The sequence below is a fragment of the Heteronotia binoei genome, chromosome 9 (genome assembly GCF_032191835.1).
Source record: "Heteronotia binoei isolate CCM8104 ecotype False Entrance Well chromosome 9, APGP_CSIRO_Hbin_v1, whole genome shotgun sequence".
Lineage (NCBI taxonomy): Eukaryota > Metazoa > Chordata > Lepidosauria > Squamata > Gekkonidae > Heteronotia > Heteronotia binoei.
The window spans coordinates 96,463,261-96,581,833 of record NC_083231.1 but is presented as its reverse complement, the minus strand read 5'-3'; the positions used below and the strand labels follow the sequence as shown (position 1 = coordinate 96,581,833).

At 44.0% G+C, this 118,573-nt stretch overlaps 1 protein-coding gene across 1 annotated transcript; it reads left to right on the top strand.

Annotated features, from left to right (window-relative positions):
* Positions 1 to 52,804: 52,804 nt before the first annotated feature.
* OPN4 (opsin 4) lies at positions 52,805 to 109,688 on the top strand. The gene is made up of 10 exons (XM_060247050.1): positions 52,805 to 52,858; positions 69,261 to 69,397; positions 78,109 to 78,242; positions 83,303 to 83,506; positions 90,792 to 90,963; positions 92,959 to 93,117; positions 96,224 to 96,331; positions 102,835 to 103,009; positions 108,062 to 108,217; positions 109,253 to 109,688. Exons 2-10 carry the CDS (start codon positions 69,270 to 69,272, stop codon positions 109,646 to 109,648), a joined length of 1,632 nt encoding a protein of 543 aa, XP_060103033.1. The 5' UTR covers positions 52,805 to 52,858; positions 69,261 to 69,269; the 3' UTR covers positions 109,649 to 109,688.
* The last annotated feature ends 8,885 nt before the right edge of the window (positions 109,689 to 118,573 follow it).

Sequence of the window (118,573 nt, the reverse complement as noted above, 5' to 3'; positions counted from 1 at the left end):
GAACAAAACTGTAAGCTTTGCAAATTGCCTGTTCATTAAATAAGGTAGCACTGCACCAAGAGCCGCCTTCTCTGTGGTGGCTCCAACTGTAATCTCTCCTCCTGGGTAGCTCTCTTTTGAGAAAATATTCAGAGACCTATGAAGTGTTTGTTTTTACATTCTTTTAATGTTCTGTGCAGTTGATTCTGACCTGTCAGAAACCCTTCTTAGCTGTCAATTTAAAATGTAACTAATTTTATTGTAGGCAATGGAGATTATTTGTATATATTTTAGTCTATAGCTTTATGGATAGAAGCTCAAATGTTCTATATAAATAGATATTTATGATGTGCTTAAACTAGATACTATGTATGAAATGCATGGAAGAATTAGGCCGTCCTAAAGTGTTGACAGTCTGTTTAAACTGTAAGAAAGTGTTAGCTGCCTCCTGTGATTTAACCAGTGAAGCAATTATTTGTTCTTGTAGTTCCTTTCAGTCACCAGTTGTAACTTAGTCTATAGATATTAGGGTTCCTGTTTTGCACTTAAGAACTAAATTTGATGCAATCCTCCCCCTAGGTGTAGAGCCAGTTTGGTGTATGGTTAAGTGTGCAGACTCTTACCTGGGAGAACCAGGTTTGATTCCCCACTCCTCCACTTAATAATAATAATACATTTATTTTTGTATCCCGCCCTCCCCCGCCGAAGGCAGGCTCAGGGCAGCTCACAGGACATGGTGTAACCATGATTTCAATAAAATACAATCAGTACAATAAAACAGATTAAAATACAGTTGAATTACATTTATAAATTAAGTTAAAATTAGATAGAGCAGTTAACCATTATGAGTTATTAATTAAGGTGCTACAATTCAGAAACATGTATAGGATGGCTAAAAATCAATCTGCATCTGCTGGAATGGCCTTGGGTCAGCCATAGCTCTGGCAGAGGTTGTCCTTGAAGGGGCAGTTGCTGTGAGAGCCCTCTTAGCCTCAACCACCTCACAGGGTGTCTGTTGTGGGGGAGGAAGATAAAGGAGATTGTGAGCTGCTCTTATACTCTGAAATTCAGAGTGGAGGGTGGGATATAAATCCAATACCATCATCATCTAGGGTGGGAGAGAGTTCCTTCAAACTGATCTAAGAGCTTTCATAATGCTTGCATATTCCTGTGTCTTTAGTAATGCTTTACACAGGTTTTCCTACCTGTTTAGCTGTTAATTTGGGAGATCTTTTTTGCTGTCAAGTTAGAGCTGATTTTGGTGACTCCATAGGGTTTTAAGGCAAGAGACATTCAGAGATGGTTTGTCATTGCGTGCCTCTGCATAGTAACCCTGGTATTCCTTGGTGGTCTCCCAACCAAATGCTGTATCAGGGCTGATCTTATTTGGCTTCCAAGATCTGACAAGATCAAGCTAGCCTGAGGTATCCAGGTCAGGCCCTCTTCTGCTTGGGAGTGTTGTTTGTTCCTCCCTCCCCAGACTAAGAGCATCAGTAAGACCATGGGAGCACACAATTGAGAAATCTTCTTATAAAGACTTTTACTCTGTCACTTTTTCTTCTGCAACTGTCCTGCAGTTGTTGGTTCGGTTCAATTTTCTAGTCCATAGTACCTACACAAATCAAACATGATAGATCTTAGAACATAAGCAAAAGATTCTCTTAGCTAGACATAACCCTTTATAATTGCACTGTGACTGCAGTAGATGGGAATTTTGTCACTGACAATCTTTTCATTTGTACCAAAATATAAACAAGCCACATTCAAATGATCTATCGGAAAGTTTAGAAATCAAGGCACCACCAAATTAGTTCAGAAGAAAGACTACATGGTAACACAGGTGTACCCTATCCCCTCATCTGAAGAAGTATGCATGCATACGAAAGCTTACATTCTGAATAAAACTTTGTTGGTCTTCAAGGTGCTACTTGGCTCCCATTTTGTTCAGGTGGAACAAGTGTTACTTCTGTAAAGACATACCCTTTCGGGAAGAGAAAGTTGCTTAATTCTGCCCTCCAAGAAGCTGATAGTAGGGCAGGAGCTGTTCAGCGGGTGAGTTCTGTCTCAGCTCTGTTTCACTGAGCCTGTTTAGATGGAGTGGGTGTCCAGTGCTGGACTCAGTGGAATCTGACACTAGGAGATGGAATAGGCATAAGGGAAAAGAGGCATTATTTTGCTGTAGTTCTTTCAGCTATCCCTTTGCCTCAGCCCACAGATTTTCATGCATATGGCTGCAATATAGGACCAAGAAAGGAGTTAAGAAATCAAATATATATATAGAACAAGGCAAAAGGATGTTTGTGAGGCCTATAGAATCTGGCCTTGTGTTTTAGTCGATTGCTGAGTGAAGTTTCTTACTATATGCCTTCCAATATTGGTCCAGAGAGTACAGGTGCAGAGCAGACTACTGATCAGAGCCAATATACCAGACTGTACATTATCTATGATACATTGACTCTAATCAGTAGTCTGCACCTGTACTCTCTGGACCAAGATCACTCAGCATATATGCAACTGACTAAGGCACAGGTATAGATTCTATGAGGCCTCACAAGCATCCTTTTGCCTTGTGTTATCTATATATTTTTACATTCCTTTCTTGGTTCTATAGCAACTTGTATATTGTCTAATGTTTTTGCTATTGTATCATGAGTCTTTATGTACATACATTGTTGACCATTGAAGAAGGCCAATTTAGGCCAAAACGCATCAGGTTGCAATAGTACCCTTTTGTATACATTGTATTTTTATGCTATAATGAGACTAAAGTTGGGCCCATAAATGTTTTTAACCATTTGATAATATTTAGATTTTACATATAGTTTTTAATTATTGGCCCTTGGTTCACAGTTAACCTTTTTAGTTTCATGCTTCAATTCTTTTGGATTTAGTTCTCCCTCCCCCTTTCCCCCCCCCTCCTTTTTGTCATATCTATATCCTCCACAAGATGGCAGCATTAAAATTGAAAGAAAAATGAAGCGACATCACTGCCACAAACGTACAAGTAGTACTCTGATACAGCTTGCATTTTGAAAATGTAAGTGGGTCATTACTATAGGAAGAGGCTGAGCCAGCTATTGCTGGTACACAGTTTAGACCAATACAGAGAAAGAGTGCGTTTGGTTTGGTCCACCCAGACATCCTATGTGCATAAGTTTGTCATGCCCTCCAGTGATGCCATTTAACATTGAATGTGTGCTACTAAATGTTTCTAAATGTCTCTTGTTTCAGATGCAGGACCTTCAAGCCTGTGTAAACGTCAGACCTTTTCTTGGAAGATACTGGAACACTACTTTCAGGCCCTCCATAGTTCTAATAATACTAGAAGGTTCATAAAAATCTACATTTTGCGTCTGGGCTTCTCTACAGCTTTGTCTATTGCCGATACTATCCATAAGCCAAGAGGTTTGGGGAAGGGTCATAACTCAGTGGAAGACAACATCCTTTGCATGCAGAAGGCCCCAGGTCCAATCACTGATATTTCCAATGAAAGATAGCAGGTACTGGGAAAGACATTTCTCACTCAAGACCCTAGACAGCCATTACCTGTCAGAGTAGGCAATACTGATTCAATGAACCACTGTCCTGACTTGGTAAAAAGGCAGCTTCCATATCTTCATGCAGTTGCCCTTGCAGGTCTTTTGCAGGGCTACATATGTGGCAGAGACAAAGGCAAACCTGGAAGTTGTGGTAGTCCCTCCTGGGACTTCTTCCATCTGGTTGCCTGCTGCCCTGCCTCTCCTCTGAGGCAGTTTCTAAACCAGCAGACTGTGTTGCTCTTTCCTGGTGTCCATCAAGTGTTTTTAGAAAGTTGGCAGGGCCAGGTGGGACTTCCGTCTGGCAAGGCTTCTTGGCCATCAGAGATCTGGCTGTAGATTCCTTTTAAAAGTTGTCTTGGGAGTAGCTGCCACAACACCAGAATTTTCACCACAGTGTTAAAGGTAAGCTGTGTATATTAAAATGTTTGCAAACTGTGTTCATTTTAATAGACATCCTGGTAAGAAGAGCCTGAAATACTCCCAAGTGTATACCAGGATCCAAGAATAGGTCCAATATCTCTGAGTGTGCTGATTCTTAGAGATAAATAGATATAGGTTTAAAGCTGAGAGTTTATTAAGAAAGCTAATAGTATGGGGAATTAGCAAACAGAATACAAAGTTAGAACAAATACACATTAAATAGCAGTTGCATAAATCCTACCATAAGCAAGTTACTAGTCCTAAAAAGAGAGGGGGGATAAAGGAGGAGGTAAACATACAAGCCTCACCAGTGAGTGGAGAGCCAGTTTGGTGTAGTGATTAAGTGTAAAGACTGTTATCTGGGAGAACCGGGTTTGTTTCCCCACTCCTCCACTTGCAGCTGCTGGAATGGTCTTGGGTCAGCCATAGCTATCACAGAGCTTGTCCATGAAAGGGCAGCTGCTGTAAGAGGTCTCGCAACCCCATCTACCTCACAGGGCGTTGTAGGCGGGGAAGGTAAAGGAGATTGTAAACCATTCTGAAATTCAGAATGAAGGGTGGGGTATAAATCCAATATCATCATCATCATCATCTTGTAACAGCTTGGAGAAATAGTAAGCTGGATCCCATGACCCATCAGCAGGAGGTACTGATGAGTGCAGATCTTTCCTGGGTATCCCTCTCCCAGCAGTCTTTTCTGATTCTGGGGACATTTATTCAAGGGTTATGGGATCCAGATGGATCTGTGAGCTGTCCATCTTCAGATTCAGAATCTGAGAAAGCTTTGGATCTTCACCAGCAGAACTGATTTCTGGACCTCAGTCTATATCCCTTTGCGCAGACATCAGGCTCTACTCTGAGCGAATTATCAGAATGGCTGCTCCACCAGAAGTAGCCAGAGAGCCTCAAAGACAACCAGATCCTGTCTTGTCACTCTCCAATCTCTCTGCTGGTTTCCCATTATAATTCTCACCAGCCTTCTATAAGTGGGGAAGCAGCAGCAAAGGGGAAGCAAGTACTCCACTGGCCAAGAAGGGTAGCTTTGCCAGGTTCAGGGGGAAAGTATATGCATCCGGTGTGAGATCTTTCTAGGAACCAGACTATGTAGCAGGCATGTCTTGGTTCCAGTTGTTCATGTGGGACAAACATACACCAGACCTGGGTCTTCTGGGGGATGCCTGAGCCATCGTGACTACCTTCAAGGATGAAACCTTGAGAGTCACAAAGCAGTAGCCTCTTACTTAAAAGCATGATGCTGAATACAGCTCCAAAGAGATGTCCACAGTGGTTGCTCTGAGGCATCATGCTTCATTGCATTCCTGCTGTCTCAGCTCCAAAACACAAGCTCATATAGAACATCTACAGTTTGAGAAAGGGTGTTTTTTCAGTGAAAAAAATGGATGACACCTTGGAGAGGGTGCAGAAACTACACACCACTGCAAAGTACTTCCTCAGTTTTCAAGCCTTAGAGTCAGAGAAGGTAGTCATTGGTTTCCTGGCAGTCCAAGCCAGATAGGACTTCATCAGATAGATCACCTTCTAAGAAGTTCTCTGGTTGCAGAGAAATTACAGCCTGGTTATAACTGGGATAAAGCTTACTAAAGCATTCCCCTTTCTGTGTCTTAGCTTTTCACAGCCTATGTACAACCTTACAGCTATGAACAGAAAATGCTTGAGAGTACCATCCCCTTCAGGTCTCACTGAATCCCAGCCCAGAGCCTCATATTGTTTTCTCCAGCAAGATGCCCCACCCCCACCCCAGTAAGGTGTTCTAACCATTTTCATCTTCCTTTTTATTCCCCCTGCCCAGTTCACATATTTCTTTCTATCCTGCTAGATCTGCTTTCCCTCTTGCTAATTCTATGAGGCCCCGGAGGAACTTTTGCCATGTTTCCTCTTTTCATTTTCAGGTTGTGTTCTCAGGTAGAGAGTGGGCCTCTGGGACACTGTCATTTTAAGAGCCACTATGTGTGAATACTAAACATTATCACTAAGGGCAATTTTATTGCTAAGGCAAATCGCAGTTAGACACTTGAGAAAACTTTCTCAGCTGTGGTCAGCCTTTAAAAACTTTTGATGGCCTTGCATACCTAATACAGTGGAAAGCAGGCACTATTATGTCCCTATTTAGGAAGGTAATTTCCAGGGTAACACAGTAATACCACTGCTAAATGGGATCACAGTTTGGATTCTACCTCATTTAACAATCACACATAATTCCATCCAGCATCCACTGAATTCTCCTTGGAGAAAACGTTAGGGAGAAAATTACCTCTGTGCTCAAGTCACAAGTAGACGTTTCATAGAATTAACAGTGACCAGAACCATGTTCTAATATTTCTACTCTCAACCATGTGAAATTTTTGAATTGCTGGTGATTGTAGAAATCTCAGGCTTGCCTATGTTCTACTATGAGATCAGCTTTGTTTTATACACAGTTGAAGATGGTGGGAATGTGAAAGTCTGTTGTAGATCAGTTTTTAAAGAACAAAAATAATCCAATCTAAAAACAACACAGTAATGAGGGTCTTACTAACAACACAAGCAAGATTTAAACTGACAGCCAGCCTCTTCCTTAGGCTGAACAGAAACGTTGGATTGGACTGCTTCAGCTCTTTCAGTTTATTGCACCACAGTCTTGGAGTTAGCCTTCTGGTGAAAATGTCACCTTTAATTGCATTTTCCACACTTACAAATTAGTTTCCACAGGCCACATTTCTTTGCATCCACCCCTGATAACAGCCCTTTCCTAATTGTCTGATGTGTTAAAGGGCTACTTTCTCCCAGCTTGCATGACTTTTAAAAGTTCACCATCCTTTGATGATTTATATAATTATGAGCAGTAAAGCCCGTAGTAGGAAGAAATGCAATGGACCACAGGAAAATATTGGGGGGGGGGGGGTGATGATTGTGTAAGTGGCAGGAAGAAAGATAGACAAACAGAATGATAGAAAAAGAGAAACAGAGAGGAAAATGATGGGGAGAAAGGAGTACGAGAAAAAAATGAAAGGAAGGTAGACAGAATGAAATAAAAAGACAAAGACAGGTACAGAGAAAGAATGAGAGAACAAAATGGAGAGGTAAAAGGGAAAGAAAGCAGTGAGAAATAAAAATAAGGAAGATAGAATGAAAGAATGAGAGGAAGGAAGGGAGAGTTATAAAAAAAGGAGTGAACGAAAGGAAGGAAGACAAATGACAGGAAGCCATTAGAAGCTCCCCTTTCACCTCCTCCCACTTGCAGGTGGTGGGGGGAGAGGGAGCCTTCCAATGGCTCCCTGCCTCTTACAGCAAGCAGCTCCCAGGTGGACCTGCTCCACTGGTGGCTGTAAGAGGTAAGGAGCCGCTGCAAGCCTCCTTTTTGCTCCCTCCCACTTGCAGGTGGCAGAAAAGCAAAAGGGAGTCCATTCCATCTCATGGGCCCATAGGACAGAATGGACTCCATTCTATCCTATGAGCTGACAAGATAGAATGGAGTCCATTGTGTCCCATGGACCTGTAGGACAGAATAGTCCATTCTATCATATCAGCCCAATGTAGCCTAATTTAAATAGAAAGAGTGAAGAGTATTTGCAGGTGGAAAGGGGACTTTATGCATTGTATAGCAGGGGTGTTTGTTATAAGGGTCGGATCTTGTCCTTGTCAGGCCGGGCCATGTGTGTTATAAAATGTAATGCCAGGTAGGAGAGATATAAACTTTAGAAAGGACACAGACACACACACTCAGCCTAATCCACTTTACTGACTTGTTGAGCCTCGCCCAAAAGAAGGAAGACAGGCTTGGCTTGGTAGCTCTGCTGTACAATTGAGAGAGCCTGGCAACGCTAGCTCTGCTTCCCCACTTCCTCCTCAAGGTATGAGCTTTGTTCTATAGCTTCTGTGCAATTGAGCGAGCCTGGCAAAGCAAGTTGTGATGCAGAAGGAAGGAAGAGAGGGAGAAGGAAGCAGACAACTCACGGGCCTGATAGGACCCCTCTGGGGGCCTGATTCTGCCCTCGGGCCACATGTTTGACAGCCCTGTTGCATAGTGTAAGTCTGGTTATTTGCTGCTGTGGAACTGGCCCTTCCTTGCTGTGAATGACCATTCCTTTTGTGTCAGTTGAAAAGTTGAGGCAAGTCGAACAACTGGGGCCAAGGACCACCAGGAGATGTTGGTTTGTAGATTGAAAAGGCCTACAGGGCTCATATGGGGGGAGGTAATCCTCAAGGTATGCTGTGTTACTCTGAGTGAATTATTGATTGCTGCAACTCAGCAGAATTCATGAACAAAAACAGTAGTTGAAGCTAATGATGGTTGCAGACATTAGTAATTAGCTGGTTTGGAAAACAAATGTATAAAGTTGTAATGATAGCTGTATTACAAATCAAGCACCATTTCCCTTAGAAGTTCTTCTCTTGTTTTGAATGTTAAATGACTAGTATTCAGCACACCAAGTACCCAAAGACAATGGGCATTCTTTAAAGTTAACTTCACTGCTCTCAATACAAACTGTCTTTAATTGCCAAAATACTGTACACTTGCTTGGTCATTCCATACAACAAAGCTGTTTAATGTTAACCTTTTACTCTCATTGATTGAGTTCATTGATAAAATATGTTGGCATCTATGACAGGGGTGGCCAAACCGCATCTCAGGAACCCATGTGGCTCTTTCACACATATTGTGTGGCTCTCGGCTGGCTTGGAGAAGGCATTTGTCTCTTTAACTCACTTCTCCAAGCCAGCTGGTGGCTTGGAAAATGTATGTAAAGTTAAAGTTGCTTTCATTCTATCTCTTCCTCTATTTCCTTCCAACCAACCAACATCTGACGTTCATGTCTTGCAGCTCTCAAACATCTGACATTTATTCTATGTGGCTCTGACATTAAGCAAGTTTGTCCACTCCTGGTCTATGAATTGTGATCAGACCACCCTATGAAACAGACTGTGTGTATCTTCTCTATTTGGGCCAATTCCTTTGTGAATTTTGTGGCTTATAATGTTAGTGTACATTTTGAATGGTGTCACATATGTGCACATTATCACATTACTTGCTGGCAACTGTCCTATATCTAAGAATTCAGGTTTTCACGGCTGGTAACATCATTAGGGTTTGTAGAATCTTTCGGGATCAAGTGCCGTGTTCTACTGGAGAAAGTTTTCCTTCCAGACGTTTCGTTCTCAGCTGCGGAGAACATCCTCAGTGGTGTTGCAGTCGGAGCAGGCGCTCAGACCTTCTTGGCTGCTGTGCATTGAGTGGGGCCAGGGCTGCTGGAGAGCTGCTATTTGTAGGCTGGAGGGGGTGTGATGAAAAGGCAATTGTTTTGTGGATGTGCCCATTGTTTGGTGGGGCTTCCTGGAAGGGTAGTGATAAGGAAACTGGCTGTTGAATGTGACCATTGTTCTGTGTTAATTGCTGGGAAGGTTGGAAGGGGTTTGAAGATAAGGAAGATGGTTGTTGACTGTGCTGATTGTTCTGTGGAATTTTCTGGTTATTCTGAGACTTTCTGCAATTTATAGTCTGTAGGGTGTTTTGCAGAGCTGGGTACCAAGATTGGTGGATGAAAATGCCTTCTTCCTTTCTGTTAAAATTGTGCTGGTGTTTGTAAATCTCAATAGCTTCTCTGTTCAGGCGAGTATGAAAGAAAGAAACCCTTGTTCAACTACAACACATCTTTCCTGATGACATCACTGCCCTATTCCACCATGTGCTCACCACTACCTACTTCCAATGGAACAATAACTTTTATGAACAGATCGATTGAGTTGCCATGGGAAGCCCCCTTAGCCCTGTCATCGCTAACTTTTACATGGAAACCTTCGAAGATACAGCACTAAGATCTGCCCTCCTAAAACCACGTTGCTGGCTCCGATATGTGGATGATGTTTTTGCCATCTGGAGTCATGGAGAGGCTGCTTTGAATAACTTTCTCCTTCATCTGAATTCAGTCCATCCTCGTATCCAGTTCACCGTGGAGAAAGAAAACAATGGTCAACTTGCCTTTCTTAACGTTCTCATTACCAGGAAAGATGACGGAAAACTCGGCCACACTGTATTCAGGAAACCCACACACACCAATCGCTATCTAAATAAGAATTCCAATCATCATCCTCGCCAAAAACATACAGTTGTAAAAACCCTCATTCACCGTGCATCACGCATCTGTGAACCAAGCCAACTCCAACAGTAACTACACCGCCTCAAACAGTCACTGCAGGCCAATGGATACTCCCAACAAGAAATTAGTAGAGCCCTCCATCCCAGGAGACCACCCACACCAAATCCCGAGCCACACACAAATGTGGGTACAGCCTTCCTGCCCTACATAAAATCTGTCACCGACCGCATTGGCAAAATTCTCAAACGCCATAATGTTGACACAGTCTTCAAGCCGACACAACAGATCCGCCACATGCTGCGCTCGGCCAAAGATATGAGAGATCCACTTTCAACCCCTGGAGTCTACAAAATACCCTGCTCCTGTGGTGCAGTCTACATTGGCACTACCCAACGCAGTATCAACACCCATCTCACCGAACACAAGAGACACTGTCGCTTGTTTCAGCCAGAAAAATCAGCTGTAGCTGAACATACACTTCAAGAAGGAGACCACGTCATCCACTTTGAAAGAACTGAAGTCCTTTCTACGGTCTCACATTATCATACTCGCCTGAACAGAGAAGCTATTGAGATTTACAAACACCAGCACAATTTTAACAGAAAGGAAGAAGGCATTTTCATCCACCAATCTTGGTACCCAGCTCTGCAAAACACCCTACAGACTATAAATTGCAGAAAGTCTCAGAACAACCAGCAAATTCCACAGAACAATCAGCACAGTCAACAACCATCTTCCTTATCTTCAAACCCCTTCCAACCTTCCCAGCAATTAACACAGAACAATGGTCACATTCAACAGCCAGTTTCCTTATCACTACCCTTCCAGGAAGCCCCACCAAACAATGGGCACATCCACAAAACAATTGCCCTTTCATCACACCTCCTCCAGCCTACAAATAGCAGCTCTCCAGCAGCCCTGGCCCCACTCAATGCACAGCAGCCAAGAAGGTCTGAGCGCCTGCTCCAGCTGCAACGCCCCTGAGGATGTTCTCCGCAGCTGAGAACGAAACGTCTGGAAGGAAAACTTTCTCCAGTAGAACACGGCACTTGATCCCGAAAGATTCTACAAACCCTAATGTCCTATATCTACCCCATAGTATCAGCCATGGGTCCAAACTCAGCTAATATGCTAACCTGAAAAATCTGTTCTATGTAAATGTGATATTTATACTCAAGTTTACATTAAAAACCAAGAAAGAAACTGCAGAGAAACTGCTTCTCTGCACAAAGCGCAAGGCATGAAAAAAAAAAACCCTCTCCAGAACGTAGGACCGTTTTCGCACACAGCTTACCTCGCAGCCACAATCCTGTTCCCTCCACAGTGTCCGGTCGGATTTCCCACCATCTGCGCTGAAGTTACAGGAAGTGCCGCAGCTTTTGCGTAGCAAACGTAAACCACTAAAACCCAGTTTACATTTGCTACGCAAAAGCCGCAGCACTTCCTGTAACTCCAGTGCAGATGGTGGGAAATCCGACAGATGCTGCAGAGGAAACAGCATTGTGACTGTGAGGTAAGCTGTGTGCGAAAACGGTATAGGTGTCAAAGCAATTGCTCAGCCAAGAATATCTAAATGCTTGTTTACTTCCTTTAGTGTAGCTCCCAGTAGGCAATCAACTGAGACAATCTTTGGTCTTCTTTTTTTAGATATATCTATCATGGCTTCTGAGTATTTTGAAGTGATTTTTTAAGTTAACCGGACAGCAGTGATAGCTGCTGCTGTAATAATTTATGCGGTGATAATGACCATCTTTCAGATTACACAATGCAATATTTAAGAGAATTGCCAGGGGCTAGGAAAAGGAAATTACTGGCTGAACTTTTTAAAAAGTACAGCTCTGGTCACTGCTTTTCTGTTTAATTTATGTTTGTTTTTAAAGAAGACATTGGATTTATGTCCCGCCCTCCACTCTGAATCTCAGAGTCTCAGAGCAGCTCACAATCTGTTTTACTTTCTCCCCCACAACAGACACCCTTGTGGGGCTGAGAGAGCTCTCACAGAAGCTGCCCTTTCAAGGACAACTCTGCGATAGCTATGGCTAGCCCAAGGCCATTCCAGCAGCTGAAAGTGGAGGAGTGGGGAATCAAACCCCGTTCTCCCAGATAGGAGTTCTCACACTTAACCACTACACCAAACTGGCTGTAAGCATTACAGTTGTGTTCCAACCATCATCTAAGATGAGTAATAGACAAAGGCTTATGGACTAGGGCTTTTCCTATTCTCCTTCCACCACAAAACATATTTCTATAGAATATTTCCATAGAATCACAGAGTTGGAAGAGTTATCTAGTCCAACTCCTTGCACAATGCAGGAAATTCACAAATACTTCCCCCCCCCCCACACACACACTCCCAGTTACCCCTGCTCCATGCTTGGAAGATGGCAAAAAAAACCCTTGTGAAACTGGCCTGGAGAAAATTGCTTTTTGACTCCAGAGTGGTGATCAGCATTTCCATGGGCATGTAAGAAAGGGTGACAAGAACCAAGCATTGAAGTTAAACAATTTTATTTGGTAATATATGGTAATTATATCCAATATTAATAATATATTAATAAACACTTACTACCTTCCCCATACATTACACTTTCCCCACCTGCCCTCCCCCCAAATCTTGACTTCCGCCAGTGCCAATTACCTAAAATTCTAATATCGAAAGGTATCTTTAACTTTAAAAGAATCTTAATAAAAAAAGAAATATATATATCATTTTGTTGAGAAATAAACAAACATATTTCTTATACTTTATAAAGTCCCATCCAGTTATTATAGTTCATCTTCTTTCTTCTCCTAAAAATCTAGGTGGTATTCTCAAAAATCACCCAATGTCCTTTTACTTTCCATTCTTTTTCTATATAACTTCTGAATTTATCCCAATCCCTTTTAAATCCCTCTAAATCATAGTCTTTCAAGATTCTTGTAAGTTTATCCATTTCACTCCATGACATAACTTTTACAATCCAGTCCCATTTTTCTAGTATTTTATCTTGCTTCCATAACTGCGCATATAATGTCCTAGCAGCTGAAAGCAAGTACCAAATTACAGTTCTATCTTCTTTTGGAAATTTCTCCATTTGTAAGCCCAATAGGAAAGTCTCTGGAGTTCTCTTAAGTTCATATCCCAAAGTTTTAGAGATTTCTTGTTGAATCATTTGCCAAAACTGTTTCGCTCTTTCACAAGTCCACCACATATTGTAGAAAGAACCTTCATGCTTTTTACATTTCCAACATCTATCTGGCATCTTATTGTTCATTTTTGCTAACTTTTTAGGAGTCATATACCACCTGTGACGGAACCGGCCCGATTCTGCCTTCAGACCCAGTCCCGTCAACTCCCTGCTGAGTCGCCAACTCCTGGAGGGAGCTATTTCTCCTCCAGCCACTTGGGTTCGCTGCCACCACCTGCTCAGTCTAGGGGTTCAGATTGAGAGGAACAGGACTCCCAATCCCCCTCTACAGCTCTGAGGCCAGGCCTCAAGGTCCTCTGCCACCCTGTACTTGGGTATCACAGAGACCTCAGCACTTCTTTGGGGAACCCCTGGAGGATTGGCACCTTATCCAACTGCATGCCTTCCTCCTTCCCCGGGGCCCCCTTCATAAAGCAGCGTGGTCTAAGCGGTCGGGATCTATGTGGTACAGAGTTTGACTGCCAGCATTCAAAACAGAAAAAAAATGTTTAATAAGAAGAGAAAGAGAATAAAAAGAACAAAAACAAAAACAGTTCCATGTAAAAGGTTGGCACAGCACCTGAATAGCAACCAGAGGACAAATAAAGGTGGGTTTAAATGCATCTGTTCATCCCTGGTGTAAACTGGCCCTACCTTGTGAATGACTGCCTTGGGTCCCACAGGCAGGAGCCCACAGGCAGGCAACCTCTCTTCCTGAGCACCAGCTGAGAACTGACCTCTCTTCCTGCCTAAGTCAAATACAAAGAAGAAAAGAACTTCCTGCCGCTCTAGGAAGGAAGGGAGGAGGGGTTGGAGGGAGGCTAGGCCAAAGCCTACTTTAGTAGTTTAATGATCCCTCCCAATGAAGCACCAACATTGACTAAGATGGCGTTTCTCCACCCCACCTATACATCATTTTATAACAGTTTTCTTTAATATTATAACATGTTGAAATTTTCATAGAGTTCTTCCACAAGTATTCCCATGTTTCCATGTGTATTTCTTTATTAACATTAATTGCCCATTTTATCATTTGACAAGAACCAAGCATTGATGCGATCCTTCCTGTCCTCCCCCTCATGATCTAAGTTCACAGAATCAGCATTGCTGTCAGATTGCCATCTACCCTCTGTTTGAGAACTTTCAAAGAAGGCAAGCCCACCACCTCCTGAGGAATCTGTTCCACTGAGGAACCACTCAGTCAGGAAGTTCTTCCGAATGTTTAACTGAAAACTCTGAAGTCAATTTCAACCTTTTGGTTCTGGTCTGACCTTCTGGAGCAACATCCTCTATATGTCCCTTGAGTACCAACCTATTATACCAGATGGTAATAGGGGTGGAATTCTAGCAGAAACTCCTTTGCCTACTAGGCCACACCCCCAATTGTCTGAATGTCTGGAGGCCTCATGCCATTTTTAGTGATGCCTCCTGCATCTCTCCCCATCTGCAACTGAGTGGATTGAAAATCTAGATAATAGTATTTAGGGGATTAGCCAATCAGTCTGTTTACCTACTGTATCAACTTGGTTACATATTTTATATTATTATCTATTTCCTGTGGGTAAACTCTACCATATGATAAATAAACAAATAGATCATGCCGGTAATGAAATGACTGACGGGAGCAAGCCCCTCAAGTTTGGAAAATTTTTCAGGAAAAGATCAGGCCACCCCTTTCATCCTAGAGATCAAATTAATCTCTTTGGATGTCACTTTTTGATCTTTCCTCTCATCTTCATGGGTGAATTTATTTGATGACAGCAACGTCAATGTACAATTTCTAAAATGTATATTGCTAAGTTTAAAACTGATGCATTTTGAAATGTGCCAAACTGATTTGTGCTTCCTGTAGCTTCCTTTTGATCATCATCCCTTATTGCTTAAACCCTTTCCTCCCCCCCCCCGTTTCCTATTTCAGCCTGCAGCAGATGGTTATATAGATTGAAAAGGAGAGCCCTATGCTGTCTCCTCCTATATGGTAAATCAGGCTGTGTGTTTTACAGGATGTTACATTTGCACCTCTGAGATTCTTCAGGCCGTTGCTAGCTCACAGAGCAGCAGTGTGCCCCACAGCAAACTACTGTGAACGGAATTAGCCTGAGAGACAGTGAGTTGCCAGATACTGCTGCTCCACTGCAAGATGGACTACTAATTGTACGCCAGTTCATGGGTGGGGAGGAACTGACATCAGTGGAAGCAGAGTTGGACACCTTTAAAGCATGGTACAGAAAACTAAAGTTTTAACTGAACAAATACACTTCTCCTGCTTAGTTCCAATTTGGTACCCCCAGAAGGCTGGCGCCCTAGACAATCGCCTAGTTTGCTTAGTGGCAGGGCCAGCCCTGGTTTCAGCCATGTTGGTCTGCAATACAACAGTTACATTCAAGCCCAGTGGCTACCTCAGAAACCAACAAGAGTTTCAGGGTGTAAGCTTTCAAGAGTCAAAGCTCCCTTCATTAGACACAACACTGCAGCTTAGAAATTCTTATGCAAAACAAAAGAGGCATAAGATGGAGAACCAGTCTTATGCGGAAGAAGTCATAGTCTTATTTTATATATTTATATTAATTTTTATCTTGAATAGGGACCCAAATTGCCTTACCCATTCTTCCCCCTTCCACCCTATCCTCACAAAAGCAAGTTGTGAGGCAGTTTAGGCTGAAAGGTTGTAATGGGCCCAGGGTCATCCAGCAAATTTCCGTGACATAGCCGGAATTTAAACCTCATTGTTCCAGGCCCTAGGATGACACTCTATCCAAGGGGTGTCAAACATACAGCCTAGGGGACAAAACCAGCCCATCCAGGTCTGTTATCCAGCCTGCAAGAAAGGAATAGGATGGTGGTGGCAGCAGCAAAAGCAGCAAAGACCCACATCAGGTTGGCTGGCTGGAGGGTCCATCCCCCTCCCTCAGTGCATGTGCAGCTGCCACCCCCTCTCCTGTCGGAGGTGAGATGTGTGCTGCCTCCCTATTAGTGCATGCTCACAGTGGGCTTCCCCTTTTGTTTCCTCCTGTTGTCACCACCCTCTTCTCCTCTGCCTGCCTCTCTCTCTCTTTCTCCACTGTGATGCTGGAGAAGCAGTCCTTTGAGAGGAGGGAAGGAAGAAGAAGGGAGGGAGAAAGCCATTATATGTGAAGGTGGTGCTTGGGGGAGCTGCTGGTGGAAATGGGCATCAGGGGAAGTGTAGGAAAGGGAATGCCAAAGTGTATCTGGAAGGAAGGGTATAAGGGACTGGAAAGAGGGGCATGGAAGGGAAGGGTTGAAGTGTAATGGGGTGCATGGTGGGAACTGTGCTTGAAAAACCATGGGAGAAGAGAAATATAGTTGTTGGGGTGAATGAAGGAGCCAAATGTTTGTGTTTAGGGGGGCACTGGCATGCAAGGGCAGCGGTTTAGGTGGAGGCTAAGATAAATCAAGAGTCTTGAGCCGCCTTAAAGACTTAAGGTGAGAAAAAAAAATTGCATCATTTTTATTTTCTAGGCTCTTCTGTATCTCACTTTTCTCTCTGGTTAGGGACCCAAAGCAATGTACAAGTATCATTCTCCCCATCTGTGTTTTTGTTCTCACAACAACTGTGCAGGGTACGTTAGGCTGAAAGAGTGATGGGACCAAAGTCACCCAGCAACTTCCATAGCAAAGTGGGGCTTGTGAACCTGGGTCTCCTAGTCGTTTGTCTCCATGCTGGAACCTCAGCACCATGGGGTGCATGTGCATCTTTGTGGAAGGTCAGATCTCTAAGTGAGACTAAAGTGCAATGGAAGCGGAGTGGCCAATGGAAGCAGACTTGAGATGCGGAGGAACTGCCTTGTGGTACTGCCTTGAGCTCATTGGAGGTATAATAAATATGTGATAAAATGAGGACATATGTGGAATAAAAATGTAATAGATAAACAATGTAATGTGTTTTTTGTGGTTAAATAGCAAAATAAATAATATTTTTCCTAATCATTCCTGCAAAACAGCGGATGTGGGAATGCTTTTGTTATGGTTGCTGTTATTTTGCATTTGGAATGAAGGAGGCATTAAAGAAGATGAGAACACTAATTAAATGTCATACTTTCTTGATGCATTTTGATCCTCTCTTCTTTATTTGAAAGTACCAGTTAAACCCAGAGGAAGTCAGATGGATTAACATTAAATCCAAGACTTAGTTTGGCAGATGTCCATTTGAAGGTTTCACAGGCTATTATTGGTTCAGGAAATCATGGAATAGTTCTCTTCAGCTCTCTTTCTAGATAGCCCTATAATACTGTGGGGGGTGGGGGGGGGTGGGCTCCCTCTGGGAATCCTACCCCCCCAGGGAAAGTGCATGCGCAATACATAGCCTCTCCTCTCCCGGTGTAGTGAACGCCGCGTGGTCACTGTCTGGCTATGCCTGGCAGATGGTCACTGCAATGGCCTCTCCTGCATTACTGCATCCGTAGCAACACCTTCTCGCTGGTCCCCCCCGTTTTCACAGAGTTTGCTACGTCATGGTGCGACCGAATTGTCCGGCGGTATAACCGGATGGGCAGGCTGGGCCCACCAACTTCGTCAGCCTAAGAGAAGGAAAACTCTAACATCAAACCCGGGCAGATAGAGCTCGTTAATGTAACACCTACCACCTGGAGGACTCACTGCCGGCGTCCCGGCTTACTGGGCCATGGCAGATGACCCCCAGGTGAAAGGGTGGAGCCAGTACCGCGCACACTGCGCTTCACCTAAAAAATTCCTCTGCGCAGGCCTGAAGGGCATATCCACACACACAACCCACAACACATCAAGTCCTGCAGCGATAGGCAAGGGGCGAAACGGCAGGTGGAAGGTGCCACTGGAAGCCGCAGTCCCGATCCTGCATGTAGGCGGTTCAGGATATTGGTCGCCTGATGCTAACCCGGAGACGAAAGCATCTTTCGGCAGCACCCTGAACGACCAAGCAGCCTTATCTAGGGACAGCACTGCTTGCTCCACATGGAGAGGGGCCTAGAAAAGGTGGCCTAAACAAAGCTCGTCTCCCCCACCCCAGTTGGCTAGCCGCGGTCAACGGGCATCCTTACTTGCGGTCGAAAAATAACAACAAAGAAAAGGCATGCACCTGCCTCACAAAGTGTGCAAAGACTAAAGCTTGCGTGTTGGAACATCAGAACCATGCTTGACACAGTAGGCAGTGGTCGCCCAGAACGACGCTCTGCTCTAGTTGCCCACGAACTTCTCAGGTTGAATATCGACATAGCAGCTCTCATTGAGGTCCGTTTCCCTGAGGAAGGTAGTCTTCAAGAACACGGTGCTGGCTATACCCTCTACTGGTCGGGTAAGTCAAAGGCTGAGAGCCGCCTTTCTGGCGTTGGCTTCATGGTCAGGAACTCCATTGCCTCCAAACTCGAAAACCTTCCAACAGGTCACTCAGATCGCATCATGTCCATGCGCCTCCCACTTCAAAACAAGCAACATGCAACACTCTTCAGTGTGTATGCCCCAACCCTTCAAGCAGATCTTGCAGAAAAGAACAAGTTCTATGCTGATCTACGCAACCTCGTACGGAAGACCCCTACAGAGGACAAGGTGATCATCCTTGGCGACTTCAATGCCAGAGTAGGTAAAGACTCGGAAGCCTGGAAAGGAGTACTTGGCAAACACGGCATTGGCAACTGCAATGACAACGGGTGCCTCCTGCTAGAATTCTGCATGGAGCACCAGCTCACCATCACCAACACTATCTTCCAGCAGAAGAACAGTCTAAAGACAACCTGGATGCACCCACGGTCCAAGCATTGGCACCTTATCGACTACATTCTGGTGCGCCAGAGAGACCTTCGAGATGTCTTACACACCCGAGTAATGCCCAGCGCAGAATGTCATACGGATCATCGTCTTGCACGCTGCAATCTCCGTCTTCACTTTAAACCCACACCCAGGAGAGGAGGTATCCCTCGGAGGAAGTTTCAGGTTGGCAGCCTCCAGTCAGCCGAAGTTAAAGCTGCCTTCCAGGCAAAACTCCAGTCAAGAATTGAGGACCTCAGTTGCCCCACAGACCCTTCTCCAGAAGCACTCTGGGAACACCTAAAAACTACCGTCCTGAAGATCTCTGAAGAAGTCCTCGGGTTCTCCACAAGGAAGAACAAGGACTGGTTTGATGAGAACAATCAAGAGATCCAAGAATTACTGGCAAAAAAGAGATCTGCCTACCAAGCACATCTTGCTCAGCCCTCCTGTCCTGGGAAAAAAGCAACCTTTCGCGCTGCATGTAGCAACCTCCAGCGCAAGCTTCGAGACATTCAGAACGAGTGGTGGACCAAGCTTGCAGAGAGAACCCAGCTGTGTGCAGACACTGGTGATTTAAGAGGGTTCTACGAAGCCCTGAAGGCAGTATATGGTCCATCATATCAGGCTCAGAGTCCCTTGCATAGTGCAGACGGCCAAGTGCTCCTCACAGACAAGGCATCCATACTGAACCGGTGGTCGGAGTATTTTCAGGTTCTCTTCAGTGCCAACCGCGTAGTTCAAGATTCAGCAATCCACCTCACCCCACTTCAACCGGTGAAAACAGAGTTGGATGAGATCCCCACCCTAGAAGAGACTGTTAAAGCCATCAAGCAACTGAAAAGTGGCAAGGCAGCAGGAGTTGATGGAATTCCACCAGAGATCTGGAAGCATGGGGGCACAGCACTACATAGCTCACTTCACAAAGTACTTGTCACCTGCTGGGAACAAGGCAAATTACCACAGGACTTTCGCGATGCAATCATCATCACCCTATACAAGAACAAAGGGGAAAAGTCAGACTGCTCCAACTACCGGGGGATAACCCTGCTCTCCATCGCAGGCAAAATCCTTGCCAGAATACTCCTGAACAGACTGGTGCCCACCATTGCAGAAGAACTCCTCCCAGAGAGCCAGTGCGGCTTCAGAGCTAACAGGAGCACCACCGACATGGTATTTGTTCTCAGGCAGCTCCAAGAGAAATGCAGGGAACAGAACAAGGCTCTGTATGTGACTTTTGTCGACCTTACCAAAGCTTTCGATACCGTTAGCAGGAAAGGCCTGTGGCAAATCTTGGAACGTTTAGGATGTCCCCCAAGGTTCCTCAGCATGATCATCCAGCTACACGAAGACCAGCGAGGCCAAGTCAGACACTGCAACGACCTCTTGGAGCCCTTCCCAATAGGCACAGGTGTAAAGCAAGGCTGCGTTCTCGCGCCAACTCTCTTTACGATCTTCTTTAGCATGATGCTTCAAAGAGCCGCAGTAGATCTAGATGAGGACGATGGTGTCTACATCCGCTATCGCACCGATGGCAGCCTGTTCAACCTGAGGCGACTAAAGGCACACTCCAAGACAATGGAAAAACTCATCCGAGAGCTACTGTTTGCTGACGATGCTGCACTCGTCTCCCACTCGGTATCAGCTCTGCAGCATATGACGTCCTGCTTTGCAGAGGCTGCCAAGCTATTCGGCCTAGAAGTTAGTCTGAAGAAGACAGAAGTTCTCCACCAGCCTGCACCCCAGGAAGATTATCACCCTCCCTGCATCACTGTGGGTGAATCAGTTCTGAAGACAGTCCAGCAGTTCAGCTACCTGGGGTGCATCATCTCCTCAGATGCCAAGATCGACAAGGAGATTGACAACAGGCTGGCAAAGGCAAACCGTGCATTTGGCCAACTGCACAAAAGAGTGTGGAGCAACAAGCATCTGAAAAAAGGCACAAAGATCAATGTTTACAAAGCGGTTGTGATGACAACCCTCATCTATGGCTCCGAATCGTGGGTTTTATACCGTCATCACCTGCGACTCCTTGAGCGCTTTCATCAGCGCTGCCTTCGCACCATCCTCAACATCCACTGGAGTGACTTTGTGACCAACACTGAAGTCCTCAAGCGGGCAGAGGTTACCAGCATCGAGGCACTGCTGTTGAAGACGCAGCTGCGCTGGGCAGGGCATATTTCTAGGATGGAAAACCACCGCCTTCCCAAGATTGCCCTGTATGGCGAACTCTCCACCGGCCATCGAAATAGAGGGGCACCAAAGAAGAGGTACAAGGACTCCTTGAAGAAATCCCTTAGCACCTGTCACATCAACCATCACCAGTGGTCTGACCTAGCCTCAGATCGCAAAGCATGGAGGCACACCATCCACCAGGCTGTCTCTTCCTTTGAGAACACACGCATAGCTGGTCTTGAGGACAAAAGGAGATTGAGGAAGAATCGCACTGCTACAGGACCAACCCTAAATCAGACTTTTCCCTGCAGCCGCTGTGGCCGGACCTGCCTGTCCCACATTGGTCTTGTCAGCCACCAGCGAGCCTGCAGCAAACGTGGACTATTGCACCCTTCTTAAATCTTCGTTCGCGAAGCCAAGCCGAGAGAGACTGTGGAATCACTACCCTGACCGCAACTTCACCCTCTCCCTCTCTGATCTACCCTGCCAAACACTCCAGTATCTGTATCATTACAGCAGCAAACCAAATTGTGCATTATTTTTTTAAAAGTTTTATATAGTCACTCTTTATGTACCTAATTGGCTGTACCTAATATGTATGTATGAAATAGTGCTGATTGCTTTGTTTTGTACTATACTGCTTGAATATGGGGAAAGCAGTTAAAGGAAAGAACTCAAGCTGTTCTAGGATTGCCAGCCTCCAGGTAGGACCTGCAGATCTGCTGCTTTTTCAACTGATCTCCAGCTGGCAGAGATCAGCTCACCTAGAGAAAATGGCTGCTTTGAAGGGTGGACTCTTCGGCATTGTGCCAGGCTGAGGCCCCTCCCCTCCTCGACCCCCACCCTCTCCCAGATCCACCCCCAAAATCTCCAACACAGACCTGGCAACTCTATGCTTTTTCTAAACTGATAAACTCTTTCTGAAATATTGGCTTTCTGCTCATGGATAGAATGTGAGCCAAATGAGTGTGTGTTCAAGGATCCCTACTCATCTTTGTCCTTGCAACAGGTGTGATCTCTTCTAGATCAGTTTGTGAAGATCGGTGGTATGGAATGACACACTTTCTACACAGACATTGCAATTTCTCCCAAACTAAAGCAATATTTAAAGCCATAGAGCTTTTAATAATTTTTAAAGCCAGCAACATTAACCAAAAGAGGCAACCATTATCCTATAATAATATAACAGCCAACAAACTTTCCAAACAATATTGAGCTACATACGCTTTCACGAATAAATTCAGTCATGCAAAATGACCAGAAGAGTTAGACTTTTTTGTAAGTTTAAAAAAAAAACCCAAAAGAGGCGAGTACTTTCCTGATACCCTCAGAAAGACCATTCCACAATATTGGTCACCACCAAAAAAAAGTCATTCTAATAAGTCAGGTGGAGGGGCCACTGAGCAAACTTTGGAGGAGTAGAGCTGCCATATTGGTGCATAGCAGAAGATATGAGAAGCTGCTTCAAGATGCTACTCCACAGATGCTTACCATCAGGTTTTCCAAACCCCCAGCTTCTGGGAGAAAATAGCTGTAAGGCCAACAATGTGATGTAATTTCCATGGGAAACCCAGAAATGATACCAGTCCTCTCTAGGAAGCACCAGAAACTGTGGTATTACCATGTAATTTCCATCAATTCCTAGAGATACATGCTATCACATCCATATTTTCCTGGAAGTTATGTCACCCCATTGCTGATGGCCACCCCTCATACCCCTCCTGTAGGTTTCCCGCAGGATATTACTTCCCATTGTTATTTGACTACATGAAGCTGACTAGGCAGATGACAGAAAAGAACCAGCAGATGATAAGCTTTCGCCAAAAATTGTTTAATGACAAGGAGTGAGGGAAGCAGAAGTCAAAAGAAAAATGCAGCAGGGCACTCAGTTAAGGGCTTGTGCTCAAAACGGTTCTCAGGTTATATCCATCCCACTGCTCTGGTCTGTAAGTCATTTAATGTGTTATAAATCCCCCAGGTGATCTCTAATGGATGGTTTTCAGATTATAAAATGAAGTTAAATGTTTTCCCCTAGCACAAAACCTTCAAGAACACATTGTGTTTATGTGGTTTCTCACCTTTAAACCATTTGACCTCTGGAAATTTCAAGAAGAGAGTGACATAATTTCAAGAAGAGAGTGCTTCTTTATAGGAAATTTCAAGAAGAGAGTGACATAATTTTATAGGAAAGAAGCAAATGACAATCTCTACAATATATAATCCCATCCCATTCGGACATCATAAGAGAAAACATCTGAATTCACCTTCATCAGACATACACAACCAGTGTGGACTTTCTATTCATGGGGACACCCGTTTTAGAGGCAAATCAATTATTGCTTATTTTATTTATTTTAGATATTTATGTACTGCATCTTCAATTTTTTTTAATCTCAAAATTGTTTTCAAGAAATCGTAACATGCCAAAAGAATGTAATGTCAGCTGTATAAAAGTTGAAGCAGCAAAATTAATTAAAACAACAGCTCATGACTGTGAGAAACCCAGTAGTAAGATGCTAAAACACATGTAGAGTTGCAAGCCCTTCTATGACAACTGTCAAGAGATTCAGGGGAGCAGAAATTCAGGAAATTGGTACTGTTCAATGCTGCAACATCACTTTCAGGTAGAGTTCTGGAAGGGATGTCGCCATGCTGCATGACAATCTAGGAATTTCCCCAATAAAGGGCATTAATTCATTCACTCATATATGAACATATGAAGCTGCCTTCTACTGAATCAGACCCTGGGTCCATCAAAGTCAGTATTGTCTTCTCAGACTGGCAGCAGCTCTCCGGGGTCTCAAGCTGAGGATTTTCACACCTATTTGCCTGGACCCTTTTTTGGAGATGCCGGGGATTGAACCTGGGACCTTCTGCTTACCAAGCAGATGCTCTACCACTGAGCCACCATCCCTTTACCATTCATTTATGGTAAAGATCATAGAGATTGGAGAATTAATACTAATTACCCCACCACCACCATACCACCATTCACTGCTGCTACTCCAGTGTGGGCCAGCCAGGAATGGGGGAGCCTCAGTGGTTGTTTACCTACCTGAGAGCCGTTTGGTGTAGTGGTTAAGTGCAAGGACTCTTATCTGGGAGAACCGGGTTTGATTCCCCACTCCTCCACTTGCAGCTGCTGGAATGGCCTTGGGTTAGCCATAGCTCTCACAAGATTTGTCCTTGAAAGGGCAGCTGCTGAAGAGCTCTCACAGGGTGTCTGTTGTGGGGGAAGGAGATAAAGGAGATTGTAAGCCACTCTGAGACTCTGATTCAGAGAGAAGGGCGGGGTATAAATCTGCAATTCTTCTTCTATAGAAGGGCAAATGGTATCCATACATGCGGGCAGACACAAGGCAACATTAAAAGAGAACACTGAACAATCTGGAAATGCAAGTCAAAGGAAAAAACTGGCACCAGGAAGGTTGGCACCGGGTGAAAAGTTCTGCTGAGGGTGTTCCGTAAGTGCCATAACAGAAAAAGTCCGGTACATGCCAACCCACTGGCAAACAGAGTCCAGATCATTTTGACTGAGGAAGGTCTGAGGTGCTGCAAAACAGAAGAAGAGGTTTTTATACCCCACTTTTCTTTACCTTAAGGAGTCTTGAAGCAACTGGTAGTTGTATTCCCTTCCCCTCCCCACAACAGGCACCTTGTGAGGCAGTTGGGGCTAAGAGAGTTCTGAGACAGTTATGACTGACCCAAGGTCACCCAGCAGGCTTCATGTGAAGGAGTGGGAAATCAACCTCCAGATTAGAGTCCACCATTTATAACCACTAACCCCATGCTGGTTCTCAATATATCTGAAGTATATTGAAGAAAGAAGAAAAGCTGATCTCTGAAGACAAATTCAAGCTCCAGTTTAGCAATAAATTTAGTGCACCCTGGAGATGAGTTTCCACATTGACTCTGAGGGCTAATTTTATCTCTAGTGCTCTCTGATCTTCTCCAGAATAGAAAGATAAATGTCTGAAGTAGCACTGCAGATCACAACTTTTTGTGGCAATATTCTTTCAAATATCTCTAGGACAAGTTGGGTGTTTTTTAGCTTGCTGCCTGACAGGAATTAAATCCATCCCCAGTTATGTTTTACCTTAAATAATTGGAGGGGGGGTGGAGAGTGAGTTCTTTAAAATGCCTTTCTTTCTGTTCTATCTCTCCTTTACAATTGGGCCTATTTCCCAGATAACTGGTGTAAAAAGCTCTCAGTCACATATTCTGAAAGGAGATGTTATATAGTAAATGAACCACTAAGTTGCTTCTCTGCTGTCCCTCCCCAAGCTCTGTTGTGAATGCTGTTCTTTAGTTGAGGCAGGCACTGTTTCTGCTGTTCTGGCACTTGTCTAGCTTGCCCATTGGCACACTACACCAGTGAATAGCAGCTCAGTGCACAAACAGAAGCCACATCAACACCTTTTATTTATTAAGACCCACCAAAATGACACAAAGCAGAGTGAAAGCTTTCGAGTCCTCCAAAACTCTTCTTCATGCTGCACATTTAAAAAGGAGATGGGGTAGAGGGAGAAAAAGAAGATGTCTCCAATTGTGATCCAAAGACCTCGTGTTGTCAGCATCTGCTGTAAGATGCTGAGCATGCGTGCCAGTTTGAGATGGGGCTGGTGTCCGGTTGCTTAAGAATATAAAAGGCCTCCTGGACTGGAGCAGTGGCCCATCTAGTTCATCCTCTTCCATACAGCGGCCAATCAGTTGCTCTGAAGGGCCAATGAACAGGATATAGAAGCCAAAGCCTCTCCCTGATGTTGCCTCCTGGCAGACCCAGCTCTGCCACTAGACAAACTAGGCAATTACCTAGGATGCCGGACCTCTGGGGGCTCCAAATTAGGCGCCCCCTCATGACTCGGTGACATTATCAGTGCAGGGGGGGGGGCAGACAGTCTAGGGTTGGCCCTGCCTCCTGGCACTGGTATTCAGAGTGTTATGTTTGTGGACTCAAGGGAAGACTTTGGATGTTTCCACCAGGCTCATTGGAGCCATGCGGACCAAGCTTGGATACTTGAGAACAAAGGGCTTCAGGATTCAAATCCCTGCAGCCAAGGACCAATCACAAGCCCCCACCGGTTTGAATGACCCAATAACATGCTTGCGTGGGAACCCAGAGATGTATATAAGTTTGGCCCGTGGGCCCCAAACCAGTCTTGTAATGTGACCTTATACTATGTCACTCCTATTAAAGAGCTTGTTATTACTTACTCTGAGACTCTGCAAATGCAAAACTCAGAAGTTGATCAGATGGATTTTCATTGGGAGGACTTTGTTGTTGTTTGGTTGTTTGGTTGGTTGGTTTTACTTCCCTGACACAAGCACCATTTAAGCCTGATTGCCTGCTCAGCATTTTACAGAGGATGCTGACCAAGCAAGGGCTTCAGATCATAACTACCAGTGCCTTAGAGATCAACAGTTGTATAAGCTTTGGAGAATCAAAGCTCCCTTCATGTGTTGTTCTGTAAACAGGTGTCTGCACCACTGTTGGTTGACAGCTAGGATGCAGAGAAGCTGAATCCTGCAGTAGCTAGAATAAAAAGGCATTTGTGGGTCTGCATGGGGGCGTGTCTGTAACTTTTTACAATGTTTATAATTAATCTGTTGAGCTATAAAACAGTGGCAGAAGAAAGAGGCCCTGAGACCTGGGAGCTTCTGCTCAAAAGCGGAAGATTTCAGGTCTCTGTTTAGTTCGTTGTTCTACTAAAAGGGCTCCTGAGATACATGAGTGATTGTCCCAGAATGAGCAAGACTTGAGTTCCCACTTCCCTATTTTGCTATGAAACTTGCTTAGTGACTGTGGGCCAACTCAGGGCCACTGAGAGGAGGGGGACAAAATTTAGGGCAGGCAAGTCAGCTGAAGGGCCTGGAAGCCAGCGTCATGCTGCATTCTTGGAAAGCATTTAATTTTTTTTCTAATGCAGTTCTGACCACAGCCATTATGGGGGCAGGGAGGACAGAGGTCAGCAAAAAGTTCAGCCATTCTGCAAAGTTTCTGGCAAAGCTGTGGGATAACCCTTGCTTCTCAGGTCCCATTAAACCCATCAGCCCAGCCAGCACTGAAGCAATGTAAATTAAAAAAACCGCTAAGAGACACCATAAATTTTAAACAACAAAACAGTGTAATGTAGAGGTCAATGGTGTTCTGACAAAGCTTGCACACAGAACTTCAAATAGACAAGAGCATGTAGCAAAAAGATATCCACAGAAGACAGTTCAAAAAGTCTTTCCAAGGAGTAACAATATTCCAGTATTTAGTTTCCAGAACCTGGAAATCTAACAGACATGTTCTGAACCTTGTTGGTCTCCTGTGAATGTGTTGTAAAGACTGGGTTCCAGTGATAAATAAGCCTCCAAACTGAAGAAAGACAGATGAATTGTCTTGATATCTAGAAAAGACGTCTTTGGAAGGGTTTCTTTTAACTAAACTAACTTAACTAAATACTGGAATATTGTTACTCCATGGAAAGACTGTTTTTGAACTGTCTTCTGTGAATGTCTTTTTGCTACATGCTCTTGTCTATTTGCAGTTCTACGTGCAAGCTTTGTCAGAACACCATTGACCTCTACATTACACTGTATTGTTGTTTAAAATTTATGGTGTCTCTTATCAGTTTTTTTTAATTTACATAGCTGTATGCTAAGATCCTATAGTTTCGCAGCACTGGAGCAAAGCAAGACCAGCTGGGACAAGTTACAGTGATTGCCAAGATGTGCAGCCTCCTAGAATCGTCATTATGATTTCCTTCTTCCTTCAGAACTACCCAGCTACTGCACAGTCAGATTTTACAAAGGGCAGTCCTGTAAGTGCAGGGCTGGGGAATGTCCAGCCCGAGGTCTGGTCCTCGGGGATTGCTGGGCCAAGCCAAGCCATGTGGTGCCCTCCCTGAGGCCCGGGCCTGAGCCAGAATATTCCGATTCCTTTCATTTGGGGCCTGGAACTCCCATAATTATCTCGAAGCAGGGGCCAATTTTGACTGGTCCTGATTAGTACTTGAAGGAAAGACCACCAAGGAAGTACAAGGTCACTATGCAGAGGTAAGCAATGGCAAACCATCTCTGTTCCTGTCTTGCTGTGAGACCTGGAGATCTCCCACTTTTACAACTGATCTCCAGATGTCAAAGATCAATTCCCCTGGAGAAAATGGCTGTGTTGGAGGGTGGACTCTATGCATGGTTCCATGATGAGGCCCCTCCCCACACCATCCCCTGCCCTCTCTAGGCTCCACTCCCAAAACCTCCAGGTATTTTCCAACCAGAGCTGGCAACCCCCCCCCCCCATTAAAAACCCTATGGGGTCTTTGTAAGGCAGCCATGACTTGACAGCACTTTACACGCACAGAAATAAATGATAGAGGTAGCGTTGCCAAGTCCAAAGAAAAATCTGGAGATCATTAGGGTTTGTAGAATCTTTCAGGATCAAGTGCCGGGTTCTACTGGAGAAAGTTTTCCTTCCAGACGTTTCGTTCTTAGCTGCGGAGAACATCCTCAGTGGCGTTGCAGCCGGAGCAGGCGCTCAGACCTTCTTGGCTGCTGTGCATTGAGTGGGGCCAGGGCTGCTGGAGAGCTGCTATTTCTAGGCTGGAGGGGGTGTGATGAAAGGGCAATTGGTTTGTGGATGTGCCCATTGTTTGGTGGGGCTTCCTGGAAGGGTAGTGATAAGGAAACTGGCTGTTGAATGTGACCATTGTTCCGTGTTAATTGCTGTTAACCTCCCCCCTAGCTCCACCCCAGTGTCTCCTGGCTCCACCCCCAAAGTCCCCAGATATTTCTGGGGTTGGATTTGGCAACCCTACCTTTAGTAAAAGGCGAGAGATTTATGCGATCTGAAGAGAAACCAGAGTATAACCCTACCTACACGTATGTTCTCTCCCCCCACCCCCCGCTTCCGGATTTTTTGAGAACAGGGGAGGAGGCTGCAAATTCGGGGGTCCCCATCAGGGTGGGGGGGTTGGGAAGCCTAGATGGAGGTTAACATTATAGCAATGCTGTTAGCCATGTTCTGTCAGCTGTACATCTAATCTGGATATAGTAAAAGCAAATTGTTCATTTAAAGAACCTAATGAGGCAGCAGTAGCGAGCAAGCCAATTGAAGGCAGAGCAGAGCAGCAGTACCTTGTGAGTTAACTGCTGGTAATGGGAACAAAACCCAAGTGGGGCAGACAGTTGTTTTTTTGTACATCAGCTGGCTGTTCTTCACAATGTCCTTTTAAAGGCCTCCCAAGTCCTCTGCCTCCCCAAAGCCACAGTGGTACTCTGGGGAAATTTCACCCGTCTATTCTTTTTTCACAGCTAAAGGGAAGTGGGATGAGATGTTCAAGAGGGCCATTTTTCCTCAGACCGGTATTATGTGCATCAACAGCACTGTGGAAATTTGACCTTTTTAAAAGGACCTTGGCAAGGTTGGCAAAGCTTTTTCATCCAGTTTGTTAGTTGTTGCTGCACAGAGAAAAGCAGGCAGCCGTGAGAGAGAAGTAGTAAAGAAAAAGTAGATTACAACCCCCCAAACGGTAACACTACAATTACACTAGATGCTAAATAGCCAGCTCCTTCACACATAAAAAGGTAAAGGTAGTCCCCTGTGCAAGCACCAGTCATTTCCGACTCTGGGGTGACATCGCATCATGACATTTTCATGGCAGACTTTTCACGGGGTGGTTTGCCATTGCCTTCCCCAGTCATCTACACTTTCCCCCCAGCAGCTGGGTACTCATTTTAACGACCTCAAAAGGATGGAAGGCTGAGTCAACCTTGAGCTGGCTACCTGAATCCAGCTTCTACCAGGATTGAACTCAGGTCATGAGCAGAGCTTGGACTGCAGTACTGCCGCTTTACCACTCTGCACCATGGGGCACAATGCCTTCACACATGCGCACCCCAAAGTGCAAAGCTTTAAGAGGCATATCATCAGTTAGTGTGGTATAGTGCTGAACTAGGATCCAGGTAGACTCAAGTTCAAATTCCCACTCTGCCAAATAAGCCTGCTGGGTGACCTTGGGCCAGTTGCACATAAGGTTGCCAGCTCTGAGTCAGGAAATACCTGGAAATGGGAGGTGTAGCCTGAGAAGGCCAGATTTGGGGACAGGAGGGACCTCCTCAGGGTATAATGGCAAAAGGCCAACTTTCTAAAACACCGACAAATGAGCAAATGGCATCAACAGCGGAGAGGAAGGGTTAGTGTTGCTTGGCTCTGCATTTTGTTACAATGCTGCTAAGATGTTTATCTCCTAACTAAGGGGTATAAATGTAATCCACATGAATTCTATATTATATAGTTTGATACATTTAACTGGGAGGGAAGATGGCATGATCTCCTCTGATCTTGGAAGCTAAGCAGGGTCAGTACTTGGAAGGGAGATCACCAAGGAAGATTCTGCAGAGGAAGACACTGGCAAATCACCTCTGCTTCTCCCTTGCCTTGAAAGCCCCTTACTGGGGTAATCCTAAATTGGCTGCAACTTGACAGCACTTTACCTCCGCTCCACCCATACATTCAGTAGTACCTGAGGCAGCCTGTGCTATTGCAGAGAATGAAGAGACAGGTTGTTGACATCTGAACCTTTCAAATATCCCTGCTGTCTTTCTGGAGCTGGCTTCCCACTGGACACGATTGGACTTATTGGAGGTGCTGGCTTTGGAGGTACGAAGTGAGGAATAGTTGGCTCCTGGAAACCCCTGTTGTGATTGCCCAGCAAAAGAATGCATTGGTTGTTGTGCAGAAAATCCATTCTAATCCTTCTTAGTGGGCATAGGATTTCTGAAATATATGTTTTTATTATGATGATGATTTGCATGCTTTCATGCTTCAAAAACCTAGCTAACAGATAAAGTCCTAAGTTCATCTGCTATGCGAGCCATGAATATAATAAAGAAGCAATCATTTTAACATCCACATAAAACCTTGTTCTATCTTTTATTTTTTTATTTATTTTTTAACTTTAAACATTTTATTAAGGCATAAAAGTAGCTTACAATCCATAGCGCAAGAAGTTTACCGTCAAGATTAACAGAAATAACATCGTAAGCTTAATAGACAGAATACAGAGCAAAAATAACCTTTAAAAACAAAATACAAACTGAAGGTAATAGTAATTATAATTATAATAACACAGTATTTGAAAATAAAATAAGATCAGGGAAAGGAAAAAGGAAGATATAATACACTTTAAATAACTTGAAATTAACTTGTTAAGAGAATTTTATAGCAAAAGGAAATCCTTATACATTTTATTTTTAGAATAAGAGTTAGCATAAAATGGATTGGTGTCAAGCTTTTCTAGAATGGGAAGCCAAGTTGCCAGATATTTAGCGTAGGCTTGGTATGGGTCTTTGTGGTCTATGGCTGCCTGAATTTTATCCATTACAATGTGTTCCCAGACTTTAAGTAGCCAGTTGTCAAGTGTCAAATTCAATGAGTTTTTCCAGGACTGCGCAATCGTGGTTTTAGCAGCTGTCAGGAGTTTAACTATCAAGGATTTTTTAGAAGATGAAAGACGGGTATTGGACCAATGATTGAGAAGTATCCTTGTTGGTTCATCTGGGATCAAGACCCCAGTTAGGGAGGAGAGATGGGCACAAATTGAGGTCCAGAATGGTCTGATTTTGGGGCAGTCCCACCAGCAGTGAAAATAAGAGGCTTTGAGCCCACAGTTTCTCCAGCAGTCTGAAGAGCCTAACTGGGTCATATGGGAGAACTGGTTAGGAGTAAGGTACCAACGTGCTATCAATTTAAAGTTTTGTTGAGATATATTTATAATGGTAGATTGTAGGGCATCACTAGCCCATTGCTCTATCTTTTAGAGAGCATAGCAGCCCCTTCTGCAAGAGGACACATGAAGCTGCCTTATACTGAATCAGACCATTGGTCCATCAAGGTCAGTACTCTCTGTTCAGACTAGCAGTTGCTCTCCAGGGTCAATGGCAAAGATCTGTCACATTATCTACTACCTGGTCATAGAATCATAGAGTTGTAAGGGACCTCCAGGGCCATCTAGTCTGGTCCTTTTAACTGGTGATGCTGGGGACTGAACCTGGGACCCTCTGTATGCACAGCCCCTCCCCCTGTTGTAGTATGCGCCTTCCCTATGTCATAAAAGTAATATTGGCATCCCCAGGACATACAAAAGGAGCCTGCTTCACCCTTCCCAGCAACTGAACTATTTCATTGATGACTCCCAACATGGCCCAGAGCTTCTGGCATGACTTTCACATCCTGGAAAGAAGCTTGCTGCAAAAGACTCTTTACCCAAGCAGAGTAGTTTCTCGGTTTTGATCAATAGCACCCAAAAGCAATGAAGAGAGTTCATGCCTCGGAGAAAAGTCCTAAATGTACCCCGTCTGAAATATCCATTCAGCTGACAATACAGTCCACTGTTGGAATACATTCAATAATTGGAATATATGACAATACATTCTACTAGGTCTATGACCTAGCATCCCAAGTTGGAGCTAATCAATGAGAAATAACTGTGTTTACTCATGGGTCCATGAAAGCTCCGCTCCCCACACTGAAGAAACCCATGCAAACGTATGCAGAAGCGAACCTCCAGAAGCAAGTTATGTTTACATCATTAAACACTATATAATAGTAAACAAAACTGATATGTAGACATGGCCTCTTAAGGTCCACCTTATTGTGGTTATGTCAGGGGTGTCGAACTCATTTGTTACGAGGGATGGATCAGACATAAATGACACCTTGTTGGGTCGGACCATTCCATGTCAGGCTGAGCTATGTGTGTATCTATTTAAGATTAGGTAGCTGAGAAATAAACTTTATAAAGGACACTGACAACCACAATTAATTTTTTTTTAATTAAAATAATACATGCTTAAAACATTAGCACTCCTTGGTCTTAAAGTTGCTTTCTTTGTATTTCTCCCATGGGGTTCAGGGAACTGGGCAAAGGAAGCTCTGGCTCTTTCCTTCCTTCCCCAGGGGACCAGGAGGGGGAGGAGCCTCAGCCAATGGAGAAAATAGAGGCTTTGCTCTGTAGCTCCTGTGCGATTGAGTAAGCCTGGCAAAGCAAGCTGTGATGTAGAAGAAGCAAGAGAGAGGGAGAAGAAAGGAGATGGCAGCCAGTTGCTTAGGGGCCTGATAGGTATCATCTGGGGGTCTGATTGGGCCCCAGGCCACATGTTTGATACCCTTGAGTTATGTATTGTTTTATCCCACCTTCACTAGCAGCCCCTTTCCTCTCTAGCCCTGACCTTGCCACAACAATCAACCTAACAGTCATCTCAAGGTTGGATTGCTGCAGCTCGCTCTACATAGGGCTACCCTTGTAGCTGACTCAGAAACTACAGCATGTCCAGAATGCAGTGGCGAGGGTATGTACAGGTACCCCAATGTCAATGCACATTCAGTCTGTGCTTCACCAGCTGCAAGATGAGTACCAGATCTGCTTCAAGCTTCTAATTCTGACGTTTAAAGCCCTTAATGGTCTGGGACCAGTGAACTTTTGGGAATACCTCTCCTTGTACATCCCCTGAAGAGCCTTGAGCTTGAAAGATCAAAACCTGCTGGTGGTCCCTGATCCAAAAGATATCTGGCTGTCCTCAACTAGAGCCAGGGCCTTTTCAGCCCTGGCTCTGACCTGGTGGAACTGCTACACAGTGACATTAGCACCCTGTGGGACCTTGCTCAGTTCCACAGGGCATGTAAAACAGAGATGTTCCACCCGGCATTTAGTTGAGAACAGCAGCAGCTCGCACTACGGTTCTCATGGCCTCCTCCATTACCAGTCCCTGATCTGCTTGAGGAAGGGAGTGAAGCACAATTTTATGTCATTGTTAAGTCCTGTTGATTTTATTGTAAAATGAAATTATTCTGCTTATTTTAATCTATTGTGTACCACTCAGAGTCCTTTGGGAAAGGGCAGTCTATAAATTTAAGAAATAATAGCAATAAATGCAATCTAGTATGTTCCATATAATTCTATGCTTTGTTAGCAATGGTGACCATTTATCATTTTCACATACAAAATACCTTGACTTTACCTTGACTTCCAGAAAGCTTTTAATAAAGTTCCTCATCAAAGGCTCCTTAGTAAGCTCGAGAGTCATGGAGTAAAAGGACAGGTTCTATTGTGGATCAAAAACTGACTAATTAATAGGAAGCAGAGAGTGAGTATAAATGGGCAGTCTTCACAGTGGAGGACAGTAAGCAATGGGGTGCCGCAGGGCTCAGTAATGGGTCCCATGCTCTTTAACGTGTTCATTAATGATCTGGAGTTGGGAGTAAGCAGTGAAGTGGCCAAGTTTGCTGATGACACTAAATTGTTCAGGGTGGTGAGAACCAGAGAAGATTGTGAGGCACTCCGAAGGGATCTGTTGAGGCTGGGTGAGTGGGCGTCAACATGGCAGATGAGGTTCAGTGTGGCCAAGTGCGAAGTAATGCAAATTGGGGCCAAGAATCCCAGCTACAAATGCAAATTGATGGGTTGTAAACTGGCAGAGACTGACTAAGAGAGAGATCTTGAGGTCATGGTAGATAACTCACTGAAAATGTCAAGACAGTGTGCGATTGCAATAAAAAAGGCCAATGCCATGCTGGGAATTAGGAAGGGAATTAAAAACAAATCAGCCAGTATCATAATGCCCCTGTATAAATCGATGGTGCGGTCTCATTTGGAATACTGTGTACAATTCTGGTCACCGCACCTCAAAAAGGATATTATAGCATTGGAAAAAGTCCAGAAAAGGACAACTAGAATGATTAAAGGTTTGGAACACTTTCCCAATGAAGAAAGGTTAAAACGCTTGAGGTTCTTTAGCTTGGAGAAACGTCGACTGCGGGGTGACATGATAGAGGTTTACAAGACTATGCATGGGATGGAGAAAGTAGAGAAAGAAATACTTTTCTCCCTTTCTCACAATACAAGAACTCATGGACATTCAATGAAATTGCTAAGCAGTCAGGTTAAAACGGATAAAAAGAAGTACTTCTTCACCCAAAGAGTGATTAACGTGGAATTCACTGCCACAGGAGGTGGTGGCGGCTACAAGCATGGCCAGCTTTAAAAGGGGATTGGATAAAAATATGGAGCAGAGGTCCATCAGTGGCTATTAGCCACAGTGTATATATATGTGTGTGTGTGTGCGTATACACACACAGACATATATTGGCCACTGTGTGACACAGAGTGTTGGATTGGATGGACCATTGACCTGATCCAACATGGCTTCTCTTATGTTCGAATAGGATGTTACCTGTTGCAGCCTAGTCTCCCCAGACCTCTCTAATGACGGTCCTTCTGACAATGACCTTGAGTCAAAAGGACTCTCTGCCCAAGAAATCTCACATGCCAGACAAGGGAATTTGCTTCCCCTTGACCCTTCTGGAGAGGAATTACCAGACTGCTTACTCAGAAGTGGCAACCCAGATGGGAAAAGAGACTGAATCATCCCCTCCAACCACTGAAAGCTATTTATTTTCTCTGAGGTAGTCTCTGGAGAAGGCAAAAAGATGAAATCAAAGCCATACAGTAACAAAAGACCTTTTTTGTTGCTGTTCACTTGTCTAACCTAATGTGTTTTATAATTATAATGATTAAGTATGTTATAATAAGCACTATAATTATTATACTAAGTATATTAAGTATATATAATATAGTAAACAATATTGTTTATTATAATATATTTATAACTATATATCATTTAACCTATTATTGTAATAAGTATTATAAATAATAATAATAATAATAATAATAATAATAATAATAATAATAATAATAATGCCATCGTCACAACTGATTTAGAACTCCCCCCCCAAAAAAAAATCCAGATTGGTTTTATGCCAAACCACAACATTATATAAATTCAATAGTTATATGAGAGACTAGTGTCTGACCTAATTAAAATCAAAGCCATGGGCTGCTTGCAGGTTGCCAGCAGATGTTAGCAAATGAATTTTTTTAACTTTAACTTAGCTGCATTCTGTTAGAACATTTAGTTTTTGAACAACTTAGAGCTGCTTCTAGGCTATTCAGATTGGGCTGGAAATATTGTCTGAAACGTCATTACAGTCTACATCATTATGACTACATTTTTATTAACTGAAACAGTAGAACAAGGAGATTTCAAATGCCTAATTTGTGACAGCACACAAATTATTATTATTATTATTATTATTATTATTATTATTATTATTATTATTATTATTGTTATTATTATTGTTGTTATTATTGTTGTTATTATTATTATTATTATTATTATTATTATTATTATTATTATTATTATTATTATTATTATTATTATGTGTTCCACAATACTTTTGCTTTGGTCATCCATGAATGATTCCAGTTAAATGTCTAAGACCTTGGAGGGCCTATGGTTAGGAAGTAAGGTTGTTAAGCTCCAGGTGGTACCTGTAGATCTTCCACTATTACAGGTAATCTTCAGATAACCAAGATCAGTTCCCTGGGAAAAAATGGCTGCTTTGGAGGGTGGACGCTATGGCATAACTTGCTGAGGTCACTTCCCAAACCCCACCCTCCCCAGGCTCCACCCCCAAAATCTCCAGGTATTTCCCAACCGAGAGCTGACAACCCTGTTAGGAACATCAGTTAGCTAGCTCCTTGTGGGACTACACACACAGCCTACCAGTTCTCTGCAAAATATGGCAATGGGCATTCTGTTGAAGCCTAGCCCGGCAAAAGAAGCATCCAGGTCTCTCTCTCTGATCTCTTGGTCATCCTGTGCATTCCTCTGACGTACCTGCTGCTAGTCACTGAATTTCCAGAAAGGGAGTAGAAGGTAGTATCAAGGTTCCATTCATTGTGTGGTTCTAGAATACTTTTCTGTGCAGCTTTGGTAACTGAGTCCCCCCCCCTCTTACAAACTGTCAATCATTTATGGAGGGGGCTCATTTCCATGACAACAGGGGCCTGTTTTACTGTGGGACTCGGACTCTGGAGTTCCCGACTTCCCTGTTCTGTGGGATCTGACAATCTGTTTTGGTCATCCAAAAAAGATGAAAATTATTTTATCTCTGAGAGCATTCAGTGTTCTTTTTCCCTGGAACTCTTTTATTCTGTAGAATCTATTGTTCACCAATTTTAAAATTGACCAACCTATTTATCTTTTATAATAATAATAATAATAAATTTATTTTTATATCCCGCCCTCCCCCGCCAAAGGCGGGCTCAGGGCGGCTTACAGACATGGCTTTCCATGATTCAAATAAAACAATATACACAACAATTTAATATAATCAGTTACATAAATAATTAAATAAAATAGATAAAATAGGTGCTATAAATACTATAAGTTATTATATCCACAAGATGGCTAGGTAACTACACGTCAGTTTAGCCGGGTTCTGTTTCAAAGGCAAGCTGGAAAAGAAATGTTTTGCAAGCCCTGCGGAATTGGTTCAGGTCCCGCAGGGCTCGTATCATCTCTGGAAGATGGTTCTACCATCGAGGGGCCATTACGGAGAAGGCTTGCTCCCTGGTAGTCTTCAGTCTAGCCTCTCTTGGCCCAGGGATTGTTAGCAGATTTTGAGAACTGGATCTCAGTGCTCTTTGGGGGATATATGGGGAGAGGCGGTCCCTTAGGTAGGCAGGTCCTCGGCCATATAGGGCTTTAAAGGTAATGACCAGCACTTTATAGCGAACACGGTACACAAGCCCTTTCAATTTAAGCCCTTTCAATTTAGAGCCTCCAGTTTTGGGGGGTTTTTTAAAAAAAAAATCTGTTTAATAATTCTGTGTTTCAGGTTCAAGCTGTGAGCCACCTTCTGTGACATTTGTATGATGGAAAGAGAGTAAGAAAAAAGAATCTATGTTAGGATTCTTTAATCATAGCAGCAGAAATCCAGTGTAGGCTTTATTAACTTTGTAAATAATTACTCATTTGCCTAAACAGTAGATCATTGCAGAAATTGCTTACAGAAAATCACACAACAGTGAATGAACAGAACAGTCTTATCAAGTAGAATATTTTTTTTTCTGCTGAGGCTGCTGTAATCTTCAAGATCTTTTGAGGGATCACTGTTCTTCTAAGAGCAGCTTTACTTATGTGAGCTATCTTTTACTTAACCAAGACACATTAAAAGGATTTTTATCTTGTGCCCTGTTATCTTGACTCACTCCAGATTCTATATCTTTCTCTCATTTTGAACAGAGATTCATCATCCACCTCTTGATGGCACCCTATGAAATATCTAATTTGACCTTGATGTGTACTTTCTTTACAGACATTGCCTTGGTGTTGATATTTTAGTTGTTGATATTTTAGGAATTCATGCTTTTAGACCAGGATTGCAAAATAATATATTATTGAAGGAGCTACCGAATTATATGCTCAGCTATGCATGCTAATGGACATGAATCTCAGCTAAAATGTTGAAATGTTTGTTCTTGTTGACTTGAGGTGCCTGTGGTTAACTAGGGAATTGTTTGCATATGTCTAAGTTCTCTTTTGATCACAAAGAAGTCTGTAAGGTTGCTATGCCAAAGGGCCAAGCTTTGCCTTCCATTGGGTGTTCACTAATAAGAAAACAAGAAGACCCATGCTGGATCAGACCAGTGATCCTGTTTCACACAGTGGCCAACCAGTGGCTGTGGTATATCTCATTTTCATTTTGGCAGTCTTCAAAGTTGGAAGCAACTTGACAGCATTTAACACAATTAAAAACAAACAATTTTGTTCCTGGTTTTGGATTTTGCATGGACCAACATGTCTGTTTACAACCTTTTCAATTCTTCTTTACACATCCTCTGGGGCTTTTTTGCAGCAGGAACTCCTTTGCATATTAGGCCACAACCCCCTGATGTAGCCAATCCTCCTGGAGTTTACAGTAGACCCTGTATTAAAAGCCCTGTAAGCTCTTGGAGGATTGGCTACATCAGGGGAGGTGGCCTAATATGCAAAGGTGTTCCTGCTACCAAAAAAGTCTTGCTCATCCTCATCTAATCCCCCTTTATCTTGATTCTAAATCCTGCAACCATAATATACTGCTATTAACATGTTATCAGGAGAATTCCTAGTAAGAGTATTTTTCAAAGTACCTTTTAAAAGACAAAAGTTCTGCATTTGGGAAACAAATTTTATATGTGTGTGGCAGAGATGCAGTAGACTCAAAGAATACTGGGAAATGATTTCTAGAGCAATTTCTCAGGGAATAGATAAAGAGTTATCTTTCTCCCCTAAATGTTTCTTGTTGAATTATGTAGACTTTCTTCCTAAAGACACATAAAAAATGTTTTATATGCCATAACCTGTTCAATATTAGTTTTTGCTAGATTAGTGTTTGCTAGATACTGGAAAAAGACTGTAACTCCAAATAATAATACTGGAAAAAGACTGTAACTCCAAATAAAAAGGAAGGTTTGGAGAAACTAAAGGAATGTGTGCAGTTGAGTAAACTAACCTGATGTTGCACGGAAAACAGAGAAGTTTGATAACTGGAATTTTATTCTGAGTAAGATGGGCCGCGGTCACACTCACCATTATATTCATCCCTAATCCGTCGCTATTATACTCCACAGCTTTTTTACAACGAATTTCCTGATCAGACATCCCTCTATCCTTCAGATCTAAGCAGCGTTGGTCCCGTTGTTGGTTGATTAGAGGTCTCAACTGGACCTCATATTTTGAGATGGCATTCCACATTCTCACAAGCGCAGTTCCATGGGATATCGTGCTTGGCTTTTTTTTTTTTTTTTAAAAAGGTGCCAGAAAAGGTGAGCGATCTACCCCCCCCCCTCAATTTAAACACCCGAACAGGGAGGGGAAGCCCAGGAGTTCTCTTTGCTGTCTCTCCACCTGGCAGGGAGACAGCAAAGGTGGGTGATCTTCCTCCCCCCCATTTAAACACCCCGCTGTGGTGTTTAAATGGGAGGGGGAGCACGGCAACTCTCTTTGCTGTCTCTCTGCCTGGCGGGGAGATGGCAAAGGTGGGTGATCTTCCTCCCCCCCCATTTAAAAACCCCACCGTGGTGTTTAAATGGGGGGGGAGCACGGCAACTCTCTTTGCTGTCTCTCCACCTGGCGGGGAGATGGCAAAGGTGGGTCATCTTCCTCCCCCCCCCCCCATTTAAATGGGACAGGGTAAAAGCTGGAATGGGCCGGAAGAGGCCAGAATGGGCATCAAACAATGTAGACTGTCACAAAAAATGAACACCCCACCAGGGTGTTTAAATGGGGGGGAAGCACAGGAACTCTCTTTGCCATCTCTCCGCCTGGCGGGGAGAAGGCAAAGGTGGCCGATCTGCCTTCCGCCCCCCCCCCCCCCCATTTAGGAAAGGTCCCCTGTGCAAGCACCAGTCGTTTTTGACTCTGCTTTCACAACGTTTTCACGGCAGACCTTTTGTGGGTTGGTTTGCCATTGCCTTCCCCGGTCATTACACTTCCCCCCATCAGCAAGCTGAGTACATATTTTACCGACCTCGGAAGGTTGGAAGGCTGAGTCAACAATTGCTGGCGCAATGATATCATTTGGAGTGGGCTCTTTCAGGGAAGCGGATGTGTGCTTGCGACAAGATTGACTGTCCTGAGCCTTTCTCAAATCATGATAGGTCCAACACATGAAAAGGGCCATATCTTGGACTTGCTCTTTTGCACTGAGCTGCTGAAGGGAGATTTTATTTCAGGGTCAAAGATTCAGCATAGAGTTCCCAGCTCTGGATTGGGAAGTACCTGGAGATTTTGGGGGTGGAGCCTTGGGAGGGCGGGGTTTGGGGAAGGGAAGAACATCAGCAGGGTACAATGCCATACAGTCCACCCTCCAAAGCAGCCATTTTCTCCAGGGGAACAGATCTTTATTGGTTGGAGATCAGTTATAGCTGTGGAAGGCCCCACCTGGAGGCTGGCAAACCTAGGCATGAAGTTGATTCTGTTACTAGACTTTTAAGTTCTTAGTTGGAATTCTGAATGCTGCATCAGAATTCCAAATAAATGTAGTTGTGAATTGTTATTGTATATAGTGATTTCTTATAAAACTCCTTTGTCAAATGTGTATGCTGATCTACGCAACCTCGTACGGAAGACCCCTACAGAGGACAAGGTGATCATCCTTGGCGACTTCAATGCCAGAGTAGGTAAAGACTCGGAAGCCTGGAAAGGAGTACTTGGCAAACACGGCATTGGCAACTGCAATGATAACGGGCGCCTCCTGCTAGAATTCTGCACAGAGCACCAGCTCACCATCACCAACACTATCTTTCAGCAGAAGAACAGCCTGAAGACAACCTGGATGCACCCATGGTCCAAGCACTGGCACCTTATCGACTACATTCTGGTGCGCCAGAGAGACCTTCAAGATGTCTTACACACCCGAGTAATGCCCAGTGCGGAATGTCATACAGATCATCGTCTTGTACGCTGCAATCTCCGTCTTCACTTTAAACCCACACCCAGGAGAGGAGGTATCCCTCGAAGGAAGCTTCAGGTTGGCAGCCTTCAGTCAGCCGAAGTTAAAGCTGCCTTCCAGGCAAAACTCCAGTCAAGAATTGAGGACTCCAGTTGCCCCACAGACCCTTCTCCAGAAGCACTCTGGGAACACCTAAAAACTACCATCCTGTTGATCTCTGAAGAAGTCCTCAGGTTCTCCACAAGGAAAAACAAGGACTGGTTTGACAAGAACAATCAAGAGATCCAAGAATTACTAGCGAAAAAGAGATCTGCCTACCAAGCACATCTTGCTCAGCCCTCCTGTCCCGGGAAAAAAGCAATCTTTCGCGCTGCATGTAGCAACCTCCAGGGCAAGCTTCGAGACATTCAGAACGAGTGGTGGACCAAGCTTGCAGAGAGAACCCAGCTGTGTGCAGACACTGGTGATTTAAGAGGGTTCTACGAAGCCCTGAAGACAGTATATGGCCCATCATATCAGGCTCAGAGTGCCTTGCGTAGTGCAGACGGCCAAGTGCTCCTCACAGACAAGGCATCCATACTGAACCGGTGGTCAGAGTATTTTCAGGCTCTCTTCAGTGCCAACCGCATAGTTCAAGATTCAGCAATCCACCTCACCCCACTTCAACCAGTGAAAACAGAGTTGGATGAGATCCCCACCCCAGAAGAGACTGTTAAAGCCATCAAGCAATGAAAAGTGGCAAGGCAGCGGGAGTTGATGGAATCCCACCAGAGATCTGGAAGCATGGGGGCACAGTACTACATAGCACACTTCACAAAGTACTTGTCACCTGCTGGGAACAAGGCAGACTACCACAGGACTTTCGCGATGCAATCATCATCACTCTACACAAGAACAAAGGAGAAAAGTCAGACTGCTCCAACTACCGGGGGATAACCCTGCTCTCCATCGCAGGCAAAATCCTTGCCAGAATACTCCTGAACAGACTGGTGCCCACCATTGCAGAAGAACTCCTCCCAGAGAGCCAGTGCGGCTTCAGAGCTAACAGGAGCACCACCGACATGGTATTTGTTCTCAGGCAGCTCCAAGAGAAATGCAGGGAACAGAACAAGGGTCTATATGTGACTTTTGTCGACCTTACAAAAGCTTTCGATACCATTAGCAGGAAAGGCCTGTGGCAAATCTTGGAACGTTTAGGATGTCCCCCAAGGTTCCTCAGTATGATCATCCAGCTACATGAAGACCAGCGAGGCCAAGTCAGACACTGCAACGACCTCTCGGAGCCCTTCCCAATAGGCACAGGTGTAAAGCAAGGCTGCGTTCTCGCGCCAACTCTCTTTACGATCTTCTTTAGCATGATGCTTCAAAGAGCCGCAGTAGATCTAGATGATGACGATGGTGTCTACATCCGCTATCGCACTGATGGCAGCCTGTTCAACCTGAGGCGACTAAAGGCTCACTCCAAGACAATGGAAAAACTCATCCGAGAGCTACTATTTGCTGATGATGCTGCACTTGTCTCCCACTCGGTATCAGCTCTGCAGCATATGACATCCTGCTTTGCAGAGGATGCCAGGCTATTCGGCCTAGAAGTTAGCCTGAAGAAGACAGAAGTTCTCCACCAGTCTGCACCCCAGGAAGATTATCACCCTCCCTGCATCACTGTGGGTGAATCAGTACTGAAGACAGTCCAGCAGTTCAGCTACCTGGGGTGCATCATCTCCTCAGATGCCAAGATCGACAAAGAGATTGACAACAGACTGGCAAAGGCAAACCGTGCATTTGGCCGACTGCACAAAAGAGTGTGGAGCAACAAGCATCTGAAAAAAGGGACAAAGATCAATGTTTACAAAGCGGTTGTGATGACAACCCTCACCTACGGCTCTGAATCGTGGGTTTTATACCGTCATCACCTGCGACTCCTTGAGCGCTTTCATCAGCGCTGCCTTCGCACCATCCTCAACATCCACTGGAGTGACTTTGTGACCAACACTGAAGTCCTCAAGCGGGCGGAGGTTACAAGCATCGAAGCACTGCTGTTGAAGACGCAGCTGCGCTGGGCAGGGCATATTTCTAGGATGGAAAACCACAGCCTTCCCAAGATTGCTCTATATGGCGAACTTTCCACCGGCCATCGAAATAGAGGGGCACCAAAGAAGAGGTACAAGGACTCCTTGAAGAAATCCCTTGGCACCTGTCGCATCAACCATCACCAGTGGTCTGACCTAGCCTCAGATCGCAAAGCATGGAGGCACACCATCCACCAGGCTGTCTCTTCCTTTGAGAACGCACGCATAGCTGGTCTTGAGGACAAAAGGAGATTGAGGAAGAATCGCGCTGCTACAGCACCAACCCCAAATCAGACTTTTCCCTGCAGCCACTGTGGCTGGATCTGCCTGTCCCGCATTGGTCTTGTCAGCCACCAGCGAGCCTGCAGCAGACGTGGACTACTGCACCCTTCTTAAATCTTCGTTCGCAAAGTCAAGCCGAGAGAGAGAGAGAGAGTGACCTCAGTGTCAGAACAGTAGCTCAGCCTCTTCTTTCGTTGACATGCTCTTGTTCATTTCTGTATATATCCCATTCTTTGAGGCTCAGTAAAATGTTAAATTTGGCAGTATTTATTTTTTCAAAGTGCAGTTTTAAATATGTTGTGTATCTAGAGCATAGCTGGAAGCTCAATAAAATTCCAATGTGTGATTAAGTGCAATCATCTGGCTAGCCCCTAGGACTAAAATTAAATCCCTGTATGTGTGTTGGACTGATAGCTTTTTGAGCAAAGATATTTTTATGGATTGTTCCAACCAAATCTACATCACCAGTAAGGCACAGTCACTCCAGCAAAAAGATTATTATGAGCTCCTACTATACACCTTGTATTGCATTAAAAGCAACCATCTAGAACTCAGTCTGTCATTAAGTCTATTTGATCCCCACTTTTAACATAACACTGTGTGGCTACAAATTGGCAGAAAGCAGGAGTTATGACATCACAGCTCTTCACAGATACACCTCACACTGTGCCCATGTATTCTTAGTGCACATAATAAAGCGGTTGACTTATCCCGCCTACTTCCTATCTATGGCCCAAGCCTTAGCAACATGGAAAATGTGGTGTGTCTATGGCTCAGTGCAAGACCCAGGCTGAGCTGAAGCATGTGTGCTTTTTCAAACATGGCTTATATTTTGCAAGCCTCTGTGTGTATAAGATACAGATAATGCATATGTACATTTTCACATAGTGGAGCAGCAAGACATTGGAAATCATGTGTGAACTCAAAACAGAATGCAAACTTAGCTACCGCTGCTTTTTGAAGTACAGCTGTGTTTCCTGACATATTAACTGATGGAGAAAAATAAAGGCAAGTGGCTTTAAACCTGAAGGATCAGCGCACTGGCTGGAAGTTCTATGATACAGAGCCTAAAAAGTAAGGAAAGAAGTTTGATCTTTCATTTGCTGAAGAGAGAAAAACTTGCTTGTATTCAATATCTTGCTAAAACATCTATATTTTATGAGTAGATTTAACCAAAAGAAGTCAAAGATACATAGAAAAACATAATCTGAGTAGTAAGGCCTGCTATGGATACAGTCATATTTATTTTACACTTGATAAATCTTCTCTCGCTGGCTCAGAGGGAAGAGATGCTTTGTTTTAACAGCAGAAACATGCTGAGTGCAGCACTAATTGGCTGGAAATGGCCACTCTTAAAAGTAATGAAGGCAGGCAGCCCACCTGCAGTATAGAGGAGAGGGGAGAGGAGCTAGATAGATTACTGAATCAATGCTTGTTTCACTAGCCATTACAGCTCTCGAATACAGGTGGGAAAGGGGAAAAAATGGTGGTGGAAAGAGCTATTGAGTCAAAGCCAATTTATGCCAACCTTATTGGGCATTCAAGGCAAGAGGCATTCAAAGGTGGTTTGCCATTTCCTGCCTTTGCATAGCAACTCTGGACTTTCTTGGTGGTCTCCTGTCCAAGCACTAAGCAGAGCTGACCCTTATTTTTAAGGACTGCCATCTACAGCAGATTCTTGCATCAAATTCGCAGCACCAAACCCTGAACTTGGAAGAAAGGCAAGATATAAAGAAATTAAATAAATAAACAAAACAAAATTGGCGACAATTGACCTCCCCGTTGCTTAAGCTATTACTGTCAGATCAAGAAACAGTCCTATTGCTCAGAAAATGTCAATACATTAGGACCTCATTTGCAGCTGGTTCTCTAGGAGTTTTGGGGTGTTGTTTTTTTTTGGCAGAATGTTTATAGCCACATCAGTTAGCAATAGTGCAAGCCATATTACCTTATTAATAATCAATGGAGTGTTAGAATAGTCAAAACAGGGTTGGGGGAGGGGAATTGGCGTATTAAAAGACCCCTGGAGCAAGCTAAGCAAAGCAAGTCTCAGGAGTTGATCTGCAGGGACCTTGGCAGTGATGATGATGTCATCACCTGCACTGCCTAGATCTGAATAATCTAATTATTAGCAAATAGCGGTGGTGGGAGGGTGAGCCTTTCTGCTTGGGCAAATGGTACAAGAGAAAGCTGCATCTTCTCTTCCTAGTGCCAATCCATCTCACTCTTTCAACAGTTGCTTTTTGCAGTTAGATTGCACCTCTGGGGATTGAACATGGATCCCCAACATCACAAGTAGCCTGCCAGAAAAGTCTGCCCTCAATATATGTACAAACAAGTATTAAGGAGCAATACTGTAATCAGAATACACATAGCTAAACATCCATACTTTCAGTAGAGTGACTATAGTAAATTAATAACTATAGAGTCAACTATTCTTCTATAAAACAAGTAGGACCAATTTCTCTAACTAAAAATAACTTGATAGTAAACTTTATAGGATGTTTGGGCAAATCCATAGAGATATACTGACACCAATATGATTTTTTTCTCTCTCTCCTGAATTCTCTCTGCCCAGGTTTTTGATAGGTCTGGCTAATATTTTTAGGAATCATTTGGGGCTTGTTTCTTTCTCCCAAGATTTCAAGTTTAATGGCCTGACTTTTTTTTTTTTGCCAGGAAATAACATTTTAAAAAATAAATACTGGGGAAATATCCACCATGTTATGCAGTTTCCATTCTGGTAGAAAGCACTGTCAAGTCACAGCTGATTTATGGCAAGTCTGTGGGGTTTTTGAGGTGAGAGATGTCTAGAGGTGGTTTGCCGCTGACTGGTTCTGCAAAGAGACTCTGGTATTCCTTGGCTGTCTCATATCCAAATACTAACCATGGGCAACCCTGCTTAGCTCCTGAGAGCTGACAGGATTGAGCTAGCCTGGACTATCTATTACCTGCAGAAAATATCTTCCCTCTCAAAAAGTGCAGCCTTTTTCCCCCCTCATAAAAGCTTCCTGTAAACATGACCAAAGTCATCAGCTAACAGGTCATTTTAAATCTGCTACGACACCAGAATTATCAACAGGCTGTGCAGAATAAATGTTGTGTTTGTGCCTTTGCACAAGGTTCAAGCACACTTGAAAAAGGATGACAAAAACTATTGTAAAGTGTATGGTTTTGAACTATGTATTGTAGTATTGTTTATTTAAGCAAAACAACATTTTCCTCCACAGTGAACACAATGTGTATCAAGTGAAGTTTAGCAATATATTTAACTTTTTCATATGCATCTTTCTAATGGAGTTTCCAGTGGAAGCTTGAAAGCAACAGTTATTTGAATGACCTGAAATAACTCTGAATTAACAAAAAAAATGTTACAGTCTGATCTACTCAGTAGATTAAATAACAAGAGTATTAATACTAAATAAGTGTGTTTAGGACTGTATCCCAAATATCCTTAGGACTGTAGACTTGTAGTGCTGCAGTCCTGCTCTATTAACTTCAATGCACTAGAAAGGTTTAATTCTGCTTAGGATGGCACCCTGGAGGATGGCACCCTGGAGGCTAGCTTGATCTTGTCAGATCTTGGAAGCTAAGCAGGGTCAGCCCTGGCTAGTGCAATGGCATTTCCTAGATGAGAGACCTCCGAGATATACCAAGGTCGTGACACAGAGGCAGGCAATGACAACAAGCTGTGACTTAATGGCACTTTCCTCCACCAAGATGGAACTGTTGGTGTCTTCCTATGGCCATAAACTGACTTCAATCTGAAATTACTTACAAATAGGGTCTCCAAATGGCCTTGGAAAAAGTGCCCTGTCCCTTTGATAGATGCTTAAAAGGTGGAAATGGGCTGTTAATGCTTTTCAAGGTGTAGGGATAAATTATGTCTCATTAAGCCTCTGTTAAAGGGACAGGATATTTTTTTTTCCTCCAGGTCAGTTGGCAATCTAATGCGAGTAAATGTTTTATATTAGTTTCAATAGAATTTGATTCAAAGTGAGCAGAATTAGACACAGTTTCGTGGAATATTGTTGCATTGATTTCAATGGGACTCATTAGGGACCAAATCAGATCCAAGATCAGGATCTTCTGAGTGGTTTTGATTTAGATCAAGCATCCATTCCCCCCCCCCCCACTTCATGCCTTTAAAATCGATATATTATAAATTACTGCTCTGACATTGCTGTTTGCCTTACATGTGGGTATCATATCTAATGGAATGCCAAGGCAAAGAAGGGCTGTGAATGTCATAGCCAGTTCCTTAACTTGAGCCCAGCAACTGAAAGGAAATCAACGGGGTGATCAACTGCATGTTCCATTACCTCCCATTAATAGCAGAGCTATGGCATTCTACACCTTGACCCAGATAACCCAGCTAGCCTGATCTCAGAAGCTAAGCAGGGTCAGCCCCGGCTAGTATTTGGATGGGAGACTTCTAAGGCATACCAGGGTTGTGACATGGGGGCAGGCAATGGCAAACCACCTGTGAATGTCTCGTCTTGAAAACCCTACCAGGGATCACTGTAAGTTAGCTGTGACTCGATGGCACTTTCCACCACCATCATGGTGTTCTGTACCAATTGGAGTCTCAAAGTTGATTTTGAACACATCTATCTAAAGTGTATTACAATAGTCTAGTCTTGATGTTACTATGGTGTGGGTCCAGATGGCTAGATCAAGGAAGGAGCCATCTTCCAGACTAGACTGAATCAGAAGAAAGCTCTTTTTTGCAGCTGCATTATCTCAGTTCTCCAGCAGTAATGTTAGATCCAGCAGAGCCCCAAGGCTCTTACCTAAGTCAACAAGAGCTACCTGAACCCCATCAAAACTGGGAGCACAAAGTGCTTCAATATCTCTGCCTTCCTAACCCACTGCCACTAACAATATATCTTACCGCATTTTTTAAAAACTTAAGTTAATTCCACAGTAATGTAAATAAGGATTATAAGGTGGAACATAAACAAAAATACTTCTGCAAGGTTTTTGTTGTTATTTCTAGTCCCTGTGGTATTTGCACATTTATAATGTACCCATAACTATAGGACTTCCAAGCACATTCTAGGGTAGAAGTTGCCAAACATTAATGAGCTGCTTCTGAATAATGATAATATCCTGAGCTTCTCCTTGCTCCATTATATAAGAGTTTTGCTGTGTCTTAGAAACAGAGCACAGAGTACAAAGAGAATCAGAAACGAGGCTATCTACTAAAAAGCACAAAGAATAATTCTAAGAAATGATTTTTTAAAAATTAGCTAGAACAGCTTCTTGGGATCTTTTTCTGGGTCTCTAGAAGTTGCACAAGCTACTCTGTGGCAACCAACAGTCTACTAGCACCTCTCAGGCACAAGCTACTTGTTGGAGACCTCTTTTGTAGGGTCTTTGTGTAAAATGCACAAAGTGAATTTAGTTAAACATTTGAATTGCTGATGGTTCAAAACTCCTAACAATCTAAACAATTTTTTTTAGCAAAACAGTTTCTTTTTCCATGGTGCTGGGTATTGACCAAGACATTATATAAACTATCAGCACATCTCTATGAATTATGATGCTAGGAATACAAGAAAACTGAGTTTGTTTCTCCAAGTTCCTCTGTTGTGATATGATGAATGACTATGTCTGAGGAGCTAAATGCAAGTTCTGCTGGGGTCAGTAGAAAGAATAAACTTACTCTGGTGGAATTAGGATGTATTCTTTATTTTTTCATATTTAAAAACATTAGTTTTGATATTTTCTTACATAAAAACAAGCAGGATGTATAATTTTAGCTCTTCAAATCAGACATAAACAAGTACAGACATAAATCAGGGGTTGTCAGACTTTCATGAGAGTCAGTTTGGTGTAGTGGTTAAGTGTGCAGACTCTAGTCTGTGGGGAGTTTGATTCCCCACTCTTCTCCTTGCAGCTGCTGGAATGGCCTTGAGCAGCCATAGCTCTCACAAGAGTTGCCCTTGGAAGGGCAGCTGCTGTAAGAGCTCTCTCAGCCCCACCTACCTCACAGGGTGTCTGTTGTGGGGAAAGAAGAAAGGAGATTGTAAGCCACTCTGATTCAGAGAAAAGGGCAGGGTATAAATCTATGGTCGTCTTTTTATCCTCTCCTATAACAAGAGGTACTTTTCAGTAATGAAAAGTATCTTGAGCTACTAGCACAAACAGAAATACATTCCTGGTTTTCCCTCAGGGAACTGTTTTTAGGATTGCAGCCATAATTTTCAAACCACTTTACTCTGTAATAGCATAACAATAATGAGTCCAGTAGGATGAATGTTTTGGGAAGATGGGATTCAACGGTTCAGATGTAGTTTCCTATCTGTAACTCCCTTTGCCTGGCTGCTGAGGAGGACACTAATTGGAAGTATTTTCATATACACATAAATTCATTTGATTCTCTTGCAGGGCAAACTAAAGAACACTTTCCAAGGAACACTTTCCAAGGAAAAGCTCTATCGAATAGACCTGTTGCTGAGTGGGATTCTAAGCAAACGTGCTCAGGTTGGCAGTGTTGCTTGCGATTGTGTGAACACTGTTAGTGAGAATGGAATAGAGAATTTGAAAGCCTGTTTCTGTCACGTAGTTTTCACAATTGCATTACACATCTGTTAGAAGAAAAAGCCAATTTAAGCCACAAAAAAATGCCACATGTGAATGCTGCTAGTAATAGATAATCAAAAGATCAAATGCATTTTCAAACTAATTAAGTTGTTCATGCTTTTACATTATAGGCACCAGAAAATGGCCCCAGTTCAGCTGAGCTAGTCTCAAGTAGGTTGGTCTAGTATAAAACCATCCTATGTGTTTTTACTTGGGAGCAAGCCCTGTATGTTTGTGAAAGTATCTACCTCAAGCTGGGCAGAGCTAGAAGACTGTATTATATCAGTTTTAAACTCAATCAAATTTCCAGATGGAACCAGGAGAAGAAGGGGATATATTGGTTAAAAAGTGAAGACCCAAAACCAAAAGAAAAATCAGTGACACAAGAACATCTGGAGGAGGAGCAGCAGGTGAATAAGTGCCTCGGCGGCCATCCAGTCCAAATCAATAGTCCTGAGAAGCTTCAACCAGCGAAGCCGAACTTCTGCCTTCTTCTGCCAGCTCACCACCAAATCCGAAAAGAAAAACGCGCTCTGCTTCCCCCAAGAGCAGTCCCAAGGAGGTTCTGGCAGCGGGCATGGGGCATCCAGGCTCCTCGGTTGATCGGAAAGGGTGCCGACTCTTCTCGCCTTCAAGCAAACGAAGCCAATGCGGAGCGTGACAGGCTGACCAAGCGTAACAAGTAGAAATCAGCAACGCGGGGAGACGCGGGGCTTGAGGAAGGCTGCTGCCAGCGGCAAGGGCTCGCCTGCCGTCTTCCTCGCTTTCCCGCCTTCTGGCTCCCTGCGGGCAGCTGGAGGCGGGGAAAGCTCCAGCCGCGGCGCGTGTGGGGAGTCGGTCTCCTTGATCATGGCGGGCTTAAATAGTGGCCCAGGAGCCGCGCCGGCGCCGTCTCCTGTTGCCTGCCTGGCGGGAACGAGCATTTCCCTCCCCTCCGGCTCTGCTAGTGGCCAGGGTGGGCAGAAGGAGAAGAGCGCCAGGCCAGCCCGGCATGGAGCTGGGGGAAGAAGGGTGAGGGGGGCCCGGCGCGCCCGACGTCCTCTGCGCTCGCCTCGAGGCGAAGAAGGGCAAGTTTAGCGCGGCGGCGCTGGAGCCTTCGGGCGAGCCGGCATGGCCGAGGAGCAGGTAAAGGGAGAGGCACGAGGCGGTGTGCTGTTGCCGCCGCTTCTCCCAGCGAGAGAGCGGCTGGGGAGGAGGGATGCGTCGAGCTGCCGGCGGCAGTTTCGCTCCAGGCGGGGAGTGCAAAAGAGGGAAGGTCGCTTCCGAAGGGACCCTCGGAGACCTCCCTCCGCCCGGGCACTGCTGTGGGTCTCGAGCTCGCGGAGGAGAATGGGCAATGCCTCCGAAAGCCGACCTGGGGAGAAGGGGCTTCGCAGCCTCGCCGACGCGCTTCTGGGGCGCCTTCTGCCAGCTGGGAAGCGGTCTCCATAGGACAGCTGGGCTCGTTGGTTCAGGACCTTCTGCGGGTGCCGTCCTGCAAACGGAGAAGGTTGACACTAGGGGCCCAGTGCGCTTGCATGTTCTCTTGTGGCTCCAGCCGTGTGGAATGGCACGCCCGGGGAGGCCGGGGAGGCTGCTCCCCTCCTGCCATTTGGAGTCATTGGAAAGAGCCCTCCCGCCCCAAAAGGTAACAGGGCTATATTATAAAAGATTGATGGTGGGCAGCAGTGTTGGTCTGAAGCAATAGAACAAAGTCCAGTGGCATCTTTAAGACCAACGAAGTTTAATTCAAGGTATGAGCTTGCGTGCGCAAGCAGACTGACGAAGTAGCTCACGCCCTGAATTAAACTTTGTTGATCTTAGAGGTGCCACTGGACTCTAACTTCGTTATAAAAGAATGGTTCGCGGTGGTGCTTTATAAGGATCTGTGCATAGGATATATCCGTTCACTGCATGTATTACCCTGTTGTCCTTTAACTGTTTCCTGTTGATGTAATGCTGCTTTTCTTCATTATATCAACATTCTGTCATGTCTAATATGCTCTCCTCACTCACTTTTTGGTAATCCTAGTCACAGTATATTGCTCATCAGATTGACTTCTCCTATCGATTGTAACAACCCACCACGTTATGGTTATTGGACATCTCTTTGCATGAACTGATGAGGACTTACTCTGTGTACTCTCCTTTGAGCCTCAGTGAGCAAAATGGACTATATATGAAGTAAATAAAAAGTAGTTGATTTCATCTAAATAAAAGTAATTGATTTCATCTAAATAGCATTGGGTTGGATCCAAGAACTTCCTTTCTGCTAAGTTAGTAGTCTTCCTCCAGCCAAAGGCATTTTCCTCTCACAGCAAGGGAAGGAAGCCACATTAGCAGAGGTAAATCCTGGTATCCAACTCAGATGATACACTTAGATTTATGTTCTGTCCTAACACAGGGGCAACACAATTTCTCATATATTTCTCTGGTATATCTTTTCAGGGTTCCTGTATAGGGCCATCCACAGACAAGGTCTCAACATAACCAAAGAACTCCCCAGGTACATGGGGGAAATGACACTGTAAAAAGGTAGTCCCCTGTGCAAGCACCAGTTGTTTTCGACTCTGGGGTGATGTTGCTTTCACAACGTTTTCATGGCAGACTTTTTATGGGGTGGTTTGCCATTGCCTTCCCCAGTCATCTACATTCCCACCCCCCCACCCCACCCCAGCAAGCTGGGTACGTGTTTTACTGACCTTGGAAGGATGGAAGGCTAAGTCAACCTGGAGTCAGCTACCTGAACCAGCTTCCGCTGGGATCGAACTCAGGTTGTGAGCAGAGAGCTCCGTCTGCAGTACTGCAGCTTTACCGCTCTGCCCCACGGGGCTCTTAATGACACTGTACACTTAGGCAAAAGAAGAAATCCTTTTATAATTGTCTGTTGAGAATTAAATATCCTCTGAAAGATACAATGCTGAGAGTAACTCAACATCCATCGAAAAAAAGAGGGGAAATTAGCCTTCTCAAGGCTGTAAAAGGCAGATATTTTGGCTGGTTGGGTAGGATTTCCAAATTGTCCTTGCTTGTCACAAATCACAGCTTTTCAGTCTATCATAAACTTGCTGGCTCCTATTTGGATGATGACAGTTTACATAGTATATTTACTCACTGCTTCTCCTGCCAATGGAACTGTAAGCAACTTACAGTGTTACTAAATGGGCATACTGTAGGGTTCACTGGGGAAGTGGGGGGGGGGAGTTGTGAATTTCTTGCATTGTGTGTGGGGGGGTTGAATTAGATAACTCTTGAGGCCTCTTCCAGCTTTGTTTAAATACAATAGAAAAAAAGCTTACAATTTAAATAAAATAAATTAAAAGTAAGCTGGAACTGTATGCCAGCCTGTTCCTGCTCAAAAAAAGCCCTGGGTTCAGCTAATCTGCTTAGCCTCAACCAAAGCCAGAGCCTTCTCAGTGCTGTCTCCAGCCTGGTGGAATGCTCTCCAAGTAAGATTCAGAGTCTGTGGGACCTAATGCAGTTCCTCAGGCCTGCAAAACAGATGTTCTGCCAGACCTATGGCTGAGGCGGCAGCAGTTCCATCTGTATTGGCCTGGCTCTGTTTTGTTGCTTTGTTTTTTAGGTTGTCCATCCGTTATATCATGGTCCTAATATCCACAGATGCACACACAGTATAATCTCTTCGGAAAGATGACACACCAGGCTGTTGTCAAACTATTGGTTGCCATCTGACTGATTAGTTTTAAACTGTTATAAACTGGGTTTTAATATGTAATTCATTTATTGTTTGAATGTTACTGTTGGTGCCTGTTGTTACCTGCTCTGAGCCCCGCCAAGTGGCGGAGGGAGGGCTATAACCCAAATATAATAAATAAATAATTCAGAGGAATGAGCCATGGGCCAAGAGCTCTCTAAACACATTTAAGTTTGTGCCTGGAGACAAGAAACATAGGAACAAAGTACAGCTTAGTGTTCCAGCTGCAGCCTTGATGTTCGTCCTGTTCTGCACTCCCTACCTTCTGCTCTCTTGCCCTGAGAAAGGTGAGCTGCAAATTTAGGCCACCCTCAGAAAGGGGAAGGATTTCTATGTATGCAGAAAGACATGATTAAATTAGCCAAAAAAAGAAAATATCTCAGAAATGATCTGAGGATCAATACACAGCAAAACAGTAGAATGTTGATAGCAACTCTCTGTCCTTTAAAGGCATGCTGGGGACCAGCCTGTTGGAGTCCCTTAGCTTAGGGAATCCTAGAGGAGAAGATTTGGGTTTGGGGTGGTATGGAATTTCCATGCTGTTCTCGCCTTCTAAGATTTCTTGCAGGTTCCCATCTTTACTTTTTGGCATATGTCTATCAACTAAGAATTAATACTTCATACTGACATACTAACATACTGAATTAATACTTAGTTAGAGTCAAATAGCATCTTTAAGACCAACGAAGTTTTATTCAGAATGTGAGTTTTCACGTGCATGCACACTTTGTCAAATATGATGGAATCAAAGCATCAGACTTGCCCATCCATTCCAACACCACCTAGATCAATCTTCATACTTCATTTATTTATTTATTTATATTAAGATTTATACCCCGCCCTTCTCACCTAAGTGTCTCAGGGCGGCTTACAACATAATAATTCAAACAACTTCAGTTTAAAACATTTTAAAATACAATTAAACCATAAATTAATAAAAACAAGATAGAATAAAACCGGCGGCCTATAGATACATTTTGTTCCATCCAAGATATTTTTCATTGTCAGTTAATGTCATAGGCCTGCCGGAAGAGGACTGTCTTACAGGCCCTGCGGAATTGCCCTAGATCCCGCAGGGCCCGCACCTCTTCCGGCAGCTGGTTCCACCAATAAGGTGCCGTTATTGAGAAGGCCCGATCCCTGGTGGATTTTAGACGGGCCTCCTTTGGCCCGGGGACTACCAACAGGTTTTGTGAACCTGAGCGTAGTACTCTCTGGGGAACGTGTGGGGAGAGACGGTCCCTAAGGTAGGCAGGTCCTAGGCCATATAGGGCTTTAAAGGTAATGACCAACACCTTGTACCGGACTCGGAATATTACTGGCAGCCAGTGCAGACCCTGGAGCCCCGGCCGAATGTGCTCCCGTGTTGGGAGCCCTAATAACAGCCGGGCAGCAGCGTTCTGCACTAACTGCAGTTTCCGGGTCCGGCACAAGGGTAGCCCCATGTAGAGGGCATTACAGTAGTCCAGCCTCAAGGTGACCGTAGCATGAATCACTGTTGCCAGGTCGTCACGTTCCAGGAAGGGGGCCAACTGCCTCGCCCGCCTAAGATGAAAAAAAGCGGACTTGGCAGTGGCTGCTATCTGAGCCTCCATCGTCAATGAAGGCTCCAACAGCACCCCCAGGCTCTTGACCCTGCCCGACACTGTTAACGGAGCTAACTGTTCATACTGACAAAGAAGTGCTAAATTCAAGAATGCCTACAAGGCCGCAACAAGGCCGGAGCTAACTGTTCATACTGACAAAGTGACCTGTAGTCTTCTATTATGTTTAGAGGAGGAAAAGAAAGGACTGATTAGATGTTTTATTGGGGTTTTTTGTTTGACCAAAGCAATGGTAGAGGAAAAGGGTTTAAAGTAACTTTTTCTGCAGGGCATCTTCTCCTATTGGATTACTAGTCAAACATGCCTTCTTTGAAGTTAAAAGAAATCTGTGGGAAATCCTCCCCTGTCGTGGCCTTTGGTACAGAAGGTTTAGAGAACTGGGAACTTTTGCGGCCTTGCAGGCATTCTTGAATTTAGCACTTCTTTTTTCAATACATATTTTATTCCTGTTAGTGAATATAATGTCAGTCTCAGAGTCCACAAATTATGTCTTTCTGTGTTCCGGAAACCAAATCCAGTTTTTGTTAGCTGAAAATTTTTCTTGTTATAAGCAGAGCTTTTTTTGAGCAGGAACGCACAGGATCACAGTTCCAGCTGGCTTGGCATCAGGGGGTGTGGCCTAATATGCAAATGAGCCCCTGCTCGACTTTTTCTACAAAACAGCCCTGTGCAAAACAATGGTGACATCACAGGGTGTGGCCTAATATGCAAATGAGTTCATCCTGGGCTCTTTTTTTCACTAAAAAAAGCCCTGGTAATAAGTAATTTTGGTCAATTGCTAAATTCCAAATCTGCTTATAAAATAGATTCTTATAAAATGGATCGTGGATTCTCTGACCTCCAGTCACTGCCTTTACACATTCTGGTGACATTTCTATATCATCCATCCCAGTCATTTTAAAAATAAATCTTAACAAAAACGTGTTTCATTCCAATGGTAGCATACATCCAGTAAAAGTTTGATTCTTGGGTATCTCCAATGCATTATGTCATGATTGGAGGTCTGACATTTCCAATAGTCCATTCTATTCAATCTACAGGGTTTTTTTTTCTTTTTTCTTTAAAGGCATTAAATACCAACATAAGCTTAAAAATATCTCTTTAAGAGTGCAATTACTATATAAATGAAAGAGATGTTTTTAAGCTTATGAGGATATTTCCTCATATCCAATCCCATTCCTGAGTAATAAGCAGTAGCCAATATCTTTGTCACTGGTTCTTATACCTCATGCTTTGGTTTATAAATTAATTGGAAGGCAATAAATCTTGACTGCGTAAATCTTAACTTTATAAGATCTATGGCTTTTAATTGAAAATATTGTAATGGGTTGGACTATACCTCTCTTGTTGTGACATCTGAATAAGAAAAAAAAATCATAGTTTTCAGTCTCATTTGTCACTACAGTTTCAAATTTAGAGGCAACCGGAAACTTTATTTTGCTTGGAGGATGTAACAAGTGAAAAAGGAGTTGAATGAAAAAAACTGGTGCACCAAAGGGGAAGAGAAATGGAATGTGCGGTCAGGGCAGCCCTAGACTGTCTGGCATCCTAGGCAAGGCTAACTTTTGGGTCCCCCCCCCCCCCCGATAACATCACCAAGTCACATTTGGTGCTCCCAGAATGCCAACATCATAGGTAATTGCCTAGTTTGCCTAGTGGCAGCTCACCAAACCAAACCATGATTTGGAGTTACCAAACATGACATCAGAGTCAGACCTAGGCAAGTGCTGTTTGCTTGAATCACTTTCAGACTTTATCCTTTGTCAATGCAAAGATTTGAGAGACTTGCCCTCAAGACAGTGTTAGTTGGATCCATGCTCATTCTGTTTAAAGCATCAGCATGAACCTAGCTTTTCATAGCTTTTAATGAAGAGTCATCCATAGTTTCCTCAGGGACAACAAGGTGTAGTCAAACATTGTTTAGACTCTGCATTAAAAAAAAAATCTCAGCTAGAACTTTCCAGTTCGTGTCTCAGCTGGGAGGTCCCATAGTGCTGCGAGGTATATCTTCTGATGATATACATTGTTTTGCACATTGTCTAGTTTGGGCACTGGAGTAGTAGATGTAGGAGTCAAAATTCCTTGAGTTACCCTAGCACCACATAGGAACCCATTGCCCAGGTTCTGGCATGGCAGTTCTGATGGTGGCTGTTGCTGTCCCAGTTTAGGGGGGGAAATTACACATTGCCGGGGATGCAACCGGCAGCATAGATTCAATGTGAGGCATTGACCATAGAATGAGTAGGACCGGGTCTCCACTGAATGAATGTCTATGAAATTGGAGGAGAAATGCGCAGTGATGTGCGGTGCAACTCGTGACTGAGGAAGGCGTTGCTGAAACCGGTCTCCTATTATTCCTTCTTCGAGGATTTATTTCCATGAAAAACAGTATTCTAAGTACTGGAGTCTGGACTGTATCAGAGAATTTTGTACACTGGGACTTTTTGCATTCTTTATGTAATTTTGTTGCATTGTGTCTTTAAATAATATTTCCTTAATAATCTTGTATGTGCTACTCGGATACATTGTAATTTTTGCCATTGTAATATTTACAGAGTATCCTCTGTATTTACCAAACTCTACTGTCCTAGTTTAGAGGGCAGGGCTGGTTCCCAGCACCACAGCAGGGAGATGTCCCCGTGCTTACTGAATCCCATGTGGAGTTGTAATCAACTGATTCTCCTGGAGATAAAAAAAGGCAGTATCTGCATGTTGCACTGAAATACCAACATCAAAGTGGTGTAGTGGTTAGAGCTGAGGTGTTGAACTCATTTGGTACCAGGGCTGGATCTGCTTTCAATCTCACTTTGTTGGGTTGGGCCATGTATGCAATAAAATGTAATGCCAGGTGTCAGAGATGTAAACTTTATAAAGGACACAGGCAAACGAAATTAATGACATTATTTTTTACACAAAATACAAATATGCTTAAAACTTAATGCTCTTAAAGTATTTCCTTTATTTAACAATCTTTGATAACTGACATCTCTTGCTCTGAGTTATTGCATCAAAATCTGGAGTCAACATGTGTGCTGTAGCAATCTTGAGTATGCTGTTGTGTCTCTGTAAGCTGACAACGTACTTCTTTCACTTATATGTATCTTTATTGAAGAAAGAATGTTATGATTTAACTATGCAAATGCTTTTGATTTATTGACATTTGTTACAGAAAAGAGGTGTTCGCAGACATACGTTGTCCCAAACACAGACAGAATTTTAGACTGATGGGAGTATGGGTGGTGGGTGGGCTCAGGGCTTTTTTTGAGCAGGAACGCACAGGAGCGCAGTTCTAGCTGGCTTGGTGTCAGGGGTGTGTGGTCAATATGCAAATGTGTCCCTGTGTGAAACAATGGTGATATCAAGGGGTGTGGCCTAATATGCAGATGAGTTCTACAAAAAAAGCCCTGGGTGGGCTCATAAAAAGCAGAGGGACAGCAGGGGAGGTGGGGGGGGTATGCCCTGTTATACCCTGTAGGCCAAAATTGGGCCCCACCAGAACATCTGAGTCTTGGCAGCTACCCCACCTCAGGGTATGCTGATGCCAGCCCTGCTGGGGGAATGTTTTTTCCTCGGGGGAGCTGAAAATGTGTGACTGGGATAAAGTAGCTGTGGGAAACCCTGAGGCTGTTCACAAGGATTTGTTGTTAGTAATGAGACGTTATAGAAGCAGATACTGGATATTTTTTAAAGATCAGAGGTATGATCTCTGGCAGACTAAACTAAACTAAAATAGGCAGAACAATTACATTTGTTACATTTCTAGGACATATAGTATAGAAGACTTTTGCTGATTTGTTTTGATAGTTTGTGTCTCCCAAGTATAATCTTCCTTTTCTTATGTGGCTCGCTAGTATACAACACTTTTCACTCTGACATGTATCGGAGCGATATCTTGGTACAATTTAGGGGCAGATTGAACAAAACAGTAGGAGATCCATGATTGAAACTCCTGTGGGTTTTCTAAATTGCTGATAGCAGCCATGGCTCCCCTAGAACCAGATGAAGGCTTGTGGGTGACACAGAAGGTACTATTTAATCCTTCTCTTGTGACATTTTCTCAATCTAAATTCTTCCCAAAGCTGTTAGTTTCCCATCAGGGGAAAACATACAGGTAAAGATGGCATTTTTTTAAATTACAGATTTCCTGCCATCTTGTCTAGTTACAGTTCTTAAAGCCCAAACAAATGTCTGATGCAGGCTGTCTGCACTTGTCACCATTACTGATCAAATAGAAAAAATGGTAGGGGTTTCCACATTTTTGGGTGAGATTTGTGCTTTTTGGAGTGAACATAAGCCAAGTAGCTTTCCAGTCATCATCTTGCCATGTATTTGCTGCTTTAATCTGTCTCTGGCAGCAGAATGATATTAATGCAAAGATCCTACTGAGATATTTGGTTTGAGAGTTTGTTTTGAAACTTCATTTGTATATTTTATTTTCTCAGCAGATCATCGTGTAACACTTAGGGAAAGCAGAATAAAGATTGGTTGCATCATTATAAGTCTTTCCCATCTGGAGAGCCAGTTTGGTGTAGTGGTTAAGTGTGCAGACTCTTATCTGGGAGAACCAGGTTTGATTCCCCACTCCTCCACTTGCACCTGCTAGCATGGCCTTGGGTCAGCCATAGCTCTGGCAGAGGTTGTCCTTGAAAGGGCAGCTGCTGTGAGAGCCCTCTCCAGCCCCACCCACCTCACAGGGTGTCTGTTGTGGGGGAGGGAGATAAAGGAGATTGTGAGCCGCTCTGAGACTCTTCGGAGTGGAGGGCGGGATATAAATCCAATATCATCTTCTTCTGTTCACTTAAACCTTAATCTGTTAAAAAAAAAAAACCTAGCCCAAATAATTGAGTTTTGCAATCCGTTCTGAAAAGTGTTCAGGTTTAGATTAGGGGGAAAGAAATTCTATAACTTGGGGACAGCTGTCAACAACACCTGTCTTTGCTCCATTGCTGTGCTGATTTTTAAGAAGGTGCTTTTAATTGACCAGAAGATTAAGATCAAATCTAGTCTGGCCAATTTCCCTCCTTATAACTGCTATCATGCATGGCTTTTGTCCATTTCCCCCAACATAGACTTTTTGGTGGTCATAGGGGATCCCCTCCTCCTCAGCTTCTCATTAGTGGAAGAGTAGGCTGAATCCAACTCAGTACTTTCTTTGAATAACTAAAGAACCATCTCTGCAGTGCTTTATGGTGAAAATTTGACGCTATGTGGTTAACTCACAGGAGCTTTGGTTGAATCTTGTACTGCTAGGAAGGTGATAATGGCTGTGGAGGAGGTGTGCATCATGGGGATGGAATGACTGCTAAAAGGGTTTTTAGTGACAGCTGCTCTGGCATTATAGGGCAAGTGAGATGAAGTCAAAATCCTTATGACTGGAATAAGCATTTGTTTGGGGTTTTTCGCATTGAAAAAGGAGGAAGCAGGATCTTAACTGGGTTGGAATATGTGAAAACATTAATCTGGCTGTGCATGGGCTGATTATGTACGAACATTCTACCAGGACTAACCCAGAGCAAACTGTGACTTCATACCCTTCCCCCCATCCCACATTCAGTACCACCCTTGCATTTTCAGGGGTTCCATTGCTGGGATCATTGTGAATGGCAGAATCTGAGAGGCAGGGAGTCTTCTGTATCCAGGGGCAGTGTGGGAGGCCAGAACAGCCCTGGAATGGTTCAACTTCTTTCCTCAAAACACCCTGCTCATGGAAGGAAGAACAGCCCCGTGGCACAGAGTGGTAAAGCTGCAGTACTGCAGTTCGAGCTCTCTGCTCACGACCTGAGAAGTTGGGTTCAGTAGCCAGCTCAAGGTTAACTCAGCCTCCCATCTTTCCGAGGTCAGTTAATAAGTACCTAGCTTGCTGGGGGGACTGTGTAGATGACTGGGGAAGGCAATGGCAAACCACCCCGTAAAAAGTCTGCCGTGAAAACATCGTGAAGCAACGTCACCCCAGAGTTGGAAATGACTGGTGCTTGCACAGGGGACTACCTTTACCTGGAAGGAAGCTCAGTCCAAAAGAGCCATGCAGGGTCCACAGCTTGCCTGCAGCATCACTGAGTGAGTCACACTGCAAGGGTCACCTCTCCTGGCCAGACTGGCAAGTTACATAGAAATGCTACAGCTGAGTCGGGCCACCAGGTTAGACAATTGGCTTGGACTGCTGGACTCATTTGAGTCACTGGGATGAACAAGTGAGGTTGCCACTGTGAAAGTCAGGTGGCATGCACACTTCCTCTGTGCATAGGCACAGTGATGGCAAGCCAGAGATCGTTTGAAGGCACAGAGTGGGATCAGCATGCTCATGTCTATTTTCATTCTCTCAACATGGGAAAAAGTCATATGCTTAGGGATATCTGCACTATGTTGTCAGGCCATGGACTGCAAATAAGGGAAATAGAGTCACAAATGGAAAGGGGTCTGCTGTATCGTCACGCTCCACAATGTGAAATAAATTGCAACTCCGCTTCTGACACAGAAATGACACACTATTTGTGTGTATGTGTGTGTAAAGTGTTGCCAAATTGCAGCCAACTTAGGGTGACTTCAGCAAAGGGCTTTCAAGGGAAGTGAAAAGCAAAGGTATTTTCCCCTGCAGAGGCTTTCTTGGTGGGTTCCCATTCAAGTATTGACCCTGCTTAGAGAGCCAGTTTGGTGTAGTGGTTAAGTGTGCGGACTCTTATCTGGGAGCACCAGGTTTGATTCCCCACTCCTCCACTTGCACCTGCTGGAATAGCCTTGGGTCAGCCATAGCTCTGGCAGAGGTTGTCCTTGAAAGGGCAGCTGCTGTGAGAGCCCTCTCCAGCCCCACCCACCTCACAGGGTGTCTGTTGTGGGGGAGGAAGGTAAAGGAGATTGTGAGCCGCTCTGAGACTCTTCGGAGTGGAGGGCGGGATATAAATCCAATATCTTCTTCTTTTTCTTCTTAGCTTCCGAGATCTGACAAAACTGAGCTGTGCCATGCTACCTTGCTCCTCTCTGAGACACTGTTTTACAAGTACAATATTTTATACTTTTGTTTCTAACAGACAACATATTAATATTATAGTATTTAAATATTGAAAATAAATTTACTTCAGTCTAATTTGGTGACCCTTAAACTCTGGGGCTCTTGGTGAATGTCTGGTTCATCTACATGGTCAGGCCAGTCTTGAATTTCATGGTATTTTAAAAACTTATGCCAATGACCTGATCCTAAGAATGTTGATTCAGAAGTAGGTACAAATGATTTCATTATTTAGCAATAAAAAAATTAGTGTGCAAAGAACTTCAACCAGTGGTGAGCAAAAACAATCGCATGTTAAGAGGAATAATAATTTTTAATATATGTGTGTGTTAAGTGTCATCAAGTCAGTTATGGCAATTTTATTTATTTCTATTTTTAGCCTGCCCTTCCAATAGGACAGACTCAGGAAGGGTTACATCATAAAAACAATCAACAGTAAAAACAATAAAAGACCAATTTAAAATATATAAAATCTAAACTATAGAGTGACAATGGAGACTAAAATGGCAGGTTCTGCCTCACAGAACATGGCCTATTGTCCAAGTCCAGCAGATCTTATAGCACTGGGATGGAATGAATTAATGACCTCCAAAATGGCCTCTCAATAACAGCTTTGCGCTAGTCTTGCAAACTGGGGGCCATGGCTTCCTTGATCGAGTCAATCCATTTCATGTTGGGTCTTCCTCTTTTCCTGCTGCCTTCTAGCTTTTTGTCTTATTGTATTTTCTTGTCTTCTCATCATGTGGCCAAACTACAATAACCTCAGTTTAGTCATTTTAGCTTCCAGGGAGAGTTTAGGCTTGATTTAATCTAGAACCCACTTATTTGTCTTTTTGGCAGTGCACAGAATCCATAAAACATGGATTCCATTTAATCTGTCAATTTTCTTCATTGACCGACTTACACAACCATACATAATAATGAGGAATAGTATGGTATGAATTAAATTGGTCGCTAGCAATATATCCTTACATTTAAGAATCTTTTCTAGTTCCTTCATGGTTGCCCTTCCCAGTCTCAATTTCCTTCTGATTTCTTGTTGCAGTCTCCCTTTGGGTTGATGCACAGCTAATTGTCCTTTCCTCATCATTAACCTTAAAGTTGTGTGATTCCCTGGTAGCTATTACTTTTGACTTCTTGGTCTTCAACCATAATCCTTGTAGTGTATCGGCAGCCATATCCTGCTTTTCTGCTTTCTCAGTAATTATTTCAAGTTTTCACTGTTTTCTGCCAGTAATGTGGTATCATCTGTATATCTCAGGTTGTTAATGTTCCTTCCATCAGTTTTCACTCCACCTGCATCTAAATCTAATCCAACATTCTTTATGATATGATCTGCATATAGGTTGAATAGGGAGGGAGATAAAATACAACCTTGTATTTGCCAGTTGGAAGCCTTTCTGTTTTCTCAACGTTCTATCCAAACAGTAGCCTCTTGTCCAGAGTTCAGGTTGTGCATCAAAACAATCAGATATTGTTGTGCACCCATTTCCTTTATACCCAACCATATTAATAGATGTTGTTGTTCAGTCACACAGTCGAGTCCAACTCTTTGCGATCCCATGGACAAAGTCACGCTAGGCCCGCCTGTCTTCCACCATCCTCTGAAGTCTGCTCAAATTCATGTTAGTTATATCAGTAATGCTGTCCAGCCATCTCATCTTTTGCCATCCCCTTCTTCTTTTGCCTTCTTTTGCCAGCATCAGGGTCTTCTCCAGGGAGTGTTCCCTACTCATTTGGTGGCCAAAGTATTTGAGCTTCAGCATCTGACCTTCCAGGGAGCAATGAGGGTTGATTTCCCTTAGGACTGACTGATATGATCATCTTGCAGTCCAAGGGACTCTCAAGATTCTTCTCCAGCACCACATCTCAAAAGCATCTATTCTTCTGCGCTCGGCCTTCCTTATGGTCCAACTCTCACAGCCATACATTACTACTGGGAATACCATCGCTTTGACTATATGGACTTTTGTTGGCAGGGTGATGTCTCTACTTTTTATTATACTGCCTAGGTTCGCCATAGTTGTCCACCCAAGGACCAAATGTATTTTAATTTCATGGCTACAGTCACCATCTGCAGTGATCTTGGATCCCAGAATATTAATAGATAGTGTTCATATAAAAAATTAGCTGCTTCCTCTCAGCTTTGGATTTAACCATTCTCTGAGTGCTCCTCATAGTGTTGCCATCCAGTTGTTTGTAATGAACATAAAGAATTCAGTCACTTCCCTCCTCCTCCTTGCATTTCAACGTACAGTACACTGCATTATTTTGCTCACTTGATGCATAGTAATTGTATTAGGAAAAAAACTGGGGTCTGAGAAGTGGATTTTTCTTTTTTGTGTGTATGATTTGAAAATCCATGAATTCTCTGAGTCTCTCTCATAGTGTGCTCTTCCTATTGTTTATAATGAACATAAATAATATAGTCACTCCCCCTTCCCTCCTCCCAGCATTTCCACTTACGGTACACTGACTTTTTTTTTTTGCACTTGACGTTTAGTAATTGCATTAGGAGAAAAGGGGGGGTGCGCTGAGAACTAGATTTTTTTTCCCTGTGTGAGTTGTAAATCTATGTATTTTCTGGAAGAGAGCTTTGCTTTCATGGCCCACTTGCCCTGAATGTTTTATCTGCAGCTCACAAATGGCATTCACAGCGTCTCCCTAATTCTAGTGACACCAGTCTCTATGATCAGGCTCTGTGTTGCATGAGGCATTTGATTAAACTAATTCTTGTTATGTTCACTCTTTTATATAATGGGGGGGGGGGGGGGAACGAAGATGTTACCTTGAAACTTTTAAGCTGTGACTTATTAGAATCTACTGCTAGTGGAAAGGCATTTCATATTTTCAGCATGATACTCTTATGACTGATGCAGACCAGTTAATGTCCTGTGGCTTTTTCGGAATATGAGTCTTTGAACTCATGTTTTGTGCCTGACCATGCAGTCCTAAGAACAAACTTTCCTGGTAGTAAGCCAGACCAGAGTAGGATTCTGAATATAGACCTCCTTAGGATTCCTCCCTGGACCTGTTAATAATAATACTTTTGCAAGATTGTTCTGTGTGTGTGTGTGAATTTTTTGTTGTTTTTGCTGTCAGGTTTCCTTAGGGTAACCCTGTGGGGTTTTCAAGGCAAGAGATGCTCAGAGGTGGTTTGCCATTGCCTGCTTCCACTTTACAACCTTGGTATTCCTTGGAGATCTCCCATCCAAATACTAACCAGGCTGACTCTGCTTAGCTTACAAGATCTGATGAGATCGGGTTAGGGTTGCCAAGTCCAATTCAAGAAATACCTGGGGACTTTGGGGGTGGAGCCAGGAGACTTTGGGGCAGAGCCAAGAGCAAGGGTGTGACAAGCATAATTGAACTTCAAGGGTTCTGGCCATCACATTTAAAGGGACTGCACATCTTTTTAAATGCCTTCCTTCCATAGGAAATAATGAAGGATAGGAGCACCTTCTTTTGGGGCTCATAGAATTGGACCCCCTGGTCCAATCTTTTTGAAACTTGGGGGGTATTTTGGGGGGAGGCACTAGATGCTATATTGAAAATTTGGTGTTTCTATCTCAAAAAACAGCCCCCCCAGAGCCCCCAATACCCACAGATCAATTCCCTATCATTTCCTATGGGAATCGTTCATGGAGGTGCGTGATGGCTGTGGGGGTGGGGCTTCCCCCGCTGGCCAACTGGCTGGGGGAGGGGGGAAGCTTGTAAAACTGGGGGATCCCCCTCTAGGACCTGGGGATTAGGAAGCCTAGATCGGGTTAGTCTGGCCTCTTCAGGTAGGGTGTGTGTGGAAGGAGAAGCTTAGCTCTACCCCCTCCCTGGATTGGCTGTGGGCTAAGATTCCATATAGAGACCCCTGGTTGCAGCCACTTTTCACTTTCCCCTTTAGGGAAAGCCCAGGAGCCACACATGCCATGCTCAGCAGAAATAACGCCAAAGGAGGGCGAGGTTCTAGACTAGGGTTTGGCCCTTTTAAGAGTTCAGTTTCTTGCTGAGATGGAGGCAGCCTTCCAAGTTCAGTTCTACTCCGGATGTTGTTTGAACCAACTGTCTACTGCCTGGGATGGTTCCATAATCCTGATTGCCTTTCTTTGTCTGTGGATCTCTGTGCATACCATCACCTGCCACATCCTATTAATGTTTGAATGACCTCAGTTTCCAAAGACTTGGATCTGTTCACTAGAGGTTTTGACTACTAAGGCAGGTCTTTTAGCCAGTTCATACCAGCTGTTGCCACAAATAGAAGTATGCACTCATTCTGTATCCATCCCCTCTTCTGTACTCATATCTGCTTCACATAAGGCTGTGCATGATACATTTGCACCAGTGCAACTGGATAAGTGCATAATCCTGAGTGTGTTTTCTGTATAATGCCTAACACCCTATATTGAACCTTTTGCATTCGGTCATATTCATGCCTTCCATTTCACTATAGGCAATAGGATCTAGCTGAGGAACCCCATATTTTTTACATTAGCTACTAGAAACTACAATCTGTTGACCTCAGTGGAATTTCTGAAGAAACATGTTATGCTCAGATTGTAAAATAAGTGTGAAGTTTATTTAAGCGGGCTTCTTAGGAAGTACTCATCCATACAAACTTAGATTTCAGTGTATTCTAAAACATAATAGGAAGGGTCATACATGTAAGCATTGTCAAGTTAGCTATTGACTTGACTCTTGGTATTTTTAAATTCAATATCTCACTATGTCCCAACCACACACTAAAGAGCATCTGAAAAGAAGTGACCTTGATGAGCCACAATGCATTTTGCTAAATGTAAAAGGCTTTGTGTTCATGCTCATGTAAATTCATGAACACAAATCCTGTCAAATTCATATTAGGAAGATGTCTTTGAAATGTATCAGGAAACAAATGATTGCACACTGGGGTTTCCTGAGTATAACCTGGAATGAAAAAGTGTAAAATAGAATTTGTTGCGCTAGAAAACACATCCTCCAAGTACTGATGAAAGACATCTTCCTACACAATACTGACTTAGTCTATATATACACTCATATAATTAATATTTCCTAGTTTTCAAGCAATATGCTTACAATCATGTGCATATTATTGCAAAATGGTGACAATACCTATGTTCTTGTTTTGTTTTTTTAGATAGAGCTGTTCTTCTAATTCCATTCAAACATGGCAATTACCAGCATTTGGCAACATGACTGACTAACATGAATATGTTGAAGTTGGCCAACAATGAACAGGATGGAAACAAAATACCTTACTTAAGAACCTGTTTAGAAGCTTCATTTTGTACTCATGTCTGAAAATAGCTAAAGAAACACATTTTCTTCTCATTACAGCCAAAAATCTCACATACAGACTCCGTTCAGCCACTGTACAAAACCATGGTTTAATGAAACTTGTTATAATTAAGTTTGATCATATGAATGCAGTTTGGTCCAAAGTCACAGAAGTTGAACAAAAACTATGGGGCCTCTTTATGTGTTACAAAGTCCTCATATTTTGGGGTGTTAGAAAGAGCATGTTGGCAAATTCATAGTGGGGCCTGGAGTTCTCCCCAAAGTACAACTGATGTCCAGCTTACAAAAATCAATTCTGCTGGTGAAAATGGCATGAAGTCACATCCTCTCCCCAGGCACTGTCCCCCCCTCCAGTCTTCTGGAATTTCCCAGGTGGCAGTTAGCAGCCCTATATATGCTGGGCTACAGCACAAACTGCATGAAGCAGACAATCAGCTGGGAGTTTTGTGCTTTCCAGAGTTAGGCAAATCCTTTTTTCCTCACAACTGGGGCATACAGCCAGAGGCTGCCACTATAGTGTAATTGGATCCATAATAAGAGTTTTCATGTGGACAAGTAGTTTGATGAACATGTTCTGTAGTAGAAAGCCAATCTAGCTATATCTCAAAGGCAGCTTTACTTTCTGCAAGTTGCCTACAACATTCACTTGCATCCATGCAGGGTTGCCAATTCCAAGCTGGGAAATTCCTGGAGATTTGGGGGTGGAACCTGGGAAGGGAGCTCTGCAGGGATGTGATGTCATAGATTCTCTCTCCTCCACTACCCCTGTGATCTGAATCCTAATTGGTAACTTGTGTTTGTGTATGGAAGTTCTAACACATGCTCCTGATTTCATCATACATGCATGGGGAGTAGTTAAATCCAAGCAGGCCCTAAGAGACCATTATTTCTCCCTAATGAATATACAAGGACAGCACAATCTGTGCCAATGGAAGGTTTTCTCTAAGAGCACCAGCATATGTATTATATATACGAATTATAATTTGTTTGAGTAATGTACAAATGTTTGAGGAATCATTTCCTTCAACAAATGAACGTATCACATTTTTATCCTTTTCTTTCTTCAAGTTCAGAGAGGCAAACGGCGTTTCCCCTCTGTTATTTTAACAGCGCAACTACCCTGTGAAGTAGACCAGACTAAGGGGAAACAATAACTGATCTAAGGTCCTTGAGTGAGATGGCTGAGTGGAAATCAGAACCAGCATCTGCCCAATCTTAACGGAATGTGCTACATAGCACTGATGGTCACAAAATTATCAACAACTTTTGATACAACTCCTCTCTTGCTTTCTTCCAGATACAGAATATGGAAACTCAGCACCGAACAAAAGTAGACGTTCCTGATCATGTCCTTTACACTGTAGGCTCCTGTGTTCTTGTAATCGGCACTATTGGAATTACAGGAAATCTCTTGGTTCTCTATGCATTTTACAGGTATGGATTTATTGCATTGGGGATTAGGGTGAAGAATTGGTTTTTTTTAATTTTATAAAAAGGGGAGAAGACAGCTAACTCAAAGTGCTGATGGACAACATTTTCCCGACCTCATCCATAAATAGTAAAATTGCAAGTGGAATCTGTACTGTTGCACTTAGCTCTGTGGGTCCAGTGCCATGGAAAATCCCATGTTTGTAAACATGGTGAACCTCCTTGTCCAAGGAGCAGAGTGTGTTCCTGATCTTAACCATTCCTAAAAGAGAGAAGAGCTTTTCTGGAATACAGAATTCTTGAATTCAACAGTAGGCAGCTTTCTTTGGGCCAAGTGTCAAAAAATGTGGTGACTCCCAATAAAGATGTCGGTGTGGGGGCTAGCAAAATGACTGTGTGGGTGAGATAAGGGTCATATTTGGCCAGGCATGTTTCAAGCAAGTCAGCCCGCTGAGGTACTGCTGACATCTCAGAGATTTGCCTTGCAGTTGACTAGTATTGTACAGATCTGGGTATTACTGTTTGGTATGACTTCCTGTGGAAGAGTATTATTTTCACTTTCGGTTGTTTAATTTTACTGTATTCTACTTCTTTTAGTAACTGTGTCTCTGCCCCCCCCCCCCCACAAACAGCCACTAAATCCAGCTCATGGAGTGTTTTTCATTGAACTGGAACCAAACCAGAACCTAAAATCTCTTAGCTGCTTTGACCCTGAATCAAAATGGAATCCTTAAACACAAAAAGTGGTAACCAGTTCAAAACAAGTGGCTCAAAAGGAGCTCAGTTAGAAATGTAGGAAAAAAGATGATGATTTGCTATTTTAAGCTAGTTAATAAAATAACCACCTTGTTATTTTATCCAAGGCCTCCGTGAGCTAGGTCTAAAGCTTATTTTTTCCCTCTGGCCTTATAGAGGCTACTTTCTTCCTAAGGTTGCCAGACCATGCCATTCTTGCCACGTCTGGCAACTGGCAGGAGGGTTGGAGGTGGAGACATGGGGGCATGAGGTTGCAACTTCTAACTGTGCCATTATGTAACTTCCAGCAAAGTGATGCAAGGTAGATCTAGGTATCAGTAGAATCTCTATGGTAAATCCATAAAGTGATGTGGTGGTGCAAACAACATTAAACTTTAAAAAAATGTCATCTTGCTGCTGCTCAGAGAAGCAGTGGGCAACTGGGGCTGCTGGTGGGAGGTCTTTCACCACAGTAGGATAGTTGGCAGTTCTCTTTCCTCTGAAAACAGAATGATTATGTATTCCAGCAGAACCCTGGCTACATAGATTTCTCTCTTCTAAATTACCTTTTTCCAGTTGGAGAGTTTGGGGATTTGAATCAGTAAATGACAGCACTCTTGTGGCTTGGCAAGCAAATGTGAAATTGCTTCAAAAAAGAAAAACATTCAAGGTGTAATGGTTTTCAAGATAACAAACATTTATCGTAAACCCAACTATTTTACAACTAGAAGCAAAACTGAATCATAATGGCTATCGACATAGCATCATTTGGAGATAGGCTTCCCAATCCCCCCGCCCTGGCAGGGGACCCCCGAATTTGCAGCCTCCTCCTCCCCCGCTCTCAAAAAATCTGGAAGCGGGAGGGGGCGGGGGGGAGAGAGAACATACCTGTAGGCATCATGTTGTTGTAGAGCTTCTGATCTGTTTTTAAAATGTGTGCCCCTTTAAGGCTGCACAGGAAACAGGAAGGGCTTCATGGGAAAGGGTCAGTAACAGTTTCCATGGAGAACGGCCCCTCCCTTTCTTTTCCTGTGCAGCCTTGCTTTCGTTTTCACAGTAAGCAAAGTTCTGCTGGAAGAAGAACTTCCCCCTCCTGGCCCCCCTGGGGAAGAAAGGAAAGAGCCAGAGCTTCCTTTGTCCAGCTCCCTTGTATCCCATGGGAGAGATACAAAGAAAGCACCTTTAAGATCAACGAGTGTAAATGTTTTAAGCATGTTTTATTTTAAGGATTTTTTTTTAAAAAAAAACCCTTTAATTGTGTTTGTCTGTGTCCTTTATAAAGTTTATATCTCTGCTACCTAATCTTAAATAAGTAAACACACAGCCCGGCCTAACATGGCTCAGCCCAACAAGGTCTCATTTATGTCAGATCCAGTCCTCATAACAAATGAGATTGACACCCCTGGCCTAGACCCTAATAGGTAAACCTTTAAAATAGACATAAAATAACATGCTAAGGAGAAAATTACATTTGTTACAATTGCGTATTGCTTATTTTACTTTTTAAAAAGTAAAATAAAAGTAAAAAAGTAAAATGGTTTATAAACATGAGTTGATGTTTTATTATAAACAATATAGACAAAGTAATGTTGTTAAAAATCAAGACCCAGAGGAAAAAAAGGAACTGTGATATTATGTTGATTTCATGTAGTTCAATAGCTAGCTTATGCACCAGGAAAAGGAAAAGGCAAACAGTTTGCAAAAGAAAAAAAAGAGGGGAGGGGGGACCAAACCAGCAATATGCAATAATTTTATCATAGAAGGAAAATCTCCTCTTCTACTAGCCAGAAGGGGGAAACAAGTACAGCCACCCAAAGAGGCCCCATAGAAAGGAGCAAGGGAATTAATAAAATAATCAATTTAAAACTGATCTATCCTCTCATTTCAAATTACATTGTAAGCCAACAGCATGATGTTATTCTTGGGGAAATATATTCAAACTGTCTGGATTGGTTTTTGAACAACTTCTTAAAGTTAGTAAATGCCAAGATCTGAAGTCAAGTAGCCTGTCCTAGGAATGCTGAGTAGGACCTGGGAAGTGGAGAATACCCAATGCAGAAATGTAGAGCAGAAGTAGGTGTGTGAAGCTTGGTGAACCATTCCTCAAGAAAAAGCCAAAGCAATCTTGGAAGCACTGATAGAGAAGTCATGTCAGAAGAAACCATGCTGTGAGCTGGCAGAATCATATTCTTCATCACAAGGGGCACCAGTACAAGCCAGGAACCCATTCGTTTGAATCTCAGTTTGAAATTTAAACAAGCTGTCAGATTACTTCAGTGGAGTGCTGGGTGTTGGCACTAAATCTGAGCATCTCAGTTTTCAAAGCCAGTGACCTTAAGTTTAACTGTCATCTTCTGAAAACCTTATTATAACCCATAGCAACATGTGTATAGCATTAGCAGAGTACCCTCCCTTGGATTACTGGCTAGCATCACTTTTGAGCTTTGCATGCCCATTTTATTCTTGTGTCAAATCAGGCACAAATATAGAACATCAGAGTATTTACCTTCCATGTTTTGCCCACTTTCCACAGCAGTGAATTTAGGACAGACAGTACAGAGTAAAATGAATCCATAAGGATTTTAACCTTGTAGAACCTGTTATTGACTGAAGCTCATTACTTATACTAGTATTATGTATGCATTATAAGACAATTTTGTAATTAAACGAACTACTTAAATTCAGTGATGAATACATGGGATACAATAATTTGATCATCTCTGTGAAAATGGACACTTTGGGGCTTAAAAGAGATTGAAAGAAAGGCACAATGAATTTGGGACAAAAGTTGCATTGAAACCAACAGTATTCTTGCATTAGGATTCACATGGTGGGTGAAGTCCTTTGAGTTATGTTTGCAGCTGTGATGACCTTTCTCACTCACACAGCGTGTCTACACCCTCTACATAACCTTTCTCTCACAGATTCATGGTTACAAGTAGGTCAGACAGTCACATAGCCAGTTATCCAAGGGAGGGTACTCTGCTAATACTATGCACATGTTGCTATGGGTTATAATAAGGTTTTCAGAAGATGACAGTTAAACTTAAGGTCACTACTAGGGATGAGCATGAATCAGCTCAGGAGCCAGAATTTGGCCTGCACTTGCACCAATTGGGAACCTCTAAACTTTTGTCCAGTTTGGCTCTTTGGGGCTATTTAAACCTAAAAGCTGAGTAGTGTGGGGTCTGCCTGTCAGCTGTTAGGTTGAAATGGTTGCAAGCCATTTGAAGTGGGGGGAAGCAAAACTAACTAGTGAAATGCTTGAAATGGTTGCAAGCCATTTGAAGCGGGAGGAAGCAAAACCAACCAGTGAAATGGCTGCCAGACATTTAAACTTAACAGTGGGGCAGGTCTGCCCATCAGCTATTAGGTTTAAATGGCTAGTGAGCCATGGCCGGGAGAAAGAGGGAACTGAACTCGCCGGTTTGGTTCAAGGGCTTTTGGCTTGGTTTGGTTTGGGTATTGGTTCAGGGGCTACCCTGAATCTGGAACTGAACCAAGTTTTTTAGGTTCATGTCTGTCCATAATCATTATCCATCTTTCCTCTTTTAAAATATAGAGAAAGCCATGATCAGTTCACATCCCAGGTCCTCTCTCTCACTCACAGAGACACCAACAGATAGAATAGCCCAGTTCCATTTAATAATCATCCCTTGCTCAGAGCTACTGGGGTTGGGGACTTAGGTGTGCTTCATTCACATGATGGCACTATTTACTCATATCCTAATATACATATTTGTATTTAGGTTGACATGTTAACTTATGTGTGTATTTCTTTCCTTATGTGTGTATATTTATTTTCCTAAGACAACCAGACCGCAGGTGTCCAGGGTGTCTCTGGGCATTGGGAGGTTCAAAGGCATGATTGTTCAAGCAAGGCAAAGTAGTACAGCATGGTCAGAATTCAGTCCTTAGGTCATACATGGTGCAGGTTCAGGGCAAGTCTAGAAGTCGACATCCAGAAACAGTCCAATGGCTCACAGGCACAAGGTAGAGAGAGGATCAGTGGCAGCAAGGTCAAAAATAGTTTGACTCATCACTTCCACAACTAGTCTCTTTCTCCCTGTCCTTAGAGAGCCAGTTTAGTGTAGTGGTTAAGTGCATGGACTCGTATCTGGGAGAACTGGGTTTGATTCCCCACTCCTCCACTTGCAGCTGCTAGAATGGTCTTGGGTCAGCCATAGCTATCAGAGAGCTCTCTCAGCCCCTCCCACCTCACAGGGTGTCTGTTTTGGGCGGATGGGGGGAGGTAAAGGAGACTGTAAGCCACTCTGAGACTCTGAGATTCAGAGTGTATGGCAGGGTATAAATCCAATATCATCATCATCTTAGTAGCTGAGACACCTGTTTCACAGCTGGGCTGTATGTGACCTGTGTGTGTGTACTTCTTACTAATTAGATCCAGGTGTCTCTGGGCTGCTAAATGTGCACTGTGGCTTCTTTCCAGTATTTCCTGGCATACCCTCCTCCATCTGCACCCCAGTGGCTCTGTAGACAGAGGAGGTGAGGTGGGTGGTGGGACACTGTCTGATCCTAAATCATGGGTCTGGACATCCAGGATGCTGCTATTGGTTGGTAGCTCCTTATTTGGTAGCTCCTTATTTGGCAGAGAAGCCATAACTTCTGGTGGCAGGCTGGCTGTAACTGACTGTAACTGTGGGCTTGGGGGTCTGCTTCAGCTGCTCCTTCCTCTTCCACCGAGCCCTCTGCCCCTTCAGAGCTGACTATGTTTGGCTGATCCACAACAGGGTTAAATAAACACAGAATTAACTTTTATTTCTGGTTTGAACTTAACACTGGAGTAGATCATGTACATATTATGAAGTGTCTTTTCAGTTAAACTGTTTCCTTATTGGCATTTGGGATCTTTTGTTTTTTGGTAAGCTTTAAGCAGCATTTCTCCACAGTTTCACTCAGCCAGACTCACTCGCAACTCTTCAACTCTCTTAACAGCTCTTTTCAGCTGTACTTCTCACCAACATTCCCTCAGCTCCCTTTGGTCATTCTTAGGGAGAGGCAGAACCTAACCTGATGCTTAGAATAGTCATAAGAAGGGCAAATACCTGCTCACATGAGTTGCCTACATGCATGAATCAAAGAAGGGAATTTGTACAAGATTACAAGTCAACCTCCATGAAGTACTACTGCATAAATCCTCATGTCATGTGTTTAATTTTTAATCAGCCAAAATTTCATCCCAGGAATGGCACAAACAAAAGGCAATTTTAGGGGCTATAGTATATAGTTAATGTACTTTTAAAAAATAGTCATTGAGGCAGATGCTGCAGCTTCTGCCTTATGAATGAGTCGACTTCTAGGTGTAGAGGAGTTCATACTCTGATGTTCTGATGAACTTTCCTTGAATGCTGCCCAAAGTGGTGAACTGATGAACTTTCCATTAATGTTGCCAAAAGTGGTTTTGCCTGCCAAATGAAAGGAAATCACTGAGTAAATGTCACTTAGATTGCTGAACAACAGTATAGCCATTTGGCTATGCTAAACTAAGACATGTAGGATTCTCAGCAGCACGTTCTGCATTTTAAATAGATGCTAAATGTGTAGAAATGGGCAGGTGAAACTCTTCGTGGTTTGGAGGTAAATAATGTCACCAGGCAAATAATATCCCATTAAGCCTCCATTAAAGGGGCAGGATTTCCACCCCCCTCTAGACTGTTGGCAACCCTAAAAGACAGGTTTGACCTAGTGTCTCAAAGAAGCAGTACCAGATTTCATACTCATGTGTTTTGAGATTTGATCTAAACCCAATGGTCCCACTCTTAGTTATTAGCATTTCCCACTCTTTGTCCTTTTGGTTTTAATAGATAAGGAAACAGAAAGCTATCAACAATGATATTGAGAAGCTCAACAGCACTCTTGGTTGCAAATCATTGCTGAGAAATAGTTATAAGGTGAACATTTCAACATTACAGTTTTTTAGAACATGGATTTATCACCTAATGACTGACTGTTCATATGTAGGCATATTAATTCCTTACTGTGCACAAAGAGTCATGGGCAAATATGCATTTCTGTTCACTTCTAGTAACAGGCACAACAAGATTTCACCACTGAAATGTCACTTAAAGGATTGCTTTATCATAGCATGGTATCTCCATCTGTGTTTCTAAAATTTACCCTGCCCTCTATACATTTAACTGTGTCAGGGATGTGTAAAATGTCAACATTTGTCTATCAGATCATTTTGTCCAGCACGCAGGACAGTTTTTCACTCAAGAAACTATAGTGACTCCCTCTGAATCTGGCAGTACTTCTGGGGCTGGTGGGGTAGAAGAAAATGATATTGGATTTATATCCTGCCCTATACTTTGAACCTCACAGCCGTCACAATCTCCTTTACTTCCCCACCCCCACAGACACCCTGTGAAGTAGGTGGGTCTGAGACAGCTCTTATAGCAGCTGCCCTTTCAAGGACAACTCCTACGACAGCTATGGTTGACCCAAGGCCATTCCAGCAGCTGCAAGTGGAGGAGTGAGGAATCAAACCCGGTTCTCCCAGAAAAGAGTCTGCGCACTTAACCACTACGCCAAACTGGCTCTCTGGTAGGAGAATGTGATAGACATAACACACCCATCATCTCCCAGCTACTGTAAACTGGAACCAAGAGAAAGCTGTTTGAATGGTTGTTTCATAGCTTTAAAACATGTTCAAAGCATATTATGTAGCATCTACATTTTACGTATTGGAAATATTGGCAGGTAACCTACTTTAGGCTGGAAGAAGTACTGCTTCTGTATTTTCTGTTCAATGCTGTTCAGTGTGTGTGTGTGTAGTAAAATGGCAGGTGCGGGTGTATGTGTGTGTATCTCTTGAAAGAATTTGTGCAGTACAAATGGCCATGTCAACTTAACTTAAAGGATTCCAAATTGTGGTCTCTTGATTGATTATAGTTTTAGCAGTCCCACCAGTGTCTACAATAAGTTAACGGCTCAGCTATCTACACATACCCATGTCATTCGTGACCTTAAAGGAGGGAAGAAAACTTCAGACTTTGCCTTGTCTCTTCTATGCAGCTCAAGACAGAATCTGTTTTTTCTTCAGGGAGTCTCCCATCCAGACACTGAACAGTCTTGCATAGCTTTTGAAAGGCTGTTATGTTATGTGCTTTCAGATTATATTTTAGAAACTTTTATAAAGGTTTACCTGCATAGTCATCTGGAGGAGATTATTTTTCATCCCAATGATCAAATTTATAGAAGTAGTTTTAACACAGATCTTTCAACTGGGGATTTTGCCCATTAAAGTGGGAGCAAATACTGGATATCTGACAGCATTTCATTGGTCTAAAACATGTTGGAAACTTTGCACTACAGTTTGCATAATGAGGAGAAACTAGTCCCTAGATTATGTCCATTGATAGAGTCATTGTGACTGAAGATTTATGTATGGATTTTACTTGGTACATAAGAACACATGTTGGATCAGGCCAATGGCCCATCCAGCAACACTCTGGCCGTTTTCCCACTTACCTTACCCCGGAGCGACGTCCCTCTTCACCGCGCTGCGTCTGCTGCGCGGATTTCGCACAAACTGCTGCGCAGCACCAGGAAGAGCCACGTAGTCCTGGGGCTTTTGCGTCGCAAATGTAAACCGCCAAAAAGCAGGTTTACATTTGCGACGCAAAAGCCCCAGGACCACGCGGCTCTTCCTGGTGCTGCGCAGCAGTTTGTGCGAAATCCGCGCAGACGCAGCGCGGTGAAGAGGGACGTCGCTCCAGGGTAAGGTAAGTGGGAAAACGGCCTCTGTGTCACACAGTGGCTAAAAAAACCAAGTGCCATCAAGAGGTCCACCAGTGGATTTAGAAGCCCTTCCACTGTGCCCCCCCCCCCACACAAGAAAAAAAGTTATGGTAACTGTTTCACGTTGTCTATTTGTTTTAGAACTTTCATTTTGATTGAAGAGAACTTAACAGGAGTCTCTTTTTTCCCTTTATTTTTACATTATTTTTTAAAAAATAAAGCAACAAGAAGCTGAGGACACCACCAAACTATTTTATAATGAATTTAGCAGCAAGTGATTTCCTGATGTCTGCAACCCAGGCTCCCATCTGCTTTCTCAACAGCATGCACAGGGAATGGATACTTGGAAACATAGGTACTTCTCTAACATGGTTGCCTCTTACCTCTCCCCATCTTGCATGGGACTCATCTTAAGATAAGGCTGTGTTATGGCTAAGTTGCTGAAACTCGTTGAGCCTCATCAGAGTGACTATGTCCTCTTTTCTGCTGGTTCACTGCTTCTTTTAAATGAAAGAAATCTCCAGCATTAAGGCTGGCATTCTGATCACGTGCATATTTGGGATATAACATGCATCATGAATAATGATGGATACAAATTTTCCTTTTACTCAGCAATACGGCCATCAAAACAAAAAGTCATGCAATGCCCTTTAATTAGAACCAGTTAACATATAAGACAGAAAATCATGTATGCAGCAAGTAGTTCTCTTGAACAGTTCATCAGGCAGAAAGCTTAGTACAGTAAAAAGGGGCGGCAGTGACTCCAGGTGGGATGGAGGGAATATCCTAACCATGGACTATGCAAGGAATATCCTCAGTGAACATCACTGAAGGGGGAGAGTGGAAACCAGTGCCCTTACCAGCAGCCTTCATGTGGCAATGATTGAACTGCTAGGACCATGAGGGCTGCTGAGTGACCTGGTGTCATCCATGGCGACACTAGGACTCTCCCAGGTTGTTACAACACCCACTCATCAGGCGGGACACATGTTAGACCTGGTCTTTGTGGCCGGAATATCAGTGACTGATATTGCAACGGAAGCAGTGCCATGGTCAGATCACTTTGCCCTTAAGGCCCGTATGGAGGTGTCACCCAAAACCTGTTTAGGCGGAGAGCGTATTTTAGCTCACCCGCGGAGCCTGATGGACCCGGAACGGTTCCTAACGGCTCTACGGGATACCTGGCCCGCTGGCGATTCCCTGGATGATCTGGTAGAGTCCTGGAACGATGGGCTCTCCAGGGCCATTGAGGAGATCGCACCCAGGCGCCCTCTGCGCCCCCGCCCGAAACCGTCGCCCTGGTTTAACCGGGAGCTGCGGCAACAAAAGCGGGAGCTCAGACGACTAGAGAGGCAATGGCGGCGTACTCGAGACGAAGTGACCCGAACATCTTATAGAGAGAGTTTGAAGGCCTATGAGATGGCAATCAAATCCGCAAAGAGAGTATTCTTTGCGGCTAAGATTGCGTCCGCAACTTCGCGCCCGGCACAATTATTTGATATAATTAGAGGACTTACAACGCTGCCACAAGGCAGGTTAAATTCTATTGAATTGGAAATCGGCTGTGAGGCTTTTGCGAAATTTTTTGCGGATAAAATCGCGTCACTCCGCCCCGACCCCCCTGCCAGTTTGGAGACAGTTAGCGAACCTGAGGCCCCGAGCCTGTCTTCGGATTATACTCTGGATGGCTTTAGACCCCTCAGCCTGGAGGAAGTTGACAGGATTCTCTTATTGGCTCACCCAACAACTTGTAAATTGGACCCATGCCCTTCCTGGCTTATTAAATCTTGCCAGGGGGATCTTAGATATCCTGTGCGGGATATCATAAATAGATCCCTAACGGAAGGGCACTTTCCAACGCCACTCAAAGAGGCTGTGGTCCGTCCCCTCCTAAAAAAACCATCTTTAGATCCGGCCCAATTGGCACATTATCGGCCGGTTTCTAATTTGCCCTTTTTGGGTAAACTTATTGAGAGGGCAGTGGCGATGCAATTACAGAATTTCCTGGAGGACGCTTCCATCCTTGACCCATTTCAGTCCGGCTTCCGCCCGGGACACGGGACGGAGACAGTGTTGGTCGCCCTAGTAGATGACCTTCAACGGCATCTGGATCGGGGTGGCTCGGCGGTGCTGATGCTGTTAGACCTGTCGGCGGCGTTCGACACGGTCGACCATCGGCTACTGACGTGCCGCCTCGCCGACGCGGGGATTCAGGGGTTGGCCTTACAGTGGCTTTCCTCTTTCCTGGAAGGTCGGGGACAAAAGGTCGCAGTAGGGGGGGAGCTATCCCAGAGGCGCACACTTGATTGTGGTGTGCCCCAGGGGGCGGTTCTCTCCCCGATGTTATTCAATATCTATATGCGGCCTCTTGCCCAGATAGCCCGAAGGTATGGGCTGGGGTGTCACCAGTATGCTGATGACACCCAGCTCTATCTACTGATGGACGGCCGGCCGGTCTGCGCCCCGGAAAATCTGGACCGGGCATTACAGGCCGTGGCTGAGTGGCTCAGACTGAGTGGGCTGAAGCTAAATCCTACGAAGACAGAGGTCCTTTGCTTGGGTCGCCGCGGCCCGGGGGGGGGGATCCCCCTGCCAGCTTTTGACGGTGCGCCGCTGATGGCGGCGGACAGAGTCAGGAGCTTGGGGGTGCTGTTGGAGCCTTCCTTAAAGATGGAGGCTCAGATAGCAGCCGCTGCCAAGTCCGCATTTTTTCATCTTAGGCGGGCAAGGCAGCTGGCCCCCTTCCTGGAGCGCGACGACCTAGCAACAGTGATCCATGCTACGGTCACCTCGAGGTTGGACTACTGCAATGCCCTCTACATGGGGCTGCCCCTGTCCCGGACTCGAAAGCTGCAGCTGGTGCAGAATGCCGCGGCCCGGCTGTTATTGGGTCTCCCAAAGTGGGGACACATTCGGCCGGGTCTTCGGACTCTGCACTGGCTTCCAGTGATGTATCGAGTCCGGTACAAGGTGCTGGTTATTACCTTTAAAGCCCTATATGGCCTGGGACCTGCCTACCTGAGGGACCGTCTCTCCCCATACGTTCCCCAGAGAGCACTGAGGTCAGGAACACAAAATCTCCTCTCTATCCCCGGGCCAAAAGAAGCCCGCCTGAAAGTCACTCGAGATAGGGCTTTCTCCGTTATGGCCCCCACTTGGTGGAATCAGCTGCCGGAAGAGGTGAGGGCCCTGCGGGACTTGGCTCAATTCCGCAGGGCCTGTAAGACGACCCTCTTCCGGCTAGCTTACACCTAGCCGGGATGGAACTTGACGTAACTGGCCTGCCATCTGTTTATATAAAATGATATGTTATTGGTTTTAAGCTGCATTGTTTTTATGAATTGAAATGTATTGGTTTTAATGTTTAAATGTGAAGTATTTAATTGTTTATATTTAAATTGTTAAATTGTTATTGTTGGAAGCCGCCCTGAGCCACTCCTGGGAAGGGCGGGATACAAATCCCGAATAAATAAATAAGAAGAGCCCTGCTGGATCAGGCCAATGGCTCAGCATCCTGTCTCACACAGTAGCCAACCTTCTTCTTGAGGACCAACAACAGGGCATAGAGGCCGATTAGTGGAACCTGAGACTTGCAAACAATGACATCACTGTGCTTACTCTGGTTTCCACAGCTTTGGCTCTGACCGCTCTCTTTCTACCTCCAGAAAGGTGCTAGCTTCCTCCCTTCCCCTTTCAGTGGTGCTTAGCGGCAGGGGCTGTCATATGCCTGATGACCCACACCATGAGACATCATTTTTAAGGTGTGGAGTGTATTTACACCTTGTCCTCTTCAGTGGCCTGCTAACTGTAGCTCATTCAGGAGTTCCTGGTTTGTTGCATGGATGAGCGGTCAGATGCCTTGGGTGGGAATGCTGAGATCTTTGAAAGGAAAATATCTTTATTTACAAATATACCGTCTTGATTCTCTACAGCACAGTAGCAATGGAAAATGATATGAAAACACTACAGGCATTACAAAACTAAGAAAAGGAATAAAACATGAGCCTAACTAAGTTGTGTAGTTACTTTGGCATTTCATTCCCTGGAATAGATGCAAGCCTGCAGGAAATTTGAAAACAGATGCTGGTCAAGACTGACTTCAATCCATTTGCTCCCCTTGTTCCCTGGTCCTTTGCTTGTGTGCTTCAGAGAGGGTATTCAGACCCTTTATCAGGTTAAAGTGAAATCATCTCAGCTATCATGAAATTTGGTGTGGGTCTCATGTTCTCTACTCAGCATGCTTTCTCCAATCAAATTAAGGCACACATCCCAACCCTGTATGACCCAACGCAAGATATGCAAATAGCCATCTGCCTTGCTCTTTCCTGGCAGGTGTGCAAAGGGTTTTCTTTTTCTTGCCTATTTGTTTCCATAAAGGAAACTCAACTCCTCTCAGGTCCGAGGTCATGAAGGGCTTTAAAGGTGAACACCAGTACCTTGAATTGAACCTGGAAACACTGCTGCTTGCAATTTTCACTGCAAGTTCAGTTCCTAAGATCACTTTCTGGGCCCAGTGCACTTGAAAGCTCATACCTTGAATAAAACTTCGTTGGTCTTAAAAGTGCAACTGGACTCAAGCTTTGTTCTGCTGCTTCAGACCAACATGACTGCCCACATGGATCTACTTTCTGGGCAGTAAGCCTCACTGAATATCCTTCAGTAGAGTTATGAATGGGATTTCACTCTACATGCGTTCTAGACTGGAAAATAAGCGATCCTAGTGTAGTCTTTGTCAGCGACATACTATGTATCGTCATCATCTTCAAAACTGTTGTTCAGTGCAACAATCTGAATATCTTTATTGCTGAGAGAGAGGGGTTTAGGAGTATTTTTCTGTCCACTAAATAAGAAATGCATATTTTTACAACAATTAAAGCCATTACAGTAGGCTACATTCCCAGAAAATGCCACTTTTAACTGTATTGGATTTTGAGGCAGTTTTCCATTAACAAAGTGGTCTCAGTCACTACCTCTAGTGAGATATGGGACTCTTCAATCTATAAATATAAATTCAATCCTACTTAGTTTCTTACCTATGTTGTAGGAAAGCTATAAACCAGCTGTGTGATTTCAGCCATTGTTATTACAGCCTATCTGCTTTTGCATCTAACCTTAAGCTGCTTTTGTTCTGCCTGAGAGGTTTAGATTTTAAAATGTTTATGATTTTATAACATCTTAATTTTCACGTTGGGAGCTGCATTTTGTGCCATTTGTATAGCATAAAAATGGGGTATAACTCTTGTAAAGAAAGAAATTACAAATACATAATGTAAAAAAGGGGCCACTTAAGCATAGATCCCATTACAAACAAAGCCTCTACCAGACTGTGAAAAAATAGATTGGGAGGGGGGCAGTCTTTGCTTTTTTAGTGCTAATTTGAAAATTAAAACTCTTACACTTTCCCCTTGCTTTTAGGTTGCAACTTGTATGCATTTTGTGGGGCGCTATTTGGAATAACTTCCATGATGACTTTCTTAGCCATTTCAGTTGATCGCTACTGTGTGATTACAAAGCCTCTGCAATCTATAAAGAGGACTTCAAAGAAACGCTCATGCCTGATCATTTTCTTTGTCTGGCTCTACTCACTGGCTTGGAGCGTGTGTCCATTGTTTGGGTGGAGTATGTTGTTTATTCTCTTTCCTCATCCTTTTGCATTATATATGCTGTCTTTGGTCACTGCGCAGTATCCATTCCCCTCAATAGTTCCAATTGATGTTTCCCCTCAATAGCAGCAATTTCTTCTGAACCCTGAAGGAGTTGTGGGACTGCTGTTCTTACTTTCCTAATTACATAGAGAGAAGAGCCCCATTAGTTACCGGTATGTTTTTTTAAAGAATAATTTGTTATAACATCAAAAAGTTTTAATTAAGGTTATACAAACCTTAATTCCAAAAAGACAATACTTTTCCCCCCTGAGTTTGCCACAATAAGCAATATACATATTAACTGAATTGTTTTCATCCATCAACAAAGATTTTGTAATTAAAATATTCATTCATGCGCGTGCACACACACACACATAATCTTAACTAGAATCACATTTAATACAGATCAATTTAGGTGTGTGTGTGCATGTATATAAATAAGGAGTTGTATATTTTAATCCTAGCATCCAGAAACACCACTAAGAACTAGCAGGATAAGTAAGCTGCTGTTTACACAAATCCACATTAACCCAGTCCTTTCTTCAGAACAAAAACGTCTGCCCTGGATCAAATGAAGCTATTTTTCCACTATGATTTTTTCTGACATCAGCTAAGGAAGATTCAAGCTGCATTCAGGTGTCATGGCATACTCTATTAAATAGAAATTTGTCAGAGTTGGGCTCCATCACAGTTTATTTTCTGTGCTTATTTGCTCCCCTTGTTCCTTGCACCTCCATCCTACTCTACAGCACAGAATTTGTATGAAGAGTTTACCATGATGTCTAAATGTAAATGCCTCAGTCAGCTGGAGTTTCTAGCTTTAGTATGGGGAACAGACTGAATGTGAAAGAGGGAAATTAGCCAAGTAAAGGGGTAAGACTCTTATCTCCTCTCCCCTCATTAAAAATTAGATACCCCCACACCTTTTTTGATATAAATGGTGAACATATGCATGAATACACATGGATTCCCTAGCCACTTCTCTTTTGGCTCTGAATCTGCTTGGGAATAAAAGACTAGTTTCAGAGACTAGTCATGTTGATCTGCTCTAGAAGATCTAGATTCCAGTCCAGTAGTTCCTTAGAGAACAAGGTTTTTGGGGGTACAAGCTTTTCAGACTGAGAGCTCCTTTCATCAGATAAAAGCAGGAATGGCCTTCCCTACTTGTATCTAATGAAGAGAGCTTTAACTCTTGAAAGCTTATACCACAAACATCTTGCAGGAGGTGCTACTGGACTCAAATCTAGCCCCTGAGATTTTTGTTCTTGACATTTCTGAAAGCTTATTTATGTGAGGGAATAGCATGCAGGGCCAGTGCATCCCAGTAGGCCAGGTAGGTGGCTGCCTAGGGTGCTACCTGGCCTCACAGCAGCTGGCACCCCTCCTTGGTGCCCCTTCCCCACTGTGCTTGCCTTTGCCACCTGCTACAGGCAGGCAGTGGGGAAGGGGCTCTGGGAGCAGAGCAGCAGCGGGTGTGCTCTGAGGCACTCGGAGCCAGGCTCCAAGAACCTCTGAGCACATGCCTTTCCGATCACACTCAGCTGACCCCACCCAGATATCAAAGCCACAGATGCCCAAGCTTTCTCTTGCTGCTGCCAACCTCCAGTACCCTATAGTACTTTGCAGTATGCAAGGTGATGGAAAGTGCTGTAACGTACTGAGACAGGAGACGTTGATAGGGCAACATGCTTTAATGGAGGCACGTTACAAGAGAGAGAACACGCGGGCTGGGTCCCGCTTATATACAACTCCCGGAACAACCTTCCTAGCTGGCCAGCCCAATCCTGGCCAGTTAAACTTCCCGCCACAGCTGGTGATTGGCGGGGTGTTTCGCGCCCTGTGCGGAGTCGCCTGAGGACGGCCCAGTCGCCTCTGCACAGGGCCGTGCATGTCTGATCTAACGTCATTGCGTTATATGGTAATGGCATCCTAGTGATACACTACACCCCTCCCCCCCTAGTCTCTGTACATAGTCCCTTAGGTAGGCGGGTGGCCGGCGCTCCCGGGTGGATCGTCTAGGGGCGGCTTGAGGTGTGGGCGCTGCTTCGGCAGCGGGAGCCTCTCCAGGGAGCGATGCTGCCGCGGGCTGGAGGTCGACCTCTGGGGGTCGCTCGGCCTCAGCTGGTCCGGAGTGCTCGCGAGTAGGCGGCATTGGTGCCGGCGCTGTGGTCTCCGGCCGACCCCTAGCGGGCTCTCCTCCGGGGAACGACTCCTCCATGTCTGCTGGCACTTCCGGTAAGGTGCGGCAGCGCAGTTGGTCGATGTGCCGCCGAAGGGTCTGGCCCCCCTCTGTGGATATCTTGTAATGGCGGGTCCCGATAACCTGCCTCACTCGACCCGCCACCCACATGGGTCCCTGGGCGTAGTTTCGGGCGAACACGGGGTCCCCCGCGAAGAAACCCCGGGCTGCTTTCCGGACCTCCGGGGACCCTCGGATGTCAGAGGCTCGGTCGGGGTGTAATCTGTCGAGCCTCGTAATGAGTTTGTGCCCCATGAGGAGCTCTGCCAGACTTACCCCCGTGACCGGGTTGGGGGTTACCCTGTTGTCAAATAGGAAGGCGGCTAGTCTGTGGTCCCAGTCGCCCTGCACTATCCGGCCCAGGGCTTCCTTGGTTGTTCGGACCATTCGCTCTGCCTGTCCGTTGGTGGGCAGGTGGAACGGGGCAGACCTTATGTGCTTAATCAGGTACCTCTGCAGGAATGCCTGAAACTCCCCAGAGGTGAAAACCACCCCATTGTCCGAGACGATAGTGTCTGGAATGCCGTGGGTGCTGAGGACCCGGCGCAGTGCCCGGATTGCGGCTGCTGATGAAGTGGACGCTACTGGAATGACCTCCAGCCATTTGGTGTAGGCGTCCACCATGATCAGGAAGATCTGTCCCTGGAAGGGCCCCGCGAAGTCTAGGTGGAGCCTGGACCAAGGCTTCCTAGTGGTTTCCCACCGTGTAACCGGGGCGCTAGGTGGCTCGGGTCGCGACTCCTGACACACGCTGCACCTCCGCACCCAGTTTTCGATCTCCTCATCCATCCCCGGCCACCAGACGTAGCTCCTGGCTAGAGCCTTCATCCGGACTATGCCGGGGTGGGTCTCGTGGAGCGACTCCAGAACTCGCTTCTGTAACGGGGGGGGGGGGACACCACCCTGCTTTCCCATAAGATGCACCCTTTGTGGGCTGCTAGCTCCTCTCTCCTTATTTTATAGGGCCTAAACTCTTCCCCCATGTTCCCTTCTGGCCACCCCCTCACCATCCAGTCAAGAACCCTTGCCAGTGTTTTGTTCTTCCCTGTAGCCTTTGCAACCTCCGCCGCGTGGAGAGGCTGCTCTGGGAGGGATTCGACCAACATGACCAGGTGTGCAGGGTCTGGGTCTGGTTCTGTATCGGGTAGCGGCAAACGGCTGAGCGCGTCCGCATGGCCCATAGCCTTGCCGGCTCGGTGAACTAGTGTGTACATGTAAGAGTTAAGGAATTGGTTCCACCTCAACACGCGCTGTGAAAGTATTTGGGGGTTTGGCGGTCTGGGGCCAACAGACCTAAAAGCGGCTTGTGGTCAGTGGCTATTGTGAACCTCCGCCCATACAGATAGTCGTGGAACTTGCGGACCCCTGCCACGATTGCCAGAGCCTCCTTATCTATCTGCGCGTAATTGCGCTCGGCCGGTGAGAGCGTACGGGAGTAGTACGCCACCGGTACCTCCCTCCCGTCCAGGAGTAGGTGCCCCAGGACCACGCCCACCCCATAAGGCGCCACATCGCAAGCCAGAATGACCGGGAGGCCCTCGTCAAAATGGTGGAGCACTGCATTGGACACCAGGACGTCCTTGACCGCCTGAAACGCGGCGGCTTGTTGTTTGCCCCAAACCCAAGGGGCTTTTTTGTCCAGCAGCCGGTGTAGGGGTTCTGCAAGGGCTGCCTTGTGGGGGAGGAATGAATGGTAAAAGTTTAGCACCCCCAAGAAGCTTTGTAGCTCCGTTTTGCAGGTGGGGGCCAGGGCTTGCACGATGGCTCGGGTCTTTTCCTCCATTGGGTGGATTCCCGCTGCGTCTACGGCGAAGCCCAGGAACTCCACCCGTGGTACCCCCAGCAAGCATTTCTCCCTCTTGACCTTGAGCCCCGCTGCCTGGAACCGGCGGAGCACTTCTCTTAGGCGGCTGCCGAATTCTTTGGGGTCCGCGGCGGCGATTAAAACGTCATCGAAGAACGGTTGGACTCCGGGGATCCCTTTAAAGAGAGCGTCCATAATACTTTGGAAGATCCTCGGAGCGACGCTGACCCCAAACTGTAGCCTCTGCACTCGGAAGGCCCCCCTGTGTGTCACGATAGTTTGGGCCTCTGCCGTTTTAGCATCTACCGGGAGCTGTTGGTAGGCCTGTGCCAGATCCAGCTTCCCGAAGATCTTAGACCCCGCTAGGGCAGCCAAGATGTGGCTTACCACCGGCACGGGGTAGGGGTTGTCTTGCAGTGCCTTATTTATTGTGCACTTATAGTCGGCACAGATCCGTACCTCCCCGTTTGGCTTGATCGGGGTTACGATGGGGGTCTCCCAGGTGGCGTAGTCCACCGGTTCCAAGACCCTTTGGGCAGTGAGGCGGTCTAGTTCGGCCTCTATTTTTGGTTTCAAGGCGAATGGGACCCGCCTAGCCTTGAGCCGGATCGGCCTGACCGTCGGGTCAAGTGGCAGGGAGATGGCCGGCCCTTTGTAGCTCCCCAGGGAACCGTCGAACACGTCGGGGAACTCTTGGCATATCTCCCCGAACCCTGGACAGGGCGTTAGGGTTTGCCCCACCCCCTCCAAATGGATCCCCAAGGGTTTGAACCACGCCAGTCCTAGCAGGGTGGTAAGCTGGTGCTTTACCACCAGGATGTCCAGCGGGCCGTAGAAGGACCCCCTCTCCACTTGCACCCGGGCCCACCCCACGATTTGCACCGGGTTCTTCTGAAAGTCCCGCAGTATGAAGTTCGCCGGCCTTAGTTGAGGCCGCTGGCGGGGGCACAGTTTCCTCAGGGTCTCCTCTGCTATAATGGAAATGGAGGAACCTGAGTCCACCTCCATTTGGCAGGGGTTTCCTTCGATGAGGACTACCATTTTAATCTTGTCGGGGGTAGTAAGGGGCAAGTTCAGTACCTGTAGGGTTGTGGAGGCTGTGGAGTGGAACTCCGCCGACTCGTGGTGCGTGGTCAGCCTCCGGCGGTTGGGCTTGGCAAGCCCTTGCAATATGGCCGGTCTTTCCGCAGCTCCGGCAGTCCCAGGTTCGGTACTGGCAGTCCCTTCTGTCGTGGGGGTCGCCGCAGCTGGCGCACTTGGTGGCCGGCTGTCTCTCCGTTGCAGGGGATCGTTCAGTCGCTCGGGGGCGTTGCGGCACACGGTTGGTTGCTCCTGCTGGGCGGCGCAGCTCCTTGTGGTGGACCGCGTCGGTCCTCACCTTGGGGAAGGTCCTTGAGGTTCTCTCGAACACCACGGCTTCGCTGAAGGCGCTCTGGAGGGTGAGCTCTTCCTTCGCGAAGAGTCTCTGTTGGAGCCTCTCGTCGCGGAGGCCCCACGTGAACCGATCGGCCAGGGTCTCCTCTAGGTGAGGGAAGTTGCAGTTGCCTGCAATCTGGCGTAGGGCTGCCAGGTAGTCGGCAGCCGAATCTCCTGTGGCTTGGTCCCTCCTGTGGAAGAGGAACCGGCGGGCCACCCGAGAAGGTTGGGGCAAGAAGTGGCCCGTGAGGAGCCTGACGACCTCGTAGGACTTCTCCGTGAGTCGGGCGGGGGCCAAGAGACCTTTGGCGATCTCGAATGTGGCCACCCTGCAGACGCTCAGGAGAACGTCCCTCTTCATGCTGTCCTCTGTGATCCGGTTGGCCCTCAGGTAACACTCAACCCGCTCCGAGTAGGATTCCCAGGCCTCTGGATTCGCAGGGTTGAATGTCTCGATGTGACCGGTGGTATCACTCTGGTGAGCCATGCTGATGGCGGCGGTGGTCGTGGCCTGTGGGTTGCCCGGTCTCCAATGTAGCCGACGTGGCTAGAATCCCACCTTCGTCGCCACTGTAACGTACTGAGACAGGAGACGTTGATAGGGCAACATGCTTTAATGGAGGCACGTTACAAGAGAGAGAACACGCGGGCCGGGTCCCGCTTATATACAACTCCTGGAACAACCTTCCTAGCTGGCCAGCCCAATCCTGGCCAGTTAAACTTCGCGCCACAGGTGGTGACTGGCGGGGTGTTTCGCGCCCTGTGCGGAGTCGCCTGAGGACGGCCCAGTAGCCTCTGCACAGCGCTGCGCATGTCTGATCTAACGTCATTGCGTTATATCGTAATGGCATCCTAGTGATACACTACAAGTGCTATCAAGTCACAGATGACTTATGGCAACCCTATAGGGGTTTTCAAGGCAGGAGACATCTGGAGGTTGTTTGCCATTGCCTGCCTCTGCATCACAACCCTGGTATTCCTTGGAGGTCTGCCCAACAAAATACTAGCCAGGGCTGACCCTGCTTAGCTTCCACAATCTAATGAGAATTTTGCCTATGCAAATAACCCTCTGAGGTAGATTAGTGCAAAGCTTTAAAACTGCAGACATGACCCTGAGGTACAAGGAGGCCGTCACTACCTAAGGAACTGAATTACAGTTTTCTTGGTCACCAACCGCTGAACTTCAACAACTTACAGTTTGAAGCTATATACATTCCCACAGTTACAAAAATGGATAATGAATGGAGATCAATTTAAGGTGTTTGTTTTTAAAGGGAGGTGTTTGGAAGTCTTTCACCACATAGCATAATGCACTCTTCTACAGTGAACTTCAAAATAAAAAGCAGCCACCAGTTTACAAAATCTTCCCCAGTATGAGATGGAAGCATTCCTTCCCTGAATAGGCACGTGTTGGATAGAAATGCAAGCATTTGGTAATGTCTGGAGTTGCTTGCAGAGGTTGATAAAGGAGGAGAAGAAAATGGGCTATTTTTTTCACATTCAAAGGGAACAAAAGAGCACTGGTGACCTTGTTCCAGTCATTCTCTTTCAGCCTAGCTTATCTCAGAGTATTGTTCTGATAATAAAATAAAGTTAGGGAGAACTGTATATGCTGCCTTGAGCTCTTTGGAGAAAAGGACAGGACAAAAATGTACAAAATAAATAAAAATTCTGAAGTTGTGAGTTTAGAACATAGGCTCAGTACGTATGCTAAAATAAAAGTATTACTAATTTACAGACTCATGCATTTGTCCTTGTGTATGCATTTTATAATTCATGTATGTGTTTTACTGTCCATAGGTTCATATGTACCTGAGGGTTTAATGATTTCCTGTACATGGGACTATATAACCTATTCTCCAGCAAACAGAAGCTACACCATGATGTTATGTTGGTGTGTCTTCTTCATTCCTCTGATCATAATCTTCCATTGCTATTTATTCATGTTTCTTGCCATAAGAACTACAGGCAGGTAAGTAGTGTTCTTATTTTGCAATCAAACAATATTCTTCTAGAGCTGTTGATACATTCACAATAGTGTCCCCACAATTTTGTTGGCCAGTTAAAGTATCCACAGAAACATGTTCTAGTTCAACTACATTTATCGTGTTAAACCAGGACTCTGAACATCTGCTGATTTCATTGCCTTTGCTCCCCTGCTCCAAGAGCCATCAGGTATCTCGTTTTACATTGGAGCAAAGACGGTACCATGAAGGAAGCCAGGATTAAGCTAAGATATCTGCAATCATACCTCATGCAAAATTGTATTTAACACAGAATTGGTTAAAAGTCACTTTCAAACCCTGGTTTTGTAACCTGGCTGGACATACCATAACTAGCTATAGCTAGCGAAATAGCTTGCATTCAGATAATCAGGTTTGTTTAATTAACCATGGTTTTGCATGATGGCTGAACTTATGCACCAGGTGTGTCTTAAATGTTTCACAGTAAAGGATAAAATCAAAGGGTATTTGAACTTTTCTTGAATCCTCTGCAATAGGAGAAGGAGCAGATCTCAATGAGCGTTTTCGCACTAGCGTTTACTCCGGCGTAGCACCCCATTTACCTCTGGATCTTTTCCTGGTTTTCCCACCTGTTGCTCCGGCGCTGCGGTTTGCTCCAGCGCTTCAGGGGTTTCACGCCGGAGTATGTTTTTCAACATCCTTCCAGAGTTTTTGAAAACCTCCGGATCCACACCGGATCCACTCCTCGGAGTTTGCTGTGGGAAATCCATCCACGCCGGATCGACTGCTTTGTGGGCGTCACCCTCTCCCTTTCCGTCCTCCCACCCCATCCACCCCCTTGGCCAATCATCAGCCGTTCGCGGCACTTCCAAAAAGTGCCCGCACGGCCATTTTTTTTTAAAACTTCATATTTCTTGCGTAATAGCGATATTTCGAAATTAACAAAAAAAAAAACCCTCCTGCGTTATTTCGCTGTTGCGTTATCTCGCAACTACATTATACATTGTTGGGGGGGGGGAGAAATCTAGTGCCGGCGCGGGCCAAAGCGTTCATGTGTGTGTGTTTTAAAAAGGCAATGCCTCCCTCAGCTGTGCCACCAGGATTTCTCGACCTGCACAAAATCGCCATGTATAAAATGGGAAGTTGGAGTCCTGCATTCTTCTCCCTGGCTACATTCCGCTCGGTTAGAAAATAGACGCGAGCTCGCTCTTCACACGCGCCACAGAGGGGGAAGGAGAGAATGGGGCGGGGGGGAGCTCTGGCGGCAGGAATCAGTCAGGTGCCCGTTGCAAGCGCCAGCCAGGGAGGGGAAAGAGCGTGGAGGAAATCCCAGCTTCGCCACCCGGGAGGGAGCGAGGCTGGGAAAGGAAGAAGCTGCCACACACACACACACACACCCTCGATTTCTCTCTCTTCGTTATTGCGATATTTCGCAACTTCGGAATTTGGGGGGGGGAATCTAGTGCTAGGATTCTCCACTGTGAATGCTTCTGTTAATACATAAAGGGCTGTGGAGGATCCTACAGCTACAGCCAATCCATGAGCAGAAGCAGCACACGTGATGCGGTTTGTGCACGAAAAGAAGGGGAAGGAACAGCTCTGACTGCTCGATGTTACGTTATTACGTCCTTACGCAACCAGACTTGCGCTTAAAAAAAAAATGATTGACAGGGCATCGAACTCAAGTCGATGCCAGTGGGAAAACGATTTGAGCCGGGGCTTCATGGAAAGCGACTCCGCAAATGAGTCCATGTGCGAAAACGAGGAAAATGAGCCGGACATAATTGCGCCGTGGAATAAGGGGAGCAAACGCTAAGTGCGAAAACACCCAATGAATACATATTACTCAGAGGGAGTGTGCTGACATAATCTCTCCTCACCCCCCCCCCTTTTAAAAAAATATTTAAGTTTGCTTTGTTAGACCCTGTCCTGTTGTGTTGACTGCTAATAACCCTCACTGAATTCTTGCTGTCTGCAAAACCACTTTGCTTTTCTTCTTCCAGGAATGTTCAGAAGTTAGGATCATCCTCTGGTCGGAAATCAAACATCTCACAGTCTATTAAAAGTGAATGGAAGCTGGCAAAGATTGCTTTTGTGGCCATTGTGGTCTATGTCTTGTCCTGGTCTCCATATGCTTGCATTACTCTCATTGCATGGGCAGGGTAAGTGGCAAGCCTCCAGTGAAGTGGCTACTATCGTAGTCAAGAGGAGCTAAAGATGTTGAGTGGAAAAAAATTAATCCAGTGTGAAACTTTCATTCCCTTGTGAGATGTGGAACACATCTTCCTCTCTTTCTGTCTTAACAAGACTTAACTATTAACGTGTTAATTACAAGAAGTAACATAACAGAAAAAAATGAACTGATGATTTATGGGTTTGAAAAGGTAAAAATAATAAACCTATACAGAACAGACCTTTGGTCTGATTTTGGACTAAGGTTGTAATATGCAGTACTTTTTTTGAGCAGGAATGCAGTTCTGGCTGGCTTGGTGTCAGGGGGTGTGGCCTAATATAAAAATGAGTTCCTGCTGGACTTTTTCTACAAAAATGCTCTGAGTGAAACAATGGTGATGTCAGGGGGTGTGGCCTAATGCAAATAAGTTCCTGCTGGGCTTTTTCTACACCCCCCCAGTCATATGTAAATATATGCTTTTCTGTAACAGAGAAAATCAGATATTATTCCTTTTTCTTGCTTCTAACTGATAGTTGATCCGTTGCTTAGTTTCTATTTGTTTTTCTTTTATTCTTTTATTCTTTGTTTTTTTCTTTTTTTATTCCATTGTATAAAAATTCTAATAAAATTCATTTTTTTAAAAAGGAGCACATGAATTGACCCTAAAACAAGTAAAATCAAATCCTTTCCCTATTATTACTGCTGGATTACACATTTCAGTGATCTGACTTAATATGTAATCACTTAAAGTAGAATGAAGGTAGAAATTTGGGGAATTCACATTCAAACACATGCATAAATTGCAGAATTGCATGCCCTACTGTTTGTTTAGATAAAAGTACTAGGAGAACCAAAAAGAAGTAACATAATAAACTTAAAATGGAAACCAAGTTGGAGGTGTTCCACTCCTTGTAGATATACTCCTGTGGTAAGAATGAAACTGAGATTCTACTTGACATTATGAATGAATAATATATGTCTGTTGCCCATTTCTTACATTAGGCTTTCTCCTTCTGTTTGCATTTGTGAGTAACTACTTCAAAATGAGAATATTGCAAACAAGAGGGGGGGAAATCTACCACCTTTTTCTTAATCAACTGTATCCATAAAGAAGATATGCAGATGTGTGTTTGTGGGAAGTACGTTAAGTCTCCTCCAACTTATGGTGGATGACATCCAAAACGTCTTATCATTAGTAGCCTTGCAAACGGAGGGCCCTGGCTTCCTTTATAGCAGGGGTGGCCAAATTTGCTTAATGTAAGAGTCACATAGAATAAACATCAGATGTTTGAGAGCCACAAGACATGAATGTCAGATGTTTAAGAGCTGGAAGGAAGGAAATAGAGGGAGAGGTGGAGAGAAAACAACTTTAACTTTACATGCATTTTCCACACCACCAGCTGGCTTGACTTGGAGAAATTATTTAAAGAGACAAATGCCTTCTCCAAACTGGTCGACAGGGCAGTGGGAGCCACTCAATCTCAATCCACTTGTCCCTCGCCCTTCAAAGCCGCAGTTTGACCACCCCTGCTTCATAGATTCAGTCCTGCTGCCTTCAACTTTTCCTAGCATTATTGTCTTTTCCAATTACTTTTATTTTTTTCATAGTGTGACCAAAGCAAGATAGCTTCAGTTTGGTCATTTTAACTTCTAGGGAGAGTTCATAGAGATAATTTAAAAGACAAGCAATATACAAATTAGTTGTACAGCAACAGCTAATGAGAATAAAATAAAATAAAAATAACTCTCCAGTTTGACCTTTGATACTGGATGTGAGTTTGTGGCTAGGGAGTGTGTGTGCCCAATGGTGGGGTACTGCAGAGGGAATGTCATCTGTTAGCTCTTCTGCGTTGATGATCAATACTGTGTGGCTGCTGTATGTTTTCTTACAGTAGGTTTCTTCCTTCCTATACATGCAAATAGGCCACTTAGCTATAGAACAGCAACTGGCCTTTAGTGTTGAATGTGGCACATCGATGGTGGCTATGTTGAATTTGCAGCATAGTGAGAGCATATACTATGGATATAGGAGGTCCAAGCTTAATCACTTTTTCTCTGCTATACTTTTCCTCGACCTGGATAGCCCAAACTAGCTTAATCTCATCAGATATCTGAGGCTAAGCAGGGTCCATCCTGGCTAGTATTTGAATGGGAAACCATTAAGGAAGTCGAGAGTCACGACTCCGAGGCAGGCAATGACAAGCCGCTTCTAAAGGTCTCTTGCCTTGAAAATGCTATGGGGTCACCATAAGTCAATTGCAATGCAGAGAAGACAATATGGACTGCATGGACCAGTAGTCTGATTTAGTATACATACTCATCTGAGCTGTACCCAAACATTTTGAGGTTTAATACCAAGGTTAGGACTAGGAAGACTCAGGTTCAAATCTCTGCTTTCATTTTGTCTCTTGGTTCAACATATCACACAGGAGTTGTAAGAACAAAATAAAGCAGAGGAAAACCAGATTCACTGCCCACAAGTTCTTGGACAAATGTAATAGGTGGAATCTTAGCAAACCAATAATACAGTTGTCCGGTCTGACTTTTCCCCAAAGCTTGGAGAAACGTCGACTGCGGGGTGACATGATAGAGGTTTACAAGATTATGCACGGGATGGAGAAAGCAGAGAAAGAAGTACTTTTCTCCCTTTCTCACGATACAAGAACTTGTGGGCATTCAATGAAATTGCTGAGCAGTCGGGTTAGAACGGATAAAAGGAAGTACTTCTTCACCCAAAGGGTGATTAACATGTGGAATTCACTGCCACAGGAGGTGGTGGCGGCTACAGGCATAGCCAGCTTCAAGAGGGGGTTAGATAAAAATATGGAGATATGGAGCAGAGGTCCATCAGTGGCTATTAGCCACAGTGTGTGTGTGTGTGTGTGTGTGTATATATATATATAAATTATATATATAAATATATATATAAATTATTGGCCACTGTGTGATACAGAGTATTGGACTGGATGGGCCGTTGGCCTGATCCAACATGGCTTTTCTTATGTTCTTATTGCAGCTCAAGATAAACAAGGAAAGAGTTGAGCTATTTTGTGATTACTGGACAAAAGGTTTATAAAAAATTCTCTTCTTTATAGCCATGCAAGCTTCCTGACGCCATATTCTAAATCTGTGCCCGCTGTTATTGCCAAAGCTTCTGCGATCTACAATCCCATCATCTATGCAATCATTCACCCAAGATACCGGTATAGTACTAAATGCATATTTATAATATTAATTTCATACAAATGTATGTACAGTTTTTAATTAACTTATTGATATATAGCAAAAAAGGTTGTTTTTACTTAAATTAATGCATTGCGATTTTCCCCTCCCATTCTTTAAAACTATCGGTCTTGCTAGTTAAGAACTTATGCTGAAATGTTTTAGCCGAGTGAAGCACCCACTGTTATTTTGAGATGGTTTACACTGCAGAATTTTAAGGGAATCTGGAAGAGTCCTAAATAAGACACTTATCAGAGTTTGTTTGGTTCCTCTGTGCATTGTGTTGCACTAGGCCAAAAGTGTCAAACTTACAGCTCGCAGGCCAGAACCGGCCTGCCCATGGCTTTAATCTGACCTGGAGCTCTTTTCCTCTTCCTCCTTCTCCCCCACTTGTCCTCGCCCTTCAAAGCTCCAGGTTGCCGAAGTTCCTAGCTCCCTCTGCCTTGTCTTTGCCTGCTTTAGAAGGAAGTTCTTCTGGGGTTGCAAAGTTGCAAAGAAAATGTGGAATATATTTTCCATTAAGGTCTCTGCATCCAGATAGACTACTCTGGGACTGTTTCTAGCAAGAGAAATAGTGCTCTGGGACTGAAATGACAGTCCCCAGAGTAGAATGACAGTCCCTAGCAATTAGGGTTGCCAAGTCCAATTCAAGAAATATCTGGGGACTTTGGGGGTGGAGCCAGGAGACTTTGGGGGTGGAGCCAGGAGACATTGGGGGCGGAGCCAGGAACAAGGGTAAGACAAGCATAATTGAACTCCAAGATGGGCAATTATGCCACTGATGGACCTTGCTCCATATTTTTATCCAACCCCCTCTTAAAGCTGGTGATAAGTCCTCAGTGACATGTGGATCCACCCCCCAATGCAAATCTGCACTCCGCCATGGTCCTACATCTGGGGGGGGGGGAAACTGCTTCCCGCGCTGCCACCAAGTCAGCTGACCAGAGGGGGAAGCCCCGTCCCCAGAGGATCATGGGCTCTTCAACTCTGGTGTGTATGTGTTGCTGTGAAGGAAGGCACGATGGGCAGCTGGTCCCATGCTCCGTTGCTGCTGCCCTTCTGGCACTTGCTCGCTCGCCCTTCCCAGCAGTCCCTGCCTTCCCCCACTTTGGCCAGGCGACTATCTGTCCCCCAGCTTCAAGTGCCCAAGGCAACCCCGGCACCTTCTTTTCCGAGTCCGACACCGCCGCTCCCGCCTGCCCATTGATTAAGGGCATTCCCCTCCCCAGCAACAGAAGCCGCCCACCCGGCTGCCTGCCTGCCCACCCACACCAGTTCGCCGCCGGGAGTTCACCTGCCCTCCCTCGAGTCAAGGCAGTCAGAAGAGCCAGTCCCGCCGAGTCCCGCCACCCGCGTGCAGTCCTGTCACCTGCTGGCTCCTGTAAAAAGCGGCCGCTCTGCCGGGGGATCCCCAAGTGGCTCTGCTGCGGCCCCTGGTAGGAAGCGAGGGCGCGGGGGGTGGTGATGCGGCTGGAGCCGTCGTTGCTGCAAAGTGGCTGCGGGCACCAAGGCGGCGAGCGCGGCCAGCAGCAACGGAGCTCACTTTTCTTTCATTTGTTTTGCCGCCACAGAAGAGGCCCACAAGCGCGCTTCCCTCCCTCCTTCCGGGGACAGCCGGCCCTCCACCACCAGGGCGCGGAAGAGCCCCCAGCCAGCTGGGCTGAGGCGGGAAGGGAAGCTGCGCCACCAGAAAGAAAAGGGCTCTGAGAAGGAGTGCCCAGCTCCAGCGGCGCGAGACCTCGGTGAGCAACCAACCCAGCCAGAGGCCCACTTGCGCTCGGCTCGTCTTGGTGGGAAGGTGGGAAGGGCCGCCATTCCCCCCCGCTTTCCAGATTTTTGGCGAGCGGGGGGAGGAGGCTCCAAATCGGGGGTCTTCCACCCAGGCGGGGGATTTGGGACCCCTACTAGCAATAGAATCTGTGTTCTAGGACTGGGGTGACAGTGTGCAGAATGGAATGATAGCCCCTGGAAGTATCAGCAGCACTCTGGGAATGGAATTCCACTCTGGAGGCCCTCATTCCCATCCCAGAACACTTCTGCTACTCTCAGGACTGCCATTTCACTGTGGGGACTGTCATTCCAGTCCCAGAGTTGTCTGTCTGGGCCCAGATACCTTAACAGAAAATCCATTCTGCATTTTCCTTGCAACTTCCTTGCAATGTATTTCAATGGAGTAGAACCCAAGTAGTTTCACTTTGCATTGTTTGTATGCTAGCTGAAGCTGTTGCTTGCTGGAATTGGGTTTTTTGCAAATAAATGGTATAAATGATATTTTGAACTGGCTTGGCTCTGCTGAATGAACCTGAGAATGGTTTTCTGAGTGAGTGCTCTAACTTGGGAACCACAGCCAAAGCGGGCATTAGACTGGAGAGCCTCTGCCATTCTGAGTAGACTGGTTGCGGGGGCGGGGGAAGCATGCTGGGAGAAGTAATCACCCAGTGTTTTTCAGATTTGGGTATACTGAACCCAAAAAATGTTAGTATTCCATGATATTCCCAAATCTCAGTACCAATGTGGTACTGGGATTCGGTAAATATTCAGGAAGGCCAAAGTTTTTCAGCTCTATTATACCCTTTGGGGACCATTATAATCAATGGTCTCCATAGGCTGTAATGGAGAATTGATCTGGAAGTATCTGGGACTCAGGGGGGCAGTGCTTTGAGGCAGAGGCACCAAATTTGCAGTATAGCTGCTGGTGCCTTTCCTAACCCCGCCCCCCCCCCCCCAAGTTTAAAAAAGATTGTACCAGGAGGTCCAATTCTATGGCCCTAGAAGATGGTGCCTCGATCCTCCATGAGCCCTTCAAATCTCCTTTAAGTTTGGCCATCTGGTGGCCCCAAAAAACATGAATATTTTTGAGATTTTTGGGGCTTGGCCATTTTGGACAGCCAAAATGCAGCCTCATTTGGTAACCAGTTTAAAAAGAATTGAAAAATACGGATTTTTTTTTTTTTACTTGGTTTATGTTGAATGTATCCCAAATACACACTGAGATTTTCATAGACTTTTGCTTGTGTAGATGCCCTGGGAACTATCTAGAATTGATCAGAGATTGCAAAATTGTATTGACATGGAAACAGGAAAGCATGACCATTCACTAATTTTATCTGACAGCTCTTTAAGTCTGGAGATAATTACTTCATACTGGTTATGTTTGAACTATGTAAGAGAGTGCTATAACACTTCTGTATTTGACAGGAAGATGTTTTGTACTGTAGATAAAATCTATGTGCAAGAATTCCCTAAGGTGTTTGAGATAACCCTTGTAAACCTAGGCAACAAAAGTTCCCCTGTGTTACTGACATAATGATTCTATTTGTATCTTTGGGCCAGAACTAGATGTTATGGCAGCCATGGGTCCTACCGAAAGCTGCCAACAGCATTTTAGAGACAAAATCAGCCGTTTAAAATTGCCATGAGGGGCCTGGGCTTAGGCCCATGGCACAATGAGGACAAGGGATCTTGTCTCATCCAGATGCCTTTTTAAGAGTTGAATCAGCCCACCAAGACTTGGAAGTCTTGCTGAATCCCCCTTATCTCTCAAAGGCAAGCATACAGGCAGAAGCTTACAATGCATTATCTTATGGTGCAATATGCAAAACCTTACTATGTTTAGTAGGCATAGAATTGCTCTGCGTTAAACTCTTAATACAATCAATTTAATCTGACAAATATGCAAACAAATTTGCTACTGGCAGATTAATATCCCAGTTCAACACAGAGTTCAGCTCACTTAGGTCCATTGAACTCACTGGGCTTTAAGCACACTGAACTGTGTTGAAATAGTGACTTTCTGGCAAAATTCTAATTATACAAGTGGGAACCCACAAAGACTTGCATTTCCCCCTCCTGCACTATTTCCTCTCTTCCTTTCTTTCCTGAGAGCTCCTGTAACCTCTCCCCTTTTCCTGTTAATTTCCCACTCACCAGCCAACCTACCTAGATCTACTGCCTTGTCTTCAGTTTCCATCCTTACTGCCACATGTCAGCCTCTGCATGGGAAAACTATGGCCCAGTTGCCATAGAATTCTGCCAGTTGTTGAAAATAGTTTTTTTCCCAGCTGACGGTAGGTCTGGAATAATGTTTCCAAATAACATAGTGGTTAACATGCCTCAACTGAATTATTTTAAAATTCATTGGTGTCTTAACACCTACCATTTGCTTTCTCTGTCTCATAATTTTCTTCCAATAGTCTTGAACAAGCAGGGCATTGTTACTATGGACATAAAAAGAATTCTAGAACTTATCTACATTCCCCACATTCATTAGAATTAGTCCATAAATTTCATTTAATCTCTTAGAAGTTAAGTACCATAAGCTTTTGTAGCAAGTTTCATGTAAATTTCTATAGATTGTATGAGTTAGTCTCTTTTCCCACTCCCAGTCATTAGCTGCTGTACTTAGCAGTCATTTTCTTAATCATACCATAATGTACTTAGGTTGTCAGAGATCCAGATTACAGAAACAATCACTTAATCCATTGTGTTGAGTTCAGGGTATAGTCTGAAAGCACATGATTGCAGCAACCTTGCTGAACTTAAGTCTGCCTCGGTCCGATCACTGCCAGGACAGAAGATCTCCTGTCTGTGTCATCTTGAGTTCCACAAGGAAAGAAAAGTGAGCTATTTTCCAAAAAGAAATTTCTAACTTTAGCAGTGTTTTTAACCACAATTAATCCAAAATTTTAAAACTCTCTTTTAAAAACCAAATTATTTATGTTGTTGTTCTGTTTATGCAGTTACTGGACTTGAAAACCCTTGCTTCAGATTGTGGCCAGGGTGTTTTAATTTTATAAATTGCTTTGGTTTAGCAGTGCATAACAAAACTGGTTTATGTCTACACCACTAGATGGCAGTATAAACCATCAGTATGATTGGTTCCGATTTTTTTCAGCAGAAAGAAAATAGAAATTGCATTATAATTACACGCAGTTAGAAAAATTGCACTTACACTTTTTTGCTTTTGGCTTAATGAATTTCAGAAAGCAAAGTTTCCTAAGTTGCAGAGGAAATTCTTAGTCCCTCTTTATGCATACGGAATGTTTTGCATTCAAAACACACCTAGATGACATACATTTTCCCCATTGCAGTGGCGTGATTGCCATCAATTTAATTTTGTTCAGGAACTTCGCTAGCACCCCCTTTTCAGCACGGCAAATAGTTATAAAAATGATGCAAAGTGCTTTCCAGACAGAATCTGAACTTAATGCCGTTTGGAAGAAAGCAGAATCAATTGTGTATGACTTTACTGCAGTGGAAACAGAAAATTACACATAGCTGAGGCCAGGAAAACAAAAAACTAGAAAGTATATTTTGGAAGAAACCCCATAAATAGCTGAGCTCTGCAAGGCAGCCATTCAAAATAAAAGAACATCTGTTGTTCTTTTCTCTATTGATTTTACTTCTCCTGTCCTCAGCAGGAAAAAGGAAAACAGGAGAACCTGAAGCATCTTCAAGGTTCCTTTGTGTGCAGCTTTTTCTGGGGGAAAAAGAAACAGAGGACACAGGGGGGGTGTCTTCCTCGTTATTGTGCATCATTGATTAGGAGGTACTGTGTCTTTTCCTGGTTCAATCAAGCACCCATGGAATAGGTGTGAGCAAAATACGCTGTTATCCCTGCTGCCTTAAAGCGTTGACTTGTATACTCTGAGAACTTTAGCAGCTCTCTTGCAGGATGTGACACAAACATGCAGGTAGCTAGCAAGTTCCTTTGTTCACTCCAGAGCTTTTCTTCCTTACTACTGCATGTGAAAACTGTGTCATGGCTACAAAGCCACATCCATGTGAAATCCCTAGTCACATGAAGTGTCTCCAGGCTGGTGCTACCAGGTATATGCAGAACAGGGGGTCTCAACATTTTTGAGCCTGTGGATCCCTGTGGAATTCTGACACCGGGTGGTGGACATAACTACAAAATGGCTTCCATGGGAGGCGGAGCCACAGCCACATGCACACACAGAGGAACCCCAAGTGCAGAGGAGAAGAGGGATAGTTTTTAAAACATACCGGGAAAGAGAAATTAGTGGGATAATAAAACCAACACTGTCACTGAAATAATGTTGTTTAAATTTGTACGGCCAATCAGAAAAAGCCCTACCTAACCCTATCCTCTTTCTAAAAATATGTGGTAGACACCAAGAAAGATGGTGACAGGAGCCATGGATCCTGACCCTGACATAGAGACTGGACATATGATCTGGACAGAGCCGGCCCTAGACTATCTGGCACCCTAGGCAAGACTAACTTCTGGTGCCGCCCCACACATAACAGCACTGAGTCACATGGGGAGTGCTCCCAGAAGGCCAGCACCTGAGGTATTCACCTAGTTTGCCTAGTGGCTGGATGATTCATATAAGTGAATGGCTTTCAAATATTACTCAGTCCCATAGAGAAATGTTTCTAATGGCTTCCATGCTGTGGCTGCAACCTTTAAATTGTCTTTTAAATGAGCAGAATTTGATTTTTTTTAAATTATGTTTCTTAGGAGAACCATTCACAGTGCTGTTCCTTGCTTGAGGTTTCTAATAAGGATATCAAAAAGTGATCTTTCAGCCAGTTCGATGAGTGAATCATCCTTCAGGATGTCTATGTCCAGTCGTCACTCTTTCGCTTCCAGGAACAAGAACAGTTGTGTTGCGTCCATTTCAGCCATAGAAATAGTAAGTTCTGTTGCCATGGATATGTGTGGGAGGTGATTGTCAGGAACATATAAACAAAGCTACCTAGTTGACCTTTTCTATTGTCATGAAATGGGCTTAGGTATGATTAACTTAACTAAACACTGTTAATGCAGCTTAGAGTCCTTATTATATACAAAAGCACATAATAGCAGATGCATCATACCTGATTACCTCTCCAAATACTTTGATTGTGAGACAGGAGCCAAAGTGCTGTGTAAGGCATGCCCAGGATTATGCATAGGCCCAGGGGTAGCAGCGCAACTACAAGGTAAAGCTATTTCAGACATCTTTTTGACCCATCTTATTTATTTATTTATTTATTTTTATTTAAATGTTTTTTACCCTGCCTTGTCCAGTGGAGGGAAGGCAGCATGGTACAGCTCAGTCTTGGAAGCTAAGCAGGGACAATAGTTGGATGGGAGGCCATCCAGGAAGACTCTACAGAGGAAGGCCATGGCAGATCCCTTCTGCTTCTCACTTGCCTTAACAGCCCCTTGCTGCGATTGCCAAAAGTCGGTAGTGACTTGACGGCAGATACATATGCCCTGAGACCCTGGGGATTCAAAGCAACTATCATAATAATATGCACAAAAATTACAGTTTAAATGAAGAGATGCAACTTAACAGGCTGTTGAAGCAGATCACCCCAGGTTGTTGATGGTTCTGCCAGCCCCTCTTGTGCATGCCCACAGGCCAGGGTCTTTAGAGCCCTTTGTCAAAAGCTTCCATCTCTGGCAAGTCAGGGCTTCAAACACTTGCTAAAAGAGGAGGGCCATGTGCTTAGGCACTGGTTTTAGTCATCTGGCTCAGATGTTCCCAGTGTCTTGCCCCATCAAGTTAGTACAGAAATACTAAAAGAAAACCCATAAATTAATTAATAATTAGCATTCCATTATCTCCAGTGGATAATTGGCCGTTCCGTAGATCAGAAAGGAGAACCAAAAGCTGTAGGCATGTGAGTTTTTTATCTGCTATACTTTGCTTACAGGAAAGCAGAAATCCCCTTTTCATCTTCATTAATTACTCATGTGCCAGTTGATGCTGATAGCAAAGTTACGTGGGCTTAATTTTCTTCCATTGATGTGTATAGCACTTAAAAAGTGTTTTGACTGGACTGGCTTTCTGGCTTTGTTTCTTAACTCATTTAATTTGTTCATAAATTATTTGGAACTAGGGGTGAAGGCCAAACTTGCAGGTAATCACTCAGAATGGTGAAAACCAAGGCAGATAAGTGCAGAGCTCAAGGAGTGAGTGGACAACAATGTGGCAAATTAAGTTCAGTGTTGGTGACTGGAACGTGATGCACATACGGATTTTTAAAATCCTAATTTATGCTGATAGAGTTTGAACTAGGTTGAGACTGAGAGGAAAAGAGATCTTGGGGTTGTACTGAGTAGCTTGATGAAAATGTTGACTCACTGTAGATCAGCAATGAAAAAGACACATTCATACTGGGGTTTATTAGGGAACGAATTGAGAATAGAATGGACAGCAATATGGCTGCATTTGGAATATTGCATATAGAGCTGGACAAAATACAGAAGAGGGTGATCAAGACTATTAAAGCATTGGTGTACCTTTCCTGTAAGGAAACATAAGAGAATCTGTTTAGAAAAAAGACGACTAAGGGGGAACATGAGAGAGGTTTATAAAATTATACATGGAGTGATACTGTACTGGCTTGCAGGCTTTGAGTATCAGATTACAGTGTCTTGTTCTGTTTCTCCAAAGATTTCAAAAGTTTCAAGTTGTGTGGTCCAAGGTCAGGGTTTCAGAATTCAATCAAAGCAGTGTCATTAGGTCCAAGGTCAGGTCTCCAGAAATCAATCAGGCAGTGTTGGCAATTCAGTGTCTAATGTATGGGTTGCATCCATGCCCCCAAAGCCTCCCTTGGGAGACTTTATAGATACATTGAAACAGTTTTCTTCCAGCCTTACATATGGCGGGGGGTGGGGTGGGGTGGAAACGTGTAGCTGCCAGGAAAGCATATCGTTCCTAGCAACTACATCCCTTTCTCTCTGCCTATATATAAGACTGGAGGAAAACTATTTCAATGTATCTGATGAAGTGTGCATACACACAAAAGCTTATACCTAGAATTAAACTTCGTTGGCCTTAAAGGCGCCACTGGACTCATACTTTTTTCTGTTGCTTCAGACCAACACTAAATCTATTTTCATGAAAGACGAAGTGAGCTTTTTCTTCCTCTCCTATAATACGAGAAACTCAGGGGCATCCAATGAAGTTGGTAGGCAGTAGGTTCAGGATGCACAAAAGACATACTCCTTTATTCAGTGATTGTTTAAAATGTAGAATTCACTGCCGCTGGGCATAGTGGTGGCCACAAACATAGTTGGCTTTGAGAGAATTAGACTGTTTCATGGGGGAGAGGTCCCATCAGTGCCTACTAGCCATGGTGACTGAAGAGAGCTTCCATAGTGAGAGGCAGCAAACCTCTGAATACCAGTGCTGTGAGGTAGAATCAGACCTCTATGTTCTATTTATTGGCCCTCCAGACAACAGGATGCTGGATGTTTGGTCTGATTCTGCATGGCTCTTCGTATGTTCTCTGTCTCCATACAGGGTGTTTTCATGAGCCTTTATTTAATTATTTGTTTAAAACATTTGTATACCTGCTTTCTCCAGAGCATCTTTGGATCCAAGGTGTGTCTTGTATAGTACCTAATTTCCTCTTTCTCCCTTACTGATAGGAGGTGCTTTCTTGAGTTAAGCATGTGCTTTTCTCTTTGTGCCAAATGGGAAGGGACTGTGGCTCAGTAGTAGAGCATCTGCTTGGCATGCAGAAGGTCCCAGGTTCAATCCCTGGTGCCTACAGTTAAAAGAATCATATCATAGGGATGTGAAAGACCTCTGCCTCAGACCCTGGAGAGTGGCTGCCAGTCTAAGTAGATAATATTGACCTTGATGGACCAGTGGTCTGTTTCATTTGTTCATGTGTGCTTAATTTCCCCACATTGAAAATGATGTTTTTTCAGAGTGCCAGCACAAACACACTTTGCTGGAACAGACTAAGGGACAGGGTAATCCAGCATTCTGTTTCCAGTTGCTAGAAAACTATATTTTCCTCCAATAATTCACAGGTAGATTTTTGTGTTAAGAATGCCACTAAAGAGATCATTTATATCATTTATGTCCATATATATACAGCCATTTCTCCAAGGAGCTCTAGGTATACCCTATTTTATCTTCATAACAGTAGCTCAGATGCAGGGATTTAAAGTGATGACTGTTTCCTGTTGCTTATTTCCAGCATTTGGCAGTATACTGCCTCTGAGACTGGGAGTTCCATTTAAATCCCATGGCTAATAGCCAATGGTAAGATCTCTCTTCCATAGTTTTGTGTATACCAGGGGATATCTCTCAGTTCCAGATCCTACATTCTGCTATCTGACTTGTTCTAAAGAGCCAAACTTGACTACTTACGTAGTGTGAATCTTGGATAATTCCAGATAAGAGAGAGGACAACATACAAGTTCAAAAAATGCTGCTTTTCTGTCTAGAAGGGTGAGTCAGCTAAGACAAGCTAGTTATTTAGGGACCTGTGCAGTGTGCAGAAGGTGAAGTCTGGATTCAGAAAGTGTCAGCAATTATTATGTGGCCCTTCAGAAAGATGTAAATCACAATGACAACCTGAACTTTTAGGCAGATGGTGGTTCAGTTCAAATCAAAAGCTTTTGTTCTTCATTTTGAAAGCCCAACATATCTGTCTTGAAAACTATATTTTTCTCCAATCAAACATAGATAGATTTTTGTGTTAAGAACTCCACTAAAGAGAACAAGATCATTTATATCATTTATGTCCATATATATCCAACCATTTCTCCAAGGAGCTCAAGCTGAGGGCCAGATAGGGTACTCTATTTTATCTTCATAACAACTCTTTGTTTGAAGAGCTGGATTTAAGCCCAGTAGCACTTTAAGAGAACAAAAATTTGTCAGGATATAAGCTTTTGAGAATCAAAGCTCCCTTCATCAGATACAAGGGAGGGAAGAAGGGAATGACTCTATACTCTGAAAATCTTGTTGGGCTCTGCGGTGATACTGGACTTGAATTTTGCTCTTCTACTGTAGACCAACACAGCTGTCGTCTAAAACACTCTCTTTTGGTGTTAGGTCTGAGTGTCAGGCAGAGTCTAGAATCTTTAGCCAAGAGAAATGAGGCTTCTTATTTCACCATACAAAGGTGCCGAGCCTGCCACAGAAAATGGTACTCTAAAATGTTTCCTTGATTGGGCTGAAGAGACCATGCTCTGAACAAAAGACATTTAGAAGCTACAGGAGGCTTGATGTTGAATGGACAAAAGCACACTGTGATGGACAGATTAGATTCCACCTCTGTCTAAGAGTGACCAATGAGAGTTGATGGAATGTTAGGTAAAGGCAGTTGAAAGAAGTAGTTAAGCGGTTGGGCGCTGAGAGCTAGAGAATAGAGAGCACGTCTGGCTGAGTGAAGCTGTGGCATAGGATAACAAATCTAACTGGAAAGAAAAGTTACATTGTAACAAAAGATCCCAAATGCTAGATTAGGGAAACAGTTCAAAAGTTCAGTGGAAAAGAAATGTTGCAACCTCATCCTTACTTTCTTCAGTGTTATGATCAAACCATAAATAAAAGTGTTAATTCCTTGTTAACACTTTAGTTCAGAAGTTAGGTCCTCTGAATTCAGCAGGTTTTTTTTCTCGAGTAGGGATGTATAAGGCCCTCAGATTGATGGTCAGGCTCTATGAACTCTTTGCATAAAGTGAGGACAGAAGAAGATTTTCCCAACTTCTCTGAGCAGCCCCTTTTGACCCCAAAATAGAGAAGACAGAGGACAGGAGACCCTTGTGGACAAAATGCCAGTCAGCACAAGGGGGATTTGTGTCAGAAATGGGAATCAAATGAAGTTGGCAAAGCAGGGAAGAACTCAGTGAGTGTGGTTCACTTGTTTTCGGTAGCACAGAACAGATAAAAGGCAGGAAGACTTAACCATTCCCTTCTCTCAATGGACCTTGCTCAATTTCTCTTTAGAATTGGAATGAAGTGGAGCTTAACCCTGTGGAGCCAGTCTGTAAGAAACTGCAACCCTCTAAAAGTAATGCTTTTTCAGTACACCTGAAACCAGAAGATGAAAAGAGTGAATTGCTCCTAAAAGCCCCCTGCTGTGATGTGACTACTGGAGAAAAGGTTAGAACATTTTAAATGCTATTTATTAAAGCACTGCAGTGGCAGATCCCCTTTCGGTTATGCATAAAGTCTGCCTTCTTCACATATAATTATAGCTGACTTCATGTCTTTAGATTCTGGGTTGGTATTGGCTTCTGCTAATCCGCTTCTCAATGGCTTTGTCTTGTTCTTCCAAGAAAACAAATATACCTAGAAGCCAAATCAGATGCCAACACACTCAGATGTGTGGAAAATCTCCATGGTTTTCTCTTAAACATTGTTTTCCCAGCATTTTTCTTTATATTCCATTAACTGACTCTTGCCCTGAGCTGGACAGCCCAAACTAGCCTGATCTCATCAGATCTTGGAAGCTAAGCAGAGCCAGCACTGGTTAGAACTTGGATGGGAGACCACCAGCAAAAGTACAGGGTTGTCTTGAAAAAGCGGGCAATGGCAAACCATCTCTGAACCTCTCTTGCCTTGAAACTCAATGAGTTGCCATAAGTCAGCTACAACTTGATGGCACTTTCCATCTACAGCAACCAAATTTTAACAGTTGTGATACGTCCTTCAAATCCCATGTTGGGAATTGATTCAAACTGCTGATACCCACTTCTAAGAAATCTTCTCCTTGAATAGGAAGATGAAAAGGAAATTCATTTCTCATTTAGAGTGGGAGAATCTGGCAGATGCCCCACTCACGAAAATGAAGACAATGAGTATAAATTGCTTCCTTTGCAGACACAAAATAAATGGTCAGCCGACTACTGGCCATGGTTCAATGACATGCTCAGAAGGCATCCTTTCCAGACATGGAGCTTCAGACAATGACATTCACATAACTCCAGATCTAGTTGGATAAGGATTACTTGCCACTTACTGAATGCTAGGCCATCTCTGCTACTTGTGCACCTCTGGTTGCCTTGTTGATTCCTAGAAACTGGGCCACCAATTGCATAGACTCACTGAAGACAGGTAGTAGGAGGTGTATGTATTTTTTCTATTGCTTTGCAAGCAGATGATTAAGCACAGAATGTTGATTCTTCTCTCCTGTAGCTTGCACTGTCATCCATCAGCCTGGACAAGGCACTTGAGAGATCCCTTAAAGAGAGCTCCCCAGAACTGTTTCTTGTCAGCAGTTCTTTGAGAACGGCTTCTCTTCCATTTGGTTTGAACAGTGGCAGCAGCATGGAGGGAAGCACAGACACTTCGAAAGTAGAAGCAAGCCGAACCAATGGAAGCTCGGACTCCTCCCTGAGGTCTCCCCTTCCACAAATTGTTATCATTCCCACCTCGGATACCACTCTGGCTGAAGGGCAAGCTGAGCAACGAAACGCTGAAGAGGAAGACAGTGAGCTGTTCTTCTCTCGAAGCAAGAATCACCTGCTGGATATAGGGAGGCTTAGTTCCTCCCCTGACCTCCTCGAAGCAATTGAAAAGCTGCTGTCATAAATGTAGCTGGAAGAAAAACAAAGCAAACCCCACCACTTGTCTCTTTTTCTTTGGCTGCTGCTTTGCATTATTTGTACCAAAAAAAAGAAAAAGAAAGAAGGAATGCCTTGTAGATTTAAACAGATTACTATTTTGAATTCGTATTTTTTTAATGCAATCTTTAGGTTGTTCCTGAATTTTATGCGCTTTCCAGATGCCAACAACAGTGGTAGACTTTCAAAACAGATCTAGTTTTAATAATGTGGTTGCCAGCTGGAGCACCTATTAAGCATTTCTTTTTATGTGTGTGTCTGAAATAGATTTTTAAACGTTGATATCTTTCCAAGCGCTGTTGTTTCTAGGAGGCTATTTTTTCTAGAATGAGCAGCAAGTATAAGCCTTCCAATATCTGCAAATGCTAAAATAAGTATCTGAAATAATTCTAGAGATGTTTCTGGCTGTGCAGCCCCCCCCCCCCAAACACACAATCTCCAAAACTTGGTTTCACCTGAAAATTGTTTGATCAAGTGGAAGTGGATGAGGGACATACGCTACAGTTGCTAGCGCAGTTACATTTCTGTCCACTTTTTTCCCTGACTTAGCGAAATGGCTTAGTTGGCCACCTTATCCTGGAATTTAAGTTGTGAGTAGAAGACAAGGGAATGAGGATGGCATGAAAACTAATGCCACCAGGCAAATTTAGCAATGTTTTCATTGGATGATAAACGCTATTAGAGAATGCTGCTCTCAGGAATGATGGTGCCAAAACTATGCACAGGCTATAAAGTATAACAGTAACTGTCACGTTCAGCTGTAGTGATGCCAACACTTATAAGTCACTGGCAGTTAATTATTTCCTTTTTTCATCCTTGATGAAAGCTGGATGAAAAGGCAAAAGTCACTCCTGCCTTATTCCTGAAGTAGTCTTACATAGGTAAAAACAAGTATGTTAAATTGTGGTTAACTGTGTATGTCAATAGTAACAAACATGCTGTTGAATTCTTCTCACAACTGGCTTTAAGACTCACTTATGAAAATAAAAAAATTAACTGCAATAGCTTGATTGTGTCTTTTTGCAGTGGGTTCTAAAGTTTTTGTTGTTTCTGTGAGACATGACAAAATAGAGTGTGCGTGCATATTTTATTTTTATTTATGAAGAAGATGGGACAACAAAGTCTTCATATCACTTCACAGGTACCTGACAAAGATGGAGTATAATGTTGCTAGTATCCATCTAACTGAAAGTAAGAATTTGTCAAGTTCATGTGTAGATAATGTATCTTATTAGGATGGACTTGGATGGTCCACGGTAGTCCAAACTTGTCGGATCTCAGAAAGCAAGCAGGGGTTAGCCCTGGTTAGTTAGGAAATCCAGGATTGCTATGCAGAGGCAGGCAATGGGAAACCATCTCTGTTCACCTCTTGCCTTTAAAATCCTACAGGGTTGCCGTAAGTCAACTGCAACTTGGCAATACTTTTCACCACCACTAAGACATCATTCCTACCACCACAGTATGCAGCCATCTTTGCCTTTGTACCCTGCCTTCTCCTTATTTCACAACACAGAAGAGAATCTTGCTGCAAAGTTATGGCAGAGCATGAGTATACCTCTCCTAAACTTGATTCATACATGCAAGTGTTTTACTTATGTGGCAGCCGCTTTAAATGTAACCACACAGGTGCAGCCTCGTATAACACATGGAGAAAGAATAAAAAGTACACATATTGGGGTGGATGGCCTAGATCAGCCCAGTCTAGAGCTAGTTTGGTGTAGTGGTTAAGTGCGCAGGCTCTTATCTGGGAGAAGAACCAGGTATGATTCCCCACTCCTCCACATACACCTGCTGATGTGATCTTGGGTCAGCCACAAGTTCTCTCAAGGCTGTTCTGTTCAAGAGCAGTTCTGGGAGAGCTCTCTCAGCCCCACCTACCTCACAGAGGGTCTGTTGTGGAGAGGGGAAGGGAAAGGAGATTGTAAGCCACTCTGAGACGCCTTTGGCTAGTGAAGGGCAGGGTATAAATCCAATCTCTTATTATTGTTATCAGATCTCAGAAACTAAACAAGGCCCTTGGCCCTGGTTAGTATTTGGATGGGAAATTAAGGTTGTTCTGCAGAGGGAGCCACTGACAAACCAAGTCTCTTGCCTTGAAAACCCTACCAGGTCACCATGAATCGGCTGTGACTTGATGGCACTTTACACACACATCTAGGTTGACTTACTGAACATTTTCTGTACAGAAACCAAGGCTGGCTGTAACACCCATGAAGGGAAAAAAAAAACACGAGTGGGACCCTCACATGAGGAAACTTAGTTCCAATTCTGTCTTGCTTTGGATACAAAGAACATCTAAATAATCAGGGATCTCTATAAAGTACAAACAGTTACCGTACTTGAGAATGAGGAAACCCACAGTTCCTGTATGGGGCAGAGGAATTACACTCAGTTGTGCCTTTGAACCAGAGAACCACTAGATGTCACCGGGGAGATTATCTTTCCAAACAGCATCCCAATTTAGATCTGCTGCGCCCACTGATGCTCCTTTCTGAGAAAGGCTTTCTCCCTAGAAATAACAAGGAAAACCTCCGACAGGCAGATTTTAAAATGTAATTTTTTTCCCTCTCTCATCTGGGCAGAGCATCAGAACCAGCTCAGTGTGGGTGCTATTGTAGCCCTCTGCTTGGGTGAGCAGTTTTTTTTTCCCATGATGTAATCTCTGCATTAATTTGAAAGCGCATCCTCTGTTCCCCTAGAAGCAATGTCTCCAAAAATGTGAGAATCACACATCCAGAGTCAAAAGACCCCCTTCAGTGCAGAATGGTTCTTTCATCTAGAGTTCAATTTGGGTGGGACCAAACTAATTAAAGGCATTTTGTTTCCAGCTAAAAATAAATTACTTTGTTAAAGCACTTGCAAATGGAAGTAGATGGACTGAGAAAGGTGTAGCTTGGTTTATAATTGTATGGGTGTGGATAAAAACACAGAGGCAGGGCTGGGGGCAGCTGTAAGAAAGATGGTATCTTCTGGTGAATTGAGCTGAGCAAGTTCATTCACTAAATCAAGTTCAGCTGATTCTTGTACACATGGCAGCCAAACATGTGAATTAATGCCATGAGAAGTTATTGCATTTTGGGAGATATGAAGGGTTATCTCCGTAACAGGCCATCCAGGCCATCCACACACATCATCACTTGATATTGCAATCAAATGATAGCATGAATGTGTGAATGAAGCGCAGGAATAAATAGCTGTCAAGATATGTTATTAAGTATGAGCAAAAAGCTGTTCTGTAATAGGCTAGAATAGTTCACACACATTCCTAGTCTATCTTTGCCTGAACATTTTAACCTTATACAGATGTTTAATCATGAAAATGAACTGCCCTTGCTCTGGAGTTCCACAGGTCATGCTTGCTAGGTGCTCTCTTGTCCTTGCAGTGACAGAACATTTAAGCTCTAGCTGCAGCCAACCTAGCTGCCAGGGGAGGGAAAGAAACATACCAAAAAGAAAAGAGAGAAGGAGGAAATTAAATCACCTTGTGAGTCCTTGCAAGTCCCCCACTTGCAGATTACTAATTCCTTATAAAATAGCAAAGCATGTGAAAAACTAGGCTAGAACCTTTCTAAGTGCAATTTTTTTTAAGGGAGTTTCTTACATGGAGGAGAATTAAAATAAGATTTTTTTTCACCTATAGTCTGAAATGGTATAGGCCATTCAATCAGTTTGGGATTTTTGCCACCCCATTTTTCTTGTATGTATAGACCACACCTATTCATTTGGCCAAACGCTTATGAAACGTCATAGAATATAGCAAAGTAAAATATGTATTCAGCTATATATTTGGAGGCAAAAAAAAATGGGAGGGGAGACAAACAATGAAAGGAAAACAAGGCCAAAAGAAAGGACCAATTATCCATAGCTTGGTCATAGCCTGATTATAGTATAGTCTCCCCTACAATATAGAAGGGTCGTGACTCAGTGGAAGAGCCTCTACTTTGCATGCAGAAGGTCCCAGGTTCAATCTCTGGCATCTCCAGTTAAAAGGATTAACCCATAGGTGATGTGAAAGACTTCTGTCTTGAGACCAGTGATGGTCTGAGTAGAGAATATTGACTTTAATTAAACCAAGGTTCTGATTCAATATAAGGCAATTTTGTGTGGCTTCATCTGTACCAACAAAATTAGGTGGAAATTATCTGATTCCTTGAAGCATCCCAGCTGCACAGTAGTAACCACTTAGAGTAAAAACAGTTTCCATGTGGCTAAGTCCCCATGATGTCAATAGAACAAATTATACTACTTCAGAAAGTAGGTTGTGGGAATCATGTTATTTTGAAGGTTCTTCTTGGTGTAAAAATTGTTGCATGTAGAAAACATGCCTATAAAGCTTGGGTGGCCAATGGTAGCTCTCCAGATGTTTTTTTTGCCTACAACTCCCATCAGCCGCAGCCATTGGCCGTGCTGGCTGGGGTTGATGGGAGTTGTAGGCAAAAAACATCTGGATAGCTACCCCTACTATAAAGGAAGAGGGCTAAGTCAGTCTTTCTTCCAAATGGCCAGGGGCCTGCATACCTGATGGACCACCTTTCCCCACATGTTCCCCGGAGAGAACTTCAGTCTGGCTCACAAAATCTACTTACAATCCCCGGCCCTAAGGAGGCCAGGCTCATGTCAACTAGAGCCAGAGCCTTCTCTGTAGTGGCCCCAAGCTGGTGGAATGAGTTATCAGAAGAGGTCAAGGCCCTGTGAGAGTTCATACAGTTCCGCAGAGCTTGTAAGATGGCACTCTTCCACCAGACATTTGTGAACTAGGCTGTTGGCCACTATAGTTTATAGCAACATGTTAACCACCAACAACAATCTGCTGTATAGCAGCTGCAGAGAGGAGAACTTAAGATCTGCTATACAGAGAATTATAAAATTGGAAAATGTAAGATCATGGCACCAAAACATTTTTAAATGTATTTTACTCTATTTTTATGGTATTTTACTCTATTTTATTCTATGTTTTATGGTTTTAATGTTGTACTATTATGTTGAATCATGCACATGCATGTCTGTGTGAGCCGCCCTGAGCCCGCCTCGGGGGGAAGGATGGGATAAAAGTGGAAATAAATAAATAAATGAGTGTTTTATAAAATGGGGTAATCAAGGGAATGGGTATACTTTTGTTGGGGGCAAGGCTTGGCCCATGCTGCAAGCCTATTGCCATGGATGTTTCTGAATTCAGAAATAAAATAAGATTTTTAACATTCATAATTCATTATATTGTGTGTATGAAATAGGATTCCAATTATGTAGGGAAGGGTATGTTGTAATTGTGTCTAGCAAAATCATGCTTGGACCCTTTCCCCAGCTACAGTCTGAAGAAGCATTACCATCTCAGGATTCTAACATCTCATGTTCTGCTACTGATTTTGTCCATGCCTTCAACCAAAGCTCCATAGCCTGGCTTAATCTGCTGAGAAGCCAGAAGGATGCCAGAAGAACTAACAATCACATCAAGAGGAGTAGCTGGCCATCTTTCTCTTTCAGTTCCCCCCTTCACAGTAGAAAAAGGAACAACAGTGACTAGAGCTCCTTTTCTTCCTTTGTGATTGCAGTGCTCTTCAGCTTTCTCTGCTTGCAGGAAGAATAGCTTTCAGATAGAGCAAGGTAGTGTTGAACATAACATGGAGCCCTGGTCCAAGTTCTATTGGGAGAGAAAGGATGGACAAGGCAGTTGTCTCCCTTCCTCCCCAACACATAGAATCATAGAGTTGGAAGGAGCCATACAGACCATCCAGTCCAACCCCCTGCTCCATGCAGGATCAGTCTAAAGCATCATAGAATAATAGAAATATCAGGAATATTGCCACTGTAAATTAGATAGCCTAGCAAGTTGTATGCTTTCTAAGTCAGACTGGATGCATGGATACAGGTTAGGAAGACTGGTTTTCATTTGAAAACAAGGCTGTCTGTCTCTCATGCCATAGTAATAACAAATGGAACAGAAAAGCCAGCTTTGCTTTAGTAGCAAGGCCATTCCTAGTTACTTTAGATCAGGTTTCTGCTCTGGGACTTCATAAACCTTATTTTAGACTTGTTCTCATGATTTGCTGTAACCCTCCTTGAACTTTAGAGATACAGTGGGATAGAGAATCTATATTAAAATGAAACTTTATCTTGAAATATGGTGCTTTTCTAATTGTATGGGAGATGAGTCAGAATATATCTGTCCTTCAAACTGGCCTGTAAACTTAAACTGGAACCATTTGTAGTTGTTGCAACCAGAAGCCCTCACTCCTTAACTGCTAAAGTATCTGTATAACCTGAACAACCAGCAGTTGAAATCTCAGGACAGAAGTTCCCACTGGGTAGCCTTAGGCATGATCGATAATTGCAAAGACTGCTTAGAATTTATATTAACAACTACTCAGACTTCTTAGGGGGAAAGCACTATAGAAGCACTAAATATTATATTGTTACCATGCTTATTCTGGCATCCATTGAAGTGCTGGTCATAAAGATGAAGCTATCATATATTGATTTATATATGTAAGATATGTTATGCCATTTATTGTATATTATCTGCAGTGCCGTTAAAATTGTGAGGAAAAGAGAATAAGAGAAAACCAGTGTGGTGTACCAGTTCAAGCATCTGACTAGAACTGGGACAACCCTTGTTCAAGCCCTCATTCAACTATGAAATTCACTTGATAACCTTGGGGCAGTGACTGTCTCTCAGTGTAACCTACCTCACAGGGTTGTTGTGGAGATACTGTCCTGAATTCCTTGGAAGAAAGGGAGAAATAAAACTGGTAAATCTCTCTCTCTCTCTCTCTTGGCTTGACTTCGCGAATGAAGATTTAAGAAGGGTGCAGTGGTCCACGTCTGCTGCAGGCTCGCTGGTGGCTGACAAGACCAAGGCGGGACAGGCAGATCCGGCCACAGTGGCTGCAGGGAAAAGTCTGATTTGGGGTTGGTGCTGTAGCAGTGCGATTCTTCCTCAATCTCCTTTTGTCCTCAAGACCAGCTATGCGTGCGTTCTCAAAGGAAGAGACAAAAACTGGTAAATAAATAATTAGAAAACAATCCTCAGCTTGTTTACCTTTCACCACTGAAGTCACTTGGGGCTTCTTTTTTCAGGTGTTAAACTATGTGTCATTATCAGGTGTATCTTTCTTTTCAAACAAGAGCATCTACAGGAGATCAGCACTTGGAGTGAAGAACCAACAGAGCCTTCCTAGCCCCTTCCCATTCTGCCCTTATTAGGTCAAAGTAACCTTGAAGGACTGTTTTTTCTCAACAGGGAAAGATAATCTACAATAGTTTCTCAGACAAGTTCTTCCATTCTCCACACTCAGTTTCAGCCTCTCATGGCTGCCAGGGAGTAAGAATAACAAAACTTCCCATAAAATGTCCTTTAACCTTAAACAAAATATTTAGGCAAGGCTGTGAAGACAATGAGAGTTACTAAAGTAAATAACTGCTTAAATGGTAAGAATAAATGTTAACAGCCTAAGGACAGGTTGATTCCCATCCTTCATCCCTTCCCCTGTCTCTAGTCTGTTTTCTCCACAAATATTAATTGCATAGCAAATAATAACTTAGATTCACATAATTGCTCTCAAGGGAGATATGAATGATGATATCTATATTTGTCATGTTAACCATGGGAGTGTCTCATTTGTTTGTTTATGCTTTGGAACTTAAGTCACCAAGGACTCATTTCATCCTGAATTAAAATCCTGTACATGGGCATGATTGACAAGGCCCCAAAGCTTCCTTAACTTGGCAACTGTCATGTCAACTCTTTTTAAAGATTTGGGATTCTGCAGTCTCAAGTCCTTTATGAGGCTGGATACCTGGAAGGGCCACAGTTTCTGGTCATATATACCTCAGGAACATGCCAATTTATTTCAAGTATGGTTAGATTCATCCTCAACAAATGTTGGTTTCATTGCCTTCATTTTTTCCACTGCCCCTTGAAACCCAGCTGGCATCTCATCTTCTGTTGTTGGAATGGGAATACTGGAGACCATGCCTGGATTAAGTCAGGATCTCCCCGTTCATCATTAATCATGTATGTGAGCATTTTCTTTGTAATAAATGTTTTATAAGTTTGAAAGCTGTCAGCTCTTTTTCTGTATCACCTTGACCTGTTCCATTTGAACACTCTGTTTTAAATGAACACCAGGAGAAAGGGAGCAGTCAGTCAACTGGCAAGCTGCTAATCCCCTTGTGGTGAACAAGTACAACAAACTGTCTCCATTGTGGCTGGATACACAGAAACAAGGCAGGTCCTTAGAAGCAACACAGGGAAGAGAAACTCAGAGCTCTGGCCTTCTGAGTAGTTCCTACAAAGGCCAGGTGGTGGCAGTGGTTAAATCAAAAGATGAGCAAAGCCACTTGGAGGCAAAGACAGAATAGGGCTTGTAGATCAGTGGGGCGGTTCCACTGCATCCTAGTAACCATCACTCATGGAATGGTCCAGCTTTGGATGATCACACTGCAGTTAATTTCACTAAATCACAGTCTTACAGGGCATCTGACCTCTCACATGTTTTTGTTAGGTGCAGGAATGCACTGGCCAGCCCATGATAGACAGTTGTCCCAATTATGAGGCAAACTGAAAGTGTCACCTCAGATAACAAATCTGTACATGATGTGAAGGTGGAAAATTTCATCGAGATTTCACAGAGGGGGTGCCCAAGATTTTCAGCAAGTGTTAAAGGCTCAGTCTCAAATATATTTAAATTCAGTTGGCAAAAAAGTATGTTCTGTTCACACAATGAATATGTATTATATGTAATGCCTTATAATGCCAATAACAATGCAGATCAGAAAGTTGCTCTCTTTTATTTTAACCTAAAATAGTTTTGCTTTTGGCATGCTTACTTAGTATGCAGGTTTTTAAAAGATATTGAACAGGTAAAAAATATTAGGTGTATCTCAGAATTAATCA

Coding starts and splice junctions, on each gene's coding strand:
- OPN4 (XM_060247050.1), top strand. CDS start 69,270: ATGGAAACTCAGCACCGAACAAAAGTAGACGTTCCTGATCATGTCCTT. Junction 69,398..78,108: donor GTTCTCTATGCATTTTACAG/GTATGGATTTAT, acceptor TAAAAAATAAAG/CAACAAGAAGCTGAGGACAC. Junction 93,118..96,223: donor ACTCTCATTGCATGGGCAGG/GTAAGTGGCAAG, acceptor TCTTCTTTATAG/CCATGCAAGCTTCCTGACGC.